Source organism: Anopheles funestus, unplaced genomic scaffold (genome assembly GCF_943734845.2).
Source record: "Anopheles funestus unplaced genomic scaffold, idAnoFuneDA-416_04 scaffold_9_ctg1, whole genome shotgun sequence".
NCBI classification, from domain to species: Eukaryota; Metazoa; Arthropoda; class Insecta; order Diptera; family Culicidae; genus Anopheles; species Anopheles funestus.
The window spans coordinates 740,057-875,948 of NW_026045350.1; the positions used below are offsets into that span (position 1 = coordinate 740,057).

The 135,892-nt window shown below is 46.6% G+C and overlaps 3 long non-coding RNA genes across 3 annotated transcripts; all 3 read right to left on the bottom strand.

The window, feature by feature from the left end:
- Positions 1–70,023: 70,023 nt before the first annotated feature.
- LOC125774460 (uncharacterized) lies at positions 70,024–111,283 on the bottom strand. Its single transcript, XR_007420919.1, has 3 exons — positions 111,269–111,283; positions 70,270–71,417; positions 70,024–70,045 (listed from the first exon to the last, which is right to left on the bottom strand). It is a non-coding gene; the product is annotated as an uncharacterized LOC125774460 (long non-coding RNA).
- Positions 73,220–76,374, bottom strand: LOC125774462 (uncharacterized). The gene is made up of 3 exons (XR_007420921.1): positions 76,233–76,374; positions 74,007–74,062; positions 73,220–73,657 (listed from the first exon to the last, which is right to left on the bottom strand). It is a non-coding gene; the product is annotated as an uncharacterized LOC125774462 (long non-coding RNA).
- On the bottom strand, positions 76,551–105,046 carry LOC125774459 (uncharacterized). Its single transcript, XR_007420918.1, has 3 exons — positions 104,185–105,046; positions 80,334–80,837; positions 76,551–76,988 (listed from the first exon to the last, which is right to left on the bottom strand). It is a non-coding gene; the product is annotated as an uncharacterized LOC125774459 (long non-coding RNA).
- Positions 111,284–135,892: the final 24,609 nt, after the last annotated feature.

Below are 135,892 nucleotides of genomic sequence, written 5' to 3' on the forward strand. Positions count from 1 at the left end.
ATTAGCCAAGACACCTTAGCCAAGACACATTAGCCAAGACACATTAGCCAAGTCACATTAGCCAAGACACCTTAGCCAAGACACCTTAGCCAAGACACATTAGCCAAGACACCTTAGCCAAGACACTTTTGCCAAGACACCTTAGCCAAGACACCTTAGCCAAGACACATTAGCCAAGACACCTTAGCCAAGACACATTAGCCAAGACACCTTAGCCAAGACACTTTAGCCGAGACACTTTAGCCAAGACACCTTAGCCGAGACACCTTAGCCAAGACACCTTAGCCAAGACACCTTAGCCAAGACACCTTAGCCAAGACACATTAGCCAAGACACCTTAGCCGAGACACATTAGCCAAGACACATTAGCCAAGACACCTTAGCCAAGACACCTTAGCCAAGACACCTTAGCCAAGACACCTTAGCCAAGACACCTTAGCCAAGACACATTAGCCAAGACACCTTAGCCAAGACACCTTAGCCAAGACACCTTAGCCAAGACACCTTAGCCAAGACACCTTAGCCAAGACACCTTAGCCAAGACACCTTAGCCAAGACACCTTAGCCAAGACACCTTAGCCAAGACACATTAGCCAAGACACCTTAGCCAAGACACATTAGCCAAGACACCTTAGCCAAGACACCTTAGCCAAGACACATTAGCCAAGAAACCTTAGCCGAGACACATTAGCCAAGACACCTTAGCCAAGACACCTTAGCCAAGACACCTTAGCCAAGACACCTTAGCCAAGACACCTTAGCCAAGACACCTTAGCCAAGACACCTTAGCCAAGACACCTTAGCCAAGACACCTTAGCCAAGACACCTTAGCCAAGACACCTTAGCCAAGACACATTAGCCAAGACACATTAGCCGAGACACATTAGCCAAGACACCTTAGCCAAGACACCTTAGCCAAGACACCTTAGCCAAGACACCTTAGCCAAGACACCTTAGCCAAGACACCTTAGCCGAGACACATTAGCCAAGACACATTAGCCAAGACACCTTAGCCAAGACACCTTAGCCAAGACACATTAGCCAAGACACATTAGCCAAGACACATTAGCCAAGACACCTTAGCCAAGACACATTAGCCAAGACACCTTTGCCAAGACACCTTAGCCAAGACACCTTAGCCGAGACACCTTAGCCAAGACACCTTAGCCAAGACACCTTAGCCAAGACACCTTAGCCAAGACACCTTAGCCAAGACACCTTAGCCAAGACACCTTAGCCAAGACACATTAGCCAAGACACCTTAGCCTAGACACCTTAGCCGAGACACATTAGCCAAGACACATTAGCCAAGACACCTTAGCCAAGACACCTTAGCCAAGACACCTTAGCCAAGACACATTAGCCAAGACACATTAGCCAAGACACATTAGCCAAGACACCTTAGCAAAGACACCTTAGCTAAGACACCTTAGCCAAGACACCTTAGCCAAGACACCTTAGCCAAGACACTTTAGCCGAGACACTTTAGCCAAGACACCTTAGCCGAGACACATTAGCCAAGACACCTTAGCCAAGACACCTTAGCCAAGACACCTTAGCCAAGACACATTAGCCAAGACACCTTAGCCAAGACACTTTTGCCAAGACACCTTAGCCAAGACACCTTAGCCAAGACACATTAGCCAAGACACCTTAGCCAAGACACCTTAGCCAAGACACATTAGCCGAGACACATTAGCCAAGACACCTTAGCCAAGACACCTTAGCCAAGACACCTTAGCCAAGACACATTAGCCAAGACACCTTAGCCAAGACACTTTTGCCAAGACACCTTAGCCAAGACACCTTAGCCAAGACACATTAGCCAAGACACCTTAGCCAAGACACCTTAGCCAAGACACATTAGCCAAGACACCTCAGACAAGACACCTTAGCCAAGACACCTTAGCCAAGACACTTTAGCCAAGACACCTTAGCCGAGACACATTAGCCAAGACACCTTAGCCAAGACACTTTAGCCAAGACACCTTAGCCAAGACACCTTAGCCAAGACACCTTAGCCAAGACACCTTAGCCAAGACACCTTAGCCAAGACACATTAGCCAAGACACCTTAGCCAAGACACATTAGCCAAGACACATTAGCCAAGACACATTAGCCAAGACACCTTAGCCAAGACACCTTAGCCAAGACACTTTAGCCGAGACACATTAGCCAAGACACCTTAGCCAAGACACCTTAGCCAAGACACCTTAGCCAAGACACCTTAGCCAAGACACCTTAGCCAAGACACATTAGCCAAGACACATTAGCCAAGACACATTAGCCGAGACACATTAGCCAAGACACCTTAGCCAAGACACCTTAGCCAAAACACCTTAGCCAAGACACCTTAGCCAAGACACATTAGCCAAGACACATTAGCCAAGACACATTAGCCAAGACACATTAGCCAAGACACATTAGCCAAGACACCTTACCCAAGACACATTAGCCAAGACACATTAGCCAAGACACCTTAGCCAAGACACATTAGCCAAGACACCTTAGCCAAGGCACATTAGCCAAGACACCTTAGCCAAGACACATTAGCCAAGACACCTTAGCCAAGACACTTTAGCCAAGACACATTAGCCAAGACACATTAGCCAAGACACATTAGCCAAGACACATTAGCCAAGACACATTAGCCAAGACACATTAGCCAAGACACCTTAGCCAAGACACCTTAGCCAAGACACCTTAGCCGAGACACATTAGCCAAGACACCTTAGCCAAGACACCTTAGCCAAAACACATTAGCCAAGACACATTAGCCAAGACACCTTAGCCAAGACACATTAGCCAAGACACCTTAGCCAAGGCACCTTAGCCAAGACACCTTAGCCAAGACACATTAGCCAAGACACCTTAGCCAAGACACCTTAGCCAAGACACCTTAGCCAAGACACCTTAGCCAAGACACATTAGCCAAGACACCTTAGCCAAGACACCTTAGCCAAGACACCATAGCCAAGACACATTAGCCAAGACACCTTAGCCAAGACACATTAGCCAAGACACCTTAGCCAAGACACATTAGCCAAGACACCTTAGCCAAGACACCTTAGCCAAGACACATTAGCCAAGACACCTTAGCCAAGACACCTTAGCCAAGACACCTTAGCCAAGACACCTTAGCCAAGACACATTGGCCAAGACACATAAGCCGAGACACCTTAGCCAAGACACCTTAGCGAAGACACATTAGCCAAGACACCTTAGCCAAGACACATTAGCCAAGACAGCTTAGCCAAGACACATTAGCCAAGACAGCTTAGCCAAGACACATTAGCCAAGACACCTTAGCCAAGACACCTTAGCCAAGACACATTAGCCAAGACACCTTAGCCAAGACACCTTAGCCAAGACACCATAGCCAAGACACATTAGCCAAGACACCTTAGCCAAGACACATTAGCCAAGACACCTTAGCCAAGACACCTTAGCCAAGACACATTAGCCAAGACACCTTAGCCAAGACACATTAGCCAAGACACCTTAGCCAAGACACATTAGCGAAGACACCTTAGCCAAGACACATTAGCCAAGACACATTAGCCAAGACACATTAGCCAAGACACATTAGCCAAGACACCTTAGCCAAGACACCTTAGCCAAGACACCTTAGCCAAGACACATTAGCCAAGACACCTTAGACAAGACACCTTAGCCAAGACACATTAGCCAAGACACCTTAGCCAAGACACCTTAGCCAAGACACCTTAGCCAAGACACCTTAGCCAAGACACATTAGCCAAGACACCTTAGAAAAGACACATTAGCCAAGACACCTTAGCCAAGACACCTTAGCGAAGACACATTAGCCAAGACACCTTAGCCAAGACACATTAGCCAAGACACATTAGCCAAGACACCTTAGCCAAGACACCTTAGCCAAGACACATTAGCCAAGACACCTTAGCCAAGACACCTAAGCCAAGACACCTTAGCCAAGACACCTTAGCCAAGACACATTAGCCAAGACACCTTAGCCAAGACACCTTAGCCAAGACACCTTAGCCAAGACACCTTAGCCAAGACACCTTAGACAAGACACCTTAGCCAAGACACCTTAGCCAAGACACCTTAGCCAAGACACATTAGCCAAGACACATTAGCCAAGACACATTAGCCAAGACACCTTAGCGAAGACACCTTAGCGAAGAAACCTTAGCCAAGACACATTAGCCAAGACACCTTAGCCAAGACACATTAGCCAAGACACCTTAGCCAAGACACCTTAGCCAAGACACATTAGCCAAGACACATTAGCCGAGACACCTTAGCCAAGACACCTTAGCCAAGACTCATTAGCCAAGACACATTAGCCCAAACACATTAGCCAAGACACCTTAGCCCAGACACATTAGCCAAGACACATTAGCCAAGACACATTAGCCAAGACACCTTAGCCAAGACACCTTAGCCAAGACACATTAGCCAAGACACATTAGCCAAGACACATTAGCCAAGACACCTTAGCCAAGACATTTTAGCCAAGACACCTTAGCCAAGACACATTAGCCAAGACACATTAGCCAAGACACCTTAGCCAAGACACATTAGCCAAGACACCTTAGCCAAGACACCTTAGCCAAGACACCTTAGCCAAGACACATTAGCCAAGACACATTAGCCAAGACACATTAACCAAGACACCTTAGCCAAGACACCTTAGCCAAGACACATTGGCGAAGACACATTAGCCAAGACAGATTAGCCAAGACACCTTAGCCAAGACACATTAGCCAAGACACATTAGCCAAGACACCTTAGCCAAGACACATTAGCCAAGACACATTAGCCAAGACACATTAGCCAAGACACATTAGCCAAGACACATTAGCCAAGACACCTTAGCCAAGACACATTAGCCAAGACACATTAGCCAAGACACCTTAGCCAAGACACATTAGCCAAGACACATTAGCCAAGACACATTAGCCAAGACACATTAGCCAAGACACCTTAGCCAAGACACCTTAGCCAAGACACCATAGCCAAGACACATTAGCCAAGACACCTTAGCCAAGACACATTAGCCAAGACACCTTAGCCAAGACACCTTAGCCAAGACACCTTAGCCAAGACACATTAGCCAAGACACCTTAGCCAAGACACATTAGCCAAGACACCTTAGACAAGACACCTTAGCCAAGACACATTAGCCAAGACACCTTAGCCAAGACACATTAGCCAAGACACCTTAGCCAAGACACATTAGCCAAGACACCTTAGCCAAGACACATTAGCCAAGACACCTTAGCCAAGACACCTTAGCCAAGACACCATAGCCAAGACACATTAGCCAAGACACCTTAGCCAAGACACCTTAGCCAAGACACATTAGCCAAGACACCTTAGCCAAGACACCTTAGCGAAGACACGTTAGCCAAGACACATTAGCCAAGACACCTTAGCCAAGACACCTTAGCCAAGACACCTTAGCCAAGACACCTTAGCCAAGACACCTTAGCCAAGACACCTTAGCCAAGACACATTAGCCAAGACACCTTAGCCAAGACACATTAGCCAAGACACCTTAGCCAAGACACCTTAGCCAAGACACCTTAGCGAAGACACATTAGCCAAGACACCTTAGCCAAGGCACCTTAGCCAAGACACCTTAGCCAAGACACCTTAGCCAAGATACCTTAGCCGAGACACATTAGCCAAGACACCTTAGCCAAGACACATTAGCCAAGACACCTTAGCCAAGACACCTTAGCCAAGGCACCTTAGCCAAGACATCATAGCCAAGACACATTAGCCAAGACACCTTAGCCAAGACACATTAGCCGAGACACATTAGCCAAGACACCTTAGCCAAGACACCTTAGCCAAGACACCTTAGCCAAGACACCTTAGCCAAGACATATTAGCCGAGACACTTTAGCCAAGACACATTAGCCAAGACACATTAGCCGAGACACCTTAGCCAAGACACATTAGCCAAGACACATTAGCCAAGACACCTTAGCCAAGACACCTTAGCCAAGACACATTAGCCGAGACACATTAGCCAAGACACCTTTGCCAAGACACATTAGCCAAGACACCTTAGCCAAAACACCTTAGCCAAGACACCATAGCCAAGACACATTAGCCAAGACACCTTAGCCAAGACACATTAGCCAAGACACCTTAGCGAAGACAACTTAGCGACGACACCTTAGCCAAGACACATTGGCGAAGACACATTAGCCAAGACAGATTAGCCAAGACACCTTAGCCAAGACACATTAGCCAAGACACATTAGCCAAGACACCTTAGCCAAGACACATTAGCCAAGACACATTAGCCAAGACACATTAGCCAAGACACATTAGCCAAGACACCTTAGCCAAGACACCTTAGCCAAGACACCTTAGCCAAGACACATTAGCCAAGACACCTTAGCCAAGACACATTAGCCAAGACACATTAGCCAAGACACCTTAGCCAAGACACATTAGCCAAGACACCTTAGCCAAGACACCTTAGCCAAGACACCATAGCCAAGACACATTAGCCAAGACACCTTAGCCAAGACACATTAGCCAAGACACCTTAGCGAAGACAACTTAGCGAAGACACCTTAGCCAAGACACATTAGCCAAGACACCTTAGCCAAGACACATTAGCCAAGACACCTTAGCCAAGACACACTAGCCAAGACACCTTAGCCAAGACACCTTAGCCAAGACACATTATCCAAGACACCTTAGCCAAGACACATTAGCCAAGACACCTTAGCCAAGACACATTAGCCGAGACACATCAGCCGAGACACACTAGCCAAGACACATTAGCCAAGACACCTTAGAAAAGACACATTAGCCAAGACACTTTAGCCATGACACCTTAGCCAAGACACATTAGCCAAGACACATTAGCCAAGACACCTTAGCCAAGACACCTTAGCCAAGACACATTAGCCAAGACACCTTAGCCAAGACACATTATCCAAGACACCTTAGCCAAGACACATTAGCCAAGACACCTTAGCAAAGACACATTAGCCAAGACACATTAGCCAAGACACATTAGCCAAGACACCTTAGCCAAGACACCTTAGCCAAGACACATTAGCCAAGACACATTAGCCAAGACACCTTAGCCAAGACACATTAGCCAAGACACATTAGCCAAGACACCTTAGCCAAGACACATTAGCCAAGACACTTTAGCCAAGACACCTTAGCCAAGACACCTTAGCCAAGACACATTAGCCAAGACACCTTAGCCAAGACACATTAGCCAAGACACCTTAGCGAAGACAACTTAGCGAAGACACCTTAGCCAAGACACATTGGCGAAGACACATTAGCCAAGACAGATTAGCCAAGACACCTTAGCCAAGACACATTAGCCAAGACACATTAGCCAAGACACCTTAGCCAAGACACATTAGCCAAGACACATTAGCCAAGACACATTAGCCAAGACACATTAGCCAAGACACCTTAGCCAAGACACCTCAGCCAAGACACATTAGCCAAGACACCTTAGCCAAGACACATTAGCCAAGACACCTTAGCCAAGACACATTAGCCAAGACACCTTAGCGAAGACAACTTAGCGAAGACACCTTAGCCAAGACACATTGGCGAAGACACATTAGCCAAGACAGATTAGCCAAGACTCCTTAGCCAAGACACATTAGCCAACACACATTAGCCAAGACACATTAGCCGAGACACCTTAGCCAAGACACCTTAGCCAAGACACCTTAGCCAAGACACCTTAGCCAAGACACCTTAGCCAAGACACATTAGCCAAGACACTCTTGCCATGACACCTTAGCCAAGACACATTAGCCAAGACACATTAGCCAAGACAACTTAACCAAGACACCTTAGCCAAGACACATTAGCCAAGACACATTAGCTGAGACACCTTAGCCAAGACACCTTAGCCGAGACACATTAGCCAAGACACCTTAGCCAAGACACCTTAGCCAAGACACCTTAGCCAAGACACACTAGCCAAGACACCTTAGCCAAGACACATTAGCCAAGACACCTTAGCCAAGACACATTAGCCAAGACACCTTAGCCGAGACACATTAGCCAAGACACCTTAGCCAAGACTCCTTAGCCAAGACACCTTAGCCAAGACACATTAGCCAAGACACCTAAGCCAAGACACATTAGCCGGGACACCTTAGCCAAGACACCTTAGCCAAGACACATTAGCCAAGACACCTTAGCCAAGACAACTTAACCAAGACACCTTAGCCAAGACACATTAGCCAAGACACATTAGCTGAGACACCTTAGCCAAGACACCTTAGCCGAGACACATTAGCCAAGACACCTTAGCCAAGACACCTTAGCCAAGACACCTTAGCCAAGACAAATTAGCCAAGACACCTAAGCCAAGACACATTAGCCAAGACACCTTAGCCAAGACACCTTAGCCAAGACACATTAGCCAAGACACCTTAGCCAAGACACCTTAGCCAAGACACCTTAGCCAAGACACCTTAGCCAAGACACATTAGCCAAGACACCTTAGCCAAGACACCTTAGCCAAGACACCTTAGCCAAGACACCTTAGCCAAGACACATTAGCCAAGACACCTTAGCCAAGACACCTTAGCCAAGACACATTAGCCAAGACACATTAGCCAAGACACCTTAGCCAAGACACCTTAGCCAAGACACCTTAGCCAAGACACATTAGCCAAGACACCTTAGCCAAGACACATTAGCCAAGACACTCTTGCCATGACACCTTAGCCAAGACACATTAGCCAAGACACATTAGCCAAGACACCTTAGCCAAGACACATTAGCCAAGACACATTAGCCAAGACACCTTAGCCAAGACACATTAGCCAAGACACCTAAGCCAAGACACCTTAGCCAAGACACATTAGCCAAGACACCTTAGCCAAGGCACCTTAGAAAAAGATACAATAGAAAAGACACCTTAGCCAAGACACCTTAGCCAAGACACCTTAGCCGAGACACATTAGCCAAGACACCTTAGCCAAGACTCCTTAGCCAAGACACCTTAGCCAAGACACATTAGCCAAGACACCTAAGCCAAGACACATTAGCCAAGACACCTTAGCCAAGACACCTTAGCCAAGACACATTAGCCAAGACACCTTAGCCAAGACACCTTAGCCAAGACACCTTAGCCAAGACACCTTAGCCAAGACACATTAGCCAAGACACCTTAGCCAAGACACCTTAGCCAAGACACCTTAGCCAAGACACATTAGCCAAGACACCTTAGCCAAGACACCTTAGCCAAGACACATTAGCCAAGACACATTAGCCAAGACACCTTAGCCAAGACACCTTAGCCAAGACACCTTAGCCAAGACACATTAGCCAAGACACCTGAGCCAAGACACATTAGCCAAGACACTCTTGCCATGACACCTTAGCCAAGACACATTAGCCAAGACACATTAGCCAAGATACAATAGAAAAGACACCTTAGCCAAGACACCTTAGCCAAGGCACCTTAGCCAAGACACCTTAGCCAAGACACATTAGCCAAGACACCTCAACCAAGGCACCTTAGCCAAGACACATTAGCCAAGACACCTAAGCCAAGACACCTTAGCCAAGACACATTAGCCAAGACACCTTAGCCAAGGCACCTTAGAAAAAGATACAATAGAAAAGACACCTTAGCCAAGACACCTTAGCCAAGACACCTTAGCCGAGACACATTAGCCAAGACACCTTAGCCAAGACTCCTTAGCCAAGACACCTTAGCCAAGACACCTTAGCCAAGACACCTTAGCCGAGACACATTAGCCAAGACACCTTAGCCAAGACTCCTTAGCCAAGACACCTTAGCCAAGACACCTTAGCCAAGACACATTAGCCAAGACACCTTAGCCAAGACACATTAGCCAAGACACTCTTGCCATGACACCTTAGCCAAGACACATTAGCCAAGACACATTAGCCAAGACACATTAGCCAAGACACCTTAGCCAAGACACATTAGCCAAGACACATTAGCCAAGACACCTTAGCCAAGACACATTAGCCAAGACACCTAAGCCAAGACACCTTAGCCAAGACACATTAGCCAAGACACCTTAGCCAAGGCACCTTAGAAAAAGATACAATAGAAAAGACACCTTAGCCAAGACACCTTAGCCAAGACACCTTAGCCGAGACACATTAGCCAAGACACCTTAGCCAAGACTCCTTAGCCAAGACACCTTAGCCAAGACACATTAGCCAAGACACCTAAGCCAAGACACATTAGCCAAGACACCTTAGCCAAGACACCTTAGCCAAGACACATTAGCCAAGACACATTAGCCGAGACACATTAGCCAAGACACCTTAGCCAAGACACCTTAGCCAAGACACATTAGCCAAGACACCTTAGCCAAGACACCTTAGCCAAGACACCTTAGCCAAGACACATTAGCCAAGACACCTTAGCCAAGACACCTTAGCCAAGACACCTAAGCCAAGACACATTAGCCAAGACACCTTAGCCAAGACACCTTAGCCAAGACACATTAGCCAAGACACATTAGCCAAGACACCTTAGCCAAGACACCTTAGCCAAGACACCTTAGCCAAGACACATTAGCCAAGACACCTGAGCCAAGACACATTAGCCAAGACACTCTTGCCATGACACCTTAGCCAAGACACATTAGCCAAGACACATTAGCCAAGATACAATAGAAAAGACACCTTAGCCAAGACACCTTAGCCAAGGCACCTTAGCCAAGACACCTTAGCCAAGACACCTTAGCCAAGACACATTAGCCAAGACACCTTAGCCAAGACACCTTAGCCGAGACACCTTAGCCAAGACACATTAGCCAAGACACATTAGCCGAGACACCTTAGCCAAGACACATTAGCCAAGACACATTAGCCAAGACACCTTAGCCAAGACACATTAGCCAAGACACATTAGCCAAGACACATTAGCCAAGACACCTTAGCCAAGACACATTAGCCAAGACACCTTAGCCAAAACACATTAGCCAAGACACATTAGCCAAGACACCTTAGCCAAGACACCTTAGCCAAGACACATTAGCCAAGACACCTTAGCCAAGACACCTTAGCCAAGACACATTAGCCAAGACACATTAGCCAAGACACCTTAGCCAAGACACATTAGCCAAGACACATTAGCCAAGACACATTAGCCAAGACACCTTAGCCAAGACACCTTAGCCAAGACACCTTAGCCAAGACACTTTAGCCAAGACACATTAGCCAAGACACCTTAGCCAAGACACCTTAGCCAAGACACCTTAGCCAAGACACCTTAGCCAAGACACCTTAGCCAAGACACCTTAGCCAAGACACCTTAGCCGAGACACATTAGCCGGGACACCTTAGCCAAGACACCTTAGCCAAGACACGTTAGCCAAGACACCTTAGCCAAGACACCTTAACCAAGACACCTTAGCCAAGACACATTAGCCAAGACACATTAGCTGAGACACCTTAGCCAAGACACCTTAGCCGAGACACATTAGCCAAGACACCTTAGCCAAGACACCTTAGCCAAGACACCTTAGCCAAGACACATTAGCCAAGACACCTAAGCCAAGACACATTAGCCAAGACACCTTAGCCAAGACACCTTAGCCAAGACACCTTAGCCAAGACACATTAGCCAAGACACATTAGCCAAGACACATTAGCCGAGACACCTTAGCCAAGACACATTAGCCAAGACACCTTAGCCAAGACACCTTAGCCAAGACACCTTAGCCAAGACACATTAGCCAAGACACCTTAGCCAAGACACATTAGCCAAGACACTCTTGCCATGACACCTTAGCCAAGACACATTAGCCAAGATACAATAGAAAAGACACCTTAGCCAAGACACCTTAGCCAAGACACCTTAGCCAAGACACATTAGCCAAGACACCTAAGCCAAGACACCTTAGCCAAGACACCTTAGCCAAGACACATTAGCCAAGACACCTTAGCCAAGACACCTTAGCCAAGACACCTTAGCCGAGACACATTAGCCAAGACACCTAAGCCAAGACACCTTAGCCAAGACACCTTAGCCAAGACACATTAGCCAAGACACCTTAGCCAAGACACCTTAGCCAAGACACATTAGCCAAGACACATTAGCCAAGACACCTTAGCCAAGACACATTAGCCAAGACACATTAGCCAAGACACATTAGCCAAGACACCTTAGCCAAGACACCTTAGCCAAGACACCTTAGCCAAGACACTTTAGCCAAGACACATTAGCCAAGACACCTTAGCCAAGACACCTTAGCCAAGACACCTTAGCCAAGACACCTTAGCCAAGACACCTTAGCCAAGACACCTTAGCCAAGACACCTTAGCCGAGACACATTAGCCGGGACACCTTAGCCAAGACACCTTAGCCAAGACACGTTAGCCAAGACACCTTAGCCAAGACACCTTAACCAAGACACCTTAGCCAAGACACATTAGCCAAGACACATTAGCTGAGACACCTTAGCCAAGACACCTTAGCCGAGACACATTAGCCAAGACACCTTAGCCAAGACACCTTAGCCAAGACACCTTAGCCAAGACACATTAGCCAAGACACCTAAGCCAAGACACATTAGCCAAGACACCTTAGCCAAGACACCTTAGCCAAGACACCTTAGCCAAGACACATTAGCCAAGACACATTAGCCAAGACACATTAGCCGAGACACCTTAGCCAAGACACATTAGCCAAGACACCTTAGCCAAGACACCTTAGCCAAGACACCTTAGCCAAGACACATTAGCCAAGACACCTTAGCCAAGACACATTAGCCAAGACACTCTTGCCATGACACCTTAGCCAAGACACATTAGCCAAGATACAATAGAAAAGACACCTTAGCCAAGACACCTTAGCCAAGACACCTTAGCCAAGACACATTAGCCAAGACACCTAAGCCAAGACACCTTAGCCAAGACACCTTAGCCAAGACACATTAGCCAAGACACCTTAGCCAAGACACATTAGCCAAGACACTCTTGCCATGACACCTTAGCCAAGACACATTAGCCAAGATACAATAGAAAAGACACCTTAGCCAAGACACCTTAGCCAAGACACCTTAGCCAAGACACCTTAGCCAAGACACCTTAGCCAAGACACATTAGCCAAGACACCTTAGCCAAGACACCTTAGCCGAGACTCCTTAGCCAAGACACATTAGCCAAGACACATTAGCCGAGACACCTTAGCCAAGACACATTAGCCAAGACACATTAGCCAAGACACCTTAGCCAAGACACATTAGCCAAGACACATTAGCCAAGACACATTAGCCAAGACACCTTAGCCAAGACACATTAGCCAAGACACCTTAGCCAAAACACATTAGCCAAGACACATTAGCCAAGACACCTTAGCCAAGACACCTTAGCCAAGACACATTAGCCAAGACACCTTAGCCAAGACACCTTAGCCAAGACACATTAGCCAAGACACATTAGCCAAGACACCTTAGCCAAGACACATTAGCCAAGACACATTAGCCAAGACACCTTAGCCAAGACACCTTAGCCAAGACACCTTAGCCAAGACACATTAGCCAAGACACTTTAGCCAAGACACATTAGCCAAGACACCTTAGCCAAGACACCTTAGCCAAGACACCTTAGCCAAGACACCTTAGCCAAGACACATTAGCCAAGACACCTTAGCCAAGACACCTTAGCCGAGACACATTAGCCGGGACACCTTAGCCAAGACACCTTAGCCAAGACACATTAGCCAAGACACCTTAGCCAAGACACCTTAACCAAGACACCTTAGCCAAGACACATTAGCCAAGACACATTAGCTGAGACACCTTAGCCAAGACACCTTAGCCGAGACACATTAGCCAAGACACCTTAGCCAAGACACCTTAGCCAAGACACCTTAGCCAAGACACATTAGCCAAGACACCTAAGCCAAGACACATTAGCCAAGACACCTTAGCCAAGACACCTTAGCCAAGACACATTAGCCAAGACACATTAGCCGAGACACCTTAGCCAAGACACCTTAGCCAAGACACCTTAGCCAAGACACATTAGCCAAGACACCTTAGCCAAGACACCTTAGCCAAGACACCTTAGCCAAGACACCTTAGCCAAGACACCTTAGCCAAGACACCTTAGCCGAGACACCTTAGCCAAGACACATTAGGCAAGACACATTAGCCGAGACACCTTAGCCAAGACAGCTTAGCCAAGACACATTAGCCAAGACACATTAGCCAAGACACACTAGCCAAGACACATTAGCCAAGACACCTTAGCCAAGACACCTTAGCCAAGACACCTTAGCCAAGACACATTAGCCAAGACACCTAAGCCAAGACACATTAGCCAAGACACCTTAGCCAAGACACCTTAGCCAAGACACATTAGCCAAGACACATTAGCCGAGACACCTTAGCCAAGACACCTTAGCCAAGACACATTAGCCAAGACACATTAGCCGAGACACCTTAGCCAAGACAGCTTAGCCAAGACACATTAGCCAAGACACCTTAGCCAAGACACATTAGCCAAGACACCTTAGCCAAGACACATTAGCCAAGACACCTTAGCCAAGACACCTTAGCCAAGACACCTTAGCCAAGACACCTTAGACAAGACACCTTAGCCAAGACACATTAGCCAAGACACCTTAGCCAAGACACCTTAGCCGAGACACATTAGCCAAGACACCTTAGCCAAGACACCTTAGCCAAGACACATTAGCCAAGACACCTTAGCCAAGACACATTAGCCAAAACACATTAGCCAAGACACATTAGCCAAGACACCTTAGCCAAGACACCTTAGCCAAGACACATTAGCCAAGACACCTAAGCCAAGACACCTTAGCCGAGACACCTTAGCCAAGACACATTAGCCAAGACACATTAGCCGAGACACCTTAGCCAAGACAGCTTAGCCAAGACACATTAGCCAAGACACCTTAGCCAAGACACCTTAGCCAAGACACATTAGCCAAGACACCTTAGCCAAGACACCTTAGCCAAGACACATTAGCCAAGACACATTAGCCAAGACACCTTAGCCAAGACACATTAGCCAAGACACATTAGCCAAGACACATTAGCCAAGACACAATAGCCAAGACACCTTAGCCGAGACACATTAGCCAAGACACCTTAGCCAAGACACCTTAGCCAAGACACCTTAGCCAAGACACCTTAGCCAAGACATCTTAGCCAAGACACATTAGCCAAGACACATTATCCAAGACACATTTGCCAAGACACATAAGCCAAGACACATTTGCCAAGACACATTAGCCAAGACACATTAGCCAAGACACCTTAGCCAAGACACATTAGCCAAGACACATTAGCCAAGACACCTTAGCCAAGACACATTAGCCGAGACACATTAGCCAAGACACCTTAGCCAAGACTCCTTAGCCAAGACACCTTAGCCAAGACACATTAGCCAAGACACCTAAGCCAAGACACATTAGCCAAGACACCTTAGCCAAGACACCTAAGCCAAGACACCTTAGCCAAGACACCTTAGCCGAGACACATTAGCCAAGACACCTTAGCCAAGACACCTTAGAAAAAGATACAATAGAAAAGACACCTTAGCCAAAACACCTTAGCCAAGACACATTAGCCAAGACACATTAGCCAAGACACCTTAGCCAAGACACCTTAGCCGAGACACATTAGCCAAGACACCTTAGCCAAGACTCCTTAGCCAAGACACCTTAGCCAAGACACATTAGCCAAGACACCTAAGCCAAGACACATTAGCCAAGACACCTTAGCGAAGACACCTTAGCCAAGACACATTAGCCAAGACACATTAGCCGAGACACCTTAGCCAAGACACCTTAGCCAAGACACCTTAGCCAATACACATTAGCCAAGACACCTTAGCCAAGACACCTTAGCCAAGACACCTTAGCCAAGACACCTTAGCCAAGACATCTTAGCCAAGACACCTTAGCCAAGACACATTATCCAAGACACATTTGCCAAGACACATAAGCCAAGACACATTTGCCAAGACACATTAGCCAAGACACATTAGCCAAGACACCTTAGCCAAGACACATTAGCCAAGACACCTTAGCCAAGACACCTAAGCCAAGACACCTTAGCCAAGACACCTTAGCCGAGACACATTAGCCAAGACACCTTAGCCAAGACACCTTAGAAAAAGATACAATAGAAAAGACACCTTAGCCAAGACACCTTAGCCAAGACACATTAGCCAAGACACCTTAGCCAAGACACCTTAGCCGAGACACATTAGCCAAGACACCTTAGCCAAGACTCCTTAGCCAAGACACCTTAGCCAAGACACATTAGCCAAGACACCTAAGCCAAGACACATTAGCCAAGACACCTTAGCCAAGACACCTTAGCCAAGACACATTAGCCAAGACACATTAGCCGAGACACCTTAGCCAAGACACCTTAGCCAAGACACCTTAGCCAATACACATTAGCCAAGACACCTTAGCCAAGACACCTTAGCCAAGACACCTTAGCCAAGACACCTTAGCCAAGACATCTTAGCCAAGACACATTAGCCAAGACACATTATCCAAGACACATTTGCCAAGACACATAAGCCAAGACACATTTGCCAAGACACATTAGCCAAGACACATTAGCCAAGACACCTAAGCCAAGACACATTAGCCAAGACACCTTAGCCAAGACACCTTAGCCAAGACACATTAGCCGAGACACATTAGCCAAGACACCTTAGCCAAGACTCCTTAGCCAAGACACCTTAGCCAAGACACATTAGCCAAGACACCTAAGCCAAGACTCCTTAGCCAAGACACCTTAGCCAAGACACCTAAGCCAAGACACCTTAGCCAAGACACCTTAGCCAAGACACATTAGCCAAGACACCTTAGCCAAGACACCTTAGAAAAAGATACAATAGAAAAGACACCTTAGCCAAGACACCTTAGCCAAGACACATTAGCCAAGACACCTTAGCCAAGACACCTTAGCCGAGACACATTAGCCAAGACACCTTAGCCAAGACTCCTTAGCCAAGACACCTTAGCCAAGACACATTAGCCAAGACACCTAAGCCAAGACACATTAGCCAAGACACCTTAGCCAAGACACCTTAGCCAAGACACATTAGCCAAGACACATTAGCCGAGACACCTTAGCCAAGACACCTTAGCCAAGACACCTTAGCCAATACACGTTAGCCAAGACACCTTAGCCAAGACACCTTAGCCAAGACACCTTAGCCAAGACACCTTAGCCAAGACACCTTAGCCAAGACACCTTAGCCAAGACACCTTAGCCAAGACACCTTAGCCAAGACACATTAGCCAAGACACATTAGCCGAGACACCTTAGCCAAGACACCTTAGCCAAGACACATTAGCCAAGACACCTAAGCCAAGACACATTAGCCAAGACACCTTAGCCAAGACACCTTAGCCAAGACACATTAGCCAAGACACATTAGCCAAGACACCTTAGCCAAGACACATTAGCCAAGACACTCTTGCCATGACACCTTAGCCAAGACACATTAGCCAAGACACATTAGCCAAGATACAATAGAAAAGACACCTTAGCCAAGACACCTTAGCCAAGACACCTTAGCCAAGACACATTAGCCAAGACACCTTAGCCAAGACACCTTAGCCGAGACACCTTAGCCAAGACACATTAGCCAAGACACATTAGCCGAGACACCTTAGCCAAGACACATTAGCCAAGACACATTAGCCAAGACACCTTAGCCAAGACACATTAGCCAAGACACATTAGCCAAGACACATTAGCCAAGACACCTTAGCCAAGACACATTAGCCAAGACACCTTAGCAAAAACACATTAGCCAAGACACATTAGCCAAGACACCTTAGCCAAGACACCTTAGCCAAGACACATTAGCCAAGACACATTAGCCAAGACACCTTAGCCAAGACACCTTAGCCAAGACACATTAGCCAAGACACCTTAGCCAAGACACATTAGCCAAGACACATTAGCCAAGACACATTAGCCAAGACACCTTAGCCAAGACACCTTAGCCAAGACACCTTAGCCAAGACACTTTAGCCAAGACACATTAGCCAAGACACCTTAGCCAAGACACCTTAGCCGAGACACATTAGCCGGGACACCTTAGCCAAGACACCTTAGCCAAGACACATTAGCCAAGATACCTTAGCCAAGACACCTTAACCAAGACACCTTAGCCAAGACACAATAGCCAAGACACATTAGCTGAGACACCTTAGCCAAGACACCTTAGCCGAGACACATTAGCCAAGACACCTTAGCCAAGACACCTTAGCCAAGACACCTTAGCCAAGACACATTAGCCAAGACACCTAAGCCAAGACACATTAGCCAAGACACCTTAGCCAAGACACCTTAGCCAAGACACATTAGCCAAGACACATTAGCCGAGACACCTTAGCCAAGACACCTTAGCCAAGACACATTAGCCAAGACACCTTTGCCAAGACACCTTAGCCAAGACACATTAGCCAAGACACCTTAGCCAAGACACCTTAGCCAAGACACATTAGCCAAGACACATTAGCCAAGACACCTTAGCCAAGACACATTAGCCAAGACACATTAGCCAAAACACATTAGCCAAGACACAATAGCCAAGACACCTTAGCCGAGACACATTAGCCAAGACACCTTAGCCAAGACACCTTAGCCAAGACACCTTAGCCAAGACACCTTAGCCAAGACATCTTAGCCAAGACACATTAGCCAAGACACATTATCCAAGACACATTTGCCAAGACACATAAGCCAAGACACATTTGCCAAGACACATTAGCCAAGACACCTTAGCCAAGACACCTTAGCCAAGACACATTAGCCAAGACACATTAGCCAAGACACCTTAGCCAAGACACATTAGCCGAGACACATTAGCCAAGACACCTTAGCCAAGACTCCTTAGCCAAGACACCTTAGCCAAGACACATTAGCCAAGACACCTAAGCCAAGACACATTAGCCAAGACACCTTAGCCAAGACACCTAAGCCAAGACACCTTAGCCAAGACACCTTAGCCGAGACACATTAGCCAAGACACCTTAGCCAAGACACCTTAGAAAAAGATACAATAGAAAAGACACCTTAGCCAAGACACCTTAGCCAAGACACATTAGCCAAGACTCCTTAGCCAAGACACCTTAGCCGAGACACATTAGCCAAGACACCTTAGCCAAGACTCCTTAGCCAAGACACCTTAGCCAAGACACATTAGCCAAGACACCTAAGCCAAGACACATTAGCCGGGACACCTTAGCCAAGACACCTTAGCCAAGACACATTAGCCAAGACACCTTAGCCAAGACACCTTAACCAAGACACCTTAGCCAAGACACAGTAGCCAAGACACATTAGCTGAGACACCTTAGCCAAGACACCTTAGCCGAGACACATTAGCCAAGACACCTTAGCCAAGACACCTTAGCCAAGACACCTTAGCCAAGACACATTAGCCAAGACACCTTAGCCAAGACACCTTAGCCAAGACACCTTAGCCAAGACACATTAGCCAAGACACCTAAGCCAAGACACATTAGCCAAGACACCTTAGCCAAGACACCTTAGCCAAGACACATTAGCCAAGACACATTAGCCAAGACACCTTAGCCAAGACAGCTTAGCCAAGACACATTAGCCAAGACACCTTAGCCAAGACACCTTAGCCAAGACACATTAGCCAAGACACCTTAGCCAAGACACCTTAGCCAAGACACATTAGCCAAGACACATTAGCCAAGACACCTTAGCCAAGACACATTAGCCAAGACACATTAGCCGAGACACATTAGCCAAGACACAATAGCCAAGACACCTTAGCCGAGACACATTAGCCAAGACACCTTAGCCAAGACACCTTAGCCAAGACACCTTAGCCAAGACATCTTAGCCAAGACACATTAGCCAAGACACATTATCCAAGACACATTTGCCAAGACACATAAGCCAAGACACATTTGCCAAGACACATTAGCCAAGACACATTAGCCAAGACACCTTAGCCAAGACACATTAGCCAAGACACATTAGCCAAGACACCTTAGCCAAGACACATTAGCCGAGACACATTAGCCAAGACACCTTAGCCAAGACTCCTTAGCCAAGACACCTTAGCCAAGACACATTAGCCAAGACACCTAAGCCAAGACACATTAGCCAAGACACCTTAGCCAAGACACCTAAGCCAAGACACCTTAGCCAAGACACCTTAGCCGAGACACATTAGCCAAGACACCTTAGCCAAGACACCTTAGAAAAAGATACAATAGAAAAGACACCTTAGCCAAGACACCTTAGCCAAGACACATTAGCCAAGACACCTTAGCCAAGACACCTTAGCCGAGACACATTAGCCAAGACACCTTAGCCAAGACTCCTTAGCCAAGACACCTTAGCCAAGACACATTAGCCAAGACACCTAAGCCAAGACACATTAGCCAAGACACCTTAGCCAAGACACCTTAGCCAAGACACATTAGCCAAGACACATTAGCCGAGACACCTTAGCCAAGACACCTTAGCCAAGACACCTTAGCCAATACACATTAGCCAAGACACCTTAGCCAAGACACCTTAGCCAAGACACCTTAGCCAAGACACCTTAGCCAAGACATCTTAGCCAAGACACATTAGCCAAGACACATTATCCAAGACACATTTGCCAAGACACATAAGCCAAGACACATTTGCCAAGACACATTAGCCAAGACACATTAGCCAAGACACCTAAGCCAAGACACATTAGCCAAGACACCTTAGCCAAGACACCTAAGCCAAGACACCTTAGCCAAGACACCTTAGCCGAGACACATTAGCCAAGACACCTTAGCCAAGACACCTTAGAAAAAGATACAATAGAAAAGACACCTTAGCCAAGACACCTTAGCCAAGACACATTAGCCAAGACACCTTAGCCAAGACACCTTAGCCAAGACACATTAGCCAAGACACCTTAGCCAAGACTCCTTAGCCAAGACACCTTAGCCAAGACACATTAGCCAAGACACCTAAGCCAAGACACATTAGCCAAGACACCTTAGCCAAGACACCTTAGCCAAGACACATTAGCCAAGACACATTAGCCGAGACACCTTAGCCAAGACACCTTAGCCAAGACACCTTAGCCAATACACATTAGCCAAGACACCTTAGCCAAGACACCTTAGCCAAGACACCTTAGCCAAGACACCTTAGCCAAGACACCTTAGCCAAGACACATTAGCCAAGACACATTAGCCAAGACACATTTGCCAAGACACATAAGCCAAGACACATTTGCCAAGACACATTAGCCAAGACACATTAGCCAAGACACCTAAGCCAAGACACATTAGCCAAGACACCTTAGCCAAGACACCTTAGCCAAGACACATTAGCCGAGACACATAAGCCAAGACACTTTAGCCAAGACTCCTTAGCCAAGACACCTTAGCCAAGACACCTAAGCCAAGACACCTAAGCCAAGACTCCTTAGCCAAGACACCTTAGCCAAGACACCTAAGCCAAGACACCTTAGCCAAGACACCTTAGCCAAGACACATTAGCCAAGACACCTTAGCCAAGACACCTTAGAAAAAGATACAATAGAAAAGACACCTTAGCCAAGACACCTTAGCCAAGACACATTAGCCAAGACACCTTAGCCAAGACACCTTAGCCGAGACACATTAGCCAAGACACCTTAGCCAAGACTCCTTAGCCAAGACACCTTAGCCAAGACACATTAGCCAAGACACCTAAGCCAAGACACATTAGCCAAGACACCTTAGCCAAGACACCTTAGCCAAGACACATTAGCCAAGACACATTAGCCGAGACACCTTAGCCAAGACACCTTAGCCAAGACACCTTAGCCAATACACATTAGCCAAGACACCTTAGCCAAGACACCTTAGCCAAGACACCTCAGCCAAGACACCTTAGCCAAGACACATTAGCCAAGACACCTTAGCCAAGACACCTTAGCCAAGACACCTTAGCCAAGACACATTAGCCAAGACACCTTAGCCAAGACACCTTAGCCAAGACACATTAGCCAAGACACATTAGCCAAGACACCTTAGCCAAGACACCTTAGCCAAGACACATTAGCCAAGACACATTAGCCAAGACACCTTAGCCAAGACACATTAGCCAAGACACTCTTGCCATGACACCTTAGCCAAGACACCTTAGCCGAGACACCTTAGCCAAGACACATTAGCCAAGACACATTAGCCGAGACACCTTAGCCAAGACACATTAGCCAAGACACATTAGCCAAGACACCTTAGCCAAGACACATTAGCCAAGACACATTAGCCAAGACACATTAGCCAAGACACCTTAGCCAAGACACATTAGCCAAGACACCTTAGCAAAAACACATTAGCCAAGACACATTAGCCAAGACACCTTAGCCAAGACACCTTAGCCAAGACACATTAGCCAAGACACATTAGCCAAGACACCTTAGCCAAGACACCTTAGCCAAGACACATTAGCCAAGACACCTTAGCCAAGACACATTAGCCAAGACACATTAGCCAAGACACATTAGCCAAGACACCTTAGCCAAGACACCTTAGCCAAGACACCTTAGCCAAGACACTTTAGCCAAGACACATTAGCCAAGACACCTTAGCCAAGACACCTTAGCCGAGACACATTAGCCGGGACACCTTAGCCAAGACACCTTAGCCAAGACACATTAGCCAAGATACCTTAGCCAAGACACCTTAACCAAGACACCTTAGCCAAGACACAATAGCCAAGACACATTAGCTGAGACACCTTAGCCAAGACACCTTAGCCGAGACACATTAGCCAAGACACCTTAGCCAAGACACCTTAGCCAAGACACCTTAGCCAAGACACATTAGCCAAGACACCTAAGCCAAGACACATTAGCCAAGACACCTTAGCCAAGACACCTTAGCCAAGACACATTAGCCAAGACACATTAGCCGAGACACCTTAGCCAAGACACCTTAGCCAAGACACATTAGCCAAGACACCTTAGCCAAGACTCCTTAGCCAAGACACCTTAGCCAAGACACATTAGCCAAGACACCTAAGCCAAGACACATTAGCCAAGACACCTTAGCCAAGACACCTTAGCCAAGACACATTAGCCAAGACACATTAGCCGAGACACCTTAGCCAAGACACCTTAGCCAAGACACCTTAGCCAATACACATTAGCCAAGACACCTTAGCCAAGACACCTTAGCCAAGACACCTTAGCCAAGACACCTTAGCCAAGACACCTTAGCCAAGACACATTAGCCAAGACACATTAGCCAAGACACATTTGCCAAGACACATAAGCCAAGACACATTTGCCAAGACACATTAGCCAAGACACATTAGCCAAGACACCTAAGCCAAGACACATTAGCCAAGACACCTTAGCCAAGACACCTTAGCCAAGACACATTAGCCGAGACACATAAGCCAAGACACTTTAGCCAAGACTCCTTAGCCAAGACACCTTAGCCAAGACACCTAAGCCAAGACACCTAAGCCAAGACTCCTTAGCCAAGACACCTTAGCCAAGACACCTAAGCCAAGACACCTTAGCCAAGACACCTTAGCCAAGACACATTAGCCAAGACACCTTAGCCAAGACACCTTAGAAAAAGATACAATAGAAAAGACACCTTAGCCAAGACACCTTAGCCAAGACACATTAGCCAAGACACCTTAGCCAAGACACCTTAGCCAAGACACATTAGCCAAGACACCTTAGCCAAGACTCCTTAGCCAAGACACCTTAGCCAAGACACATTAGCCAAGACACCTAAGCCAAGACACATTAGCCAAGACACCTTAGCCAAGACACCTTAGCCAAGACACATTAGCCAAGACACATTAGCCGAGACACCTTAGCCAAGACACCTTAGCCAAGACACCTTAGCCAATACACATTAGCCAAGACACCTTAGCCAAGACACCTTAGCCAAGACACCTCAGCCAAGACACCTTAGCCAAGACACATTAGCCAAGACACCTTAGCCAAGACACCTTAGCCAAGACACCTTAGCCAAGACACATTAGCCAAGACACCTTAGCCAAGACACCTTAGCCAAGACACATTAGCCAAGACACATTAGCCAAGACACCTTAGCCAAGACACCTTAGCCAAGACACATTAGCCAAGACACATTAGCCAAGACACCTTAGCCAAGACACATTAGCCAAGACACTCTTGCCATGACACCTTAGCCAAGACACCTTAGCCGAGACACCTTAGCCAAGACACATTAGCCAAGACACATTAGCCGAGACACCTTAGCCAAGACACATTAGCCAAGACACATTAGCCAAGACACCTTAGCCAAGACACATTAGCCAAGACACATTAGCCAAGACACATTAGCCAAGACACCTTAGCCAAGACACATTAGCCAAGACACCTTAGCAAAAACACATTAGCCAAGACACATTAGCCAAGACACCTTAGCCAAGACACCTTAGCCAAGACACATTAGCCAAGACACATTAGCCAAGACACCTTAGCCAAGACACCTTAGCCAAGACACATTAGCCAAGACACCTTAGCCAAGACACATTAGCCAAGACACATTAGCCAAGACACATTAGCCAAGACACCTTAGCCAAGACACCTTAGCCAAGACACCTTAGCCAAGACACTTTAGCCAAGACACATTAGCCAAGACACCTTAGCCAAGACACCTTAGCCGAGACACATTAGCCGGGACACCTTAGCCAAGACACCTTAGCCAAGACACATTAGCCAAGATACCTTAGCCAAGACACCTTAACCAAGACACCTTAGCCAAGACACAATAGCCAAGACACATTAGCTGAGACACCTTAGCCAAGACACCTTAGCCGAGACACATTAGCCAAGACACCTTAGCCAAGACACCTTAGCCAAGACACCTTAGCCAAGACACATTAGCCAAGACACCTAAGCCAAGACACATTAGCCAAGACACCTTAGCCAAGACACCTTAGCCAAGACACATTAGCCAAGACACATTAGCCGAGACACCTTAGCCAAGACACCTTAGCCAAGACACATTAGCCAAGACACCTTAGCCAAGACACCTTAGCCAAGACACATTAGCCAAGACACCTTAGCCAAGACACCTTAGCCAAGACACATTAGCCAAGACACATTAGCCAAGACACCTTAGCCAAGACACATTAGCCAAGACACATTAGCCAAAACACATTAGCCAAGACACAATAGCCAAGACACCTTAGCCGAGACACATTAGCCAAGACACCTTAGCCAAGACACCTTAGCCAAGACACCTTAGCCAAGACACCTTAGCCAAGACATCTTAGCCAAGACACATTAGCCAAGACACATTATCCAAGACACATTTGCCAAGACACATAAGCCAAGACACATTTGCCAAGACACATTAGCCAAGACACCTTAGCCAAGACACCTTAGCCAAGACACATTAGCCAAGACACATTAGCCAAGACACCTTAGCCAAGACACATTAGCCGAGACACATTAGCCAAGACACCTTAGCCAAGACTCCTTAGCCAAGACACCTTAGCCAAGACACATTAGCCAAGACACCTAAGCCAAGACACATTAGCCAAGACACCTTAGCCAAGACACCTAAGCCAAGACACCTTAGCCAAGACACCTTAGCCGAGACACATTAGCCAAGACACCTTAGCCAAGACACCTTAGAAAAAGATACAATAGAAAAGACACCTTAGCCAAGACACCTTAGCCAAGACACATTAGCCAAGACTCCTTAGCCAAGACACCTTAGCCGAGACACATTAGCCAAGACACCTTAGCCAAGACTCCTTAGCCAAGACACCTTAGCCAAGACACATTAGCCAAGACACCTAAGCCAAGACACATTAGCCGGGACACCTTAGCCAAGACACCTTAGCCAAGACACATTAGCCAAGACACCTTAGCCAAGACACCTTAACCAAGACACCTTAGCCAAGACACAGTAGCCAAGACACATTAGCTGAGACACCTTAGCCAAGACACCTTAGCCGAGACACATTAGCCAAGACACCTTAGCCAAGACACCTTAGCCAAGACACCTTAGCCAAGACACATTAGCCAAGACACCTTAGCCAAGACACCTTAGCCAAGACACCTTAGCCAAGACACATTAGCCAAGACACCTAAGCCAAGACACATTAGCCAAGACACCTTAGCCAAGACACCTTAGCCAAGACACATTAGCCAAGACACATTAGCCAAGACACCTTAGCCAAGACAGCTTAGCCAAGACACATTAGCCAAGACACCTTAGCCAAGACACCTTAGCCAAGACACATTAGCCAAGACACCTTAGCCAAGACACCTTAGCCAAGACACATTAGCCAAGACACATTAGCCAAGACACCTTAGCCAAGACACATTAGCCAAGACACATTAGCCGAGACACATTAGCCAAGACACAATAGCCAAGACACCTTAGCCGAGACACATTAGCCAAGACACCTTAGCCAAGACACCTTAGCCAAGACACCTTAGCCAAGACATCTTAGCCAAGACACATTAGCCAAGACACATTATCCAAGACACATTTGCCAAGACACATAAGCCAAGACACATTTGCCAAGACACATTAGCCAAGACACATTAGCCAAGACACCTTAGCCAAGACACATTAGCCAAGACACATTAGCCAAGACACCTTAGCCAAGACACATTAGCCGAGACACATTAGCCAAGACACCTTAGCCAAGACTCCTTAGCCAAGACACCTTAGCCAAGACACATTAGCCAAGACACCTAAGCCAAGACACATTAGCCAAGACACCTTAGCCAAGACACCTAAGCCAAGACACCTTAGCCAAGACACCTTAGCCGAGACACATTAGCCAAGACACCTTAGCCAAGACACCTTAGAAAAAGATACAATAGAAAAGACACCTTAGCCAAGACACCTTAGCCAAGACACATTAGCCAAGACACCTTAGCCAAGACACCTTAGCCGAGACACATTAGCCAAGACACCTTAGCCAAGACTCCTTAGCCAAGACACCTTAGCCAAGACACATTAGCCAAAACACCTAAGCCAAGACACATTAGCCAAGACACCTTAGCCAAGACACCTTAGCCAAGACACATTAGCCAAGACACATTAGCCGAGACACCTTAGCCAAGACACCTTAGCCAAGACACCTTAGCCAATACACATTAGCCAAGACACCTTAGCCAAGACACCTTAGCCAAGACACCTTAGCCAAGACACCTTAGCCAAGACATCTTAGCCAAGACACATTAGCCAAGACACATTATCCAAGACACATTTGCCAAGACACATAAGCCAAGACACATTTGCCAAGACACATTAGCCAAGACACATTAGCCAAGACACCTAAGCCAAGACACATTAGCCAAGACACCTTAGCCAAGACACCTAAGCCAAGACACCTTAGCCAAGACACCTTAGCCGAGACACATTAGCCAAGACACCTTAGCCAAGACACCTTAGAAAAAGATACAATAGAAAAGACACCTTAGCCAAGACACCTTAGCCAAGACACATTAGCCAAGACACCTTAGCCAAGACACCTTAGCCAAGACACATTAGCCAAGACACCTTAGCCAAGACTCCTTAGCCAAGACACCTTAGCCAAGACACATTAGCCAAGACACCTAAGCCAAGACACATTAGCCAAGACACCTTAGCCAAGACACCTTAGCCAAGACACATTAGCCAAGACACATTAGCCGAGACACCTTAGCCAAGACACCTTAGCCAAGACACCTTAGCCAATACACATTAGCCAAGACACCTTAGCCAAGACACCTTAGCCAAGACACCTTAGCCAAGACACCTTAGCCAAGACACCTTAGCCAAGACACATTAGCCAAGACACATTAGCCAAGACACATTTGCCAAGACACATAAGCCAAGACACATTTGCCAAGACACATTAGCCAAGACACATTAGCCAAGACACCTAAGCCAAGACACATTAGCCAAGACACCTTAGCCAAGACACCTTAGCCAAGACACATTAGCCGAGACACATAAGCCAAGACACTTTAGCCAAGACTCCTTAGCCAAGACACCTTAGCCAAGACACCTAAGCCAAGACACCTAAGCCAAGACTCCTTAGCCAAGACACCTTAGCCAAGACACCTAAGCCAAGACACCTTAGCCAAGACACCTTAGCCAAGACACATTAGCCAAGACACCTTAGCCAAGACACCTTAGAAAAAGATACAATAGAAAAGACACCTTAGCCAAGACACCTTAGCCAAGACACATTAGCCAAGACACCTTAGCCAAGACACCTTAGCCGAGACACATTAGCCAAGACACCTTAGCCAAGACTCCTTAGCCAAGACACCTTAGCCAAGACACATTAGCCAAGACACCTAAGCCAAGACACATTAGCCAAGACACCTTAGCCAAGACACCTTAGCCAAGACACATTAGCCAAGACACATTAGCCGAGACACCTTAGCCAAGACACCTTAGCCAAGACACCTTAGCCAATACACATTAGCCAAGACACCTTAGCCAAGACACCTTAGCCAAGACACCTCAGCCAAGACACCTTAGCCAAGACACATTAGCCAAGACACCTTAGCCAAGACACCTTAGCCAAGACACCTTAGCCAAGACACATTAGCCAAGACACCTTAGCCAAGACACCTTAGCCAAGACACATTAGCCAAGACACATTAGCCAAGACACCTTAGCCAAGACACCTTAGCCAAGACACATTAGCCAAGACACATTAGCCAAGACACCTTAGCCAAGACACATTAGCCAAGACACTCTTGCCATGACACCTTAGCCAAGACACATTAGCCAAGACACATTAGCCAAGATACAATAGAAAAGACACCTTAGCCAAGACACCTTAGACAAGACACCTTAGCCAAGACACCTTAGCCAAGACACCTTAGCCAAGACACATTAGCCAAGACACCTTAGCCAAGACACCTTAGCCGAGACACCTTAGCCAAGACACATTAGCCAAGACACATTAGCCGAGACACCTTAGCCAAGACACATTAGCCAAGACACATTAGCCAAGACACCTTAGCCAAGACACATTAGCCAAGACACATTAGCCAAGACACCTTAGCCAAGACACATTAGCCAAGACACCTTAGCAAAAACACATTAGCCAAGACACATTAGCCAAGACACCTTAGCCAAGACACCTTAGCCAAGACACATTAGCCAAGACACCTTAGCCAAGACACCTTAGCCAAGACACATTAGCCAAGACACATTAGCCAAGACACCTTAGCCAAGACACATTAGCCAAGACACATTAGCCAAGACACATTAGCCAAGACACCTTAGCCAAGACACCTTAGCCAAGACACCTTAGCCAAGACACTTTAGCCAAGACACATTAGCCAAGACACCTTAGCCAAGACACCTTAGCCGAGACACATTAGCCGGGACACCTTAGCCAAGACACCTTAGCCAAGACACATTAGCCAAGACACCTTAGCCAAGACACCTTAACCAAGACACCTTAGCCGAGACACAATAGCCAAGACACATTAGCTGAGACACCTTAGCCAAGACACCTTAGCCGAGACACATTAGCCAAGACACCTTAGCCAAGACACCTTAGCCAAGACACCTTAGCCAAGACACATTAGCCAAGACACCTAAGCCAAGACACATTAGCCAAGACACCTTAGCCAAGACACCTTAGCCAAGACACATTAGCCAAGACACATTAGCCGAGACACCTTAGCCAAGACACCTTAGCCAAGACACCTTAGCCAAGACACATTAGCCAAGACACATTAGCCAAGACACCTTAGCCAAGACACCTTAGCCAAGACACCTTAGCCAAGACACCTTAGCCAAGACACATTAGCCAAGACACCTTAGCCAAGACACATTAGCCGAGACACCTTAGCCAAGACACATTAGGCAAGACACCTTAGCCAAGACACCTTAGCCAATACACATTAGCCAAGACACCTTAGCCAAGACACCTTAGCCAAGACATCTTAGCCAAGACACATTAGCCAAGACACATTAGCCAAGACACATTAGCCAAGACACCTTAACCAAGACACCTTAGCCAATACACATTAGCCAAGACACCTTAGCCAAGACACCTTAGCCAAGACACCTTAGCCAAGACACCTTAGCCAAGACACCTTAGCCAAGACATCTTAGCCAAGACACATTAGCCAAGACACATTATCCAAGACACATTTGCCAAGACACATAAGCCAAGACACATTTGCCAAGACACATTAGCCAAGACACATTAGCCAAGACACCTAAGCCAAGACACATTAGCCAAGACACCTTAGCCAAGACACCTAAGCCAAGACACCTTAGCCAAGACACCTTAGCCAAGACACCTTAGCCAAGACACCTTCGCCAAAACACCTTAGCCAAGACACATTAGCCGAGACACATTAGCCGAGACACATTAGCCAAGACACATTAGCCAAGACACATTAGCCAAAACACCTTAGCCAAGACAGCTTAGCCAAGACACATTAGCCGAGATACATTAGCCAAGACACATTAGCCAAGACACATTAGCCAAGACACATTAGCCAAGACACATTAGCCAAGACTCATAAGCTGAGACACCTTAGCCAAGACACCTTAGAAAAAGATACAATAGAAAAGACACCTTAGCCAAGACACCTTAGCCGAGACACATTAGCCAAGACACCTTAGCCAAGACTCCTTAGCCAAGACACCTTAGCCAAGACACATTAGCCAAGACACCTAAGCCAAGACACATTAGCCAAGACACCTTAGCCAAGACACCTTAGCCAAGACACATTAGCCAAGACACATTAGCCGAGACACCTTAGCCAAGACACCTTAGCCAAGACACCTTAGCCAATACACATTAGCCAAGACACCTTAGCCAAGACACCTTAGCCAAGACACCTTAGCCAAGACACCTTAGCCAAGACACCTTAGCCAAGACATCTTAGCCAAGACACATTAGCCAAGACACATTATCCAAGACACATTTGCCAAGACACATAAGCCAAGACACATTTGCCAAGACACATTAGCCAAGACACATTAGCCAAGACACCTAAGCCAAGACACATTAGCCAAGACACCTTAGCCAAGACACCTTAGCCAAGACACATTAGCCGAGACACATTAGCCAAGACACATTAGCCAAGACTCCTTAGCCAAGACACCTTAGCCAAGACACCTAAGCCAAGACACCTAAGCCAAGACTCCTTAGCCAAGACACCTTAGCCAAGACACCTAAGCCAAGACACCTTAGCCAAGACACCTTAGCCAAGACACATTAGCCAAGACACCTTAGCCAAGACACCTTAGAAAAAGATACAATAGAAAAGACACCTTAGCCAAGACACCTTAGCCAAGACACATTAGCCAAGACACCTTAGCCAAGACACCTTAGCCGAGACACATTAGCCAAGACACCTTAGCCAAGACTCCTTAGCCAAGACACCTTAGCCAAGACACATTAGCCAAGACACCTAAGCCAAGACACATTAGCCAAGACACCTTAGCCAAGACACCTTAGCCAAGACACATTAGCCAAGATACATTAGCCGAGACACCTTAGCCAAGACACCTTAGCCAAGACACCTTAGCCAATACACATTAGCCAAGACACCTTAGCCAAGACACCTTAGCCAAGACACCTTAGCCAAGACACCTTAGCCAAGACACATTAGCCAAGACACCTTAGCCAAGACACCTTAGCCAAGACACCTTAGCCAAGACACATTAGCCAAGACACCTTAGCCAAGACACCTTAGCCAAGACACATTAGCCAAGACACATTAGCCAAGACACCTTAGCCAAGACACCTTAGCCAAGACACATTAGCCAAGACACATTAGCCAAGACACCTTAGCCAAGACACATTAGCCAAGACACTCTTGCCATGACACCTTAGCCAAGACACATTAGCCAAGACACATTAGCCAAGATACAATAGAAAAGACTCCTTAGCCAAGACACCTTAGCCAAGACACCTTAGCCAAGACACCTTAGCCAAGACACATTAGCCAAGACACCTTAGCCAAGACACCTTAGCCGAGACACCTTAGCCAAGACACATTAGCCAAGACACATTAGCCGAGACACCTTAGCCAAGACACATTAGCCAAGACACATTAGCCAAGACACCTTAGCCAAGACACATTAGCCAAGACACATTAGCCAAGACACCTTAGCCAAGACACATTAGCCAAGACACCTAAGCAAAAACACATTAGCCAAGACACATTAGCCAAGACACCTTAGCCAAGACACCTTAGCCAAGACACATTAGCCAAGACACCTTAGCCAAGACACCTTAGCCAAGACACATTAGCCAAGACACATTAGCCAAGACACCTTAGCCAAGACACATTAGCCAAGACACATTAGCCAAGACACATTAGCCAAGACACCTTAGCCAAGACACCTTAGCCAAGACACCTTAGCCAAGACACTTTAGCCAAGACACATTAGCCAAGACACCTTAGCCAAGACACCTTAGCCGAGACACATTAGCCGGGACACCTTAGCCAAGACACCTTAGCCAAGACACATTAGCCAAGACACCTTAGCCAAGACACCTTAACCAAGACACCTTAGCCAAGACACAATAGCCAAGACACATTAGCTGAGACACCTTAGCCAAGACACCTTAGCCGAGACACATTAGCCAAGACACCTTAGCCAAGACACCTTAGCCAAGACACCTTAGCCAAGACACATTAGCCAAGACACCTAAGCCAAGACACATTAGCCAAGACACCTTAGCCAAGACACCTTAGCCAAGACACCTTAGCCAAGACACCTTAGCCAAGACACATTAGCCAAGACACCTTAGCCAAAACACATTAGCCAAGACACATTAGCCGAGACACCTTAGCCAAGACACCTTAGCCAAGACACCTTAGCCAAGACACATTAGCCAAGACACATTAGCCAAGACACCTTAGCCAAGACACCTTAGCCAAGACACCTTAGCCAAGACACCTTAGCCAAGACACCTAAGCCAAGACACCTTAGCCGAGACACCTTAGCCAAGACACATTAGCCAAGACACATTAGCCGAGACACCTTAGCCAGGACAGCTTAGCCAAGACACATTAGCCAAGACACCTTAGCCAAGACACCTTAGCCAAGACACCTTAGCCAAGACACCTTAGCCAAGACACCTTAGCCAAGACACCTTAGCCAAGACACATTAGCCAAGACACCTTAGCCAAGACACATTAGCCAAGACACATTAGCCAAGACACATTAGCCAAGACACAATAGCCAAGACACCTTAGCCGAGACACATTAGCCAAGACACCTTAGCCAAGACACCTTAGCCAAGACACCTTAGCCAAGACACCTTAGCCAAGACATCTTAGCCAAGACACCTTAGCCAAGACACATTATCCAAGACACATTTGCCAAGACACATTATCCAAGACACATTTGCCAAGACACATTAGCCAAGACACATTAGCCAAGACACCTTAGCCAAGACACATTAGCCAAGACACATTAGCCAAGACACCTTAGCCAAGACACATTAGCCAAGACACCTAGGCCAAGACACCTTAGCCAAGACACCTTAGCCAAGACACCTTAGCCAAGACACCTTAGCCAAGACACCTTAGACAAGATACAATAGAAAAGACACCTTAGCCAAGACACCTTAGCCAAGACACCTTAGCCAAGACACCTTAGCCAAGACACCTTAGCCAAGACATCTTAGCCAAGACACATTAGCCAAGACACCTTAGCCAAGACACCTTAGCCAAGACACATTAGCCAAGACACCTTAGCCAAGACACCTTTGCCAAGACACCTTAGCCAAGACACATTAGCCAAGACACCTTAGCCAAGACACATTAGCCAAGACACATTAGCCAAGACACTCTAGCCATGACACCTTAGCCAAGACACCTTAGCCAAGACACCTTAGCCAAGACACCTTAGTCAAGACACCTTAGCCAAGACACATTAGCCAAGACACCTTAGCCAAGACACCTTAGCCAAGACACCTTAGACAAGATACAATAGAAAAGACACCTTAGCCAAGACACCTTAGACAAGATACAATAGAAAAGACACCTTAGCCAAGACACCTTAGCCAAGACACCTTAGCCAAGACACCTTAGCCAAGACACATTAGCCAAGACACCTTAGCCAAGACACCTTAGCCAAGACACATTAGCCAAGACACCTTAGCCAAGACACCTTAGCCAAGACACCTTAGCCAAGACACCTTAGCCAAGACACATTAGCCAAGACACCTTAGCCAAGACACCTTAGCCAAGACACCTTAGCCAAGACACATTAGCCAAGACACCTTAGCCAAGACACCTTAGCCAAGACACCTTAGCCAAGACACCTTAGCCAAGACACCTTAGTCAAGACACCTTAGCCAAGACACATTAGCCAAGACACCTTAGCCAAGACACCTTAGCCAAGACACCTTAGCCAAGACACATTAGCCAAGACACCTTAGCCAAGACACCTTAGCCGAGACACATTAGCCAAGACACCTTAGCCAAGACTCCTTAGCCAAGACACCTTAGCCAAGACACATTAGCCGAGACACCTTAGCCAAGACACCTTAGCCAAGACACCTTAGCCAAGACACATTAGCCAAGACACATTAGCCAAGACACATTAGCCAAGACACATTAGCCAAGACACCTGAGCCAAGACACATTAGCCAAGACACATTAGCCAAGACACCTTAGCCAAGACACCTTAGCCAAGACACATTAGCCAAGACACCTAAGCCAAGACACCTTAGCCAAGACACCTTAGCCAAGACACATTAGCCAAGACACCTTAGCGAAGACACCTTAGCCAAGACACATTAGCCAAGACACCTTAGCCAAGACACCTTAGCCAAGACACCTTAGCCAAGACACATTAGCCAAGACACCTTAGCCAAGACACATTAGCCAAGACACATTAGCCAAGGCACATTAGCCAAGACACAATAGCCAAGACACATTAGCCAAGACACATTAGCCAAGACACATTAGCCAAGACACCTTAGCCAAGACACCTTAGCCAAGACACCTTAGCCAAGACACATTAGCCAAGACACCTTAGCCAAGACACCTTAGCCAAGACACATTAGCCAAGACACCTTAGCCAAGACACCTTAGCCAAGACACATTAGCCAAGACACCTTAGCCAAGACACCTTAGCCAAGACACCTTAGCCAAGACACATTAGCCAAGACACCTTAGCCAAGACACCTTAGCCAAGACACCTTAGCCAAGACACCTTAGCCAAGACACCTTAGCCAAGACACCTTAGCCAAGACACATTAGCCAAGACACATTAGCCAAGACACCTTAGCCAAGACACCTTAGCCAAGACACATTAGCCAAGACACCTTAGCCAAGACACCTTAGCCAAGACACCTTAGCCAAGACACATTAGCCAAGACACCTTAGCCAAGACACCTTAGCCAAGACACATTAGCCAAGACACATTAGCCAAGACACCTTAGCCAAGACACCTTAGCCAAGACACATTAGCCAAGACACATTAGCCAAGACACCTTAGCCAAGACACATTAGCCAAGACACATTAGCCAAGATACAATAGAAAAGACACCTTAGCCAAGACACCTTAGCCAAGACACCTTAGCCAAGACACCTTAGCCAAGACACATTAGCCAAGACACCTTAGCCAAAACCTTTTAGCCGAGACACCTTAGCCAAGACACATTAGCCAAGACACATTAGCCGAGACACCTCAGCCAAGACACATTAGCCAAGACACATTAGCCAAGACACCTTAGCCAAGACACATTAGCCAAGACACATTAGCCAAGACACATTAGCCAAGACACCTTAGCCAAGACACATTAGCCAAGACACCTTAGCAAAAACACATTAGCCAAGACACATTAGCCAAGACACCTTAGCCAAGACACCTTAGCCAAGACACATTAGCCAAGACACCTTAGCCAAGACACCTTAGCCAAGACACATTAGCCAAGACACATTAGCCAAGACACCTTAGCCAAGACACATTAGCCAAGACACATTAGCCAAGACACATTAGCCAAGACACCTTAGCCAAGACACCTTAGCCAAGACACCTTAGCCAAGACACTTTAGCCAAGACACATTAGCCAAGACACCTTAGCCAAGACACCTTAGCCGAGACACATTAGCCGGGACATTTTAGCCAAGACACCTTAGCCAAGACACATTAGCCAAGACACCTTAGCCAAGACACCTTAACCAAGACACCTTAGCCAAGACACAATAGCCAAGACACATTAGCTGAGACACCTTAGCCAAGACACCTTAGCCGAGACACATTAGCCAAGACACCTTAGCCAAGACACCTTAGCCAAGACACCTTAGCCAAGACACATTAGCCAAGACACCTTAGCCAAGACACATTAGCCAAGACACCTTAGCCAAGACACCTTAGCCAAGACACATTAGAAAAGACACATTAGCCGAGACACCTTAGCCAAGACACCTTAGCCAAGACACCTTAGCCAAGACACATTAGCCAAGACACATTAGCCAAGACACCTTAGCCAAGACACCTTAGCCAAGACACCTTAGCCAAGACACCTTAGCCAAGACACATTAGCCAAGACACCTTAGCCAAGACACCTTAGCCGAGACACCTTAGCCAAGACACATTAGGCAAGACACATTAGCCGAGACACCTTAGCCAAGACAGCTTAGCCAAGACACATTAGCCAAGACACCTTAGCCAAGACACATTAGCCAAGACACCTTAGCCAAGACACATTAGCCAAGACACCTTAGCCAAGACACCTTAGCCAAGACACCTTAGCCAAGACACCTTAGACAAGACACATTAGCCAAGACACATTAGCCAAGACACCTTAGCCAAGACACCTTAGCCGAGACACATTAGCCAAGACACCTTAGCCAAGACACATTAGCCAAGACACCTTAGCCAAGACACCTTAGCCAAGACACCTTAGCCAAGACACATTAGCCAAGACACCTTAGCCAAAACACATTAGCCAAGACACATTAGCCGAGACACCTTAGCCAAGACACCTTAGCCAAGACACCTTAGCCAAGACACATTAGCCAAGACACATTAGCCAAGACACATTAGCCAAGACACCTTAGCCAAGACACCTTAGCCAAGACACCTTAGCCAAGACACCTTAGCCAAGACACCTAAGCCAAGACACCTTAGCCGAGACACCTTAGCCAAGACACATTAGCCAAGACACAATAGCCAAGACACCTTAGCCGAGACACATTAGCCAAGACACCTTAGCCAAGACACCTTAGCCAAGACACCTTAGCCAAGACACCTTAGCCAAGACACCTTAGCCAAGACACATTAGCCAAGACACATTATCCAAGACACATTTGCCAAGACACATAAGCCAAGACACATTATCCAAGACACATTTGCCGAGACACATTAGCCAAGACACATTAGCCAAGACACCTTAGCCAAGACACATTAGCCAAGACACATTAGCCAAGACACCTTAGCCAAGACACATTAGCCAAGACACCTAGGCCAAGACACCTTAGCCAAGACACCTTAGCCAAGACACCTTAGCCAAGACACCTTAGCCAAGACACCTTAGACAAGATACAATAGAAAAGACACCTTAGCCAAGACACCTTAGCCAAGACACCTTAGCCAAGACACCTTAGCCAAGACACCTTAGCCAAGACATCTTAGCCAAGACACATTAGCCAAGACACCTTAGCCAAGACACCTTAGCCAAGACACATTAGCCAAGACACCTTAGCCAAGACACCTTAGCCAAGACACCTTAGCCAAGACACATTAGCCAAGACACCTTAGCCAAGACACATTAGCCAAGACACATTAGCCAAGACACTCTAGCCATGACACCTTAGCCAAGACACCTTAGCCAAGACACCTTAGCCAAGACACCTTAGCCAAGACACCTTAGCCAAGACACATTAGCCAAGACACCTTAGCCAAGACACCTTAGCCAAGACACCTTAGACAAGATACAATAGAAAAGACACCTTAGCCAAGACACCTTAGCCAAGACACCTTAGCCAAGACACCTTAGCCAAGACACATTAGCCAAGACACCTTAGCCAAGACACCTTAGCCAAGACACATTAGCCAAGACACCTTAGCCAAGACACCTTAGCCAAGACACCTTAGCCAAGACACATTAGCCAAGACACCTTAGCCAAGACACCTTAGCCAAGACACCTTAGCCAAGACACATTAGCCAAGACACCTTAGCCAAGACACCTTAGCCAAGACACCTTAGCCACGACACCTTAGTCAAGACACCTTAGCCAAGACACATTAGCCAAGACACCTTAGCCAAGACACCTTAGCCAAGACACCTTAGCCAAGACACATTAGCCAAGACACCTTAGCCAAGACACCTTAGCCGAGACACATTAGCCAAGACACCTTAGCCAAGACTCCTTAGCCAAGACACCTTAGCCAAGACACATTAGCCGAGACACCTTAGCCAAGACACCTTAGCCAAGACACCTTAGCCAAGACACCTTAGCCAAGACACATTAGCCAAGACACATTAGCCAAGACACATTAGCCAAGACACCTTAGCCAAGACACATTAGCCAAGACACATTAGCCAAGACACATTAGCCAAGACACATTAGCCAAGACACCTTAGCCAAGACACCTTAGCCAAGACACCTTAGCCAAGACACCTTAGTCAAGACACCTTAGCCAAGACACATTAGCCAAGACACCTTAGCCAAGACACCTTAGCCGAGACACATTAGCCAAGACACCTTAGCCAAGACACCTTAGCCAAGACACCTTAGCCAAGACACATTAGCCAAAACACATTAGCCAAGACACATTAGCCAAGACACCTTAGCCAAGACACCTTAGCCAAGACACCTTAGCCAAGACACCTTAGCCAAGACACCTTAGCCAAGACACATTAGCCAAGACACATTAGCCAAGACACCTTAGCCAAGACACATTAGCCAAGACACATTAGCCAAGACACATTAGCCAAGACACATTAGCCAAGACACCTTAGCCAAGACACATTAGCCAAGACACATTAGCCAAGACACCTTAGCCAAGACACATTAGCCAAGACACCTTAGCCAAGACACATTAGCCAAGACACATTAGCCAAGACACCTTAGCCGAGACACATTAGCCAAGACACATTAGCCAAGACACATTAGCCAAGACACATTAGCCAAGACACCTTAGCCAAGACACCTTAGCCAAGACACCTTAGCCAAGACACCTTAGCCAAGACACCTTAGCCAAGACACATTAGCCAAGACACCTTAGCCAAGACACATTAGCCAAGACACATTAGCCGAGACACCTTAGCCAAGACACATTAGCCAAGACACATTAGCCAAGACACCTTAGCCAAGACACATTAGCCAAGACACATTAGCCAAGACACCTTGGCCAAGACACCTTAGCCAAGACACATTAGCCAAGACACCTTAGCAAAAACACATTAGCCAAGACACATTAGCCAAGACACCTTAGCCAAGACACCTTAGCCAAGACACATTAGCCAAGACACCTTAGCCAAGACACCTTAGCCAAGACACATTAGCCAAGACACATTAGCCAAGACACCTTAGCCAAGACACATTAGCCAAGACACATTAGCCAAGACACATTAGCCAAGACACCTTAGCCAAGACACCTTAGCCAAGACACCTTAGCCAAGACACTTTAGCCAAGACACATTAGCCAAGACGCCTTAGCCAAGACACCTTAGCCGAGACACATTAGCCGGGACACCTTAGCCAAGACACCTTACCCAAGACACATTAGCCAAGACACCTTAGCCAAGACACCTTAACCAAGACACCTTAGCCAAGACACATTAGCCAAGACACATTAGCTGAGACACCTTAGCCAAGACACCTTAGCCGAGACACATTAGCCAAGACACCTTAGATAAGACACCTTAGCCAAGACACCTTAGCCAAGACACATTAGCCAAGACACCTAAGCCAAGACACATTAGCCAAGACACCTTAGCCAAGACACCTTAGCCAAGACACATTAGCCAAGACACATTAGCCGAGACACCTTAGCCAAGACACCTTAGCCAAGACACCTTAGCCAAGACACATTAGCCAAGACACATTAGCCAAGACACCTTAGCCAAGACACCTTAGCCAAGACACCTTAGCCAAGACACCTTAGCCAAGACACATTAGCCAAGACACCTTAGCCAAGACACCTTAGCCGAGACACCTTAGCCAAGACACATTAGGCAAGACACATTAGCCGAGACACCTTAGCCAAGACACCTTAGCCAAGACACATTAGCCAAGACACCTTAGCCAAGACACATTAGCCAAGACACCTTAGCCAAGACACCTTAGCCAAGACACCTTAGCCAAGACACATTAGCCAAAACACATTAGCCAAGACACATTAGCCAAGACACCTTAGCCAAGACACCTTAGCCAAGACACATTAGCCAAGACACCTTAGCCAAGACACCTTAGCCAAGACACATTAGCCAAGACACATTAGCCAAGACACCTTAGCCAAGACACATTAGCCAAGACACATTAGCCAAGACACATTAGCCAAGACACATTAGCCAAGACACATTAGCCAAGATACCTTAGCCAAGACACCTTAGCCAAGACACCTTAGCCAAGACACTTTAGCCAAGACACATTAGCCAAGACACCTTAGCCAAGACACCTTAGCCAAGACACCTTAGCCAAGACACATTAGCCAAGACACCTTAGCCAAGACACCTTAGCCGAGACACATTAGCCGGGACACCTTAGCCAAGACACCTTAGCCAAGACACATTAGCCAAGACACATTAGCCAAGACACATTAGCCAAGACACCTTAGCCAAGACACATTAGCCAAGACACATTAGCCAAGACACCTTAGCCAAGACACATTAGCCAAGACACCTTAGCAAAAACACATTAGCCAAGACACATTAGCCAAGACACCTTAGCCAAGACACATTAGCCAAGACACATTAGCCAAGACACCTTAGCCAAGACACCTTAGCCAAGACACATTAGCCAAGACACATTAGCCAAGACACCTTAGCCAAGACACATTAGCCAAGACACATTAGCCAAGACACATTAGCCAAGACACCTTAGCCAAGACACCTTAGCCAAGACACCTTAGCCAAGACACTTTAGCCAAGACACATTAGCCAAGACACCTTAGCCAAGACACCTTAGCCGAGACACATTAGCCAAGACACATTAGCCAAGACACCTTAGCCAAGACACATTAGCCAAGACACATTAGCCAAGACACCTTAACCAAGACACCTTAGCCAAGACACATTAGCCAAGACACATTAGCCAAGACACCTTAGCCAAGACACCTTAGCCAAGACATCTTAGCCAAGACACATTAGCCAAGACACATTATCCAAGACACATTTGCCAAGACACATAAGCCAAGACACATTATCCAAGACACATTTGCCAAGACACATTAGCCAAGACACATTAGCCAAGACACCTTAGCCAAGACACATTAGCCAAGACACATTAGCCAAGACACCTTAGCCAAGACACATTAGCCAAGACACCTAGGCCAAGACACCTTAGCCAAGACACCTTAGCCAAGACACCTTAGCCAAGACACCTTAGACAAGATACAATAGAAAAGACACCTTAGCCAAGACACCTTAGCCAAGACACCTTAGCCAAGACACCTTAGCCAAGACACCTTAGCCAAGACACATTAGCCAAGACACCTTAGCCAAGACACCTTAGCCAAGACACATTAGCCAAGACACCTTAGCCAAGACACCTTAGCCAAGACACCTTAGCCAAGACACCTTAGCCAAGACACATTAGCCAAGACACCTTAGCCAAGACACATTAGCCAAGACACATTAGCCAAGACACTCTAGCCATGACACCTTAGCCAAGACACCTTAGCCAAGACACCTTAGCCAAGACACCTTAGCCAAGACACCTTAGCCAAGACACATTAGCCAAGACACCTTAGCCAAGACACCTTAGCCAAGACACCTTAGACAAGATACAATAGAAAAGACACCTTAGCCAAGACACCTTAGCCAAGACACCTTAGCCAAGACACCTTAGCCAAGACACATTAGCCAAGACACCTTAGCCAAGACACCTTAGCCAAGACACATTAGCCAAGACACCTTAGCCAAGACACCTTAGCCAAGACACCTTAGCCAAGACACATTAGCCAAGACACCTTAGCCAAGACACCTTAGCCAAGACACCTTAGCCAAGACACATTAGCCAAGACACCTTAGCCAAGACACCTTAGCCAAGACACCTTAGCCAAGACACCTTAGTCAAGACACCTTAGCCAAGACACATTAGCCAAGACACCTTAGCCAAGACACCTTAGCCAAGACACCTTAGCCAAGACACATTAGCCAAGACACCTTAGCCAAGACACCTTAGCCAAGACACCTTAGCCAAGACACATTAGCCAAGACACCTTAGCCAAGACACCTTAGCCAAGACACCTTAGCCAAGACACCTTAGCCAAGACACATTAGCCAAGACACCTTAGCCAAGACACCTTAGCCAAGACACATTAGCCAAGACACCTTAGCCAAGACTCCTTAGCCAAGACACCTTAGCCAAGACACATTAGCCAAGACACATTAGCCAAGACACCTTAGCCAAGACACCTTAGCCAAGACACCTTAGCCAAGACACCTTAGTCAAGACACCTTAGCCAAGACACATTAGCCAAGACACCTTAGCCAAGACACCTTAGCCAAGACACCTTAGCCAAGACACATTAGCCAAGACACCTTAGCCAAGACACCTTAGCCAAGACACATTAGCCAAGACACCTTAGCCAAGACTCCTTAGCCAAGACACCTTAGCCAAGACACATTAGCCGAGACACCTTAGCCAAGACACCTTAGCCAAGACACCTTAGCCAAGACACATTAGCCAAGACACCTTAGCCAAGACACCTTAGCCAAGACACATTAGCCAAGACACCTTAGCCAAGACTCCTTAGCCAAGACACCTTAGCCAAGACACCTTAGCCAAGACACCTTAGCCAAGACACCTTAGCCAAGACACATTAGCCAAGACACCTTAGCCAAGACACATTAGCCAAGACACATGAGCCAAGACACCTTAGCCAAGACTCCTTAGCCAAGACACCTTAGCCAAGACACATTAGCCAAGACACATTAGCCAAGACACCTTAGCCAAGACACCTTAGCCAAGACACCTTAGCCAAGACTCCTTAGCCAAGACACCTTAGCCAAGACACATTAGCCAAGACACATTAGCCAAGACACCTTAGCCAAGACACCTTAGCCAAGACACCTTAGCCAAGACACCTTAGTCAAGACACCTTAGCCAAGACACATTAGCCAAGACACCTTAGCCAAGACACCTTAGCCAAGACACATTAGCCAAGACACCTTAGCCAAGACACCTTAGCCAAGACACATTAGCCAAGACACCTTAGCCAAGACTCCTTAGCCAAGACACCTTAGCCAAGACACATTAGCCGAGACACCTTAGCCAAGACACCTTAGCCAAGACACCTTAGCCAAGACACATTAGCCAAGACACCTTAGCCAAGACACATTAGCCAAGACACCTTAGCCAAGACACCTTAGCCAAGACACATTAGCCAAGACACCTTAGCCAAGACTCCTTAGCCAAGACACCTTAGCCAAGACACCTTAGCCAAGACACCTTAGCCAAGACACCTTAGCCAAGACACATTAGCCAAGACACCTTAGCCAAGACACATTAGCCAAGACACATGAGCCAAGACACCTTAGCCAAGACTCCTTAGCCAAGACACCTTAGCCAAGACACATTAGCCAAGACACATTAGCCAAGACACCTTAGCCAAGACACCTTAGCCAAGACTCCTTAGCCAAGACACCTTAGCCAAGACACATTAGCCAAGACACATTAGCCAAGACACCTTAGCCAAGACACCTTAGCCAAGACACCTTAGCCAAGACACCTTAGTCAAGACACCTTAGCCAAGACACATTAGCCAAGACACCTTAGCCAAGACACCTTAGCCAAGACACATTAGCCAAGACACCTTAGCCAAGACACCTTAGCCAAGACACATTAGCCAAGACACCTTAGCCAAGACTCCTTAGCCAAGACACCTTAGCCAAGACACATTAGCCGAGACACCTTAGCCAAGACACCTTAGCCAAGACACCTTAGCCAAGACACATTAGCCAAGACACCTTAGCCAAGACACCTTAGCCAAGACACATTAGCCAAGACACCTTAGCCAAGACTCCTTAGCCAAGACACCTTAGCCAAGACACCTTAGCCAAGACACCTTAGCCAAGACACCTTAGCCAAGACACATTAGCCAAGACACCTTAGCCAAGACACATTAGCCAAGACACATGAGCCAAGACACCTTAGCCAAGACACCTTAGCCAAGACACATTAGCCAAGACACCTTAGCCAAGACACATTAGCCAAGACACCTTAGCCAAGACACCTTAGCCAAGACACATTAGCCAAGACACCTTAGCCAAGACACATTAGCCAAGACACCTTAGCCAAGACACATTAGCCAAGACACATTAGCCAAGACACATTAGCCAAGACACATTAGCCAAGACACCTTAGCCAAGACACCTTAGCCAAGACACCTTAGCCAAGACACCTTAGCCAAGACACCTTAGTCAAGACACCTTAGCCAAGACACATTAGCCAAAACACATTAGCCAAGACACATTAGCCAAGACACCTTAGCCAAGACACCTTAGCCAAGACACCTTAGCCAAGACACATTAGCCAAGACACCTTAGCCAAGACACATTAGCCAAGACACCTTAGCCAAGACACATTAGCCGAGACACCTTAGCCAAGACACCTTAGCCAAGACACCTTAGCCAAGACACATTAGCCGAGACACCTTAGCCAAGACACCTTAGCCAAGACACCTTAGCCAAGACACATTAGCCAAGACACCTTAGCCAAGACACCTTAGCCAAGACTCCTTAGCCAAGACACCTTAGCCAAGACACCTTAGCCAAGACACCTTAGCCAAGACACCTTAGCCAAGACACCTTAGTCAAGACACCTTAGCCAAGACACATTAGCCAAGACACCTTAGCCAAGACACCTTAGCCAAGACTCCTTAGCCAAGACACCTTAGCCAAGACACATTAGCCAAGACACATTAGCCAAGACACCTTAGCCAAGACACCTTAGCCAAGACACCTTAGCCAAGACACCTTAGTCAAGACACCTTAGCCAAGACACATTAGCCAAGACACCTTAGCCAAGACACCTTAGCCAAGACACCTTAGCCAAGACACATTAGCCAAGACACCTTAGCCAAGACACCTTAGCCAAGACACATTAGCCAAGACACCTTAGCCAAGACACATTAGCCAAGACACATTAGCCAAGACACCTTAGCCAAGACACATTAGCCAAGACACATTAGCCAAGACACATTAGCCAAGACACATTAGCCAAGACACCTTAGCCAAGACACCTTAGCCAAGACACCTTAGCCGAGACACATTAGCCAAGACACCTTAGCCAAGACACATTAGCCGAGACACATTAGCCAAGACACCTTAGCCAAGACACATTAGCCAAGACACCTTAGCCAAGACTCCTTAGCCAAGACACCTTAGCCAAGACACATTAGCCAAGACACCTTAGCCAAGACACATTAGCCGAGACACATTAGCCAAGACACCTTAGCCAAGACACATTAGCCAAGACACATTAGCCAAGACACCTTAGCCAAGACACCTTAGCCAAGACTCCTTAGCCAAGACACCTTAGCCAAGACACATTAACCAAGACACCTTAGCCAAGACACATTAGCCGAGACACATTAGCCAAGACACCTTAGCCAAGACACATTAGCCAAGACACATTAGCCAAGACACCTTAGCCATGACACCTTAGCCAAGACACCTTAGCCAAAACACCTTAGCCAAGACACCTTAGTCAAGACACCTTAGCCAAGACACATTAGCCAAGACACCTTAGCCAAGACACCTTAGCCGAGACACATTAGCCAAGACACCTTAGCCAAGACACCTTAGCCAAGACACCTTAGCCAAGACACATTAGCCAAAACACATTAGCCAAGACACATTAGCCAAGACACCTTAGCCAAGACACCTTAGCCAAGACACATTAGCCAAGACACCTTAGCCAAGACACCTTAGCCAAGACACATTAGCCAAGACACATTAGCCAAGACACCTTAGCCAAGACACATTAGCCAAGACACATTAGCCAAGACACATTAGCCAAGACACATTAGCCAAGACACATTAGCCAAGATACCTTAGCCAAGACACCTTAGCCAAGACACCTTAGCCAAGACACTTTAGCCAAGACACATTATCAAGACACCTTAGCCAAGACACCTTAGCCAAGACACCTTAGCCAAGACACCTTAGCCAAGACACATTAGCCAAGACACCTTAGCCAAGACACCTTAGCCGAGACACATTAGCCAAGACACCTTAGCCAAGACACATTAGCCAAGACACCTTAGCCAAGACACCTTAGCCAAGACACATTAGCCAAGACACCTTAGCCAAGACACCTTAGCCGAGACACATTAGCCAAGACACCTTAGCCAAGACTCCTTAGCCAAGACACCTTAGCCAAGACACATTAGCCAAGACACCTAAGCCAAGACACATTAGCCAAGACACCTTAGCTAAGACACCTTAGCCAAGACACATTAGCCGAGACACCTTAGCCAAGACACCTTAGCCAAGACACCTTAGCCAAGACACATTAGCCAAGACACATTAGCCAAGACACATTAGCCAAGACACCTTAGAAAAGACACCTTAGCCAAGACACCTTAGCCAAGACACCTTAGCCGAGACACCTTAGTAAAGACACATTAGCCAAGACACATTAGCCGAGACACCTTAGCCAAGACACCTTAGCCAAGACACATTAGCCAAGACACCTTAGCCAAGACACATTAGCCAAGACACCTTAGCCAAGACACCTTAGCCAAGACACCTTAGCCAAGACACCTTAGCCAAGACACCTTGGCCAAGACACCTTAGCCAAGACACATTAGCCAAGACACCTTAGCCAAGACACCTTAGCCGAGACACATTAGCCAAGACACCTTAGCCAAGACACCTTAGCCAAGACACATTAGCCAAGACACCTTAGCCAAGACACATTAGCCAAGACACATTAGCCAAGACACCTTAGCCAAGACACCTTAGCCAAGACACATTAGCCAAGACACCTTAGTCAAGACACCTTAGCCAAGACACATTAGCCAAGACACATTAGCCAAGACACCTTAGCCAAGACACATTAGCCAAGACACATTAGCCAAGACACATTAGCCAAGACACATTAGCCAAGACACCTTCGCCAAGACACCTTAGCCAAGACACCTTAGCCAAGACACTTTAGCCAAGACACCTTAGCCAAGACACATTAGCCAAGACACCTTAGCCAAGACACCTTAGCCGAGACACATTAGCCGGGACACCTTAGCCAAGACACCTTAGCCAAGACACATTACCCAAGACACCTTAGCCAAGACACCTTAACCAAGACACCTTAGCCAAGACACCTTAGCCAAGACACATTAGCCAAGACACCTTAGCCAAGACACCTTAGCCGAGACACATTAGCCAAGACACCTTAGCCAAGACACCTTAGCCAAGACACATTAGCCAAGACACATTAGCCAAGACACCTAAGCCAAGACACATTAGCCAAGACACCTTTGCCAAGACATCTTAGCCAAGACACATTAGCCAAGACACATTAGCCGAGACACCTTAGCCAAGACACCTTAGCCAAGACACCTTAGCCAAGACACATTAGCCAAGACACATTAGCCAAGACACCTTAGCCAAGACACCTTAGCCAAGACACCTTAGCCAAGACACCTTAGCCAAGACACATTAGCCAAGACACCTTAGCCAAGACACCTTAGCCGAGACACCTTAGCCAAGACACATTAGCCGAGACACCTTAGCCAAGACAGCTTAGCCAAGACACATTAGCCAAGACACCTTAGCCAAGACACATTAGCCAAGACACCTTAGCCAAGACACATTAGCCAAGACACCTTAGCCAAGACACCTTAGCCAAGACACATTAGCCAAGACACATTAGCCAAGACACCTTAGCCAAGATACATTAGCCAAGACACATTAGCCAAGACACCTTAGCCAAGACACCTTAGCCAAGACACATTAGCCAAGACACATTAGCCAAGACACCTTAGCCAAGACACATTAGCCAAGACACATTAGCCAAGACACATTAGCCAAGACACATTAGCCAAGACACCTTAGCCAAGACACATTAGCCAAGACACCTTAGCCAAGACACCTTAGCCAAGACACTTTAGCCAAGACACATTAGCCAAGACACCTTAGCCAAGACACCTTAGCCAAGACACCTTAGCCAAGACACATTAGCCAAGACACCTTAGCCAAGACACATTAGCCAATACACATTAGCCAAGACACCTTAGCCAAGACACATTAGCCAAGACACCTAGGCCAAGACACCTTAGCCAAGACACCTTAGCCAAGACACCTTAGCCAAGACACCTTAGCCAAGACACCTTAGACAAGATACAATAGAAAAGACACCTTAGCCAAGACACCTTAGCCAAGACACCTTAGCCAAGACACCTTAGCCAAGACACCTTAGCCAAGACACCTTAGCCAAGACACCTTAGCCATGACACATTAGCCAAGACACCTTAGCCAAGACACCTTAGCCAAGACACCTTAGCCAAGACACATTAGCCAAGACACCTTAGCCAAGACACATTAGCCAAGACACATTAGCCAAGACACTCTAGCCATGACACCTTAGCCAAGACACATTAGCCAAGACACATTAGCCAAGACACCTTAGCCAAGACACCTTAGCTAAGACACATTAGCCGAGACACATTAGCCAAGACACCTTAGCCAAGACACATTAGCCTAGACACATTAGCCGAGACACATTAGCCGAGACACATTAGCCAAGACACCTTAGCCAAGACACCTTAGCAAAGACACATTAGCCAAGACACATTAGCCGAGACACCTTAGCCAAGACACCTTAGCCAAGACACCTTAGCCAAGACACATTAGCCAAGACACATTAGCCAAGACACTCTAGCCATGACACCTTAGCCAAGACACATTAGCCAAGACACATTAGCCAAGACACCTTAGCCAAGACACCTTAGCTAAGACACATTAGCCGAGACACATTAGCCAAGACACCTTAGCCAAGACACATTAGCCTAGACACATTAGCCAAGACACATTAGCCAAGACACATTAGCCAAGACACCTTAGCCAAGACACCTTAGCAAAGACACATTAGCCAAGACACATTAGCCGAGACACCTTAGCCAAGACACCTTAGCCAAGACACCTTAGCCAAGACACATTAGCCAAGACACATTAGCCAAGACACATTAGCCAAGACACATTAGCCAAGACACATTAGCCAAGACACCTTAGCCGAGACACATTAGCCAAGACACCTTAGCCAAGACACCTTAGCCAAGACACCTTAGCCAAGACACATTAGCCAAGACACATTAGCCAAGACACCTTAGCCAAGACACATTAGCCAAGACACCTTAGCCAAGACACATTAGCCAAGACACATTAGCCAAGACACCTTAGCCAAGACACATTAGCCAAGACAAATTAGCCAAGACACATTAGCCAAGACACATTAGCCAAGACACCTTAGCCAAGACACCTTAGCCAAGACACCTTAGCCAAGACACCTTAGCCAAGACACCTTAGTCAAGACACATTAGCCAAGACACATTAGCCAAGACACCTTAGCCAAGACACCTTAGCCGAGACACATTAGCCAAGACACCTTAGCCAAGACACATTAGCCAAGACACCTTAGCCAAGACACATTAGCCAAAACACCTTAGCCAAGACACCTTAGCCAAGACACCTTAGCCAAGACATCTTAGCCAAGACACATTAGCCAAGACACCTTAGCCAAGACACCTTAGCCAAGACACATTAGCCAAGACACATTAGCCAAGACACATTAGCCAAGACACATTAGCCAAGATACCTTAGCCAAGACACCTTAGCCAAGACACCTTAGCCAAGACACTTTAGCCAAGACACATTAGCCAAGACACATTAGCCAAGACACATTAGCCAAGATACCTTAGCCGAGACACCTTAGCCAAGACACCTTAGCCAAGACACTTTAGCCAAGACACATTAGCCAAGACACATTAGCCAAGACACCTTAGCCAAGACACCTTAGCCAAGACACATTAGCCAAGACACCTTAGCCAAGACACCTTAGCCAAGACACATTAGCCAAGACACCTTAGCCAAGACACCTTAGCCGAGACACATTAGCCAAGACACCTTAGCCAAGACTCCTTAGCCAAGACACCTTAGCCAAGACACATTAGCCAAGACACCTTAGCCAAGACACCTTAGCCGAGACACCTTAGCCAAGACACATTAGCCAAGACACATTAGCCGAGACACCTTAGCCAAGACACATTAGCCAAGACACATTAGCCAAGACACCTTAGCCAAGACACATTAGCCAAGACACCTTAGCCAAGACACCTTAGCCAAGACACCTTAGCCAAGACACCTTAGCCAAGACACCTTAGCCAAGACACCTTAGCCAAGACACCTTAGCCAAGACACCTTGGCCAAGACACCTTAGCCAAGACACATTAGCCAAGACACCTTAGCCAAGACACCTTAGCCGAGACACATTAGCCAAGACACCTTAGCCAAGACACCTTAGCCAAGACACATTAGCCAAGACACCTTAGCCAAGACACATTAGCCAAGACACCTTAGCCAAGACACCTTAGCCAAGACACATTAGCCAAGACACCTTAGCCAAGACACCTTAGCCAAGACACATTAGCCAAGACACATTAGCCAAGACACCTTAGCCAAGACACATTAGCCAAGACACATTAGCCAAGACACATTAGCCAAGACACATTAGCCAAGACACCTTCGCCAAGACACCTTAGCCAAGACACCTTAGCCAAGACACTTTAGCCAAGACACATTAGCCAAGACACCTTAGCCAAGACACCTTAGCCAAGACACCTTAGCCAAGACACATTAGCCAAGACACCTTAGCCAAGACACATTAGCCAAGACACATTAGCCGAGACACCTTAGCCAAGACAGCTTAGCCAAGACACATTAGCCAAGACACCCTAGCCAAGACACATTAGCCAAGACACCTTAGCCAAGACACCTTAGCCAAGACACCTTAGCCAAGACACCTTAGCCAAGACACCTTAGCCAAGACACCTTAGCCAAGACACCTTGGCCAAGACACCTTAGCCAAGACACATTAGCCAAGACACCTTAGCCAAGACACCTTAGCCGAGACACATTAGCCAAGACACCTTAGCCAAGACACCTTAGCCAAGACACATTAGCCAAGACACCTTAGCCAAGACACATTAGCCAAGACACATTAGCCAAGACACCTTAGCCAAGACACCTTAGCCAAGACACATTAGCCAAGACACCTTAGCCAAGACACCTTAGCCAAGACACATTAGCCAAGACACATTAGCCAAGACACCTTAGCCAAGACACATTAGCCAAGACACCTTCGCCAAGACACCTTAGCCAAGACACCTTAGCCAAGACACTTTAGCCAAGACACATTAGCCAAGACACCTTAGCCAAGACACCTTAGCCAAGACACCTTAGCCAAGACACATTAGCCAAGACACCTTAGCCAAGACACCTTAGCCGAGACACATTAGCCGGGACACCTTAGCCAAGACACCTTAGCCAAGACACATTAGCCAAGACACCTTAGCCAAGACACCTTAACCAAGACACCTTAGCCAAGACACCTTAGCCAAGACACATTAGCCAAGACACCTTAGCCAAGACACCTTAGCCGAGACACATTAGCCAAGACACCTTAGCCAAGACACCTTAGCCAAGACACCTTAGCCAAGACACATTAGCCAAGACACCTTAGCCAAGACACATTAGCCAAGACACCTTTGCCAAGACATCTTAGCCAAGACACATTAGCCAAGACACATTAGCCGAGACACCTTAGCCAAGACACCTTAGCCAAGACACCTTAGCCAAGACACATTAGCCAAGACACATTAGCCAAGACACATTAGCCAAGACACCTTAGCCAAGACACCTTAGCCAAGACACCTTAGCCAAGACACCTTAGCCAAGACACATTAGCCAAGACACCTTAGCCAAGACACCTTAGCCGAGACACCTTAGCCAAGACACATTAGCCGAGACACCTTAGCCAAGACAGCTTAGCCAAGACACATTAGCCAAGACACCTTAGCCAAGACACATTAGCCAAGACACCTTAGCCAAGACACATTAGCCAAGACACCTTAGCCAAGACACCTTAGCCAAGACACATTAGCCAAGACACATTAGCCAAGACACCTTAGCCAAGATACATTAGCCAAGACACATTAGGCAAGACACCTTAGCCAAGACACCTTAGCCAAGACACATTAGCCAAGACACATTAGCCAAGACACCTTATCCAAGACACATTAGCCAAGACACCTTAGCCAAGACACCTTAGCCAAGACACATTAGCCAAGACACATTAGCCAAGACACCTTAGCCAAGACACCTTAGCCAAGACACTTTAGCCAAGACACATTAGCCAAGACACCTTAGCCAAGACACCTTAGCCAAGACACCTTAGCCAAGACACCTTAGCCAAGACACATTAGCCAAGACACCTTAGCCAAGACACCTTAGCCGAGACACATTAGCCGGGACACCTTAGCCAAGACACCTTAGCCAAGACACATTAGCCAAGACACCTTAGCCAAGACACCTTAACCAAGACACCTTAGCGAAGACACCTTAGCCAAGACACATTAGCCAAGACACCTTAGCCAAGACACCTTAGCCGAGACACATTAGCCAAGACACCTTAGCCAAGACACCTTAGCCAAGACACCTTAGCCAAGACACATTAGCCAAGACACCTTAGCCAAGACACATTAGCCAAGACACCTTTGCCAAGACATCTTAGCCAAGACACATTAGCCAAGACACATTAGCCGAGACACCTTAGCCAAGACACCTTAGCCAAAACACCTTAGCCAAGACACATTAGCCAAGACACATTAGCCAAGACACATTAGCCAAGACACCTTAGCCAAGACACCTTAGCCAAGACACCTTAGCCAAGACACCTTAGCCAAGACACATTAGCCAAGACACCTTAGCCAAGACACATTAGCCAAGACACATTAGCCAAGACACATTAGCCGAGACACCTTAGCCAAGACAGCTTAGCCAAGACACATTAGCCAAGACACCTTAGCCAAGACACATTAGCCAAGACACCTTAGCCAAGACACATTAGCCAAGACACCTTAGCCAAGACACCTTAGCCAAGACACATTAGCCAAGACACATTAGCCAAGACACCTTAGCCAAGACACATTAGCCAAGACACATTAGCCAAGACACATAAGCCAAAACACATTAGCCAAGACACATTAGCCAAGACACCTTAGCCAAGACACATTAGCCAAAACACATTAGCCAAGACACATTATCCAAGACACATTTGCCAAGACACATAAGCCAAGACACATTATCCACGACACATTTGCCAAGACATCTTAGCCAAGACACATTAGCCAAGACACCTTTGCCAAGACATCTTAGCCAAGACACATTAGCCAAGACACATTAGCCGAGACACCTTAGCCAAGACACCTTAGCCAAAACACCTTAGCCAAGACACATTAGCCAAGACACATTAGCCAAGACACATTAGCCAAGACACCTTAGCCAAGACACCTTAGCCAAGACACCTTAGCCAAGACACCTTAGCCAAGACACATTAGCCAAGACACCTTAGCCAAGACACATTAGCCAAGACACATTAGCCAAGACACATTAGCCGAGACACCTTAGCCAAGACAGCTTAGCCAAGACACATTAGCCAAGACACCTTAGCCAAGACACATTAGCCAAGACACCTTAGCCAAGACACATTAGCCAAGACACCTTAGCCAAGACACCTTAGCCAAGACACATTAGAAAAAACACATTAGCCAAGACACCTTAGCCAAGACACATTAGCCAAGACACCTTAGTCAAGACACCTAAGCCAAGACACCTTAGCCAAGACACATTAACCAAGAAACATTAGCCAAGACACATTAGCCAAGACACCTTAGCCAAGACACCTTAGCCAAGACACCTTAGCCAAGACACCTTAGCCAAGACACCTTAGCCGAGACACATTAGCCAAGACACATTAGCCAAGACACATTAGCCAAGACACCTTAGCCAAGACACCTTAGCCAAGACACCTTAGCCGAGACACCTTAGCCAAGACACTTTAGCCGAGACACCTTAGCCAAGACACCTTAGCCGAGACACATTAGCCAAGACACCTTAGCCAAGACACCTTAGCCAAGACACCTTAGCCAAGACACATTAGCCAAGACACCTTAGCCAAGACACCTTAGCCAAGACACCTTAGCCAAGACACCTTAGCCAAGACACCTTAGCCAAGACACCTTAGCCAAGACACCTTAGCCAAGACACCTTAGCCGAGACACCTTAGCCAAGACACCTTAGCCAAGACACCTTAGCCGAGACACCTTAGCCAAGACACCTTAGCCAAGACACCTTAGCCAAGACACCTTAGCCAAGACACATTAGCCAAGACACCTTAGCCAAGACACCTTAGCCAAGACACCTTATCCAAGACACCTTAGCCAAGACACCTTAGCCAAGACACCTTAGCCAAGACACATTAGCCAAGACACCTTAGCCGAGACACATTAGCCAAGACACCTTAGCCAAGACACCTTAGCCAAGACACCTTAGCCGAGACACCTTAGCCAAGACACCTTAGCCAAGACACATTAGCCAAGACACCTTAGCCAAGACACATTAGCCAAGACACATAAGCCAAGACACATTAGCCAAAACACCTTAGCCGAGACACCTTAGCCAAGACACATTAGCCAAGACACCTTAGCCAAGACACATTAGCCAAGACACCTTAGCCAAGACACCTTAGCCAAGACACCTTAGCCAAGACACCTTAGCCAAGACACCTTAGCCAAGACACCTTAGCCAAGACACCTTATTCAAGACACCTTAACCAAGACACCTTAGCCAAGACACCTTAGCCAAGACACCTTATTCAAGACACCTTAACCAAGACACCTTAGCCAAGACACCTTAGCCAAGACACCTTAGCCAAGACACATTAGCCAAGACACCTTAGCCAAGACACATTAGCCAAGACACCTTAGCCGAGACACATTAGCCAAGACACCTTAGCCAAGACACCTTAGCCAAGACACCTTAGCCAAGACACCTTAGCCAAGACACATTAGCCAAGACACCTTAGCCAAGACACCTTAGCCAAGACACTTTAGCCAAGACACATTAGCCAAGACACCTTAGCCGAGACACATTAGCCAAGACACCTTAGCCAAGACACCTTAGCCAAGACACCTTAGCCAAGACAATTTAGCCAAGACACCTTAGCCAAGACACATTAGCCAAGACACCTTAGCCAAGACACCTTAGCCAAGACACATTAGCCAAGACACCTTAGCCAAGACACATTAGCCAAGACACCTTAGCCAAGACACATTAGCCAAGACACCTTAGCTAAGACACCTTAGCCAAGACACATTAGCCGAGACACCTTAGCCAAGACACCTTAGCCAAAACACATAAGCCAAAACACATTAGCCAAGACACCTTAGCCAAGACACCTTATCCAAGACACCTTAGCCAAGACACCTTAGCCAAGACACCTTAGCCAAGACACATTAGCCAAGACACCTTAGCCAAGACACATTAGCCAAGACACCTTAGCCAAGACACCTTAGCCAAGACACATTAGCCAAGACACCTTAGCCAAGACACATTAGCCAAGACACCTTAGCCGAGACACATTAGCCAAGACACCTTAGCCAAGACACTTTAGCCAAGACACATTAGCCAAGACACCTTAGCCAAGACACATTAGCCGAGACACATTAGCCAAGACACCTTAGCCAAGACACATTAGCCAAGACACCTTAGCCAAGACACCTTAGCCAAGACACCTTAGCCAAGACACCTTAGCCAAGACACCTTAGCCAAGACATCTTAGCCAAGACACCTTAGCCAAGACACCTTAGCCAAGACACCTTAGCCAAGACACTTTAGCCGAGACACATTAGCCAAGACACTTTAGACAAGACACATTAGCCAAGACACCTTAGCCAAAACACATTAGCCAAGACACCTTAGCTAAGACACCTTAGCCAAGACACATTAGCCGAGACACCTTAGCCAAGACACCTTAGCCAAGACACCTTAGCCGAGACACATTAGCCAAGACACCTTAGCCAAGACACATTAGCCAAGACACCTTAGCCAAGACACCTTAGCCGAGACACCTTAGCCGAGACACATTAGCCAAGACACCTTAGCCAAGACACCTTAGCCAAGACACCTTAGCCAAGACACCTTAGCCAAGACACCTTAGCCAAGACACTTTAGCCAAAACACATAAGCCAAAACACATTAGCCAAGACACCTTAGCCAAGACACCTTAGCCAAGACACCTTAGCCAAGACACATTAGCCAAGACACCTTAGCCGAGACACATTAGCCAAGACACCTTAGCCAAGACACCTTAGCCAAGACACCTTAGCCGAGACACCTTAGCCAAGACACCTTAGCCAAGACACATTAGCCAAGACACCTTAGCCAAGACACATTAGCCAAGACACATAAGCCAAGACACATTAGCCAAGACACCTTAGCCGAGACACATTAGCCAAGACACCTTAGCCAAGACACCTTAGCCAAGACACATTAGCCAAGACACCTTAGCCAAGACACCTTAGCCAAGACACCTTAGCCAAGACACCTTAGCCAAGACACCTTAGCCAAGACACCTTAGCCAAGACACCTTAGCCAAGACACCTTAGCCAAGACACCTTAGCCAAGACACCTTAGCCAAGACACATTAGCCAAGACACCTTAGCCAAGACACCTTAGCCAAGACACCTTAGCCAAGACACATTAGCCAAGACACCTTAGCCAAGACACCTTAGCCAAGACACCTTAGCCAAGACACCTTAGCCAAGACACATTAGCCAAGACACCTTAGCCAAGACACATTAGCCAAGACACCTTAGCCAAGACACATTAGCCAAGACACCTTAGCCAAGACACCTTAGCCAAGACACCTTAGCCAAGACACATTAGCCAAGACACCTTAGCCAAGACACCTTAGCCAAGACACTTTAGCCAAGACACATTAGCCAAGACACCTTAGCCGAGACACATTAGCCAAGACACCTTAGCCAAGACACATTAGCCAAGACACATTAGCCAAGACACCTTAGCCAAGACACCTTAGCCGAGACACATTAGCCGAGACACATTAGGCAAGACACATTAGCCAAGACACCTTAGCCAAGACGCCTTAGCCGAGACACATTAGCCAAGACACCTTAGCCAAGACACATTTGCCAAGACACATTAGCCAAGACACCTTAGCCAAGACACCTTAGCCGAGACACATTAGCCAAGACACCTTAGCCAAGACACCTTAGCCAAGACACCTTAGTCAAGACACATTAGCCAAGACACCTTAGCCAAGACACATTAGCCAAGACACCTTAGCCAAGACACCTTAGCCAAGACACATTAGCCAAGACACCTTAGCCAAGACACATTAGCCAAGACACCTTAGCCAAGACACATTAGCCAAGACACATTAGCCGAGACACCTTAGCCAAGACACCTAAGCCAAGACACCTTAGCCGAGACACATTAGCCAAGACACCTTAGCCAAGACACTTTAGCCAAGACACATTAGCCAAGACACCTTAGCCAAGACACATTAGCCGAGACACGTTAGCCAAGACACCTTAGCCAAGACACATTAGCCAAGACACCTTAGCCAAGACACATTAGCCAAGACACCTTAGCCAAGACACCTTAGCCAAGACACCTTAGCCAAGACACCTTAGCCAAGACACCTAAGCCAAGACACCTTAGCCAAGACACCTTAGCCAAGACACCTTAGCCAAGACACCTTAGCCAAGACACTTTAGCCGAGACACATTAGCCAAGACACTTTAGACAAGACACATTAGCCAAGACACCTTAGCCAAAACACATTAGCCAAGACACCTTAGCTAAGACACCTTAGCCAAGACACATTAGCCGAGACACCTTAGCCAAGACACCTTAGCCAAGACACCTTAGCCGAGACACATTAGCCAAGACACCTTAGCCAAGACACATTAGCCAAGACACCTTAGCCAAGACACCTTAGCCGAGACACATTAGCCAAGACACCTTAGCCAAGACACCTTAGCCAAGACACCTTAGCCAAGACACCTTAGCCAAGACACCTTAGCCAAGACACATTAGCCAAGACACATTAGCCAAGACACCTTAGCCAAGACACCTTAGCCAAGACACCTTAGCCAAGACACCTTAGCCGAGACACATTAGCCAAGACACATTAGCCAAGACACATTAGCCAAGACACCTTAGCCAAGACACCTTAGCCAAGACACCTTAGCCGAGACACATTAGCCAAGACACCTTAGCCAAGACACATTAGCCGAGACACATTAGCCAAGACACATTAGCCAAGACACCTTAGCCAAGACACCTTAGCCAAGACACCTTAGCCAAGACACCTTAGCCAAGACACATTAGCCAAGACACCTTAGCCAAGACACATTAGCCAAGACACCTTAGCCAAGACACCTTAGCCAAGACACCTTAGCCGAGACACCTTAGCCAAGACACCTTAGCCAAGACACCTTAGCCAAGACACCTTAGCCAAGACACATTAGCCAAGACACCTTAGCCAAGACACCTTAGCCAAGACACCTTAGCCAAGACACCTTAGCCAAGACACCTTAGCCAAGACACCTTAGCCAAGACACATTAGCCAAGACACCTTAGCCGAGACACATTAGCCAAGACACCTTAGCCAAGACACCTTAGCCAAGACACCTTAGCCGAGACACCTTAGCCAAGACACCTTAGCCAAGACACATTAGCCAAGACACCTTAGCCAAGACACATTAGCCAAGACACATAAGCCAAGACACATTAGCCAAAACACCTTAGCCGAGACACCTTAGCCAAGACACATTAGCCAAGACACCTTAGCCAAGACACATTAGCCAAGACACCTTAGCCAAGACACCTTAGCCAAGACACCTTAGCCAAGACACCTTAGCCAAGACACCTTAGCCAAGACACCTTAGCCAAGACACCTTATTCAAGACACCTTAACCAAGACACCTTAGCCAAGACACCTTAGCCAAGACACCTTATTCAAGACACCTTAACCAAGACACCTTAGCCAAGACACCTTAGCCAAGACACCTTAGCCAAGACACATTAGCCAAGACACCTTAGCCAAGACACATTAGCCAAGACACCTTAGCCGAGACACATTAGCCAAGACACCTTAGCCAAGACACCTTAGCCAAGACACCTTAGCCAAGACACATTAGCCAAGACACCTTAGCCAAGACACCTTAGCCAAGACACTTTAGCCAAGACACATTAGCCAAGACACCTTAGCCGAGACACATTAGCCAAGACACCTTAGCCAAGACACCTTAGCCAAGACACCTTAGCCAAGACAATTTAGCCAAGACACCTTAGCCAAGACACATTAGCCAAGACACCTTAGCCAAGACACCTTAGCCAAGACACATTAGCCAAGACACCTTAGCCAAGACACATTAGCCAAGACACCTTAGCCAAGACACATTAGCCAAGACACCTTAGCTAAGACACCTTAGCCAAGACACATTAGCCGAGACACCTTAGCCAAGACACCTTAGCCAAAACACATAAGCCAAAACACATTAGCCAAGACACCTTAGCCAAGACACCTTATCCAAGACACCTTAGCCAAGACACCTTAGCCAAGACACCTTAGCCAAGACACATTAGCCAAGACACCTTAGCCAAGACACATTAGCCAAGACACCTTAGCCAAGACACCTTAGCCAAGACACATTAGCCAAGACACCTTAGCCAAGACACATTAGCCAAGACACCTTAGCCGAGACACATTAGCCAAGACACCTTAGCCAAGACACTTTAGCCAAGACACATTAGCCAAGACACCTTAGCCAAGACACATTAGCCGAGACACATTAGCCAAGACACCTTAGCCAAGACACATTAGCCAAGACACCTTAGCCAAGACACCTTAGCCAAGACACCTTAGCCAAGACACCTTAGCCAAGACACCTTAGCCAAGACATCTTAGCCAAGACACCTTAGCCAAGACACCTTAGCCAAGACACCTTAGCCAAGACACTTTAGCCGAGACACATTAGCCAAGACACTTTAGACAAGACACATTAGCCAAGACACCTTAGCCAAAACACATTAGCCAAGACACCTTAGCTAAGACACCTTAGCCAAGACACATTAGCCGAGACACCTTAGCCAAGACACCTTAGCCAAGACACCTTAGCCGAGACACATTAGCCAAGACACCTTAGCCAAGACACATTAGCCAAGACACCTTAGCCAAGACACCTTAGCCGAGACACCTTAGCCGAGACACATTAGCCAAGACACCTTAGCCAAGACACCTTAGCCAAGACACCTTAGCCAAGACACCTTAGCCAAGACACCTTAGCCAAGACACTTTAGCCAAAACACATAAGCCAAAACACATTAGCCAAGACACCTTAGCCAAGACACCTTAGCCAAGACACCTTAGCCAAGACACATTAGCCAAGACACCTTAGCCGAGACACATTAGCCAAGACACCTTAGCCAAGACACCTTAGCCAAGACACCTTAGCCGAGACACCTTAGCCAAGACACCTTAGCCAAGACACATTAGCCAAGACACCTTAGCCAAGACACATTAGCCAAGACACATAAGCCAAGACACATTAGCCAAGACACCTTAGCCGAGACACATTAGCCAAGACACCTTAGCCAAGACACCTTAGCCAAGACACATTAGCCAAGACACCTTAGCCAAGACACCTTAGCCAAGACACCTTAGCCAAGACACCTTAGCCAAGACACCTTAGCCAAGACACCTTAGCCAAGACACCTTAGCCAAGACACCTTAGCCAAGACACCTTAGCCAAGACACCTTAGCCAAGACACATTAGCCAAGACACCTTAGCCAAGACACCTTAGCCAAGACACCTTAGCCAAGACACATTAGCCAAGACACCTTAGCCAAGACACCTTAGCCAAGACACCTTAGCCAAGACACCTTAGCCAAGACACATTAGCCAAGACACCTTAGCCAAGACACATTAGCCAAGACACCTTAGCCAAGACACATTAGCCAAGACACCTTAGCCAAGACACCTTAGCCAAGACACCTTAGCCAAGACACATTAGCCAAGACACCTTAGCCAAGACACCTTAGCCAAGACACTTTAGCCAAGACACATTAGCCAAGACACCTTAGCCGAGACACATTAGCCAAGACACCTTAGCCAAGACACATTAGCCAAGACACATTAGCCAAGACACCTTAGCCAAGACACCTTAGCCGAGACACATTAGCCGAGACACATTAGGCAAGACACATTAGCCAAGACACCTTAGCCAAGACGCCTTAGCCGAGACACATTAGCCAAGACACCTTAGCCAAGACACATTTGCCAAGACACATTAGCCAAGACACCTTAGCCAAGACACCTTAGCCGAGACACATTAGCCAAGACACCTTAGCCAAGACACCTTAGCCAAGACACCTTAGTCAAGACACATTAGCCAAGACACCTTAGCCAAGACACATTAGCCAAGACACCTTAGCCAAGACACCTTAGCCAAGACACATTAGCCAAGACACCTTAGCCAAGACACATTAGCCAAGACACCTTAGCCAAGACACATTAGCCAAGACACATTAGCCGAGACACCTTAGCCAAGACACCTAAGCCAAGACACCTTAGCCGAGACACATTAGCCAAGACACCTTAGCCAAGACACTTTAGCCAAGACACATTAGCCAAGACACCTTAGCCAAGACACATTAGCCGAGACAAGTTAGCCAAGACACCTTAGCCAAGACACATTAGCCAAGACACCTTAGCCAAGACACATTAGCCAAGACACCTTAGCCAAGACACCTTAGCCAAGACACCTTAGCCAAGACACCTTAGCCAAGACACCTAAGCCAAGACACCTTAGCCAAGACACCTTAGCCAAGACACCTTAGCCAAGACACCTTAGCCAAGACACTTTAGCCGAGACACATTAGCCAAGACACTTTAGACAAGACACATTAGCCAAGACACCTTAGCCAAAACACATTAGCCAAGACACCTTAGCTAAGACACCTTAGCCAAGACACATTAGCCGAGACACCTTAGCCAAGACACCTTAGCCAAGACACCTTAGCCGAGACACATTAGCCAAGACACCTTAGCCAAGACACATTAGCCAAGACACCTTAGCCAAGACACCTTAGCCGAGACACATTAGCCAAGACACCTTAGCCAAGACACCTTAGCCAAGACACCTTAGCCAAGACACCTTAGCCAAGACACCTTAGCCAAGACACATTAGCCAAGACACATTAGCCAAGACACCTTAGCCAAGACACCTTAGCCAAGACACCTTAGCCAAGACACCTTAGCCGAGACACATTAGCCAAGACACATTAGCCAAGACACATTAGCCAAGACACCTTAGCCAAGACACCTTAGCCAAGACACCTTAGCCGAGACACATTAGCCAAGACACCTTAGCCAAGACACATTAGCCGAGACACATTAGCCAAGACACATTAGCCAAGACACCTTAGCCAAGACACCTTAGCCAAGACACCTTAGCCAAGACACCTTAGCCAAGACACATTAGCCAAGACACCTTAGCCAAGACACATTAGCCAAGACACCTTAGCCAAGACACCTTAGCCAAGACACCTTAGCCAAGACACCTTAGCCAAGACACATTAGCCAAGACACATTAGCCAAGACACCCTAGCCGAGACACATTAGCCAAGACACCTTAGCCAAGACACCTTAGCCAAGACACCTTAGCCAAGACACCTTAGCCAAGACACATTAGCCAAGACATCCGGTCGGTGACAGTCAGTGCTAGCAGACGTGAAACTGTTTGCTCTGTTGTTATTCACTAGTGACTCTTGTAAAAGTGACGCTTATACGCCGAATTGTTTTAAACCCTAAAGTTTGGGTCGTGAAGTCGAAGTTCCAGTAGTGGTTTCCTTGGTTCAGCGGAGGATTGTGCTGTGATTTGGGCGTGATTCATTCCTGCGTCCCGGCGGTTACGCCCGGCGGACAGCATTGGTCAACCCAAACCAGCTGCCTAGCCGACAAGTGATCACCTGGAGATCTGTTAAGTTGGTGCTGTGATTGGTGCGCTCAGTCCGTAAACGTTTCGTGTTTTGTTTGTAAACAGACGGTGCTTGCTAGCAACAACAAAAGTGATCTTCCCTGTTTGGGTTAAGTGGCGTCGTTTTTCGCATATCGAGGCTCTGCTTCGCTACGTTCATGCGTTGGTGTTAGTGTGCTCGGCCTAGTGGTTCCACAAACATTAGTGAAGAGGAGTGCTTGTTTGGTTTAGTGAAGCTACGCGATCGTCGCCTCCGATCCTGTTTGACTCCCGAGAGTGTGAGTGTCGTGAGTTACCGCGAGTTTCCCCTCAGCGTGGCTTGGCCGCTGTTAAGCTCCTTCTACACGTCTGCTACTTCATGTACTAAATGAGTGCGCGTGGAAAAAATGAGTGAGCACGACACAAGCCAATCAAATGCAGGCTTGGGCACGGCGCTGAAGGACTTCTTCGGTAAGAGCAGCAAGACTGTACGCTCACCCCCTAGTGGGAACGTACAGAACAATGAAGCTGATTGCAGAGAAGAAGAAGTAGTGGCAGGTAAGGAAGTTACTGCCAGTTATGCAGGAGTGGCGAAAAATATCGCCTGCAGCCAGGGAGCCGGAACGGGGTGTGATGAAACCCAACCAGCGGCGGAAACGGGTGGTTCCATGCAAGTAGGCAGAAGTAAGCTGAAAGAAGCCCTGGAGACAGCGAGGGAGTTGCATCTCTACACCAAAGACCGCAACAATGTTCACGCACCCATCAAGAGGATGTCGGTCAAAATATTATCCGATCTCAGCAGCGTGGAACGCGAACTACTTACATGGAAGATGCGAGCAGAACGAGCAGAAAAGCTGCTTAGCGAGGCTAGATCGAGTTGCAGCGAGACGGTGACACCACTGACGCAAACCGCGGGTTCATCTAAACGGGGGAGAAGTGCGATAACCCCGGAAGTGGTACCATCGGTGCAGAAGAAGCCTAAAAGTGACGCTTCGGGGAACCTCATAACGGAAACTCCCATAACCGAAACGTCCGACGAACTGCCGTGCACCACCATCGTTAAGCGGAGGCAGCAAGTGCCCAATAAAACGACTATCGAGCAAGCGGGTAAGGCAGCAGTCCTGCCAAAGATGGCCTCTCAAACGCGCCACAAAACGGAAGCGATAGTAGTGGGGCTCAAAGAAAAGGAGTCGTACGCCGACATTCTGCGAAGGGTGAAGGCGGATCCGAAACTGCAATCGCTTGGGAAGCAAGTTTCCAAGGTTAGACGCACAAGGGAGGGAAACCTGATTTTCGAGCTGAAGCGAGACGATGCAGTAAGCGGTAGCGACTTTAAAGACCTGCTGCAGGATTCCGTGGGAGAAGCCGGTCAGGTCACAGTGCGAGGAAATGTTGCGACACTTGAAATTCGCGACATAGACGAGGTGACAAGCCTGGAAGATGTTGAACGCGCGCTAAAAGCGAGATTCGAACTCGGTACTACTCGCCTCGACATCAACATAAAGCCGGCATTCAACGGAACGCAGACAGCCTGCATAAAAATGGCAGCCAAGCAAGCGCTGCTTATAGCGTCAGCGAGAGAGGTAGAAATTGACTGGTCAATTTGCCGAATCCGCATTCTGCCACAATCGCGAAGGTGTTTCCGCTGCTGGGAATACAACCATGTGCAGCGAGACTGCAAGGGACCGGATAGGAGAAACAACTGTCTGCGGTGCGGCGAGGAGGGCCACCAGGCTCGCACGTGCACCAAACCGGCAGTATGTCTAGTATGTGCTCCAGGCAACAATGCTCACCAGGTCGGAGGAACGTATTGTCCAGCAGCCCAGAAAGCATGGAGATAGTGCAAGTAAACCTGAATCACTGCGAGGCTGCACAAGATCTTTTGTGTCAGGTAGTGGTTGAGGAAAAGGGCGATGTGGTCATTCTGTCGGAGCCGTATCAAGCACCGAAAGGCGGCAGCAACAACTGGGTTTCGGACAAAACAGGCAAGGCTGCAATCTGGGATGCGGGAAGATTCCCGATTCAGAGAGTGGTCTCCTGTACATTCGAGGGTTTCGTGATCGCCGATGTAAACGGAGTGTGCATCTGCAGCAGCTACGCACCGCCAAGCTGGGAGCTGAAAAGGTTCAACGAGATGTTGGACAACCTAGTCGCTGAACTCAGTGGGATTAGCGACGTGATCATCGCCGGAGACTTTAACGCATGGGCCGTTGAATGGGGGAGCATTCGCACGAACAACAGGGGAGAAGCGATACTGGAGAGTTTCGCCCGGCTGAACGTTGTCCTGGGAAACGTAGGCTCCACTCCTACATTCAGCAGGAACGACAGGACGTCGATTATCGACATTACGTTCTGTAGTCCCGTCCTGGCGCAACACCTAAACTGGCGAGTGAGCGATGCGTATACCCTGAGCGATCATCGAGTTGTCCGGTATAGCATCGGGAAAAAGCGCATAACACTGCAGGTTCCGTCAAACAAAATGCGAGGCTGGAAAACCCGGATGTTCAACAAAGAACTTTTCTTGGAAGCGCTTAACTTCGGCGATTTTCGAATAGTTCGAAATGCTTCAGATCTTGTAGCTGCTCTGTCCACGACGTGTGATGCCACGATGCCCCGTAGGAAGCCACCCCGTCATTCCCGTACTCCTGCCTACTGGTGGGACTCTACCATCGCGAAGTTCCGGTCTGATTGCTTGGCAGCCCGCAGAAAAATGTAACGTGAGAGGTGTCCGAAACGAAAACTGCAGCTGAGAGACGCCTACGTTACGGCTAGGTCGGTCTTAAAGAGAGAGATTAAGACGAGCAAACGGCGTTAATTTCTCCAATTATGCGCAGCAGTCGCTCGGAAGCCATGGGGTTCTGCTTTCAAGGAGCTGATGGGGAAAGGCAGAACACATGAACCCGTCGAGCGTTGCCCTGTTGTGCTTAAAAGCATTATCGAAAGATTGTTCCCGACGCACAACCCTCCGGTACTAAACCCAGCGTTCACAGTCCCGGAGTCCGAACCTGAGCCGATTACAGTCGACGAGATCCTCAGGATCGCTGACCGCCTCAAACCAGGAAAAGCACCCGGGCCGGATGGACTTCCTAACGAGGCAGTCATGGTGGCCATGAAAGCGTATCCGGCAGTGTTCCAACCGTGCTGCAGACCACTCTCCTGTCTGGGCAGTTCCCGTCGTTGTGGAAGAAGCAAAAGCTGGTTCTAATACCAAAGCCGGGCAAGCCACCGGGTGACCCGTCAGCCTTCAGGCCGTTGGGTCTCATCGACACCATGGCTAAGGTTCAGGAGATGACGCTTCTGGATCGTTTGGTTCAATACACGGAAGGCGAACACGGACTTTCTGAGCGCCAGTTCGGTTTTCGGAAGAAGCGCTCAACGGTTGACGCAGTACTGGCGGTGCTCGAGAAAGGCAACGCAGCGTTTCGTCGGAAAAGGTGTGGTGCTCGCTACTGTGCAGTCGTCACTATAGACGTCAAAAACGCATTCAACAGCGCTAGTTGGGAGGCGATAGCAGTTGCGTTGGAGAACATGAGGATTCCCCCGTATTTGTGCAGGGTGCTGAGGAGCTACCTCCACGGCCGCGTTTTGCAGTACGAAACAGGCGAGGGGGTTAAAACGTCCACCATTACAGCCGGGGTTCCACAGGGATCAGTTCTTGGTCCCACCCTGTGGAACGTCATGTATAACGGAGTACTAACCCTCGCTCTTCCTCCAAAAACTGAGCTCACCGGCTTTGCAGACGACATTGCGTTAACAGTCACCGGCGAATCCATCGAGGAGGTTGAGATGTTAGCCACGGATGCTGTCGGTAGAATCGATGAATGGATGAAAGCAGCCTGCTTAGAAATTGCGCACGCGAAAACAGAGTTCATACTCATCAGCAGCCATAAGGAAGTGCAGAAGGCATCGATACTGGTGGGCTCAGAGCACATTGAGTCCGTCAGGAATCTCAAATACCTTGGGATTCGAATCGATGACCGGCTGAAATTCAAGCACCATCTAGATGATGCATGCAATAAAGCCATGAAGACCGCAAATGCATTGGCATCATTCATGCCAAACATAGGTGGACCCAGCAGCAGCATACGACGTCTTCACGCAAGCGTTGCCATATCCGTTATAAGATATGGTGCGCCAGTCTGGGCGCATATTCTGTCGGAAAAGCAGCACCAGAATACTGTACGTAGAGTACATCGGCGATTGGCCATGCGTGTTGCTAGTGCTTACCGTACCATCTCGTACGATGCGGCTTGCGTGATATCGGGTATGATGCCCCTATGCATCATTCTTGAGGAGGACTTGGAGAATTTCCGGACGGCACGTGCGGGGGAACCTCTCACTGCAGCTGTGAAGAAACGCATCAGGGCAGAGACGACGCAGAAATGGCAGAGCAGCTGGTCAAGTTCAACAACAGGCAGATGGACCTATTCGCTGATTCCCGATGTTGCGGCATGGGTTGGAAGGACGCATGGTGACGTAGACTTCTTCGTCACGCAGATTCTTTCCGGCCATGGCTGCTTCAGGAGCTACTTGCATAGGTTTACGCACGGGTCTTCGCCGCGGTGCCCAGCTTGTCCGGACGCCGACGAGACGGCAGAACATGTCATGTTCGGCTGTCCAAGGTTCATCGCCGAACGTCAGCAGCTGAACGACATGTGCGATACGGAGGTTGGGCACTTAAACTTGGTGCAGCTGATGCTCCAGAACAGCAATATGTAGGAGGCTGCGTCGACGATGATGCGCCAGGTCGTTACAAAGCTGCAGCGGTGGTGGAGAGAAGACCAGATGCATGGTCTTGCCTGAGTGTTTAGTGTGAAGTGTTGTGTTGTTTGTGTGTGCGTGTGTGACCGTCCAGTGTAAAACCTACATGTGCTCGAGAGTGTTACATGTTGCTAGTACGTACCAAGTAGACTAAGTGCACAGCACTGCCCCTCCCATGAAGTAATACCGCGAGGTGATTCCGTAGAAGGGTGCACAGGGTTCAAGGAGAGTTTTTTACCGGGTAAAAATCCCATGTCCCCCACTGTGGGTGTCTTAAGAAGATTTTAAACTGATTGTAAAAAAAAAAAAAAAAAAAAACATTAGCCAAGACACCTTAGCCAAGACACCTTAGCCAAGACACATTAGCCAAGACACATTAGCCAAGACACCTTAGCCAAGACACCTTAGCCAAGACACCTTAGCCAAGACACATTAGCCAAGACACATTAGCCAAGACACCTTAGCCAAGACACCTTAGCCAAGACACCTTAGCCAAGACACATTAGCCAAGACACCTTAGCCAAGACACATTAGCCAAGACACCTTAGCCAAGACACCTTAGCCAAGACACATTAGCCAAGACACCTTAGCCAAGACACCTTAGCCAAGACACATTAGCCAAAACACCTTAGCCAAGACACCTTAGCCAAGACACCTTAGCCAAGACACCTTAGCCAAGACACATTAGCCAAGACACCTTAGCCAAGACACCATAGCCAAGAGACCTTAGCCAAGACACCTTAGCCAAGACACCTTAGCCAAGACACATTAGCCAAGACACCTTAGCCAAGACACTTTAGCCAAGACACATTAGCCAAGACACCTTAGCCAAGACACCTTAGCCAAGACACCTTAGCCAAGACACCTTAGCCAAGACACCTAAGCCAAGACACCTTAGCCAAGACACATTAGCCAAGACACCTTAGCCAAGACACCTTAGCCAAGACACATTTGCCAAGACACCTTAGCCAAGACACCTTAGCCAAGACACATTAGCCAAGACACATTAGCCAAGACACCTTAGCCAAGACACCTTAGCCAAGACACCTTAGCCAAGACACATTAGCCAAGACACCTTAGCCAAGACAACTTAGCCAAGACACATTAGCCAAGACACCTTAGCCAAGACACCTTAGCCAAGACACCTTAGCCAAGACACATTAGCCGAGACACCTTAGCCAAGGCACCTTAGCCAAGACACCTTAGCCAAGACACCTTAGCCAAGACACCTTAGCCAAGACACCTTAGCCAAGACACATTAGCCAAGACACATTAGCCAAGACACATTAGCCAAGACACCTTAGCCAAGACACCTTAGCCAAGACACATTAGCAAAGACACCTTAGCCAAGACACCTTAGCCAAGACACCTTAGCCAAGACACCTTAGCCAAGACACATTAGTCAAGACACCTTAGCCAAGACACCATAGCCAAGACACCTTAGCCAAGACACCTTAGCCAAGACACCTTAGCCAAGACACATTAGCCAAGACACCTTAGCCAAGACACCTTAGCCAAGACACCTTAGCCAAGACACCTTAGCCAAGACAACTTAGCCAAGACACATTAGCCAAGACACCTTAGCCAAGACACCTTAGCCAAGACACCTTAGCCAAGACACCTTAGCCAACACACCTTAGCCAAGACACCTTAGCCAAGACACCTTAGCCAAGACACCTTAGCCAAGACACCTTAGCCAAGACACCTTAGCCAAGACACCTTAGCCAAGACACCTTAGCCAAGACACATTAGCCAAGACACATTAGCCAAGACACCTTAGCCAAGACACATTAGCCAAGACACCTTAGCCAAGACACATTAGCCAACACACCTTAGCCAAGACACCTTAGCCAAGACACATTAGCCGAGACACCTTAGCCAAGACACCTTAGCCAAGACACCTTAGCCAAGACACCTTAGCCAAGACACCTTAGCCAAGACACATTAGCCAAGACACCTTAGCCAAGACACATTAGCCAAGACACCTTAGCCAAGACACCTTAGCCAAGACACCTTAGCCAAGACAACTTAGCCAAGACACCTTAGCCAAGACACCTTAGCCAAGACACATTAGCCAAGTCACCTTAGCCAAGACACCTTAGCCAAGACACCTTAGCCAAGACACCTTAGCCAAGACACCTTAGCCAAGACACATTAGCCAAGACACCTTAGCCAAGACACCTTAGCCAAGACACATTAGCCAAGACACCTTAGCCAAGACACATTAGCCAAGACACCTTAGCCAAGACACCTTAGCCAAGACACCTTAGCCAAGACACCTTAGCCAAGACACCTTAGCCAAGACACCTTAGCCAAGACACCTTAGCCAAGACAACTTAGCCAAGACACATTAGCCAAGACACCTTAGCCAAGACACCTTAGCCAAGACACCTTAGCCAAGACACATTAGCCAAGACACATTAGCCAAGACACCTTAGCCAAGACACCTTAGCCAAGACACCTTAGCCAAGACACCTTAGCCAAGACACATTAGCCAAGACACCTTAGCCAAGACACATTAGTCAAGACACATTAGCCAAGACACCTTAGCCAAGACACATTAGCCAAGACACCTTAGCCAAGACACATTAGCCAAGACACCTTAGCCAAGACACCTTAGCCAAGACACCTTAGCCAAGTCACCTTAGCCAAGACACATTAGCCAAGACACCTTAGCCAAGACAACTTAGCCAAGACACATTAGCCAAGACACCTTAGCCAAGACACATTAGCCAAGACACCTTAGCCAAGACACATTAGCCAAGACACCTTAGCCAAGACACCTTAGCCAAGACACATTAGCCAAGTCACCTTAGCCAAGACACCTTAGCCAAGACACATTAGCCAAGACACCTTAGCCAAGACACATTAGCCAAGACACCTTAGCCAAGACACCTTAGCCAAGACACATTAGCCAAGACACATTAGCCAAGACACCTTAGCCAAGACACCTTAGCCAAGACACCTTAGCCAAGACACCTTAGCCAAGACAACTTAGCCAAGACACATTAGCCAAGACACCTTAGCCAAGACACATTAGCCAAGACACATTAGCCAAGACACCTTAGCCAAGACACCTTAGCCAAGACACATTAGCCAAGACACCTTAGCCAAGACACCTTAGCCAAGACACCTTAGCCAAGACACCTTAGCCAAGACACCTTAGCCAAGACACATTAGCCAAGACACCTTAGCCAAGACACATTAGCCAAGACACATTAGCCAAGACACATTAGCCAAGACACCTTAGCCAAGACACCTTAGCCAAGACACCTTAGCCAAGACACCTTAGCCAAGACACCTTAGCCAAGACACCTTAGCCAAGACACCTTAGCCAAGACACATTAGCCAAGACACCTTAGCCAAGACACCTTAGCCAAGACACCTTAGCCAACACACCTTAGCCAAGACACCTTAGCCAAGACACATTAGCCGAGACACCTTAGCCAAGACACCTTAGCCAAGACACCTTAGCCAAGACACCTTAGCCAAGACACCTTAGCCAAGACACCTTAGCCAAGACACCTTAGCCAAGACACCTTAGCCAAGACACCTTAACCAAGACACATTAGCCAAGACACCTTAGCCAAGACACATTAGCCAAGACACCTTAGCCAAGACACCTTAGCCAAGACACATTAGCCAAGTCACCTTAGCCAAGACACCTTAGCCAAGACACCTTAGCCAAGACACCTTAGCCAAGACACCTTAGCCAAGACACATTAGCCAAGACACCTTAGCCAAGACACATTAGCCAAGACACCTTAGCCAAGACACCTTAGAAAAGACACATTAGCAAAGACACATTAGCCAAGACACCTTAGCCAAGACACCTTAGCCAAGACACCTTAGCCAAGACACATTAGCCAAGACACCTTAGCCAAGACACATTAGCCAAGACACATTAGCCAAGACACCTTAGCCAAGACACCTTAGCCAAGACACCTTAGCCAAGACACCTTAGCCAAGACAACTTAGCCAAGACACATTAGCCAAGACACCTTAGCCAAGACACCTTAGCCAAGACACCTTAGCCAAGACACCTTAGCCAACACACCTTAGCCAAGACACCTTAGCCAAGACACATTAGCCGAGACACCTTAGCCAAGACACCTTAGCCAAGACACCTTAGCCAAGACACCTTAGCCAAGACACCTTAGCCAAGACACCTTAGCCAAGACACCTTAGCCAAGACACCTTAGCCAAGACACCTTAGCCAAGACACATTAGCCAAGACACCTTAGCCAAGACACATTAGCCAAGACACCTTAGCCAAGACACCTTAGCCAAGACACATTAGCCAAGTCACCTTAGCCAAGACACCTTAGCCAAGACACCTTAGCCAAGACACCTTAGCCAAGACACCTTAGCCAAGACACATTAGCCAAGACACCTTAGCCAAGACACATTAGCCAAGACACCTTAGCCAAGACACCTTAGAAAAGACACATTAGCCAAGACACATTAGCCAAGACACCTTAGCCAAGACACCTTAGAAAAGACACATTAGCCAAGACACTTTAGCCAAGACACCTTAGCCAAGACACATTAGCCAAGACACATTAGCCAAGACACCTTAGCCAAGACACCTTAGCCAAGACACCTTAGCCAAGACACCTTAGCCAAGACACATTAGCCAAGACACCTTAGCCAAGACACATTAGCCAAGACACCTTAGCCAAGACACCTTAGCCAAGACACCTTACCCAAGACACATTAGCCAAGACACCTTAGCCAAGACACATTAGCCAAGACACCTTAGCCAAGACACCTTAGCCAAGACACCTTAGCCAAGACACATTAGCCAAGACACCTTAGCCAAGACACCTTAGCCAAGACACCTTAGCCAAGACACCTTAGCCAAGACACATTAGGCAAGACACATTAACCAAGACACCTTAGCCAAGACACATTAGCCAAGATACATTAGCCAAAACACATTAGCCAAGACATATTAGCCAAGACACCTTAGCCAAGACACCTTAGCCAAGACACCTTAGCCAAGACACCTTAGCCAAGACACATTAGCCAAGACACCTTAGCCAAGACACCTTAGCCAAGACACCTTAGCCAAGACACCTTAGCCAAGACAACTTAGCCAAGACACATTAGCCAAGACACCTTAGCCAAGACACCTTAGCCAAGACACCTTAGCCAACACACCTTAGCCAAGACACCTTAGCCAAGACACATTAGCCGAGACACCTTAGCCAAGACACCTTAGCCAAGACACCTTAGCCAAGACACCTTAGCCAAGACACCTTAGCCAAGACACCTTAGCCAAGACACCTTAGCCAAGACACCTTAGCCAAGACACCTTAGCCAAGACACATTAGCCAAGACACCTTAGCCAAGACACATTAGCCAAGACACCTTAGCCAAGACACCTTAGCCAAGACACATTAGCCAAGTCACCTTAGCCAAGACACCTTAGCCAAGACACCTTAGCCAAGACACCTTAGCCAAGACACCTTAGCCAAGACACATTAGCCAAGACACCTTAGCCAAGACACATTAGCCAAGACACCTTAGCCAAGACACCTTAGAAAAGACACATTAGCCAAGACACATTAGCCAAGACACCTTAGCCAAGACACCTTAGAAAAGACACATTAGCCAAAACACTTTAGCCAAGACACCTTAGCCAAGACACATTAGCCAAGACACATTAGCCAAGACACCTTAGCCAAGACACCTTAGCCAAGACACCTTAGCCAAGACACCTTAGCCAAGACACATTAGCCAAGACACCTTAGCCAAGACACATTAGCCAAGACACCTTAGCCAAGACACCTTAGCCAAGACACCTTACCCAAGACACATTAGCCAAGACACATTAGCCAAGACATATTAGCCAAGACACATTAGCCAAGACACATTAGCCAAGACACCTTAGCCAAGCACCTTAGCCAAGACACATTAGCCAAGACACCTTAGCCAAGACACATTAGCCAAGACACCTTAGCCAAGACACCTTAGCCGAGACACATTAGCCAAGACACATTAGCCAAGACACATAAGCCGAGACACATAAGCCAAGACACCTTAGCCGAGACACATTAGCCAAGACACCTTAGCCAAGACACATTAGCCAAGACACATTAGCCAAGACACCATAGCCAAGACACCTTAGCCAAGACACATTAGCCAAGACACATTAGCCAAGACACATTAGCCGAGACACCATAGCCAAGACACCTTAGCCGAGACACATTAGCCAAGACACATTAGCCAAGACACCTTAGCCAAGACACATTAGCCAAGACACCTTAGCCAAGACACCTTAGCCAAGACACATTAGTCAAGACACCTTAGCCAAGACACCTTAGCCAAGACACATTAGCCAAGACACATTAGCCAAGACACCTTAGCCAAGACACCTTAGCCAAGACACATTAGCCAAGACACATTAGCCGAGACACATAAGCCAAGACACCTTAGCCAAGACACCTTAGCCAAGACACATTAGCCAAGACACATTAGCCAAGACACCTTAGCCAAGACACCTTAGCCAAGACACCTTAGCCAAGACACCTTAGCCAAGACACATTAGCCAAGACACATTAGCCAAGACACCTTAGCCAAGACACCTTAGCCAAGACACCTTAGCCAAGACACCTTAGCCAAGACACATTAGCCAAGACACATTAGCCAAGACACATTAGCCAAGACACCTTAGCCAAGACACCTTAGCCAAGACACATTTGCCAAGACACCTTAGCCAAGACACCTTAGCCAAGACACATTAGCCAAGACACATTAGCCAAGACACCTTAGCCAAGACACCTTAGCCAAGACACCTTAGCCAAGACACCTTAGCCAAGACACCTTAGCCAAGACACATTAGCCAAGACACCTTAGCCAAGACACCTTAGCCAAGACACCTTAGCCAAGACACATTAGCCAAGACACCTTAGCCAAGACACCTTAGCCAAGACACATTAGCCAAGACACCTTAGCCAAGACACCTTAGCCAAGACACCTTAGCCAAGACACCTTAGCCAAGACACATTAGTCAAGACACATTAGCCAAGACACCTTAGCCAAGACACCTTAGCCAAGACACCTTAGCCAAGACAACTTAGCCAACACACCTTAGCCAAGACACCTTAGCCAAGACACATTAGCCGAGACACCTTAGCCAAGACACCTTAGCCAAGACACCTTAGCCAAGACACCTTAGCCAAGACACCTTAGCCAAGACACCTTAGCCAAGACACCTTAGCCAAGACACCTTAGCCAAGACACCTTAGCCAAGACACCTTAGCCAAGACACCTTAGCCAAGACAACTTAGCCAAGACACATTAGCCAAGACACCTTAGCCAAGACACCTTAGCCAAGACACCTTAGCCAAGACACCTTAGCCAACACACCTTAGCCAAGACACCTTAGCCAAGACACATTAGCCGAGACACCTTAGCCAAGACACATTAGCCAAGACACCTTAGCCAAGACACCTTAGCCAAGACACCTTAGCCAAGACACCTTAGCCAAGACACCTTAGCCAAGACACCTTAGCCAAGACACCTTAGCCAAGACACATTAGCCAAGACACCTTAGCCAAGACACATTAGCCAAGACACCTTAGCCAAGACACCTTAGCCAAGACACATTAGCCAAGTCACCTTAGCCAAGACACCTTAGCCAAGACACCTTAGCCAAGACACCTTAGCCAAGACACCTTAGCCAAGACACATTAGCCAAGACACCTTAGCCAAGACACATTAGCCAAGACACCTTAGCCAAGACACCTTAGAAAAGACACATTAGCCAAGACACATTAGCCAAGACACCTTAGCCAAGACACCTTAGAAAAGACACATTAGCCAAGACACTTTAGCCAAGACACCTTAGCCAAGACACATTAGCCAAGACACATTAGCCAAGACACCTTAGCCAAGACACCTTAGCCAAGACACCTTAGCCAAGACACCTTAGCCAAGACACATTAGCCAAGACACCTTAGCCAAGACACATTAGCCAAGACACCTTAGCCAAGACACCTTAGCCAAGACACCTTACCCAAGACACATTAGCCAAGACACCTTAGCCAAGACACATTAGCCAAGACACCTTAGCCAAGACACCTTAGCCAAGACACCTTAGCCAAGACACATTAGCCAAGACACCTTAGCCAAGACACCTTAGCCAAGACACCTTAGCCAAGACACCTTAGCCAAGACACATTAGGCAAGACACATTAACCAAGACACCTTAGCCAAGACACATTAGCCAAGATACATTAGCCAAAACACATTAGCCAAGACATATTAGCCAAGACACCTTAGCCAAGACACCTTAGCCAAGACACCTTAGCCAAGACACCTTAGCCAAGACACATTAGCCAAGACACCTTAGCCAAGACACCTTAGCCAAGACACCTTAGCCAAGACACCTTAGCCAAGACAACTTAGCCAAGACACATTAGCCAAGACACCTTAGCCAAGACACCTTAGCCAAGACACCTTAGCCAAGACACCTTAGCCAACACACCTTAGCCAAGACACCTTAGCCAAGACACATTAGCCGAGACACCTTAGCCAAGACACCTTAGCCAAGACACCTTAGCCAAGACACCTTAGCCAAGACACCTTAGCCAAGACACCTTAGCCAAGACACCTTAGCCAAGACACCTTAGCCAAGACACCTTAGCCAAGACACATTAGCCAAGACACCTTAGCCAAGACACATTAGCCAAGACACCTTAGCCAAGACACCTTAGCCAAGACACATTAGCCAAGTCACCTTAGCCAAGACACCTTAGCCAAGACACCTTAGCCAAGACACCTTAGCCAAGACACCTTAGCCAAGACACATTAGCCAAGACACCTTAGCCAAGACACATTAGCCAAGACACCTTAGCCAAGACACCTTAGAAAAGACACATTAGCCAAGACACATTAGCCAAGACACCTTAGCCAAGACACCTTAGAAAAGACACATTAGCCAAAACACTTTAGCCAAGACACCTTAGCCAAGACACATTAGCCAAGACACATTAGCCAAGACACCTTAGCCAAGACACCTTAGCCAAGACACCTTAGCCAAGACACATTAGCCAAGACACCTTAGCCAAGACACCTTAGCCAAGACACCTTACCCAAGACACATTAGCCAAGACACATTAGCCAAGACATATTAGCCAAGACACATTAGCCAAGACACATTAGCCAAGACACCTTAGCCAAGACACATTAGCCAAGACACCTTAGCCAAGACACATTAGCCAAGACACCTTAGCCAAGACACCTTAGCCAAGACACATTAGTCAAGACACCTTAGCCAAGACACCTTAGCCAAGACACATTAGCCAAGACACATTAGCCAAGACACCTTAGCCAAGACACCTTAGCCAAGACACATTAGCCAAGACACATTAGCCGAGACACATAAGCCAAGACACCTTAGCCAAGACACCTTAGCCAAGACACATTAGCCAAGACACATTAGCCAAGACACCTTAGCCAAGACACCTTAGCCAAGACACCTTAGCCAAGACACCTTAGCCAAGACACATTAGCCAAGACACATTAGCCAAGACACCTTAGCCAAGACACCTTAGCCAAGACACCTTAGCCAAGACACCTTAGCCAAGACACATTAGCCAAGACACATTAGCCAAGACACATTAGCCAAGACACCTTAGCCAAGACACCTTAGCCAAGACACATTTGCCAAGACACCTTAGCCAAGACACCTTAGCCAAGACACATTAGCCAAGACACATTAGCCAAGACACCTTAGCCAAGACACCTTAGCCAAGACACCTTAGCCAAGACACCTTAGCCAAGACACCTTAGCAAAGACACCTTAGCCAAGACACCTTAGCCAAGACACATTAGCCAAGACACCTTAGCCAAGACACCTTAGCCAAGACACCTTAGCCAAGACACATTAGCCAAGACACCTTAGCCAAGACACCTTAGCCAAGACACATTAGCCAAGACACCTTAGCCAAGACACCTTAGCCAAGACACCTTAGCCAAGACACCTTAGCCAAGACACATTAGTCAAGACACATTAGCCAAGACACCTTAGCCAAGACACCTTAGCCAAGACACCTTAGCCAAGACAACTTAGCCAACACACCTTAGCCAAGACACCTTAGCCAAGACACATTAGCCGAGACACCTTAGCCAAGACACCTTAGCCAAGACACCTTAGCCAAGACACCTTAGCCAAGACACCTTAGCCAAGACACCTTAGCCAAGACACCTTAGCCAAGACACCTTAGCCAAGACACCTTAGCCAAGACACCTTAGCCAAGACACCTTAGCCAAGACAACTTAGCCAAGACACATTAGCCAAGACACCTTAGCCAAGACACCTTAGCCAAGACACCTTAGCCAAGACACCTTAGCCAACACACCTTAGCCAAGACACCTTAGCCAAGACACATTAGCCGAGACACCTTAGCCAAGACACATTAGCCAAGACACCTTAGCCAAGACACCTTAGCCAAGACACCTTAGCCAAGACACCTTAGCCAAGACACCTTAGCCAAGACACCTTAGCCAAGACACCTTAGCCAAGACACATTAGCCAAGACACCTTAGCCAAGACACATTAGCCAAGACACCTTAGCCAAGACACCTTAGCCAAGACACATTAGCCAAGTCACCTTAGCCAAGACACCTTAGCCAAGACACCTTAGCCAAGACACCTTAGCCAAGACACCTTAGCCAAGACACATTAGCCAAGACACCTTAGCCAAGACACATTAGCCAAGACACCTTAGCCAAGACACCTTAGAAAAGACACATTAGCCAAGACACATTAGCCAAGACACCTTAGCCAAGACACCTTAGCCAAGACACCTTAGCCAAGACACCTTAGCCGAGACACATTAGCCAAGACACCTTAGCCAAGACACCTAAGCCAAGACACTTTAGCCAAGACACCTTAGCCAAGACACCTTAGCCAAGACACTTTAGCCGAGACACATTAGCCAAGACACCTTAGCCAAGACACCTTAGCCAAGACACCTTAGCCAAGACACCTTAGCCAAGACACCTTACCCAAGACACATTAGCCAAGACACCTTAGCCAAGACACATTAGCCAAGACACCTTAGCCAAGACACCTTAGCCAAGACACCTTAGCCAAGACACATTAGCCAAGACACCTTAGCCAAGACACCTTAGCCAAGACACCTTAGCCAAGACACCTTAGCCAAGACACATTAGGCAAGACACATTAACCAAGACACCTTAGCCAAGACACATTAGCCAAGATACATTAGCCAAAACACATTAGCCAAGACATATTAGCCAAGACACCTTAGCCAAGACACCTTAGCCAAGACACCTTAGCCAAGACACCTTAGCCAAGACACATTAGCCAAGACACCTTAGCCAAGACACCTTAGCCAAGACACCTTAGCCAAGACACCTTAGCCAAGACAACTTAGCCAAGACACATTAGCCAAGACACCTTAGCCAAGACACCTTAGCCAAGACACCTTAGCCAAGACACCTTAGCCAACACACCTTAGCCAAGACACCTTAGCCAAGACACATTAGCCGAGACACCTTAGCCAAGACACCTTAGCCAAGACACCTTAGCCAAGACACCTTAGCCAAGACACCTTAGCCAAGACACCTTAGCCAAGACACCTTAGCCAAGACACCTTAGCCAAGACACCTTAGCCAAGACACATTAGCCAAGACACCTTAGCCAAGACACATTAGCCAAGACACCTTAGCCAAGACACCTTAGCCAAGACACATTAGCCAAGTCACCTTAGCCAAGACACCTTAGCCAAGACACCTTAGCCAAGACACCTTAGCCAAGACACCTTAGCCAAGACACATTAGCCAAGACACCTTAGCCAAGACACATTAGCCAAGACACCTTAGCCAAGACACCTTAGAAAAGACACATTAGCCAAGACACATTAGCCAAGACACCTTAGCCAAGACACCTTAGAAAAGACACATTAGCCAAAACACTTTAGCCAAGACACCTTAGCCAAGACACATTAGCCAAGACACATTAGCCAAGACACCTTAGCCAAGACACCTTAGCCAAGACACCTTAGCCAAGACACCTTAGCCAAGACACATTAGCCAAGACACCTTAGCCAAGACACATTAGCCAAGACACCTTAGCCAAGACACCTTAGCCAAGACACCTTACCCAAGACACATTAGCCAAGACACATTAGCCAAGACATATTAGCCAAGACACATTAGCCAAGACACATTAGCCAAGACACCTTAGCCAAGCACCTTAGCCAAGACACATTAGCCAAGACACCTTAGCCAAGACACATTAGCCAAGACACCTTAGCCAAGACACCTTAGCCGAGACACATTAGCCAAGACACATTAGCCAAGACACATAAGCCGAGACACATAAGCCAAGACACCTTAGCCGAGACACATTAGCCAAGACACCTTAGCCAAGACACATTAGCCAAGACACATTAGCCAAGACACCATAGCCAAGACACCTTAGCCAAGACACATTAGCCAAGACACATTAGCCAAGACACATTAGCCGAGACACCATAGCCAAGACACCTTAGCCGAGACACATTAGCCAAGACACATTAGCCAAGACACCTTAGCCAAGACACATTAGCCAAGACACCTTAGCCAAGACACCTTAGCCAAGACACATTAGTCAAGACACCTTAGCCAAGACACCTTAGCCAAGACACATTAGCCAAGACACATTAGCCAAGACACCTTAGCCAAGACACCTTAGCCAAGACACATTAGCCAAGACACATTAGCCGAGACACATTAGCCAAGACACCTTAGCCAAGACACCTTAGCCAAGACACATTAGCCAAGACACATTAGCCAAGACACCTTAGCCAAGACACCTTAGCCAAGACACCTTAGCCAAGACACATTAGCCAAGACACATTAGCCAAGACACCTTAGCCAAGACACCTTAGCCAAGACACCTTAGCCAAGACACCTTAGCCAAGACACATTAGCCAAGACACATTAGCCAAGACACATTAGCCAAGACACCTTAGCCAAGACACCTTAGCCAAGACACATTTGCCAAGACACCTTAGCCAAGACACCTTAGCCAAGACACATTAGCCAAGACACATTAGCCAAGACACCTTAGCCAAGACACCTTAGCCAAGACACCTTAGCCAAGACACCTTAGCCAAGACACCTTAGCAAAGACACCTTAGCCAAGACACCTTAGCCAAGACACATTAGCCAAGACACCTTAGCCAAGACACCTTAGCCAAGACACCTTAGCCAAGACACATTAGCCAAGACACCTTAGCCAAGACACCTTAGCCAAGACACATTAGCCAAGACACCTTAGCCAAGACACCTTAGCCAAGACACCTTAGCCAAGACACCTTAGCCAAGACACATTAGTCAAGACACATTAGCCAAGACACCTTAGCCAAGACACCTTAGCCAAGACACCTTAGCCAAGACACCTTAGCCAAGACACCTTAGCCAAGACACCTTAGCCAAGACACATTAGCCAAGACACCATAGCCAAGACACCTTAGCCGAGACACATTAGCCAAGACACATTAGCCAAGACACCTTAGCCAAGACACATTAGCCAAGACACCTTAGCCAAGACACCTTAGCCAAGACACATTAGTCAAGACACCTTAGCCAAGACACCTTAGCCAAGACACATTAGCCAAGACACCTTAGCCAAGACACCTTAGCCAAGACACCTTAGCCAAGACACATTAGCCAAGACACATTAGCCAAGACACCTTAGCCAAGACACCTTAGCCAAGACACCTTAGCCAAGACACATTAGCCAAGACACCTTAGCCAAGACACCTTAGCCAAGACACCTTAGCCAAGACACCTTAGCCAAGACACCTTACCCAAGACACATTAGCCAAGACACATTAGCCAAGACACATTAGCCAAGACACATTAGCCAAGACACATTAGCCAAGACACCTTAGCCAAGCACCTTAGCCAAGACACATTAGCCAAGACACCTTAGCCAAGACACCTTAGCCAAGACACCTTAGCCAAGACACCTTAGCCAAGACACATTAGCCAAGACACATTAGCCAAGACACATTAGCCAAGACACCTTAGCCAAGACACCTTAGCCAAGACACCTTAGCCAAGACACATTAGCCAAGACACATTAGCCAAGACACCTTAGCCAAGACACCTTAGCCAAGACACCTTAGCCAAGACACCTCAGCCAAGACACCTTAGTCAAGACACATTAGCCAAGACACATTAGCCAAGACACCTTAGCCAAGACACCTTAGCCAAGACACATTTGCCAAGACACCTTAGCCAAGACACCTTAGCCAAGACACATTAGCCAAGACACATTAGCCAAGATACCTTAGCCAAGACACCTTAGCCAAGACACCTTAGCCAAGACACATTAGCCAAGACACCTTAGCCAAGACACCTTAGCCAAGACACATTAGCCAAGACACCTTAGCCAAGACACCTTAGCCAAGACACCTTAGCCAAGACACCTTAGCCAAGACACCTTAGCCAAGACACCTTACCCAAGACACATTAGCCAAGACACATTAGCCAAGACACATTAGCCACGACACATTAGCCAAGACACATTAGCCAAGACACCTTAGCCAAGCACCTTAGCCAAGACACATTAGCCAAGACACCTTAGCCAAGACACCTTAGCCAAGACACCTTAGCCAAGACACCTTAGCCAAGACACATTAGCCAAGACACATTAGCCAAGACACATTAGCCAAGACACCTTAGCCAAGACACCTTAGCCAAGACACCTTAGCCAAGACACCTTAGCCAAGACACATTAGCCAAGACACATTAGCCAAGACACCTTAGCCAAGACACCTTAGCCAAGACACCTCAGCCAAGACACCTTAGTCAAGACACATTAGCCAAGACACATTAGCCAAGACACCTTAGCCAAGACACCTTAGCCAAGACACATTTGCCAAGACACCTTAGCCAAGACACCTTAGCCAAGACACATTAGCCAAGACACATTAGCCAAGACACCTTAGCCAAGACACCTTAGCCAAGACACCTTAGCCAAGACACCTTAGCCAAGACACCTTAGCCAAGACACCTTAGCCAAGACACATTAGCCAAGACACCTTAGCCAAGACACCTTAGCCAAGACACCTTAGCCAAGACACATTAGCCAAGACACCTTAGCCAAGACACATTAGCCAAGACACATTAGCCAAGACACCTTAGCCAAGACACCTTAGCCAAGACACATTAGCCAAGACACCTTAGCCAAGACACATTAGCCAAGACATATTAGCCAAGACACTTTAGCCAAGACACATTAGCCAAGACACCTTAGCCAAGACACCTAAGCCAAGACACATTAGCCGAGACACCTTAGCCAAGACACATTAGCCGAGACACATTAGCCAAGACACGTTAGCCAAGACATATTAGCCAAGACACATTAGCCAAGACATATTAGCCAAGACACATTGACCAAGACACATTAGCCGAGACACATTAGCCGAGACACATTAGCCGAGACACATTAGCCGAGACACATTAGCCAAGACACATTAGCCGAGACACGTTAGCCAAGACACATTAGCCAAGACATATTAGCCAAGACACATTAGCCAAGACACTTTAGCCAAGACACATTAGCCAAGACACATTAGCCATGACACCTTAGCCAAGACACCTTAGCCAAGACACCTTAGCCGAGACACATTAGCCAAGACACGTTAGCCAAGACATATTAGCCAAGACATATTAGCCAAGACACATTAGCCAAGACATATTAGCCAAGACACATTGACCAAGACACATTAGCCGAGACACATTAGCCAAGACACATTAGCCAAGACACATTAGCCAAGACACATTAGCCGAGACACATTAGCCAAGACACCTTAGCCAAGACACATTAGCCAAGACATATTAGCCAAGACATATTAGCCAAGACACATTGACCAAGACACATTAGCCGAGACACATTAGCCGAGACACATTAGCCAAGACACCTTAGCCAAGACACCTTTGCCGAGACACATTAGCCGAGACACATAAGCCGAGACACCTTAGCCAAGACACATTAGCCAAGACACATTAGCCAGAACACATTAGCCAAGACACCTTAGCCAAGACACCTTAGCCAAGACACCTTAGCCAAGAAACCTTAGTCAAGACACATTAGCCGAGACACCTTAGCCAAGAAACATTAGCCAAGACTCATTAGCCAAGACACATTAGCCAAGACAACATAGCCAAGACACCTTAGCCAAGAAACCTTAGCCAAGACACCTTAGCCAAGACACCTTAGCCAAGAAACCTTAGCCAAGACACATTAGCCGAGACACCTTAGCCAAGAAACATTAGCCAAGACACATTAGCCAAGACACATTAGCCAAGACAACTTAGCCAAGACACCTTAGCCAAGACACATTAGCCAAGACACATTAGCCGAGACACATTAGCCAAGACACATTAGCCAAGACACGTTAGCCAAGACACATTAGCCAAGACATATTAGCCAAGACACATTGACCAAGACACATTAGCCGAGACACATTAGCCGAGACACATTAGCCAAGACACATTAGCCAAGACACATTAGCCAAGAAACATTAGCCAAGACACATTAGCCAAGACACATTAGCCAAGACAACTTAGCCAAGACACATTAGCCAAGACATATTAGCCAAGACACATTAGCCAAGACACATTAGCCATGACACCTTAGCCAAGAAACATTAGCCAAGACACATTAGCCAAGACACATAAGCCGAGACACATTAGCCAAGACACATTAGCCAAGACACATTAGCCAAGACATATTAGCCAAGACACATTAGCCAAGACACTTTAGCCAAGACACATTAGCCATGACACCTTAGCCAAGAAACATTAGCCAAGACACATTAGCCAAGACACATTAGCCGAGACACCTTAGCCAAGAAACATTAGCCAAGACACATTAGCCAAGACACATTAGCCAAGACACATTAGCCAAGACAACTTAGCCAAGACACCTTAGCCAAGACACATAAGCCAAGACACATTAGCCGAGACACATTAGCCGAGACACATTAGCCAAGACACATTTGCCGAGACACCTTAGCCAAGAAACATTAGCCAAGACACATTAGCCAAGACACATTAGCCAAGACACATTAGCCAAGACAACCTAGCCAAGACACCTTAGCCAAGACACATAAGCCAAGACACATTAGCCGAGACACATTAGCCGAGACACATTAGCCAAGACACATTAGCCAAGACATATTAGCCAAGACACATTAGCCAAGACACTTTAGCCAAGACACATTAGCCAATACACATTAGCCATGACACCTTAGCCAGGACACCTTAGCCAAGACACCTTAGCCGAGACACATTAGCCAAGACACGTTAGCCAAGACATATTAGCAAAGACATATTAGCCAAGACACATTAGCCAAGACATATTAGCCAAGACACATTGACCAAGACACATTAGCCGAGACACATTAGCCAAGACACATTAGCCAAGACACATTAGCCAAGACACATTAGCCGAGACACATTAGCCAAGACACCTTAGCCAAGACACATTAGCCAAGACACATTAGCCAAGACATATTAGCCAAGACACATTGACCAAGACACATTAGCCGAGACACATTAGCCGAGACACATTAGCCAAGACACCTTAGCCAAGACACCTTTGCCGAGACACATTAGCCGAGACACATTTGCCGAGACACCTTAGCCAAGACACATTAGCCAAGACACATTAGCCAGAACACATTAGCCAAGACACCTTAGCCAAGACACATTAGCCAAGACACCTTAGCCAAGACACATTAGCCGAGACACCTTAGCCAAGAAACATTAGCCAAGACACATTAGCCAAGACACATTAGCCGAGACAACTTAGCCAAGACACATTAGCCGAGACACATTAGCCAAGACACATTAGCCAAGACATATTAGCCAAGACACCTCAGCCAAGACACCTAAGCCAAGACACCTTAGCCGAGACACATTAGCCGAGACACATTAGCCAAGACACATTAGCCAAGACACATTAGCCGAGACACCTTAGCCAAGACACATTAGCTAAGACATATTAGCCAAGACACTTTAGCCAAGACACATTAGCCAAGACACCTTAGCCAAGACACCTTAGCCAAGACACATTAGCCGAGACACCTTAGCCAAGACACATTAGCCGAGACACATTAGCCAAGACACGTTAGCCAAGACATATTAGCCAAGACACATTAGCCAAGACATATTAGCCAAGACACCTTAGCCAAGACACCTTAGCCAAGACACATTAGCCGAGACACATTAGCCAAGACACATAAGCCAAGACACATAAGCCAAGACACCTTAGCCAAGACACCTTAGCCAAGACACCTTAGCCAAGACACATTAGCCAAGACACATTAGCCAAGACACATTAGCCGAGACACCTTAGCCAAGACACATTAGCCAAGACATATTAGCCAAGACACTTTAGCCAAGGCACATTAGCCAAGACACCTTAGCCAAGACACCTTAGCCAAGACACATTGACCAAGACACATTAGCCGAGACACATTAGCCGAGACACATTAGCCAAGACACCTTAGCCAAGACACCTTAGCCAAGACACCTTTGCCGAGACACATTAGCCGAGACACATTTGCCGAGACACCTTAGCCAAGACACATTAGCCAAGACACATTAGCCAGAACACATTAGCCAAGACACCTTAGCCAAGACACCTTAGCCAAGACACCTTAGCCAAGAAACCTTAGCCAAGACACATTAGTCGAGACACCTTAGCCAAGAAACATTAGCCAAGACACATTAGCCAAGACACATTAGCCGAGACAACTTAGCCAAGACACATTAGCCGAGACACATTAGCCAAGACACATTAGCCAAGACATATTAGCCAAGACACCTCAGCCAAGACACCTAAGCCAAGACACCTTAGCCGAGACATATTAGCCGAGACACATTAGCCAAGACACATTAGCCAAGACACATTAGCCGAGACACCTTAGCCAAGACACATTAGCCAAGACATATTAGCCAAGACACTTTAGCCAAGACACATTAGCCAAGACACCTTAGCCAAGACACCTTAGCCAAGACACATTAGCCGAGACACCTTAGCCAAGACACATTAGCCGAGACACATTAGCCAAGACACGTTAGCCAAGACATATTAGCCAAGACACATTAGCCAAGACATATTAGCCAAGACACCTCAGCCAAGACACCTAAGCCAAGACACCTTAGCCGAGACACATTAGCCGAGACACATTAGCCAAGACACATTAGCCAAGACACATTAGCCGAGACACCTTAGCCAAGACACATTAGCCAAGACATATTAGCCAAGACACTTTAGCCAAGACACATTAGCCAAGACACCTTAGCCAAGACACCTTAGCCAAGACACATTAGCCGAGACACCTTAGCCAAGACACATTAGCTGTAGAGAATTTACCGGTTGTGATATCGTAATTGCTTTAGAAGAATGCGTGTGTTCTGCTTGCTAGCGTGTATTCAACTGTTTTAGTAATTCATTACAACTAGTTCTATAAAATTCACTATTAAAGTTCATTATTTCAAGATTAAGTTCATTTCTACCCAAGTAAGTCCAACATTCCGGCCACCAAAAGAATGAAATTCTTTTAAATTAACTGATCTCTGATTGTAGTGGCTCAGGTAATAATGCTGGTTGTTCCGATGATTCGCAGTAGATGATGCTTTGCTGACTTGACAGCAGCTTCCCAGAGTCCTCCGAAGTGAGGAGCCCGAGGTGGTATAAAACGCCATACCATTCCGTTTTCTGCACACCAATCGAAGATAGATTTACGTTCTTCCTCATTCTGCTTCAGCATTTTGTAGACACGATGCAGCTCATTTGCTGCATCTTTAAACGTTGTGGCGTTGTCGGAATGCAACTCCTTTACCATTCCTCTGCGTGCCATAAAGCGACGAAGTGCGGATAAAAAGGCCGTGGTTGTTAAGTCGCTTACCAATTCGATGTGTATGGCTCGGGTTGAAAAACATACAAAAATAGCAATGTATGCCTTGCTTGGACTACGATTCCGAACGCTTGACTTAATGAATAATGGCCCGCAATAATCTACGCCACAAACCGAAAACGCTCTGGTTGGTGTTACTCTTGACTCTGGCAGATCAGCAACACTTTGTTGAATCAGTGTCGGTTTGGTCTTGAAGCATTGCAGACAGCGATGGTAGATTGATTTTACTAGGTTTCTTCCTCCAATTATCCAAAATCTTTGTCGGAGCGTTGCTAACAAGAGTTGAGGTCCAGCATGCAATAATCGTAGATGATATGCTGTTGCTAAGAGAACTGCCAAGGGATGAGAAGCAGTCAGGACAATTGGATGTTTGGAGTACGTAGACGCTGTCATGTTTCCAAGCCGGCCACCAATCCGAAGCACCCCTGTCTCGTCCAAATACGGTTTCAAATACGGTACTTCAGCTTTGACGGTGATATCAGGAATAGCTGCTTCTGACTTATCTTTGGCGACGTATCTTTGCGTATGCTGTGATGAATATGCTTTGGTTTTCAAACAGTGAACATATTTGAAGATGTATGCTACCACTCGGCGAAGTTTGTGATAGCTTGAATATTTGGCAAACAGTGTGTTGGAGAAGTCTCGTGTGGTGGTTGTACAGGTGAATGCTGGTGAAACCTTTCGCTCTTCGTCTACTAATTCACCTTCATCCCTTTGAGGAACTTGTGATGGCCATTCGCTTTCAACTTGTACTAACCAAGGTGGCCCACGCCACCATCGTTGTCGGTTGAGCAGATCAGCTGCTGTTACACCACGCGAGATGTCGTCTGCAGGGTTGTCCTTTCCATGAACGTGCTTCCAACACATGCCATCTGTATCTCGTTAAATCTGTGCAACTCGGTTCGCCACGAATGGTTTCCAGCGACTCGGCAGGGATTTCAACCAACATAATACCGTGGTGGAATCAGTCCAGAAATACACCTTGATGTTGAATCTCGTTGCCTTGATTATCTTCATGTAGAGTTGTGTGGCTAGTTTTGCGGCACAGAGCTCCAGTCTTGCTATCGAATTTGTATTTGTCATAGATACGACCTTGGATTTCGCACATATTAATTGCAAAATCGGACCAACTAGCAGTGTATCGTTCAGAGAGTGTCCTGATGATGTTTTGCATGACGCATCAAACACTACCCTAACCTTGGTAGTGGTACTTGATTCCTTGACGACAGCGTGATGCGGTATGTAGCAGTGAGGAATAGTATCATCTACCGGTTCGGTAAGCTTCTTCATATGGCCTAGTTTCTCATACTCGTCCATGAACTCATTGTAAGCCTTTGCCATCGTAGCATTGGTTCTTAACCGTCGTTCTACACTCAATAAGCGACGATCCGCAATTTCGCGTGAAGCACCCAGGATTGCACCATTAGTTGTATTTCGGGGTAGTCTGACCACGTACCTGCCTGATTGATCTCGATCCACTGTGGATGCGTAGTGTTCTTCACAGTAATTTTCTTGTACTGATAGGGCGGGTCCTTCGGCAACAGTTTCTTGCTCCCAAAAACGTTGTAGCATGGATTCGACTACATCTGTTGTGATAGCTGCACTTGACGAACCAAACGTTTTAGCATGTGGATTCATATACGTTGCATTTCCGGCTACCACCCAGCCAAACGGTGTTTCCATAAGCCACGGTTTGCCTGGTCCAAGCGCTCGTTTGCGGCCTGTATGCAGTTCCCAGAAGGCTTCCCCACCAATTACCACATCGATTTGGCCTGGAGTGTGGTAATTTGGATCAGCCAGTGTGACGTCAGGAACCTGCCATGAAGAAACATCAATTGGAGCCGAAGGAATATCTGATGTAGGTGCCCTTAAAATAAAGAATTCCATTTTAGTACTGAATTCTTGTCTTTTAGATTCTATAGTAGCCACGATAGAATTTTTGACTTCCTGTACTGCTTGTCCGATACCGCTTATGACGATGTTGACCCTTTTCTGCGGCGTTTGCAGACGCTTAGCCAACGATTCCGTGATGAAGTTTGATGTTGAACCGGAATCTAACAGCGCTCGTGCTTTGATTTGCTGGCCATGGTCGTCTACAATATTTATTATTGCGGTCTCTAACAAGACCGTGTCTTGTTCCTGACTGTCAGCTGACTGCGCCGACATGGTGATTTTTGCCGGAGAATTTGATGACGTAGGTGATGATGGAGCAGAAACAGACGATGCTACATGCAATAGAGTATGGTGACGCTCGTTGCAAAACCGGCACGAATATTTGGAATTGCACGCATGAGCCTGATGCTCCGCTGATAGGCAATTAAAACACAATCGCCGCTTCAAAACGATGTCCCGCCGATCCTTGACCAACTGCCGGTCAAATACCGGACACATGCGCAGTGGGTGTCGGTCCGAGCAACCCAATAAACAGGATGTTTGATGCATTGGCTTCTCACGGAGTGCGGTTGCAGCATGGAACGCCGAACGATGATAGGATGGCGATGATGCGGGTCCCTTGACCGCGGCACTCGACTTGTGATTTTTCCCGGCCACCGTGATCGAGCCTAACTCCTTGTTCTTAGCCAGGTTGAGTGTTGATCGCAGGATCCGAATTCTTTCCTGTAAAAAGCTGATTAAATCCGAATACTTATCTTGAAGCGACGTAGAAGAGTGTCGTTCCCAAGCCAATAGTGATTTGGAGTCCAGCTTCAGAAAGAGGATATTTGTCAGCGGCACGTCCCAATTATCCACGGGTTGTTCCAGTTTCCTCAGTCCGTTAACGTGTCTGGTGAATTCATCCACGAGTGAAGTCAGCTCCTCCACGTTGTTTCCCTCCACCGATGGAAGGAAATGGAGTCTCCGATAATACTCGCGACACAACATACGTTTGTTGTCGTACCGCTTCAGTAACATGGTCCAAGTTACAGCATAGTTGTCGGCAGTCAGCGATGTATGCTCAAACGGTAGAGCAGCATCACCTTTCAGGGAGGCGAGCAAATACTGCAACTTCATTATCGTCGGGATTTCGGCTGATGAATCGATCATAGCAACGAATCGATCTCTAAACGTCAGCCACTTCGTATCATCACCGTCGAACGTAGGTAGCTCTATTTTAGGGAGACGAATATTCACTGAGCTTGAGCTGTTTAACGCTGCTGTACTCGAAAGCAGTAATGAATTGTTCACTGCATGGTTTTCCATTGGCTTGTGCTTAAGAAAGAAACCACGTAACTTTCTATAGAGTTCATCCATGTCACACCTATCGTTGATACACGCAGTGACAGTATCGTCCTTGTCGTCTTACTCTTCTAATTTACCAATGGCATTTAGGAAGTTTTGATGATGTGACTCCAACTGTTCCAAACACGTAGAAAGCTCATCGGCATTGCTTTCATCATAATTTAACATAAATTGCTCTAACCGTGCAATATACGCCTCAGATTGTCGTTTCTTTAAAAGTACACTTTTGATCTTTTTGTCCATAGTGAATTATTTCGCAGTAGGAGAGCACTGAAAGCTATGTTGTATGCAAAACTTGTACGCAACTCCGAGTGTAGCGTACTAAGCACAAAAGACGCGGTTTACTTGGCACGATTGTAGTGGTAAGCACCTTTCTGCCAATATGCGTAATGACGATGAGAGGATGCTATCCGAATTGGCGCGTCCGGTGATGAGGTTGTCGACCGAAACCTGATGATGCGGTAAACGTTCACTTATGCGATGGCGGTAGATGACGCGTCCGATGCGGAGATTGTCCGTAGGAGCCTGCGTTGTAGCAACACAATTCACACCACCAGCGTACACTAACACGATTCGAACGGCACACTAGTTATTCGATTGCACGAACACGACCATTAGATGGAACTTCTATTGTACGATAGAGTAGGATACTCTATGTGCGTGCCCTTGATAGCGGGGCGACGACGATTGCGCTTTTTGTAAGCCGTAAGCTTAGCACAATATACGTTAACTTGCACAAAGGACTTAACTAAGGTCACGTAGTGCCCTAATTATTTGCACAAATTAATTGAATTACGAAACACAGATCCGGTTCGAAGGACCAAAATGTAGAGAATTTACCGGTTGTGATATCGTAATTGCTTTAGAAGAATGCGTGTGTTCTGCTTGCTAGCGTGTATTCAACTGTTTTAGTAATTCATTACAACTAGTTCTATAAAATTCATTATTAAAGTTCATTATTTCAAGATTAAGTTCATTTCTACCCAAGTAACTCCAACATTAGCCAAGACACGTTAGCCAAGACATATTAGCCAAGACACATTAGCCAAGACACCTTAGCCAAGACACCTTAGCCAAGACACATTAGCCGAGACACATTAGCCAAGACACATAAGCCAAGACACATAAGCCAAGACACCTTAGCCAAGACACTTTAGCCAAGACACATTAGCCAAGACACCTTAGCCGAGGCACATAAGCCGAGACACATTAGCCGAGACACATTAGCCAAGACACATTAGTCAAGACATATTAGCCAAGACACATTAGCCAAGACACATTAGCCAAGACACATTAGCCAAGACACCTCAGCGAAGACACCTAAGCCAAGACACCTTAGCCGAGACACATTAGCCGAGACACATTAGCCAAGACACATTAGCCAAGACACATTAGCCGAGACACCTTAGCCAAGACACATTAGCCAAGACATATTAGCCAAGACACTTTAGCCAAGACACATTAGCCAAGACACCTTAGCCAAGACACCTTAGCCAAGACACATTAGAAAAGACACTTTAGCCAAGACACCTTAGCCAAGACACATTAGCCAAGACATATTAGCCAAGACATATTAGCCAAGACACCTTAGCCAAGACACCTTAGCCAAGACACATTAGCCGAGACACCTCAGCCAAGACACATTAGCCGAGACACATTAGCCAAGACACGTTAGCCAAGACATATTAGCCAAGACACATAAGCCAAGACATATTAGCCAAGACACATTGACCAAGACACATTAGCCAAGACACTTTAGCCAAGACACATTAGCCAAGACACATTAGCCATGACACCTTAGCCAAGACACCTTAGCCAAGACACCTTAGCCAAGACACCTTAGCCGAGACACATTAGCCAAGACACGTTAGCCAAGACATATTAGCCAAGACACATTAGCCAAGACACATTAGCCAAGACATATTAGCCAAGACACATTGACCAAGACACATTAGCCGAGACACATTAGCCAAGACACATTAGCCAAGACACATTAGCCAAGATACATTAGCCGAGACACATTAGCCAAGACACCTTAGCCAAGACACATTAGCCAAGACATATTAGCCAAGACATATTAGCCAAGACACATTGACCAAGACACATTAGCCGAGACACATTAGCCGAGACACATTAGCCAAGACACCTTAGCCAAGACACCTTTGCCGAGACACATTAGCCGAGACACATAAGCCGAGACACCTTAGCCAAGACACATTAGCCAAGACACATTAGCCAGAACACATTAGCCAAGACACCTTAGCCAAGACACCTTAGCCAAGACACCTTAGCCAAGAAACCTTAGCCAAGACACATTAGCCGAGACACCTTAGCCAAGAAACATTAGCCAAGACTCATTAGCCAAGACACATTAGCCAAGACAACATAGCCAAGACACCTTAGCCAAGAAACCTTAGCCAAGACACCTTAGCCAAGACACCTTAGCCAAAAAACCTTAGCCAAGACACATTAGCCGAGACACCTTAGCCAAGAAACATTAGCCAAGACACATTAGCCAAGACACATTAGCCAAGACAACTTAGCCAAGACACCTTAGCCAAGACACATTAGCCAAGACACATTAGCCGAGACACATTAGCCAAGACACATTAGCCAAGACACGTTAGCCAAGACACATTAGCCAAGACATATTAGCCAAGACACATTGACCAAGACACATTAGCCGAGACACATTAGCCGAAACACATTAGCCAAGACACATTAGCCAAGACACATTAGCCAAGAAACATTAGCCAAGACACATTAGCCAAGACACATTAGCCAAGACAACTTAGCCAAGACACCTAAGCCAAGACACATAAGCCAAGACACATTAGCCGAGACACATTAGCCAAGACACATTAGCCAAGACACATTAGCCAAGACATATTAGCCAAGACACATTAGCCAAGACACTTTAGCCAAGACACATTAGCCATGACACCTTAGCCAAGAAACATTAGCCAAGACACCTTAGCCAAGACACATTAGCCGAGACACCTTAGCCAAGAAACATTAGCCAAGACACATTAGCCAAGACACATTAGCCAAGACACATTAGCCAAGACAACTTAGCCAAGACACCTTAGCCAAGACACATAAGCCAAGACACATTAGCCGAGACACATTAGCCGAGACACATTAGCCAAGACACATTAGCCAAGACATATTAGCCAAGACACATTAGCCAAGACACTTTAGCCAAGACACATTAGCCAATAAACATTAGCCATGACACCTTAGCCAGGACACCTTAGCCAAGACACCTTAGCCGAGACACATTAGCCAAGACACGTTAGCCAAGACATATTAGCAAAGACATATTAGCCAAGACACATTAGCCAAGACATATTAGCCAAGACACATTGACCAAGACACATTAGCCGAGACACATTAGCCAAGACACATTAGCCAAGACACATTAGCCAAGACACATTAGCCGAGACACATTAGCCAAGACACCTTAGCCAAGACACATTAGCCAAGACACATTAGCCAAGACATATTAGCCAAGACACATTGACCAAGACACATTAGCCGAGACACATTAGCCAAGACACCTTAGCCAAGACACCTTTGCCGAGACACATTTGCCGAGACACATTTGCCGAGACACCTTAGCCAAGACACATTAGCCAAGACACCTTAGCCAGAACACATTAGCCAAGACACCTTAGCCAAGACAACTTAGCCAAGACACCTTAGACAAGAAACCTTAGCCAAGACACATTAGCCGAGACACCTTAGCCAAGAAACATTAGCCAAGACACATTAGCCAAGACACATTAGCCGAGACAACTTAGCCAAGACACCTTAGCCAAGACACATTAGCCAAGACACATTAGCCGAGACACATTAGCCAAGACACATTAGCCAAGACACGTTAGCCAAGACACATTAGCCAAGACATATTAGCCAAGACACATTGACCAAGACACATTAGCCGAGACACATTAGCCAAGACAACTTAGCCAAGACACCTTAGCCAAGAAACCTTAGCCAAGACACCTTAGCCAAGACACCTTAGCCAAGAAACCTTAGCCAAGACACATTAGTCGAGACACCTTAGCCAAGAAACATTAGCCAAGACACATTAGCCAAGACACATTAGCCAAGACAACTTAGCCAAGACACCTTAGCCAAGACACATTAGCCAAGACACATTAGCCGAGACACATTAGCCAAGACACATTAGCCAAGACACGTTAGCCAAGACACATTAGCCAAGACATATTAGCCAAGACACATTGACCAAGACACATTAGCCGAGACACATTAGCCGAGACACATTAGCCAAGACACATTAGCCGAGACACATTAGCCAAGACACATTAGCCAAGACACATTAGCCAAGACACATTAGCCAAGACACATTGATTAAGACACATTAGCCGAGACACATTAGCCAAGACACATTAGCCAAGACACGTTAGCCAAGACACATTAGCCAAGACATATTAGCCAAGACACATTGACCAAGACACATTAGCCGAGACACATTAGCCGAGACACATTAGCCAAGACACATTAGCCAAGACACATTAGCCAATAAACATTAGCCAAGACACATTAGCCAAGACACGTTAGCCAAGACATATTAGCCAAGACATATTAGCCAAGACACATTAGCCAAGACATATTAGCCAAGACACATTGACCAAGACACATTAGCCGAGACACATTAGCCAAGACACATTAGCCAAGACACATTAGCCAAGACACCTTAGCCAAGACACATTAGCCAAGACACATTAGCCAAGAAACAATAGCCAAGACACCTTAGCCAAGACACATTAGCCAAGACACCTTAGCCAAGACACCTTAGCCAAGACACATTAGCCAAGACACATTAGCCAAGACACATTAGCCGAGACACATTAGCCAAGACACCTTAGCCAAGACACCTTATCCAAGACACATAAGCCAAGACACCTTAGCCAAGACACATTAGCCAAGACACCTTAGCCAAGACACCTTAGCCAAGACACCTTAGCCAAGAAACCTTAGCCAAGACACATTAGCCGAGACACCTTAGCCAAGAAACATTAGCCAAGACACATTAGACAAGACACATTAGCCAAGACAACTTAGCCAAGACACCTTAGCCAAGACACATTAGCCAAGACACATTAGCCGAGACACATTAGCCAAGACACATTAGCCAAGACACGTTAGCCAAGACACATTAGGCAAGACATATAAGCCAAGACACATTGACCAAGACACATTAGCCAAGACACATTGACCAAGACACATTAGCCAAGGCACCTTAGCCAAGAAACCTTAGCCAAGACACCTTAGCCAAGACACCTTAGCCAAGACACATTAGCCAAGACACATTAGCCGAGACACATTAGCCAAGACACATTAGCCAAGACACGTTAGCCAAGACACATAAGCCAAGACATATTAGCCAAGACACATTGACCAAGACACATTAGCCGAGACACATTAGCCGAGACACATTGACCAAGACACATTAGCCAGAACACATAAGCCAAGACACCTTAGCCAAGACACCTTAGCCAAGACACCTTAGCCAAGAAACCTTAGCCAAAACACATTAGCCGAGACACCTTAGCCAAGAAACATTAGCCAAGACACATTAGCCAAGACACATTAGCCAAGACACCTTAGCCAAGAAACCTTAGCCAAGACACCTTAGCCAAGACACCTTAGCCAAGACACATTAGCCAAGACACATTAGCCGAGACACATTAGCCAAGAAACATAAGCCAAGACACATTAGCCAAGACACGTTAGCCAAGACATATTAGCCAAGACATATTAGCCAAGACACATTAGCCAAGACATATTAGCCAAGACACATTGACCAAGACACATTAGCCAGAACACATTAGCCAAGACACCTTAGCCAAGACACCTTAGCCAAGACACCTTAGCCAAGACACCTTAGCCAAGACACATTAGCCGAGACACCTTAGCCAAGAAACATTAGCCAAGACACATTAGCCAAGACACATTAGCCAAGACAACTTAGCCAAGACACCTTAGCCAAGACACATTAGCCAAGACACATTAGCCAAGACACCTTAGCCAAGACACCTTAGCCGAGACACATTAGCCAAGACACCTAAGCCAAGACACCTTAGCCAAGACACATTAGCCAAGACACCTTAGCCAAGACACCTTAGCCGAGACACATTAGCCAAGACACCTTAGCCAAGACACCTTAGCCAAGACACATTAGCCAAGACACATTAGCCAAGACACCTTAGCCAAGACACCTTAGCCAAGACACCTTAGCCAAGACACATTAGCCGAGACACATTAGCCAAGACACATTAGCCAAGACATATTTGCAAAGACACATTAGCCAAGACACATTAGCCAAGACACATTAGCCAAGACACATTAGCCAAGACACATTAGCCAAGACATATAAGCCAAGACACATTAGCCAAGACACCTTAGCCAAGACACCTTAGCCAAGACACATTAGCCAAGACACATTAGCCGAGACACATTAGCCAAGACACATTAGCCGAGACACATTAGCCAAGACACATTAGCCAAGACACATTAGCCAAGACACTTTAGCCAAGACACATTAGCCAAGACACATTAGCCATGACACCTTAGCCAAGACACCTTAGCCAAGACACCTTAGCCGAGACACATTAGCCAAGACACGTTAGCCAAGACACATTAGCCAAGACACCTTAGCCAAGACACATTAGCCAAGACACATTAGCCAAGACACATTAGCCAAGACACATTAGCCAAGACACCTTAGCCAAGACACATTAGCCAAGACATATTAGCCAAGACACATTAGCCAAGACACATTAGCCAAGACACATTAGCCAAGACACATAAGCCAAGACACATTAGCCAAGACACCTTAGCCAAGACACATTAGCCAAGATTTATTAGCCAAAACACCTTAGCTAAGACACCTTAGCCAAGACACATTAGCCAAGACACCTTAGCCAAGACACCTTAGCCAAGACACATTAGCCAAGACACATTAGCCAAGACACCTTAGCCAAGACACATTAGCCAAGACACATTAGCCAAGACACTTTAGCCAAGACACATTAGCCACGACACATTAGCCAAGACATATTAGCCAAGACACATTAGCCAAGACACATTAGCCAAGACACATTAGCCAAGACACATTAGCCAAGACACCTTAGCCAAGACACATTAGCCAAGACACCTTAGCCAAAACACCTTAGCCAAGACACATTAGCCAAGACACATTAGCCAAGACACCTTAGCCAAGACAGATTAGCCAAGACACATTAGCCAAGACACATTAGCAGAGACACATTAGCCAAGACACATTAGCCAAGACACATTAGCCAAGACACATTAGCCAAGACACATTAGCCAAGACACCTTAGCCAAGACACATTAGCCAAGACATATTAGCCAAGACACATTAGCCAAGACACATTAGCCAAGACACAATAGCCAAGACACATTAGCCAAGACACATTAGCCAAGACACCTTAGCCAAGACACATTAGCCAAGACACATTAGCCAAAACACATTAGCCAAGACACATTAGCCAAGACACATTAGCCAAGACACATAAGCCAAGACACATTAGCCAAGACACCTTAGCCAAGACACATTAGCCAAGACACATTAGCCAAGACACATTAGCCAAGACACATAAGCCAAGACACATTAGCCAAGACACTTTAGCCAAGACACATTAGCCAAGACACATTAGCCAAGACACGTTAGCCAAGACACCTTAGCCAAGAAACCTTAGCCAAGACACCTTAGCCAAGACACCTTAGCCAAGACACATTAGCCAAGACACATTAGCCGAGACACATAAGCCAAGAAACATTAGCCAAGACACATTAGCCAAGACACGTTAGCCAAGACATATTAGCCAAGACATATTAGCCAAGACACATTAGCCAAGACATATTAGCCAAGACACATTGACCAAGACACATTAGCCAGAACACATTAGCCAAGACACCTTAGCCAAGACACCTTAGCCAAGACACCTTAGCCAAGAAACCTTAGCCAAGACACATTAGCCGAGACACCTTAGCCAAGAAACATTAGCCAAGACACATTAGCCAAGACACATTAGCCAAGACAACTTAGCCAAGACACCTTAGCCAAGACACATTAGCCAAGACACATTAGCCAAGACACCTTAGCCAAGACACCTTAGCCGAGACACATTAGCCAAGACACCTAAGCCAAGACACCTTAGCCAAGACACCGTAGCCAAGACACATTAGCCAAGACACATTAGCCAAGACACCTTAGCCAAGACACATTAGCCAAGACACATTAGCCAAGACACCTTAGCCAAGACACATTAGCCAAGACACATTAGCCAAGACACATTAGCCAAGACACCTTAGCCAAGACACCTTAGCCAAGACACCTTAGCCAAGAAACCTTAGCCAAGACACATTAGCCGAGACACCTTAGCCAAGAAACATTAGCCAAGACACATTAGCCAAGACACATTAGCCAAGACAACTTAGCCAAGACACCTTAGCCAAGACACATTAGCCAAGACACATTAGCCAAGACACATTAGCCGAGACACATTAGCCAAGACACCTTAGCAAAGACACCTTAGCCAAGACACATTAGCCAAGACACCGTAGCCAAGACACATTAGCCAAGACACATTAGCCAAGACACCTTAGCCAAGACACATTAGCCAAGACACATTAGCCAAGACACATTAGCCAAGACACATTAGCCAAGACACATTAGCCAAGACACCTTAGCCAAGACACATTAGCCAAGACACCTTAGCCAAAACACCTTAGCCAAGACACATTAGCCAAGACACATTAGCCAAGACACCTTAGCCAAGACACATTAGCCAAGACACATTAGCCAAGACACATTAGCCAAGACACATTAGCCAAGACACATTAGCCAAGACACATAAGCCAAGACACCTTAGCCAAGACACATTAGCCAAGACACATTAGCCAAGACACATTAGCCAAGACACATTAGCCAAGACACCTTAGCCAAGACACATTAGCCAAGACACCTTAGCCAAGACACATTAGCCAAGACACATTAGCCAAGACACATTAGCCAAGACACCTTAGCCAAGACACATTAGCCAAGACACCTTAGCCAAGACACATTAGCCAAGACACATTAGCCAAGACACCTTAGCCAAGACACCTTAGCCAAGACACATAAGCCAAGACACATTAGCCAAGACACCTTAGCCAAGACACATTAGCCAAGACACCTTAGCCAAGACACATTAGCCAAGACACCTTAGCCAAGACACATTAGCCGAGACACATTAGCCAAGACACATTAGCCAAGACACATTAGCCAAGACACCTTAGCCAAGACACCTTAGCCAAGACACCTTAGCCAAGAAACCTTAGCCAAGACACATTAGCCGAGACACCTTAGCCAAGAAACATTAGCCAAGACACATTAGCCAAGACACATTAGCCAAGACAACTTAGCCAAGACACCTTAGCCAAGACACATTAGCCAAGACACATTAGCCAAGACACATTAGCCGAGACACATTAGCCAAGACACCTTAGCAAAGACACATTAGCCAAGACACATTAGCCAAGACACATTAGCCAAGACACATTAGCCAAGACACATTAGCCAAGACACCTTAGCCAAGACACCTTAGCCAAGACACCTTAGCCAAAACACCTTAGCCAAGACACATTAGCCAAGACACATTAGCCAAGACACCTTAGCCAAGACACATTAGCCAAGACACATTAGCCAAGACACATTAGCCAAGACACATTAGCCAAGACACATTAGCCAAGACACATAAGCCAAGACACCTTAGCCAAGACACATTAGCCAAGACACATTAGCCAAGACACATTAGCCAAGACACATTAGCCAAGACACCTTAGCCAAGACACATTAGCCAAGACACCTTAGCCAAGACACATTAGCCAAGACACATTAGCCAAGACACATTAGCCAAGACACCTTAGCCAAGACACATTAGCCAAGACACCTTAGCCAAGACACATTAGCCAAGACACATTAGCCAAGACACCTTAGCCAAGACACCTTAGCCAAGACACATAAGCCAAGACACATTAGCCAAGACACCTTAGCCAAGACACATTAGCCAAGACACCTTAGCCAAGACACATTAGCCAAGACACCTTAGCCAAGACACATTAGCCGAGACACATTAGCCAAGACACCTTAGCCAAGACACATAAGCCAAGACACATTAGCCAAGACACATTAGCCAAGACACCTTAGCCAAGACACATTAGCCAAGACACCTTAGCCAAGACACCTTAGCCGAGACACATTAGCCAAGACACATTAGCCAAGACACATTAGCCAAGACACCTTAGCCAAGACACATAAGCCAAGACACATTAGCCAAGACACATTAGCCAAGACACCTTAGCCAAAACACCTTAGCCAAGACACCTTAGCCAAGACACATTAGCCAAGACTCCTTAGCCAAGACACATTAGCCAAGACACATTAGCCAAGACACATTAGCCAAGACACCTTAGCCAAGACACCTTAGCCGAGACACATTAGCCGAGACACATTAGCCAAGACACATTAGCCAAGACACCTTAGCCAAGACACATTAGCCAAGACACATTAGCCAAGACACCTTAGCCAAGACACATTAGCCAAGACACATTAGCCAAGACACCTTAGCCAAGACACATTAGCCAAGACACCTGAGCCAAGACACCTTAGCCAAGACACATTAGCCAAGACACATTAGCCAAGACACCTTAGCCAAGACACATTAGCCAAGACACATTAGCCAAGACACCTTAGCCAAGACACATTAGCCAAGACATATTAGCCAAGACACATTAGCCAAGACACCTTAGCCAAGACACATTAGCCAAGACACATTAGCCAAGACACTTTAGCCGAGACACATAAGCCGAGACACATTAGCCAAGACACCTTAGCCAAGACACCTTAGCCAAGACACATTAGCCAAGACACATTAGCCAAAACACATTAGCCAAAACACCTTAGCCAAGACACCTTAGCCAAGACACCTTAGCCAAGACACATTAGCCAAGACACATTAGCCAAGACACCTTAGCCAAGACACCTTAGCCAAGACACCTTAGCCGAGACACATTAGCCAAGACACATTAGCCAAGACACCTTAGCCAAGACACATTAGCCAAGACACATTAGCCAAGACACCTTAGCCAAGACACCTTAGCCAAGACACCTTAGCCAAGACACCTTAGCCATGACACATTAGCCAAGACACCTTAGCCAAGACACATTAGCCAAGACACATTAGCCAAGACACATTAGCCGAGACACATTAGCCAAGACACATTAGCCAAGACACCTTAGCCAAGACACATTAGCCAAGACACCTTAGCCAAGACATATTAGCCAAGACACATTAGCCAAGACACATTAGCCAAGACACATTAGCCAAGACACCTTAGCCAAGACACATTAGCCAAGACACATTAGCCAAGACATATTAGCCAAGACACCATAGCCAAGACACATTAGCCAAGACACATTAGCCAAGACACATTAGCCAAGACACCTTAGCCAAGACACATTAGCCAAGACACCTTAGCCAAAACACCTTAGCCAAGACACATTAGCCAAGACACGTTAGCCAAGACACCTTAGCCAAGACACATTAGCCATGACACATTAGCCAAGACACATTAGCCAAGACACATTAGCCAAGACACATTAGCCAAGACACATTAGCCAAGACACATTAGCCAAGACACATTAGCCAAGACACCTTAGCCAAGACACATTAGCCAAAACACATTAGCCAAGACACATTAGCCAAGACACATTAGCCAAGACACATTAGCCAAGACACATTAGCCAAGACACCTTAGCCAAGACACATTAGCCAAGACACATTAGCCAAGACATATTAGCCAAGACACATTAGCCAAGACACATTAGCCAAGACACATTAGCCAAGACACATTAGCCAAGACACCTTAGCCAAGACACATTAGCCAAGACACCTTAGCCAAAACACCTTAGCCAAGACACATTAGCCAAGACACATTAGCCAAGACACCTTAGCCAAGACACATTAGCCAAGACACATTAGCCAAGACACATTAGCAGAGACACATTAGCCAAGTCACATTAGCCAAGACACATTAGCCAAGACACATTAGCCAAGACACATTAGCCAAGACACCTTAGCCAAGACACATTAGCCAAGACATATTAGCCAAGACACATTAGCCAAGACACATTAGCCAAGACACAATAGCCAAGACACATTAGCCAAGACACATTAGCCAAGACACATTAGCCAAGACACCTTAGCCAAGACACATTAGCCAAGACACCTTAGCCAAGACACCTTAGCCAAGACACATTAGCCAAGACACTTTAGCCAAGACACATTAGCCACGACACCTTAGCCAAGACATATTAGCCAAGACACATTAGCCAAGACACATTAGCCAAGACACATTAGCCAAGACACATTAGCCAAGACACCTTAGCCAAGACACATTAGCCAAGACACCTTAGCCAAAACACCTTAGCCAAGACACATTAGCCAAGACACATTAGCCAAGACACCTTAGCCAAGACAGATTAGCCAAGACACATTAGCCAAGACACATTAGCAGAGACACATTAGCCAAGACACATTAGCCAAGACACATTAGCCAAGACACCTTAGCCAAGACACATTAGCCAAGACACATTAGCCAAGACACATTAGCCAAGACACATAAGCCAAGACACATTAGCCAAGACACTTTAGCCGAGACACATTAGCCAAGACACCTTAGCCAAGACACATTAGCCAAGACACCTTAGCCAAGACACATTAGCCAAGACACATTAGCCAAGACACCTTAGCCAAGACACCTTAGCCGAGACACATTAGCCGAGACACATTAGCCAAGACACATTAGCCAAGACACCTTAGCCAAGACACATTAGCCAAGACACCTTAGCCAAGACACCATAGCCAAGACACATTAGCCAAGACACATTAGCCAAGTCACCTTAGCCAAGACACATTAGCCAAGACACATTAGCCAAGACACATTAGCCAAGACACCTTAGCCAAGACACATTAGCCAAGACACCTTAGCCAAGACACCTTAGCCAAGACACATTAGCCAAGACACATTCGCCAAGACACCTTAGCCAAGACACATAAGCCAAGACACATTAGCCAAGACACCTTAGCCAAGACACATTAGCCAAGACACATTAGCCAAGACACCTTAGCCAAGACACCTTAGCCGAGACACATTAGCCAAGACACATTAGCCAAGACACATTAGCCAAGACACATTAGCCAAGACACCTTAGCCAAGACACCTTAGCCAAGACACCTTAGCCAAGACACATTAGCCAAGACACATTAGCCAAGACACCTTAGCCAAGACACATTAGCCAAGACACATTAGCCAAGACACCTTAGCCGAGACACATTAGCCAAGACACCTTAGCCAAGACACATTAGCCAAGACACATTAGCCAAGACACATTAGCCGAGACACATTAGCCAAGACACATTAGCCAAGACACCTTGGCCAAGACACATTAGCCAAGACACATTAGCCAAGACACCTTAGCCAAGACACATTAGCCAAGACACATTAGCCAAGACACCTTAGCCAAGACACCTTAGCCAAGACACATTAGCCAAGACACATTAGCCAAGACACCTTAGCCAAGACACATTAGCCAAGACACATTAGCCAAGACACCTTAGCCAAGACACATTAGCCAAGACACATTAGCCAAGACACATTAGCCAAGACACATTAGCCAAGACACATTAGCCAAGACACATTAGCCAAGACACCTTAGCCAAGACACATAAGCCAAGACACATTAGCCAAGAGACCTTAGCCAAGACACATTAGCCAAGACACATAAGCCAAGACACATTAGCCAAGACACATTAGCCAAGACACATTAGCCAAGACACATTAGCCAAGACACCTTAGCCAAGACACCTTAGCCGAGACACATTAGCCAAGACACCTTAGCCAAGACACATTAGCCAAGACACCTTAGCCAAGACACATAAGCCAAGACACATTAGCCAAGACACATTAGCCAAGACACCTTAGCCAAGACACCTTAGCCAAGACACCTTAGCCAAGACACCTTAGCCGAGACACATTAGCCAAGACACCTTAGCCAAGACACCTTAGCCAAGACACATTAGCCAAGACACATTAGCCAAGACACCTTAGCCAAGACACCTTAGCCGAGACACCTTAGCCAAGACACATTAGCCAAGACACATTAGCCAAGACACATTAGCCAAGACACCTTAGCCAAGACACCTTAGCCAAGACACCTTAGCCAAGACACATTAGCCAAGACACATTAGCCAAGACACCTTAGCCAAGACACATTAGCCAAGACACATTAGCCAAGACACATTAGCCAAGACACCTTAGCCAAGACACATTAGCCAAGACACCTTAGCCAAGACACCTTAGCCAAGACACATTAGCCAAGACACATTAGCCAAGACACCTTAGCCAAGACACATTAGCCAAGACACATTAGCCAAGACACCTTAGCCAAGACACCTTAGCCAAGACACATTAGCCAAGACACATTAGCCAAGACACCTTAGCCAAGACACATTAGCCAAGACACATTAGCCAAGACACCTTAGCCAAGACACATTAGCCAAGACACATTAGCCAAGACACATTAGCCAAGACACCTTAGCCAAGACACATTAGCCAAGACACCTTAGCCAAGACACATTAGCCAAGACACATTAGCCAAGACACCTTAGCCAAGACACCTTAGCCAAGACACATAAGCCAAGACACATTAGCCAAGACACCTTAGCCAAGACACATTAGCCAAGACACATTAGCCAAGACACCTTAGCCAAGACACATTAGCCAAGACACATTAGCCAAGACACATTAGCCAAGACACATTAGCCAAGACACCTTAGCCAAGACACATTAGCCAAGACACATTAGCCAAGACACATTAGCCAAGACACATTAGCCAAGACACCTGAGCCAAGACACCTTAGCCAAGACACATTAGCCAAGACACATTAGCCAAGACACCTTAGCCAAGACACATTAGCCAAGACACATTAGCCAAGACACCTTAGCCAAGACACCTTAGCCAAGACACATAAGCCAATACACATTAGCCAAGACACCTTAGCCAAGACACATTAGCCAAGACACCTTAGCCAAGACACATTAGCCAAGACACCTTAGCCAAGACACCTTAGCCGAGACACATTAGCCAAGACACATTAGCCAAGACACATTAGCCAAGACACCTTAGCCAAGACACATAAGCCAAGACACATTAGCCAAGACACATTAGCCAAGACACCTTAGCCAAGACACATTAGCCAAGACACATTAGCCAAGACACCTTAGCCAAGACACATTAGCCAAGACACATTAGCCAAGACACATTAGCCAAGACACATTAGCCAAGACACCTTAGCCAAGACACATTAGCCAAGACACATTAGCCAAGACACATTAGCCAAGACACATTAGCCAAGACACCTGAGCCAAGACACCTTAGCCAAGACACATTAGCCAAGACACATTAGCCAAGACACCTTAGCCAAGACACATTAGCCAAGACACATTAGCCAAGACACCTTAGCCAAGACACATTAGCCAAGACACATTAGCCAAGACACATTAGCCAAGACACCTTAGCCAAGACACATTAGCCAAGACACCTTAGCCAAGACACATTAGCCAAGACACATTAGCCAAGACACCTTAGCCAAGACACCTTAGCCAAGACACATAAGCCAAGACACATTAGCCAAGACACCTTAGCCAAGACACATTAGCCAAGACACATTAGCCAAGACACCTTAGCCAAGACACATTAGCCAAGACACATTAGCCAAGACACATTAGCCAAGACACATTAGCCAAGACACCTTAGCCAAGACACATTAGCCAAGACACATTAGCCAAGACACATTAGCCAAGACACATTAGCCAAGACACCTGAGCCAAGACACCTTAGCCAAGACACATTAGCCAAGACACATTAGCCAAGACACCTTAGCCAAGACACATTAGCCAAGACACATTAGCCAAGACACCTTAGCCAAGACACCTTAGCCAAGACACATAAGCCAATACACATTAGCCAAGACACCTTAGCCAAGACACATTAGCCAAGACACCTTAGCCAAGACACATTAGCCAAGACACCTTAGCCAAGACACCTTAGCCGAGACACATTAGCCAAGACACATTAGCCAAGACACATTAGCCAAGACACCTTAGCCAAGACACATAAGCCAAGACACATTAGCCAAGACACATTAGCCAAGACACCTTAGCCAAGACACATTAGCCAAGACACATTAGCCAAGACACCTTAGCCAAGACACATTAGCCAAGACACATTAGCCAAGACACATTAGCCAAGACACATTAGCCAAGACACCTTAGCCAAGACACATTAGCCAAGACACATTAGCCAAGACACATTAGCCAAGACACATTAGCCAAGACACCTGAGCCAAGACACCTTAGCCAAGACACATTAGCCAAGACACATTAGCCAAGACACCTTAGCCAAGACACATTAGCCAAGACACATTAGCCAAGACACCTTAGCCAAGACACCTTAGCCAAGACACATAAGCCAATACACATTAGCCAAGACACCTTAGCCAAGACACATTAGCCAAGACACCTTAGCCAAGACACATTAGCCAAGACACCTTAGCCAAGACACATTAGCCAAGACACATTAGCCAAGACACATTAGCCAAGACACCTTAGCCAAGACACATTAGCCAAGACACATTAGCCAAGACACCTTAGCCAAGACACATTAGCCAAGACACATTAGCCAAGACACATTAGCCAAGACACATTAGCCAAGACACCTTAGCCAAGACACATTAGCCAAGACACATTAGCCAAGACACATTAGCCAAGACACATTAGCCAAGACACCTGAGCCAAGACACCTTAGCCAAGACACATTAGCCAAGACACATTAGCCAAGACACCTTAGCCAAGACACATTAGCCAAGACACATTAGCCAAGACACCTTAGCCAAGACACATTAGCCAAGACACATTAGCCAAGACACCTTAGCCAAGACACATTAGCCAAGACACATTAGCCAAGACACATTAGCCAAGACACATTAGCCAAGACACCTTAGCCAAGACACATTAGCCAAGACACATTAGCCAAGACACATTAGCCAAGACACATTAGCCAAGACACCTGAGCCAAGACACCTTAGCCAAGACACATTAGCCAAGACACATTAGCCAAGACACCTTAGCCAAGACACATTAGCCAAGACACATTAGCCAAGACACCTTAGCCAAGACACCTTAGCCAAGACACATAAGCCAATACACATTAGCCAAGACACCTTAGCCAAGACACATTAGCCAAGACACCTTAGCCAAGACACATTAGCCAAGACACCTTAGCCAAGACACCTTAGCCGAGACACATTAGCCAAGACACATTAGCCAAGACACATTAGCCAAGACACCTTAGCCAAGACACATAAGCCAAGACACATTAGCCAAGACACATTAGCCAAGACACCTTAGCCAAGACACATTAGCCAAGACACATTAGCCAAGACACCTTAGCCAAGACACATTAGCCAAGACACCTTAGCCAAGACACATTAGCCAAGACACATTAGCCAAGACACATTAGCCAAGACACATTAGCCAAGACACCTGAGCCAAGACACCTTAGCCAAGACACATTAGCCAAGACACATTAGCCAAGACACCTTAGCCAAGACACATTAGCCAAGACACATTAGCCAAGACACCTTAGCCAAGACACCTTAGCCAAGACACATAAGCCAATACACATTAGCCAAGACACCTTAGCCAAGACACATTAGCCAAGACACCTTAGCCAAGACACATTAGCCAAGACACCTTAGCCAAGACACATTAGCCAAGACACATTAGCCAAGACACCTTAGCCAAGACACCTTAGCCAAGACACATAAGCCAATACACATTAGCCAAGACACCTTAGCCAAGACACATTAGCCAAGACACCTTAGCCAAGACACATTAGCCAAGACACCTTAGCCAAGACACCTTAGCCGAGACACATTAGCCAAGACACATTAGCCAAGACACATTAGCCAAGACACCTTAGCCAAGACACATAAGCCAAGACACATTAGCCAAGACACATTAGCCAAGACACCTTAGCCAAGACACATTAGCCAAGACACATTAGCCAAGACACCTTAGCCAAGACACATTAGCCAAGACACCTTAGCCAAGACACATTAGCCAAGACACATTAGCCAAGACACATTAGCCAAGACACATTAGCCAAGACACATTAGCCAAGACACATTAGCCAAGACACCTTAGCCAAGACACATAAGCCAAGACACATTAGCCAAGAGACCTTAGCCAAGACACATTAGCCAAGACACATAAGCCAAGACACATTAGCCAAGACACATTAGCCAAGACACATTAGCCAAGACACATTAGCCAAGACACCTTAGCCAAGACACCTTAGCCGAGACACATTAGCCAAGACACCTTAGCCAAGACACATTAGCCAAGACACCTTAGCCAAGACACATAAGCCAAGACACATTAGCCAAGACACATTAGCCAAGACACCTTAGCCAAGACACCTTAGCCAAGACACCTTAGCCAAGACACCTTAGCCGAGACACATTAGCCAAGACACCTTAGCCAAGACACCTTAGCCAAGACACATTAGCCAAGACACATTAGCCAAGACACCTTAGCCAAGACACCTTAGCCGAGACACCTTAGCCAAGACACATTAGCCAAGACACATTAGCCAAGACACATTAGCCAAGACACCTTAGCCAAGACACCTTAGCCAAGACACCTTAGCCAAGACACATTAGCCAAGACACATTAGCCAAGACACCTTAGCCAAGACACATTAGCCAAGACACATTAGCCAAGACACATTAGCCAAGACACCTTAGCCAAGACACATTAGCCAAGACACCTTAGCCAAGACACCTTAGCCAAGACACATTAGCCAAGACACATTAGCCAAGACACCTTAGCCAAGACACATTAGCCAAGACACATTAGCCAAGACACCTTAGCCAAGACACCTTAGCCAAGACACATTAGCCAAGACACATTAGCCAAGACACCTTAGCCAAGACACATTAGCCAAGACACATTAGCCAAGACACCTTAGCCAAGACACATTAGCCAAGACACATTAGCCAAGACACATTAGCCAAGACACCTTAGCCAAGACACATTAGCCAAGACACCTTAGCCAAGACACATTAGCCAAGACACATTAGCCAAGACACCTTAGCCAAGACACCTTAGCCAAGACACATAAGCCAAGACACATTAGCCAAGACACCTTAGCCAAGACACATTAGCCAAGACACATTAGCCAAGACACCTTAGCCAAGACACATTAGCCAAGACACATTAGCCAAGACACATTAGCCAAGACACATTAGCCAAGACACCTTAGCCAAGACACATTAGCCAAGACACATTAGCCAAGACACATTAGCCAAGACACATTAGCCAAGACACCTGAGCCAAGACACCTTAGCCAAGACACATTAGCCAAGACACATTAGCCAAGACACCTTAGCCAAGACACATTAGCCAAGACACATTAGCCAAGACACCTTAGCCAAGACACCTTAGCCAAGACACATAAGCCAATACACATTAGCCAAGACACCTTAGCCAAGACACATTAGCCAAGACACCTTAGCCAAGACACATTAGCCAAGACACCTTAGCCAAGACACCTTAGCCGAGACACATTAGCCAAGACACATTAGCCAAGACACATTAGCCAAGACACCTTAGCCAAGACACATAAGCCAAGACACATTAGCCAAGACACATTAGCCAAGACACCTTAGCCAAGACACATTAGCCAAGACACATTAGCCAAGACACCTTAGCCAAGACACATTAGCCAAGACACATTAGCCAAGACACATTAGCCAAGACACATTAGCCAAGACACCTTAGCCAAGACACATTAGCCAAGACACATTAGCCAAGACACATTAGCCAAGACACATTAGCCAATACACCTGAGCCAAGACACCTTAGCCAAGACACATTAGCCAAGACACATTAGCCAAGACACCTTAGCCAAGACACATTAGCCAAGACACATTAGCCAAGACACCTTAGCCAAGACACATTAGCCAAGACACATTAGCCAAGACACATTAGCCAAGACACCTTAGCCAAGACACATTAGCCAAGACACCTTAGCCAAGACACATTAGCCAAGACACATTAGCCAAGACACCTTAGCCAAGACACCTTAGCCAAGACACATAAGCCAAGACACATTAGCCAAGACACCTTAGCCAAGACACATTAGCCAAGACACATTAGCCAAGACACATTAGCCAAGACACATTAGCCAAGACACCTTAGCCAAGACACATTAGCCAAGACACATTAGCCAAGACACATTAGCCAAGACACATTAGCCAAGACACCTGAGCCAAGACACCTTAGCCAAGACACATTAGCCAAGACACATTAGCCAAGACACCTTAGCCAAGACACATTAGCCAAGACACATTAGCCAAGACACCTTAGCCAAGACACCTTAGCCAAGACACATAAGCCAATACACATTAGCCAAGACACCTTAGCCAAGACACATTAGCCAAGACACCTTAGCCAAGACACATTAGCCAAGACACCTTAGCCAAGACACCTTAGCCGAGACACATTAGCCAAGACACATTAGCCAAGACACATTAGCCAAGACACCTTAGCCAAGACACATAAGCCAAGACACATTAGCCAAGACACATTAGCCAAGACACCTTAGCCAAGACACATTAGCCAAGACACATTAGCCAAGACACCTTAGCCAAGACACATTAGCCAAGACACATTAGCCAAGACACATTAGCCAAGACACATTAGCCAAGACACCTTAGCCAAGACACATTAGCCAAGACACATTAGCCAAGACACATTAGCCAAGACACATTAGCCAAGACACCTGAGCCAAGACACCTTAGCCAAGACACATTAGCCAAGACACATTAGCCAAGACACCTTAGCCAAGACACATTAGCCAAGACACATTAGCCAAGACACATTAGCCAAGACACATTAGCCAAGACACCTTAGCCAAGACACATTAGCCAAGACACATTAGCCAAGACACATTAGCCAAGACACATTAGCCAAGACACCTGAGCCAAGACACCTTAGCCAAGACACATTAGCCAAGACACATTAGCCAAGACACCTTAGCCAAGACACATTAGCCAAGACACATTAGCCAAGACACCTTAGCCAAGACACCTTAGCCAAGACACATAAGCCAATACACATTAGCCAAGACACCTTAGCCAAGACACATTAGCCAAGACACCTTAGCCAAGACACATTAGCCAAGACACCTTAGCCAAGACACCTTAGCCGAGACACATTAGCCAAGACACATTAGCCAAGACACATTAGCCAAGACACCTTAGCCAAGACACATAAGCCAAGACACATTAGCCAAGACACATTAGCCAAGACACCTTAGCCAAGACACATTAGCCAAGACACATTAGCCAAGACACCTTAGCCAAGACACATTAGCCAAGACACATTAGCCAAGACACATTAGCCAAGACACATTAGCCAAGACACCTTAGCCAAGACACATTAGCCAAGACACATTAGCCAAGACACATTAGCCAAGACACATTAGCCAAGACACCTGAGCCAAGACACCTTAGCCAAGACACATTAGCCAAGACACATTAGCCAAGACACCTTAGCCAAGACACATTAGCCAAGACACATTAGCCAAGACACCTTAGCCAAGACACCTTAGCCAAGACACATAAGCCAATACACATTAGCCAAGACACCTTAGCCAAGACACATTAGCCAAGACACCTTAGCCAAGACACATTAGCCAAGACACCTTAGCCAAGACACATTAGCCAAGACACATTAGCCAAGACACCTTAGCCAAGACACATAAGCCAAGACACATTAGCCAAGACACATTAGCCAAGACACCTTAGCCAAGACACATTAGCCAAGACACCTTAGCCAAGACACCTTAGCCGAGACACATTAGCCAAGACACATTAGCCAAGACACATTAGCCAAGACACCTTAGCCAAGACACATAAGCCAAGACACATTAGCCAAGACACATTAGCCAAGACACCTTAGCCAAAACACCTTAGCCAAGACACCTTAGCCAAGACACATTAGCCAAGACTCCTTAGCCAAGACACATTAGCCAAGACACATTAGCCAAGACACATTAGCCAAGACACCTTAGCCAAGACACCTTAGCCGAGACACATTAGCCGAGACACATTAGCCAAGACACATTAGCCAAGACACCTTAGCCAAGACACATTAGCCAAGATACATTAGCCAAGACACCTTAGCCAAGACACATTAGCCAAGACACATTAGCCAAGACACCTTAGCCAAGACACATTAGCCAAGACACCTGAGCCAAGACACCTTAGCCAAGACACATTAGCCAAGACACATTAGCCAAGACACCTTAGCCAAGACACATTAGCCAAGACACATTAGCAAAGACACCTTAGCCAAGACACATTAGCCAAGACATATTAGCCAAGACACATTAGCCAAGACACCTTAGCCAAGACACATTAGCCAAGACACATTAGCCAAGACACTTTAGCCGAGACACATAAGCCGAGACACATTAGCCAAGACACCTTAGCCAAGACACCTTAGCCAAGACACATTAGCCAAGACACATTAGCCAAAACACATTAGCCAAAACACCTTAGCCAAGACACCTTAGCCAAGACACCTTAGCCAAGACACATTAGCCAAGACACATTAGCCAAGACACCTTAGCCAAGACACCTTAGCCAAGACACCTTAGCCAAGACACATTAGCCAAGACACATTAGCCAAGACACCTTAGCCAAGACACATTAGCCAAGACACATTAGCCAAGACACCTTAGCCAAGACACCTTAGCCAAGACACCTTAGCCAAGACACCTTAGCCAAGACACCTTAGCCATGACACATTAGCCAAGACACCTTAGCCAAGACACATTAGCCAAGACACATTAGCCAAGACACATTAGCCGAGACACATTAGCCAAGACACATTAGCCAAGACACCTTAGCCAAGACACATTAGCCAAGACACCTTAGCCAAGACATATTAGCCAAGACACATTAGCCAAGACACATTAGCCAAGACACATTAGCCAAGACACCTTAGCCAAGACACATTAGCCAAGACACATTAGCCAAGACATATTAGCCAAGACACATTAGCCAAGACACATTAGCCAAGACACATTAGCCAAGACACATTAGCCAAGACACCTTAGCCAAGACACATTAGCCAAGACACCTTAGCCAAAACACCTTAGCCAAGACACATTAGCCAAGACACATTAGCCAAGACACCTTAGCCAAGACACATTAGCCAAGACACATTAGCCAAGACACCTTAGCCAAGACACATTAGCCAAGACACATTAGCCAAGACACATTAGCCAAGACACATTAGCCAAGACACATTAGCCAAGACACCTTAGCCAAGACACATTAGCCAAAACACATTAGCCAAGACACATTAGCCAAGACACATTAGCCAAGACACATTAGCCAAGACACATTAGCCAAGACACCTTAGCCAAGACACATTAGCCAAGACACATTAGCCAAGACATATTAGCCAAGACACATTAGCCAAGACACATTAGCCAAGACACCTTAGCCAAGACACATTAGCCAAGACACCTTAGCCAAGACACATTAGCCAAGACACCTTAGCCAAAACACCTTAGCCAAGACACATTAGCCAAGACACATTAGCCAAGACACCTTAGCCAAGACACATTAGCCAAGACACATTAGCCAAGACACATTAGCAGAGACACATTAGCCAAGACACATTAGCCAAGACACATTAGCCAAGACACATTAGCCAAGACACATTAGCCAAGACACCTTAGCCAAGACACATTAGCCAAGACATATTAGCCAAGACACATTAGCCAAGACACATTAGCCAAGACACAATAGCCAAGACACATTAGCCAAGACACATTAGCCAAGACACCTTAGCCAAGACACATTAGCCAAGACACATTAGCCAAAACACATTAGCCAAGACACATTAGCCAAGACACATTAGCCAAGACACATAAGCCAAGACACATTAGCCAAGACACATTAGCCAAGACACATTAGCCAAGACACATTAGCCAAGACACATTAGCCAAGACACATAAGCCAAGACACATTAGCCAAGACACTTTAGCCAAGACACATTAGCCAAGACACATTAGCCAAGACACATTAGCCGAGACACATTAGCCAAGACACCTTAGCCAAGACACATTAGCCAAGACACCTTAGCCAAGACACATTAGCCAAGACACATTAGCCAAGACACCTTAGTCAAGACACCTTAGCCGAGACACCTTAGCCAAGACACCTTAGCCAAGACACTTTAGCCGAGACACATTAGCCAAGACACCTTAGCCAAGACACCTTAGCCGAGACACATTAGCCGAGACACATTAGCCAAGACACATTAGCCAAGACACCTTAGCCAAGACACATTAGCCAAGACACCTTAGCCAAGACACCTTAGCCAAGACACATTAGCCAAGACACCTTAGCCAAGACACATTAGCCAAGACACATTAGCCAAGACACATTAGCCGAGACACATTAGCCAAGACACATTAGCCAAGACACCTTGGCCAAGACACATTAGCCAAGACACATTAGCCAAGACACCTTAGCCAAGACACATTAGCCAAGACACATTAGCCAAGACACCTTAGCCAAGACACCTTAGCCAAGACACATTAGCCAAGACACATTAGCCAAGACACCTTAGCCAAGACACATTAGCCAAGACACATTAGCCAAGACACCTTAGCCAAGACACATTAGCCAAGACACATTAGCCAAGACACATTAGCCAAGACACATTAGCCAAGACACATTAGCCAAGACACCTTAGCCAAGACACATAAGCCAAGACACATTAGCCAAGACACCTTAGCCAAGACACATTAGCCGAGACACATAAGCCAAGACACATTAGCCAAGACACATTAGCCAAGACACATTAGCCAAGACACCTTAGCCAAGACACCTTAGCCGAGACACATTAGCCAAGACACCTTAGCCAAGACACATTAGCCAAGACACCTTAGCCAAGACACCTTAGCCAAGACACCTTAGCCAAGACACCTTAGCCGAGACACATTAGCCAAGACACCTTAGCCAAGACACCTTAGCCAAGACACATTAGCCAAGACACATTAGCCAAGACACCTTAGCCAAGACACCTTAGCCGAGACACCTTAGCCAAGACACATTAGCCAAGACACATTAGCCAAGACACATTAGCCAAGACACCTTAGCCAAGACACATTAGCCAAGACACCTTAGCCAAGACACATTAGCCAAGACACATTAGCCAAGACACATTAGCCAAGACACCTTAGCCAAGACACCTTAGCCAAGACACATTAGCCAAGACACATTAGCCAAGACACCTTAGCCAAGACACATTAGCCAAGACACATTAGCCAAGACACCTTAGCCAAGACACCTTAGCCAAGACACCTTAGCCAAGACACCTTAGCCAAGACACCTTAGCCATGACACATTAGCCAAGACACCTTAGCCAAGACACATTAGCCAAGACACATTAGCCAAGACACCTTAGCCAAGACACCTTAGCCAAGACACCTTAGCCGAGACACATAAGCCAAGACACTTCAGCCAACACACCTCAGCCGAGACACATTTGCCAAGACACCTTAGCCAAGACACCTTAGCCAAGACACATTAGCCAAGACACATTAGCCAAGACACCTTAGCCAAGACACATTAGCCAAGACACATTAGCCAAGACACATTAGCCAAGACACCTTAGCCAAGACACATTAGCCAAGACACCTTAGCCAAGACACCTTAGCCAAGACACATTAGCCAAGACACATTAGCCAAGACACCTTAGCCAAGACACATTAGCCAAGACACATTAGCCAAGACACCTTAGCCAAGACACCTTAGCCAAGACACATTAGCCAAGACACATTAGCCAAGACACCTTAGCCAAGACACATTAGCCAAGACACATTAGCCAAGACACCTTAGCCAAGACACATTAGCCAAGACACATTAGCCAAGACACATTAGCCAAGACACCTTAGCCAAGACACATTAGCCAAGACACCTTAGCCAAGACACATTAGCCAAGACACATTAGCCAAGACACCTTAGCCAAGACACCTTAGCCAAGACACATAAGCCAAGACACATTAGCCAAGACACCTTAGCCAAGACACATTAGCCAAGACACATAAGCCAAGACACCTTAGCCAAGACACATTAGCCAAGACACATTAGCCAAGACACATTAGCCAAGACACATAAGCCAAGACACCTTAGCCAAGACACATTAGCCAAGACACCTTAGCCAAGACACATTAGCCAAGACACCTTAGCCAAAACACCTTAGCCAAGACACATTAGCCAAGACACATTAGCCAAGACACCTTAGCCAAGACACATTAGCCAAGACACATTAGCCAAGACACCTTAGCCAAGACACATTAGCCAAGACACATTAGCCAAGACACATTAGCCAAGACACATTAGCCAAGACACATTAGCCAAGACACCTTAGCCAAGACACATTAGCCAAAACACATTAGCCAAGACACATTAGCCAAGACACATTAGCCAAGACACATTAGCCAAGACACATTAGCCAAGACACCTTAGCCAAGACACATTAGCCAAGACACATTAGCCAAGACATATTAGCCAAGACACATTAGCCAAGACACATTAGCCAAGACACCTTAGCCAAGACACATTAGCCAAGACACCTTAGCCAAGACACATTAGCCAAGACACCTTAGCCAAAACACCTTAGCCAAGACACATTAGCCAAGACACATTAGCCAAGACACCTTAGCCAAGACACATTAGCCAAGACACATTAGCCAAGACACATTAGCAGAGACACATTAGCCAAGACACATTAGCCAAGACACATTAGCCAAGACACATTAGCCAAGACACATTAGCCAAGACACCTTAGCCAAGACACATTAGCCAAGACATATTAGCCAAGACACATTAGCCAAGACACATTAGCCAAGACACAATAGCCAAGACACATTAGCCAAGACACATTAGCCAAGACACCTTAGCCAAGACACATTAGCCAAGACACATTAGCCAAAACACATTAGCCAAGACACATTAGCCAAGACACATTAGCCAAGACACATAAGCCAAGACACATTAGCCAAGACACATTAGCCAAGACACATTAGCCAAGACACATTAGCCAAGACACATTAGCCAAGACACATAAGCCAAGACACATTAGCCAAGACACTTTAGCCAAGACACATTAGCCAAGACACATTAGCCAAGACACATTAGCCGAGACACATTAGCCAAGACACCTTAGCCAAGACACATTAGCCAAGACACCTTAGCCAAGACACATTAGCCAAGACACATTAGCCAAGACACCTTAGTCAAGACACCTTAGCCGAGACACCTTAGCCAAGACACCTTAGCCAAGACACTTTAGCCGAGACACATTAGCCAAGACACCTTAGCCAAGACACCTTAGCCGAGACACATTAGCCGAGACACATTAGCCAAGACACATTAGCCAAGACACCTTAGCCAAGACACATTAGCCAAGACACCTTAGCCAAGACACCTTAGCCAAGACACATTAGCCAAGACACCTTAGCCAAGACACATTAGCCAAGACACATTAGCCAAGACACATTAGCCGAGACACATTAGCCAAGACACATTAGCCAAGACACCTTGGCCAAGACACATTAGCCAAGACACATTAGCCAAGACACCTTAGCCAAGACACATTAGCCAAGACACATTAGCCAAGACACCTTAGCCAAGACACCTTAGCCAAGACACATTAGCCAAGACACATTAGCCAAGACACCTTAGCCAAGACACATTAGCCAAGACACATTAGCCAAGACACCTTAGCCAAGACACATTAGCCAAGACACATTAGCCAAGACACATTAGCCAAGACACATTAGCCAAGACACATTAGCCAAGACACCTTAGCCAAGACACATAAGCCAAGACACATTAGCCAAGACACCTTAGCCAAGACACATTAGCCGAGACACATAAGCCAAGACACATTAGCCAAGACACATTAGCCAAGACACATTAGCCAAGACACCTTAGCCAAGACACCTTAGCCGAGACACATTAGCCAAGACACCTTAGCCAAGACACATTAGCCAAGACACCTTAGCCAAGACACATAAGCCAAGACACATTAGCCAAGACACATTAGCCAAGACACCTTAGCCAAGACACCTTAGCCAAGACACCGTAGCCAAGACACCTTAGCCGAGACACATTAGCCAAGACACCTTAGCCAAGACACCTTAGCCAAGACACATTAGCCAAGACACATTAGCCAAGACACCTTAGCCAAGACACCTTAGCCGAGACACCTTAGCCAAGACACATTAGCCAAGACACATTAGCCAAGACACATTAGCCAAGACACCTTAGCCAAGACACATTAGCCAAGACACCTTAGCCAAGACACATTAGCCAAGACACATTAGCCAAGACACATTAGCCAAGACACCTTAGCCAAGACACCTTAGCCAAGACACATTAGCCAAGACACATTAGCCAAGACACCTTAGCCAAGACACATTAGCCAAGACACATTAGCCAGGACACCTTAGCCAAGACACCTTAGCCAAGACACCTTAGCCAAGACACATTAGCCAAGACACCTTAGCCAAGACACCTTAGCCGAGACACCTTAGCCAAGACACATTAGCCAAGACACATTAGCCAAGACACCTTAGCCAAGACACCTTAGCCAAGACACCTTAGCCGAGACACATAAGCCAAGACACTTCAGCCAACACACCTCAGCCGAGACACATTTGCCAAGACACCTTAGCCAAGACACCTTAGCCAAGACACATTAGCCAAGACACATTAGCCAAGACACCTTAGCCAAGACACATTAGCCAAGACACATTAGCCAAGACACATTAGCCAAGACACCTTAGCCAAGACACATTAGCCAAGACACCTTAGCCAAGACACCTTAGCCAAGACACATTAGCCAAGACACATTAGCCAAGACACCTTAGCCAAGACACATTAGCCAAGACACATTAGCCAAGACACCTTAGCCAAGACACATTAGCCAAGACACCTTAGCCAAGACACATTAGCCAAGACACCTTAGCCAAAACACCTTAGCCAAGACACATTAGCCAAGACACATTAGCCAAGACACCTTAGCCAAGACACATTAGCCAAGACACATTAGCCAAGACACATTAGCAGAGACACATTAGCCAAGACACCTTAGCCAAGACACATTAGCCAAGACACATTAGCCAAGACACCTTAGCCAAGACACCTTAGCCAAGACACATAAGCCAAGACACATTAGCCAAGACACCTTAGCCAAGACACATTAGCCAAGACACATAAGCCAAGACACCTTAGCCAAGACACATTAGCCAAGACACATTAGCCAAGACACATTAGCCAAGACACATTAGCCAAGACACCTTAGCCAAGACACATTAGCCAAGACACCTTAGCCAAGACACATTAGCCAAGACACATTAGCCAAGACACATTAGCCAAGACACCTTAGCCAAGACACATTAGCCAAGACACCTTAGCCAAGACACATTAGCCAAGACACATTAGCCAAGACACCTTAGCCAAGACACCTTAGCCAAGACACATAAGCCAATACACATTAGCCAAGACACCTTAGCCAAGACACATTAGCCAAGACACCTTAGCCAAGACACATTAGCCAAGACACCTTAGCCAAGACACATTAGCCAAGACACATTAGCCAAGACACCTTAGCCAAGACACATAAGCCAAGACACATTAGCCAAGACACATTAGCCAAGACACCTTAGCCAAGACACATTAGCCAAGACACCTTAGCCAAGACACCTTAGCCGAGACACATTAGCCAAGACACATTAGCCAAGACACATTAGCCAAGACACCTTAGCCAAGACACATAAGCCAAGACACATTAGCCAAGACACATTAGCCAAGACACCTTAGCCAAAACACCTTAGCCAAGACACCTTAGCCACGACACATTAGCCAAGACTCCTTAGCCAAGACACATTAGCCAAGACACATTAGCCAAGACACATTAGCCAAGACACCTTAGCCAAGACACCTTAGCCGAGACACAATAGCCGAGACACATTAGCCAAGACACATTAGCCAAGACACCTTAGCCAAGACACATTAGCCAAGACACATTAGCCAAGACACCTTAGCCAAGACACATTAGCCAAGACACATTAGCCAAGACACCTTAGCCAAGACACATTAGCCAAGACACCTGAGCCAAGACACCTTAGCCAAGACACATTAGCCAAGACACATTAGCCAAGACACCTTAGCCAAGACACATTAGCCAAGACACATTAGCCAAGACACCTTAGCCAAGACACATTAGCCAAGACATATTAGCCAAGACACATTAGCCAAGACACCTTAGCCAAGACACATTAGCCAAGACACATTAGCCAAGACACTTTAGCCGAGACACATAAGCCGAGACACATTAGCCAAGACACCTTAGCCAAGACACCTTAGCCAAGACACATTAGCCAAGACACATTAGCCAAAACACATTAGCCAAAACACCTTAGCCAAGACACCTTAGCCAAGACACCTTAGCCAAGACACATTAGCCAAGACACATTAGCCAAGACACCTTAGCCAAGACACCTTAGCCAAGACACCTTAGCCAAGACACATTAGCCAAGACACATTAGCCAAGACACCTTAGCCAAGACACATTAGCCAAGACACATTAGCCAAGACACCTTAGCCAAGACACCTTAGCCAAGACACCTTAGCCAAGACACCTTAGCCAAGACACCTTAGCCATGACACATTAGCCAAGACACCTTAGCCAAGACACATTAGCCAAGACACATTAGCCAAGACACATTAGCCGAGACACATTAGCCAAGACACATTAGCCAAGACACCTTAGCCAAGACACATTAGCCAAGACACCTTAGCCAAGACATATTAGCCAAGACACATTAGCCAAGACACATTAGCCAAGACACATTAGCCAAGACACCTTAGCCAAGACACATTAGCCAAGACACATTAGCCAAGACATATTAGCCAAGACACATTAGCCAAGACACATTAGCCAAGACACATTAGCCAAGACACATTAGCCAAGACACCTTAGCCAAGACACATTAGCCAAGACACCTTAGCCAAAACACCTTAGCCAAGACACATTAGCCAAGACACATTAGCCAAGACACCTTAGCCAAGACACATTAGCCAAGACACATTAGCCAAGACACCTTAGCCAAGACACATTAGCCAAGACACATTAGCCAAGACACATTAGCCAAGACACATTAGCCAAGACACATTAGCCAAGACACCTTAGCCAAGACACATTAGCCAAAACACATTAGCCAAGACACATTAGCCAAGACACATTAGCCAAGACACATTAGCCAAGACACATTAGCCAAGACACCTTAGCCAAGACACATTAGCCAAGACACATTAGCCAAGACATACTAGCCAAGACACATTAGCCAAGACACATTAGCCAAGACACCTTAGCCAAGACACATTAGCCAAGACACCTTAGCCAAAACACCTTAGCCAAGACACATTAGCCAAGACACATTAGCCAAGACACCTTAGCCAAGACACATTAGCCAAGACACCTTAGCCAAGACACATTAGCCAAAACACATTAGCCGAGACACATTAGCCAAGACACATTAGCCAAGACACATTAGCAGAGACACATTAGCCAAGACACATTAGCCAAGACACATTAGCCAAGACACATTAGCCAAGACACATTAGCCAAGACACCTTAGCCAAGACACATTAGCCAAGACATATTAGCCAAGACACATTAGCCAAGACACATTAGCCAAGACACCTTAGCCAAGACACATTAGCCAAGACACCTTAGCCAAAACACCTTAGCCAAGACACATTAGCCAAGACACATTAGCCAAGACACCTTAGCCAAGACACATTAGCCAAGACACCTTAGCCAAGACACATTAGCCAAAACACATTAGCCGAGACACCTTAGCCAAGACACATTAGCCAAGACACATTAGCAGAGACACATTAGCCAAGACACATTAGCCAAGACACATTAGCCAAGACACATTAGCCAAGACACATTAGCCAAGACACCTTAGCCAAGACACATTAGCCAAGACATATTAGCCAAGACACATTAGCCAAGACACATTAGCCAAGACACAATAGCCAAGACACATTAGCCAAGACACATTAGCCAAGACACCTTAGCCAAGACACATTAGCCAAGACACATTAGCCAAAACACATTAGCCAAGACACATTAGCCAAGACACATTAGCCAAGACACATAAGCCAAGACACATTAGCCAAGACACCTTAGCCAAGACACATTAGCCAAGACACATTAGCCAAGACACATTAGCCAAGACACATAAGCCAAGACACATTAGCCAAGACACTTTAGCCAAGACACATTAGCCAAGACACATTAGCCAAGACACATTAGCCGAGACACATTAGCCAAGACACCTTAGCCAAGACACATTAGCCAAGACACCTTAGCCAAGACACATTAGCCAAGACACATTAGCCAAGACACCTTAGCCAAGACACCTTAGCCGAGACACCTTAGCCAAGACACCTTAGCCAAGACACTTTAGCCGAGACACATTAGCCAAGACACCTTAGCCAAGACACCTTAGCCGAGACACATTAGCCGAGACACATTAGCCGAGACACATTAGCCAAGACACCTTAGCCAAGACACATTAGCCAAGACACCTTAGCCAAGACACCTTAGCCAAGACACATTAGCCAAGACACATTAGCCGAGACACATTAGCCAAGACACCTTAGCCAAGACACATTAGCCAAGACACCTTAGCCAAGACACATTAGCCAAGACACATTAGCCAAGACACCTTAGCCAAGACACCTTAGCCGAGACACATTAGCCGAGACACATTAGCCAAGACACATTAGCCAAGACACATTAGCCAAGACACATTAGCCAAGACACATTAGCCAAGACACCTTAGCCAAGACACATTAGCCAAGACATATTAGCCAAGACACATTAGCCAAAACACATTAGCCAAGACACATTAGCCAAGACACATTAGCCAAGACACATTAGCCAAGACACCTTAGCCAAGACACATTAGCCAAGACACATTAGCTTAAACACCTTAGCCAAGACACATTAGCCAAGACACATTAGCCAAGACACCTAAGCCAAGACACATTAGCCAAGACACATTAGCCAAGACACCTTAGCCAAGACACATTAGCCAAGACACATTAGCCAAGACACATTAGCCAAGACACATTAGCCAAGACACATTAGCCAAGACACCTTAGCCAAGACACATTAGCCAAGACATATTAGCCAAGACACATTAGCCAAGACACATTAGCCAAGACACAATAGCCAAGACACATTAGCCAAGACACATTAGCCAAGACACCTTAGCCAAGACACATTAGCCAAGACACATTAGCCAAAACACATTAGCCAAGACACATTAGCCAAGACACATTAGCCAAGACACCTTAGCCAAGACACATTAGCCGAGACACATTAGCCAAGACACATTAGCCAAGACACCTTAGCCAAGACACATTAGCCAAGACACATTAGCCAAGACATATTAGCCAAGACACATTAGCCAAGACACATTAGCCAAGACACATTAGCCAAGACACATTAGCCAAGACACCTTAGCCAAGACACATAAGCCAAGACACATTAGCCAAAACACCTTAGCCAAGACACATTAGCCAAGACACATTAGCCAAGACACATTAGCCAAGACACATAAGCCAAGACACATTAGCCAAGACACTTTAGCCAAGACACATTAGCCAAGACACATTAGCCAAGACACATTAGCCGAGACACATTAGCCAAGACACCTTAGCCAAGACACATTAGCCAAGACACCTTAGCCAAGACACATTAGCCAAGACACATTAGCCAAGACACCTTAGCCAAGACACATTAGCCAAGACACCTTAGCCAAGACACATTAGCCAAGACACATTAGCCAAGACACCTTAGCCAAGACACATTAGCCAAGACACATTAGCCAAGACACATTAGCCAAGACACCTTAGCCAAGACACCTTAGCCAAGACACATTAGCCAAGACACATTAGCCAAGACACCTTAGCCAAGACACATAAGCCAAGACACATTAGCCAAGACACCTTAGCCAAGACACATTAGCCAAGACATATAAGCCAAGACACATTAGCCAAGACACATTAGCCAAGACACATTAGCCAAGACACCTTAGCCAAGACACATTAGCCAAGACACCTTAGCCAAGACACCTTAGCCAAGACACATTAGCCAAGACACATTAGCCAAGACACCTTAGCCAAGACACCTTAGCCAAGACACCTTAGCCAAGACACATTAGCCAAGACACATTAGCCAAGACACCTTAGCCAAGACACATTAGCCAAGACACATTAGCCAAGACACCTTAGCCGAGACACATTAGCCAAGACACCTTAGCCAAGACACATTAGCCAAGACACATTAGCCAAGACACATTAGCCGAGACACATTAGCCAAGACACATTAGCCAAGACACATTAGCCAAGACACATTAGCCAAGACACCTTAGCCAAGACACATTAGCCAAGACATATTAGCCAAGACACATTAGCCAAAACACATTAGCCAAGACACATTAGCCAAGACACATTAGCCAAGACACATTAGCCAAGACACCTTAGCCAAGACACATTAGCCAAGACACATTAGCTTTAACACCTTAGCCAAGACACATTAGCCAAGACACATTAGCCAAGACACCTAAGCCAAGACACGTTAGCCAAGACACATTAGCCAAGACACCTTAGCCAAGACACATTAGCCAAGACACATTAGCCAAGACACATTAGCCAAGACACATTAGCCAAGACACATTAGCCAAGACACCTTAGCCAAGACACATTAGCCAAGACATATTAGCCAAGACACATTAGCCAAGACACATTAGCCAAGACACAATAGCCAAGACACATTAGCCAAGACACATTAGCCAAGACACCTTAGCCAAGACACATTAGCCAAGACACATTAGCCAAAACACATTAGCCAAGACACATTAGCCAAGACACCTTAGCCAAGACACCTTAGCCAAGACACATTAGCCAAGACACATTAGCCAAGACACATTAGCCAAGACACCTTAGCCAAGACACATTAGCCAAGACACATTAGCCAAGACATATTAGCCAAGACACATTAGCCAAGACACATTAGCCAAGACACATTAGCCAAGACACATTAGCCAAGACACCTTAGCCAAGACACATAAGCCAAGACACATTAGCCAAAACACCTTAGCCAAGACACATTAGCCAAGACACATTAGCCAAGACACATTAGCCAAGACACATAAGCCAAGACACATTAGCCAAGACACTTTAGCCAAGACACATTAGCCAAGACACATTAGCCAAGACACATTAGCCGAGACACATTAGCCAAGACACCTTAGCCAAGACACATTAGCCAAGACACCTTAGCCAAGACACATTAGCCAAGACACATTAGCCAAGACACCTTAGCCAAGACACATTAGCCAAGACACCTTAGCCAAGACACATTAGCCAAGACACATTAGCCAAGACACCTTAGCCAAGACACATTAGCCAAGACACATTAGCCAAGACACATTAGCCAAGACACCTTAGCCAAGACACCTTAGCCAAGACACATTAGCCAAGACACATTAGCCAAGACACCTTAGCCAAGACACATAAGCCAAGACACATTAGCCAAGACACCTTAGCCAAGACACATTAGCCAAGACATATAAGCCAAGACACATTAGCCAAGACACATTAGCCAAGACACATTAGCCAAGACACCTTAGCCAAGACACATTAGCCAAGACACCTTAGCCAAGACACCTTAGCCAAGACACATTAGCCAAGACACATTAGCCAAGACACCTTAGCCAAGACACCTTAGCCAAGACACCTTAGCCAAGACACCTTAGCCAAGACACATTAGCCAAGACACATTAGCCAAGACACCTTAGCCAAGACACATTAGCCAAGACACCTTAGCCGAGACACATTAGCCAAGACACCTTAGCCAAGACACATTAGCCAAGACACATTAGCCAAGACACATTAGCCGAGACACATTAGCCAAGACACATTAGCCAAGACACCTTGGCCAAGACACATTAGCCAAGACACATTAGCCATGACACCTTAGCCAAGACACATTAGCCAAGACACATTAGCCAAGACACCTTAGCCAAGACACCTTAGCCAAGACACATTAGCCAAGACACATTAGCCAAGACACATTAGCCAAGACACCTTAGCCAAGACACCTTAGCCAAGACACCTAAGCCAAGACACATTAGCCAAGACACATTAGCCGAGACACCTTAGCCAAGACACCTTAGCCAAGACACCTTAGCCAAGACACTTTAGCCAAGACACATTAGCCAAGACACATTAGCCAAGACACCTTAGCCAAGACACCTTAGCCAAGACACATTAGCCAAGACACATTAGCCAAGACACAATAGCCAAGACACATTAGCCAAGACACATTAGCCAAGACACCTTAGCCAAGACACATTAGCCAAGACACATTAGCCAAAACACATTAGCCAAGACACATTAGCCAAGACACATTAGCCAAGACACATAAGCCAAGACACATTAGCCAAAACACCTTAGCCAAGACACATTAGCCAAGACACATTAGCCAAGACACATTAGCCAAGACACATAAGCCAAGACACATTAGCCAAGACACTTTAGCCAAGACACATTAGCCAAGACACATTAGCCAAGACACATTAGCCGAGACACATTAGCCAAGACACCTTAGCCGAGACACATTAGCCGAGACACATTAGCCAAGACACATTAGCCAAGACACCTTAGCCAAGACACATTAGCCAAGACACCTTAGCCAAGACACCTTAGCCAAGACACATTAGCCAAGACACATTAGCCAAGACACCTTAGCCAAGACACATTAGCCAAGACACATTAGCCAAGACACATTAGCCAAGACACATTAGCCAAGACACCTTAGCCAAGACACCTTAGCCAAGACACATTAGCCAAGACACATTAGCCAAGACACCTTAGCCAAGACACATAAGCCAAGACACATTAGCCAAGACACCTTAGCCAAGACACATTAGCCAAGACATATAAGCCAAGACACATTAGCCAAGACACATTAGCCAAGACACATTAGCCAAGACACCTTAGCCAAGACACATTAGCTAAGACACCTTAGCCAAGACACCTTAGCCAAGACACATTAGCCAAGACACATTAGCCAAGACACCTTAGCCAAGACACCTTAGCCAAGACACCTTAGCCAAGACACATTAGCCAAGACACATTAGCCAAGACACCTTAGCCAAGACACATTAGCCAAGACACATTAGCCAAGACACCTTAGCCGAGACACATTAGCCAAGACACCTTAGCCAAGACACATTAGCCAAGACACATTAGCCAAGACACATTAGCCGAGACACATTAGCCAAGACACATTAGCCAAGACACCTTGGCCAAGACACATTAGCCAAGACACATTAGCCATGACACCTTAGCCAAGACACATTAGCCAAGACACATTAGCCAAGACACCTTAGCCAAGACACCTTAGCCAAGACACATTAGCCAAGACACATTAGCCAAGACACATTAGCCAAGACACCTTAGCCAAGACACCTTAGCCAAGACACCTAAGCCAAGACACATTAGCCAAGACACATTAGCCGAGACACCTTAGCCAAGACACCTTAGCCAAGACACCTTAGCCAAGACACTTTAGCCAAGACACATTAGCCAAGACACATTAGCCAAGACACCTTAGCCAAGACACCTTAGCCAAGACACATTAGCCAAGACACATTAGCCAAAACACCTTAGCCGAGACATATTAGCCAAGACACCTTAGCCAAGACACATTAGCCAAGACACCTTAGCCGAGGCACATTAGCCGAGACACATTAGCCAAGATTTATTAGCCAAAACACCTTAGCCAAGACACATTAGCCAAGACACATTAGCCAAGACACCTTAGCCAAGACACCTTAGCCAAGACACCTTAGCCAAGACACCTTAGCCGAGACACCTTAGCCGAGACACATTAGCCGAGACACATTAGCCATGATTTATTAGCCAAAACACCTAAGCCAAGACACATTAGTCAAGACACCTTAGCCAAGACACCTTAGCCAAGACACATTAGCCGAGACACCTTAGCCAAGACACCTTAGCCAAGACACCTTAGCCAAGACACCTTAGCCAAGACACATTAGCCAAGACACATTAGCCAAGACACCTTAGCCAAGACACATTAGCCAAGACACATTAGCCAAGACACATTAGCCAAGACACCTTAGCCAAGACACATTTGCCAAGACACCTTAGCCAAAACACCTTAGCCAAGACACATTAGCCAAGACACATTAGCCAAGACACCTTAGCCAAGACACATTAGCCAAGACACATTAGCCAAGACACATTAGCCAAGACACATTAGCCAAGACGCATTAGCCAAGACACATTAGCCAAGACACATTAGCCAAGACACCTTAGCCAAGACACATTAGCCAAGACATATTAGCCAAGACACATTAGCCAAGACACATTAGCCAAGACACATTAGCCAAGACACATAAGCCAAGACACATTAGCCAAGACACTTTAGCCAAGACACCTTAGCCAAGACACCTTAGCCAAGACACATTAGCCAAGACACATTAGCCAAGACACATTAGCCAAGACACCTTAGCCAAGACACCTTAGCCGAGACACATTAGCCGAGACACATTAGCCAAGACACATTAGCCAAGACACCTTAGCCAAGACACATAAGCCAAGACACTTTAGCCGAGACACATAAGCCGAGACACATTAGCCAAGACACCTTAGCCAAGACACCTTAGCCAAGACACCTTAGCCAAGACACATTAGCCAAAACACATTAGCCAAAACACCTTAGCCAAGACACCTTAGCCAAGACACATTAGCCAAGACACATTAGCCAAGACACATTAGCCAAGACACCTTAGCCAAGACACCTTAGCCAAGACACCTTAGCCAAGACACATTAGCCAAGACACATTAGCCAAGACACCTTAGCCAAGACACATTAGCCAAGACACATTAGCCAAGACACCTTAGCCGAGACATATTAGCCAAGACACCTTAGCCAAGACACATTAGCCAAGACACATTAGCCAAGACACATTAACCGAGACATCTTAGCCAAGACACCTTAGCCAAGACACCTTAGCCAAGACACCTTAGCCAAGACACATTAGCCGAGACACATTAGCCAAGACACATTAGCCAAGACACCTTAGCCAAGACACATTAGCCAAGACACATTAGCCAAGACACATTAGCCAAGACACCTTAGCCAAGACACCTTAGCCAAGACACATTAGCCAAGACACATTAGCCAAGACACCTTAGCCAAGACACCTTAGCCAAGACACATTAGCCAAGACACCTTAGCCAAAACACCTTAGCCAAGACACATTAGCCAAGACACCTTAGCCAAGACACATTAGCCAAGACACATTAGCCAAGACACCTTAGCCAAGACACATTAGCCAAGACACCTTAGCCAAGACACATTAGCCAAGACATATTAGCCAAGACACATTAGCCAAGACACCTTAGCCAAGACACATTAGCCAAGACACCTTAGCCAAGACACATTAGCCAAGACACCTTAGCCAAGACACATTAGCCAAGACACCTTAGCCAAGACACATTAGCCAAGACACATTAGCCAAGACACATTAGCCAAGACACCTTAGCCAAGACACCTTAGCCAAGACACATTAGCCAAGACACCTTAGCCAAAACACCTTAGCCAAGACACATTAGCCAAGACACATTAGCCAAGACACCTTAGCCAAGACACATTAGCCAAGACACCTTAGCCAAGACACATTAGCCAAGACATATTAGCCAAGACACATTAGCCAAGACACATTAGCCAAGACACATTAGCCAAGACACATTAGCCAAGACACCTTAGCCAAGACACATTAGCCAAGACACCTTAGCCAAAACACCTTAGCCAAGACACATTAGCCAAGACACATTAGCCAAGACACCTTAGCCAAGACACATTAGCCAAGACACCTTAGCCAAGACACATTAGCCAAGACACATTAGCCAAGACACCTTAGCCAAGACACATTAGCCAAGACACCTTAGCCAAGACACATTAGCCAAGACACATTAGCCAAGACACATTAGCCAAGACACATTAGCCAAGACACCTTAGCCAAGACACCTTAGCCAAAACACCTTAGCCAAGACACATTACCCAAGACACATTAGCCAAGACACCTTAGCCAAGACACATTAGCCAAGACACCTTAGCCAAGACACATTAGCCAAGACATATTAGCCAAGACACATTAGCCAAGACACATTAGCCAAGACACATTAGCCAAGACACATTAGCCAAGACACATTAGCCAAGACACATAAGCCAAGACACATTAGTTAAGACACTTTAGCCAAGACACATTAGCCAAGACACCTTAGCCAAGACACCTTAGCCAAGACACATTAGCCAAGACACATTAGCCAAGACACATTAGCCAAGACACCTTAGCCAAGACACATGAGCCAAGACATATTAGCCAAGACACATTAGCCAAGACACATTAGCCAAGACACATTAGCCAAGACACATAAGCCAAGACACCTTAGCCAAGACACCTTAGCCAAGACACCTTAGCCAAGACACCTTAGCCAAGACACCTTAGCCAAGACACATTAGCCAAGACACATTAGCCAAGACACCTTAGCCGAGACATATTAGCCAAGACACCTTAGCCAAGACACATTAGCCAAGACACATTAGCCAAGACACATTAGCCGAGACACCTTAGCCAAGAAACCTTAGCCAAGACACCTTAGCCAAGAAACCTTAGCCAAGACACCTTAGCCAAGACACATTAGCCAAGACACCTTAGCCAAAACACCTTAGCCAAGACACATTAGCCAAGACACATAAGCCAAGACACCTTAGCCAAGACACCTTAGCCAAGACACCTTAGCCAAGACACCTTAGCCAAGACACCTTAGCCAAGACACATTAGCCAAGACACATTAGCCAAGACACCTTAGCCGAGACATATTAGCCAAGACACCTTAGCCAAGACACATTAGCCAAGACACATTAGCCAAGACACATTAGCCGAGACACCTTAGCCAAGAAACCTTAGCCAAGACACCTTAGCCAAGAAACCTTAGCCAAGACACCTTAGCCAAGACACCTTAGCCAAGACACATTAGCCAAGACACATTAGCCAAGACACCTTAGCCGAGACATATTAGCCAAGACACCTTAGCCAAGACACCTTAGCCAAGACACATTAGCCAAGACACTTTAGCCAAGACACATTAGCCAAGACACCTTAGCCAAGACACATTAGCCAAGACACATTAGCCAAGACACATTAGCCAAGACACCTTAGCCAAGACACCTTAGCCAAGACACCTTAGCCAAGACACATTAGCCAAGACACATTAGCCAAGACACCTTAGCCAAGACACATTAGCCAAGACACCTTAGCCAAGACACATTAGCCAAGACACCTTAGCCAAGACACATTAGCCAAGACACATTAGCCAAGACACATTAGCCAAGACACATTAGCCAAGACACATTAGCCAAGACACATTAGCCAAGACACATTAGCCAAGACACCTTAGCCAAAACACCTTAGCCAAGACACATTAGCCAAGACACATTAGCCAAGACACCTTAGCCAAGACACATTAGCCAAGACACCTTAGCCAAGACACATTAGCCAAGACATATTAGCCAAGACACATTAGCCAAGACACATTAGCCAAGACACATTAGCCAAGACACATTAGCCAAGACACATTAGCCAAGACACATAAGCCAAGACACATTAGTTAAGACACTTTAGCCAAGACACATTAGCCAAGACACCTTAGCCAAGACACCTTAGCCAAGACACATTAGCCAAGACACATTAGCCAAGACACATTAGCCAAGACACCTTAGCCAAGACACATGAGCCAAGACATATTAGCCAAGACACATTAGCCAAGACACATTAGCCAAGACACATTAGCCAAGACACATAAGCCAAGACACCTTAGCCAAGACACCTTAGCCAAGACACCTTAGCCAAGACACCTTAGCCAAGACACATTAGCCAAGACACATTAGCCAAGACACCTTAGCCGAGACATATTAGCCAAGACACCTTAGCCAAGACACATTAGCCAAGACACCTTAGCCAAGACACATTAGCCAAGACACCTTAGCCAAGACACCTTAGCCAAGACACATTAGCCAAGACACCTTAGCCAAGACACATTAGCCAAGACACATTAGCCAAGACACATTAGCCAAGACACATTAGCCAAGACACATTAGCCAAGACACCTTAGCCAAGACACATTAGCCAAGACATATTAGCCAAGACACATTAGCCAAGACACATTAGTTAAGACACTTTAGCCAAGACACATTAGCCAAGACACCTTAGCCAAGACACCTTAGCCAAGACACCTTAGCCAAGACACATTAGCCAAGACACATTAGCCAAGACACCTTAGCCAAGACACATTAGCCAAGACATATTAGCCAAGACACATTAGCCAAGACACATTAGCCAAGACACATTAGCCAAGACACATTAGCCAAGACACATTAGCCAAGACACATTAGCCAAGACACCTTAGCCAAGACACATTAGCCAAGACACCTTAGCCAAAACACCTTAGCCAAGACACATTAGCCAAGACACATTAGCCAAGACACCTTAGCCAAGACACATTAGCCAAGACACCTTAGCCAAGACACATTAGCCAAGACATATTAGCCAAGACACATTAGCCAAGACACATTAGCCAAGACACATTAGCCAAGACACCTTAGCCAAGACACATGAGCCAAGACATATTAGCCAAGACACATTAGCCAAGACACATTAGCCAAGACACATTAGCCAAGACACATTAGCCGAGACACCTTAGCCAAGAAACCTTAGCCAAGACACCTTAGCCAAGACACCTTAGCCAAGACACATTAGCCAAGACACATTAGCCAAGACACATTAGCCAAGACACATTAGCCGAGACACCTTAGCCAAGAAACCTTAGCCAAGACACCTTAGCCAAGAAACCTTAGCCAAGACACATTAGCCAAGACACCTTAGCCAAGACACCTTAGCCAAGACACATTAGCCAAGACACCTTAGCCAAGACACCTTAGCCAAGACACCTTAGCCAAGACACCTTAGCCAAGACACATTAGCCAAGACACATTAGCCAAGACACCTTAGCCAAGACACATTAGCCAAGACACCTTAGCCAAGACACCTTTGCCAAGACACATTAGCCAAGACACCTTAGCCAAGACACATTAGCCAAGACACCTTAGCCAAGACACATTAGCCAAGACATATTAGCCAAGACACATTAGCCAAGACACCTTAGCCAAGACACATTAGCCAAGACACCTTAGCCAAGACACATTAGCCAAGACACCTTAGCCAAGACACATTAGCCAAGACACATTAGCCAAGACACATTAGCCAAGACACCTTAGCCAAGACACATTAGCCAAGACACCTTAGCCAAAACACCTTAGCCAAGACACATTAGCCAAGACACATTAGCCAAGACACATTAGCCAAGACACATTAGCCAAGACACCTTAGCCAAGACACATTAGCCAAGACATATTAGCCAAGACACATTAGCCAAGACACATTAGCCAAGACACCTTAGCCAAGACACATTAGCCAAGACATATTAGCCAAGACACCTTAGCCAAGACACCTTAGCCAAGACACATTAGCCAAGACACTTTAGCCAAGACACATTAGCCAAGACACCTTAGCCAAGACACATTAGCCAAGACACATTAGCCAAGACACATTAGCCAAGACACCTTAGCCAAGACACCTTAGCCAAGACACCTTAGCCAAGACACATTAGCCAAGACACATTAGCCAAGACTCCTTAGCCAAGACACATTAGCCAAGACACCTTAGCCAAGACACATTAGCCAAGACACCTTAGCCAAGACACATTAGCCAAGACACATTAGCCAAGACACATTAGCCAAGACACATTAGCCAAGACACCTTAGCCAAGACACATTAGCCAAGACACCTTAGCCAATACACCTTAGCCAAGACACATTAGCCAAGACACATTAGCCAAGACACCTTAGCCAAGACACATTAGCCAAGACACCTTAGCCAAGACACATTAGCCAAGACATATTAGCCAAGACACATTAGCCAAGACACATTAGCCAAGACACATTAGCCAAGACACATTAGCCAAGACACCTTAGCCAAGACACCTTAGCCAAGACACCTTAGCCAAGACACATTAGCCAAGACACATTAGCCAAGACACCTTAGCCAAGACACATTAGCCAAGACACATTAGCCAAGACACCTTAGCCGAGACATATTAGCCAAGACACCTTAGCCAAGAC